The sequence below is a fragment of the Delphinapterus leucas genome, chromosome 8, assembly GCF_059928025.1.
Source record: "Delphinapterus leucas isolate spDelLeu-1000000601 "Yukka" chromosome 8, BTC_Dleu_Yukka2, whole genome shotgun sequence".
NCBI lineage: Eukaryota > Metazoa > Chordata > Mammalia > Artiodactyla > Monodontidae > Delphinapterus > Delphinapterus leucas.
The window spans coordinates 66,136,469-66,280,647 of record NC_143136.1 but is presented as its reverse complement, the minus strand read 5'-3'; the positions used below and the strand labels follow the sequence as shown (position 1 = coordinate 66,280,647).

General features: G+C 37.5%; 1 protein-coding gene across 2 annotated transcripts; it reads right to left on the bottom strand.

The window, feature by feature from the left end:
* Positions 1-51,541: 51,541 nt before the first annotated feature.
* TTC21B (tetratricopeptide repeat domain 21B) lies at positions 51,542-138,394 on the bottom strand. 2 transcript variants are annotated; one of them, XM_022569935.2, is made up of 29 exons: positions 138,250-138,394; positions 133,625-133,754; positions 133,426-133,536; positions 130,502-130,668; positions 128,017-128,139; positions 124,835-125,034; positions 120,981-121,065; positions 119,776-119,874; positions 118,153-118,345; positions 117,616-117,713; positions 117,107-117,307; positions 113,106-113,235; positions 109,185-109,342; positions 106,894-107,118; positions 105,057-105,295; positions 103,197-103,269; positions 101,912-102,022; positions 101,051-101,189; positions 95,059-95,165; positions 90,845-91,033; positions 86,231-86,341; positions 85,212-85,293; positions 68,521-68,671; positions 68,168-68,329; positions 65,890-66,085; positions 61,818-62,042; positions 57,776-57,896; positions 53,915-53,982; positions 51,542-52,660 (listed from the first exon to the last, which is right to left on the bottom strand). In XM_022569935.2, the coding sequence occupies exons 1-29, from the start codon at positions 138,268-138,270 to the stop codon at positions 52,583-52,585; spliced, it is 3,993 nt and encodes a 1,330-aa protein (XP_022425643.2). In that variant the 5' UTR covers positions 138,271-138,394; the 3' UTR covers positions 51,542-52,582. The 2 variants fall into 2 exon arrangements, with proteins under 2 accessions (XP_022425643.2, XP_022425645.2); XM_022569937.2 differs by having other exon boundaries at positions 124,877-125,034; positions 138,250-138,393.
* Positions 138,395-144,179: the final 5,785 nt, after the last annotated feature.

The following is a 144,179-nucleotide window of genomic DNA, read 5'->3' as shown; positions in this document are numbered from 1 at the left end:
ATCATTACTTCTGTCAGCAAAGAAGACGGGTGAATGGATATTTGGTAGGGAGTAAAAAGGGTCTGTCTAAATGCCCTAGGTCATTTGGAATAATGTAAAATTCTTAAAGACTGGGATTGTGTCTATTCTCTTCCTTCTGTATAGGACTTAGATCATAACAAAAATAGCTGAACCTAAATCCTGTATTAGATATAGATGTAGATATGATATATATACTATATTCTATATACTAAGGCAATATCTCCAAATCTCACCCAGTTGTACAAATAGGAGAGGTACTATACAAAACTAGAGGGTTATATATAGATGTGTAACTATAAACTCAGATCCAAGCTGAACTAAAATGTTATGTAATTTATATCAGCCTTTTACCTGGTGTCTATTATGTATTTGCAACATATGTATTACGTAACATATTTTATTTAATCTTCCCAACAACACTGCTAGGTGGTTATTGACCTCATTTTAAGGATTAGGAACTGAGAACATTGAGAGTTTAAGTAACTTGTTCAAAGTCCCCCATGTCATAAGCAATGGATCTGAAATTTGGAATAGATGTCTTTTTTCCCCAAAGCCATGCTTGCATATAGTACACACACCTCCACATGCTGCTTAATTCATTGAATGAATGAAAGCTTTCCTCATTTTATAATGTTGCTTTGTTTTACCCTTTTTCATTTCTACCTTTCTCACTGGGGACTTAGGTAAATAAATGATAGGTGGAAACAAGAGCAGATTATAGAGAGATGATAAAACAATGACAGGTCAGATTATTAAGAGAGACAATGTTAAGAGTGAGGGGAATCAAAGGGTAGAAGAAAAGCCAAGAGAAAAGCTTGGGATTATGAAGGGACCAAACAGGAAAGGGGAGAGGGAAGGGAGTTAATACCAACTGGTATTTCTCTGGGCTGCAGGCTGATGGAACGGCAGTATCCCACGCCATGTCCCTGTTTTCTCTGATCACTGGCCAAGCGTGTGGCTTGGCATTGTGCATTTAACAGTTAGCAGGGTTCTGGGAGAGGCCCATGTTAGTGACTGAATTACACTTTCCGGAGCTATTCTTGTGTTCTAAGCCTCCCCTGAAAGTCTTTTATGGTTAATTTCAAACCACATAAATAGTTAACTCTTCTTTTAGTTACATTCCAGAAGCCTGTTCTCAAACAAGCCCAAGTTGATACTCTAAATTTCAGTAACCACGAACTGATATTAATCTGCCCTAATGTCAATGTGTTCCTCCTCTTCAAGTGTATTTAAAACATGGCTATGCAAAAGGCCGTGCCCATTTCGTGGCTACTTTTACCTTACTATTCTTGTAGCACAGACTCTCAGATATGATAAGGAGCTTAAGGTCTTTACCACTCAGCCAATCCTTCAATCCACCTGTCCCTGCCTCCACCAACCCGCCCTTCTTTAAACATCCTTCAAAGTTGTCTTTAGCTATATTTGAATACTTCTAGTCCAGGAACCTCACCACTTTTCCAGGTAGTCCTTTCCATCTTTGGACGACTCTGACTTCTAGAGAGTGCTTTCTTATTTTGCCTGTCAGCATAAGTGAGGTATTCCACAGTAATAAAAGGCCCAAAAATGTCAGTGACTTTTTTTTTTTTTTAACAACAGAGGCTTACTTCTTGCTTACACTGTGTGCCTAACACAGGTCAGATGGCTCTACCCCTCATCAGTTTCCATCTGGGATCTGGGCTGATGGAGAAGCCCCTCTCTGGGACATTGCAGATCTCATGGCAGAGGAAAAGAGATAGTGGGGAATCCACGCTGGACCTTAAAGTTTTCACATTTTGTTAGCCAACACAAATCATATGGAATCCTCCCCCAGAGAGGGACAAGACGGGAAGAGAGACACCCCAGAGGAAAGCAGCAAATATTTTGAATAATAATGCACTCTACCACATAGACTGACTCAAAATCCTTTTCCTACTAACATCTAACCTATGGTCCTTGCCTATTGCCGTTCCCTCCTACCAGTTCTACAAATGTTAGAAAACTGCAGCCAGGGTTCCTTTGAGTTGTCTCCTTTCTAGTCTAATCAGCTCCAATTCCTTCATCAACCTACTCCCTGTATTTAGTGGCCTCCCCTAACATCATCTTCAGAGCCTATTCAACCATCTTATGTCCCTGGTGAGAAAATTACTGGTTTATGCTCCAAAGGAGAGCATCCCCTGACACACTGCCCTTTAGGATGATGGGTTCTGCCTAGTGCCGAGCGTTCTAGACGAAAAAGAAAAAAATTGTCTTAAACAATACCTTAACTAATGGCTCTCCAGTTTTTTCATCGGCTCAGACCCTTAAGCTTTTCACAAACTTCCAAGCCTTTTTGCTACTATACATCAGAAGGTGGAGATCTTTGTGTACTTCTAGAGAGCAGATGTCACACATTCCTGACTATATTTTAGTTAACTTAGCAATTTGAAGAAAGCTGCAAATGGGAGGAAAAAAATAGTTGCACTGGCAAAGTTGTCCAAACTTCCTATCATTGCATAGGACTGGTTCAAAATGTGGGCTGTGGAAACAATTGATCTTAGATCAAACCTGATGCCACTATATACTACCTATGTGACCTTGGGCAAGTTACTTAACCCTGAGCTTTTATTTCCTCATCTAAAGAGATAGAGATAATTATAGCTATCTTCTTCTTGTGGTTGTTGAGAGGACTTCATGACACAACAGCGGAGCTCAGTAAATATCTTCTCTTGTTACCACACTGTGGTCCCAGTGCTCAGACTTATCTCTGCTGTCACTCAAGGACCAGGTCCTCCAGCATCCCCTAAGCACACTACACATACCTTTCTCCTCTCCCCAAGATGTCCTCCTGGCCTCTGGCAACCTCTCATTCCCGAGTTGGCATTATCCAAGCTTAACCTGTATCTCTCAAAGTGTTGGCTAGGAATAAGCGGCACTGGAATCATCTGGAGGATCACTTGGCCCTACTTCAGATTTTACTGACAAAATTAGAATATGGAATTGGTGAGTCTACATTTTAACAAGCTCCAGGTAGTGCTATCAGATAAAATACAGAATTTTCAATTAACTTTGAAGTTCAGATAAACAATGAGTAAATTTTTTTAGTATAAGCATGTCCCATGCAATATTTTGGACATGTTTATAGCAAAATTATTCGTTATTTAACTGAAATTTAAAATTAATTGCATTGCAATTTTTTTTTTTTTTTTTTTTTGCAGTACGCAGGCCTCTCACTGTTGTGGCCTCTCCCATTGTGGAGCACAGGCTCCAGACGCACAGGCTCAGCGGCCATGGCTCACAGGCCCAGCCGTTCCGCGGCATGTGGGATCTTCCCAGACTGGGGCACGAACCCATGTCCCCTGCATCGGCAGGCGGACTCTCAACCACTGCGCCACCAGGGAAGCCCTGCATTGCAATTTTTAATTGCTGAATCTGGCAGACCTATCCCAGGGATTCTGATGTTTACTAAATTTGAGGACCACCAGTTTAAGAGATTTGGCAAAAATGTCAAATTCAACTTTGTAAAGTTCCCCCTTAAGGGAAAAAAAATAAGAAAAAAACAAGCCCACAGAAATAATCTAGGTATCTCACAGGTCCCCAAAACAAATATGCAGAAGAGCAAGGGTACAGTTTTTTCTTCTTCGGAATATGTTGCCTTCTGTTCCAGCAGCTACAATAAGCAAAAGTAGACAACCCAGCAGCCAGAGAAGACGCCACATCTTTATTTCTCTCATACTATTCTGTATGTAGCTTTGGGCTGGGCTTTAACTATCTCCTCTCTCTCTCTCTTTTGTTTTCTTTTTTGGTTGTTTTTTCAGGGTTTTTTTTTTTTTTTTTGGCTTTTTTTGCTCTAAGATCCCCGTACTCATCTTCCATTGGGCACTTCCTCTTTCACTCTCCCAGAAGGCATCTAGGGTGCACCTTCCTCTGTCTGCCCCAACTTCCCAAATATCAGAATACGTCACCACATAGCCAATTTTCTCCTAATATTTCAGTACAGTCTCTCTCAATTTCAGTCCTCTGATGAGAACTTCCTAACTCACAATCCATTCTCTTTTATGTGCAATATAGTAATGCATTGTGTTTGTATGGTTTGTATTTACAAAGTCCTTAAAGTAAACATTATCTTAGTTGATTTTCACAATAACCCCATAACCTAAGTAGATGAAGCACTCAGGCTCAGAAAGTTTAAGAAAAGCTAGGACAACAGTCTGGGGTTTTTAATTCCTAGAACAAGACCCTTTTCATTCATTGGTCATTTTAGGACAGTGATTAAAGCATAGCTGTGGGGCCTTGGACAAGTTTGTTTATTTTAACTTGTCTAAGCCTCCATTTCCTCATTTGTAAACCTAGGTTAACAATAGTACCTACATGGGGGAACTTGATTTAATGGGATGATCCAAGTCTTAGCACGGTGACTACATGTTGTCAACACTTAGGAAATATTAGCCATTATTAAAACTATACTTTGGGCTACTTCCTTTCCAGACCCAGCTCTTCTCAGTGTTGTGTTTAGTAAATAGAGACAGAAAATGGGAAATTTAGACTAAAATTGGCACAAAGAGAAGTATCAATAGCTGTACAAGGAGGTAATGATGATCTATGCCACTTTTTCTCTTAGCAAATACTTCCTCTTTCATACTAACCCCCTCCCTGAACTCCAACAATTTTATGTTTATGTACAGTTAAAAATATAGCCTTTAGAAACTAGACTTGACAATTCAGAGAATAACTGGTTGAAATATTAGGGTCTTTAGTCAAGAGCAGGAACTAGAGTGTAGTACCAAGAAGATTAATTTTAATTATTTGCATCTTGTCTAACTTTTGCATTTATACTAGCCTCGTTCACTTTTCTTTTGCTCCACAGTAATTACAGTATCCAGGGCCAGCTATTTGGAGACACAATATTGTTACTATGTTCATCTTTTTTTCCCATTAGGATCTTTTTATGTTAATAAGCAATGTGATATCTTGATATCCCCAATGGATGAAATAGAATGCCCCATACACGGGTGACCTCAAAGTAGTTTTTTGCATTGCCTCTATTAAAACTATTTTCTTCAGAAAATACTCAGGCAATGCTGCTGTGGGTAATGGGAAATAAATGGTGGGTTTTGTACAAGAATAATGCACATCAAACTATTGAACAAGGAAAAGAGCGGCTACCTAGACCAACAGGTCTCAAGTTAGGGTCACCGTACAAAGCAAAGCAGTTCTCTTTTCATGACTGGATGAGCACTTGTATTACTGTTGCCTTCATCTTTAGGGGCAGCACACAACTATCCCAAAGAAAAACAAACAACATGCTTGAGGCACAGCAGAGCAGACTCCTCCAAAAACTTTTTTGAAAGAATTTGATATCTGATCCTTTTTGGAAAGCCTAAAAGTGATCATCAGTGGGAAAAATTAGCATTTTATAAGATTTTGTTATGTTTATTTTTGGCTTATAGTTTTGTTTTGAACTATAGTTCTAGAAAGGTAGAGGATAGGTGGATATCATAATCTTTGTTTGTTTGTTTAGAAACTCTAAAGGTCTTAATCAAATTTAGATTAATGCTGCATAGAGATTACTTGCCTTTTGCCATTGAGATAGAGGTATCATGAGCCCCTTACTCCTCTATCTGGAGAATACTGATGTTTTTCTTCTAAGACATGGAATTTGTCAGCTTCATTGCTCCTTCATGTCTAACAGGTTTGATTATGCACAAGAATTCTACATGGGCTCTCCCATGAAAACCACCTTGGAAACCTCCAGTGACTCAAATGCTCTGTCTTTGAATGGTACCAGGAAGTAGAATATACCTGGGGCATATCCTTGACCTTTCTCTGCCTACTGGGGTTCTAACACCTTGGTGAGGCCCATTTTATTTGCTATCTTGTCGAACAGTCCAATTTCACAAATAGTGAGTAAGCAAGTACCATGTGCAAGGTATTCATTCAGCAAATATTTTCAGCCTCTACTAGGTATCGTGCATGTGAGATGTACTTACAAGAAAAAGAGGAGAAAGAGATAAAGAAGAAGAGGGAGGAGGAAGAGGAAGAAGAAGAAACCATTCCTTCTTTCAAGGAACTTCAAACCTTCCTGAGAAGAAGACATGTGACCATAACAGGAATGCAATTCATGTGTTGCCTCCATGTGCTGAGGGTGAGAGGGGGTAGATCCTTGAAGGAAGAACATGGTGCTACTAGAAAAAAGGAAATGGATGCTGGGCAGGCAAAAACTACTGCTGAAAGATACAATCTGAGACGTTACCCTAGGCAAAGGTAGGACTTTTATTCACATTGAGGCACAGGCAGTAGAAAATATATGGACTTGGGAATTAAACATAATTTTGATCTTGTTTTTGCCAGCAAGCTGTGTGACCTTGGACATGCTATTTTGCCTCTCTGAGCCTCATCTCCAAAACAGGAATTGTGATGCCTAGCTCTAAGTGTTAATGTAAACATCTGCTCAAGCCTCTAGTCAGTCTCAAATAATGACCCAGAGTGTTTGGTGCCAACACTTAGCAATGAACTTGGGCAAGATACTGAACCTGTCAGTGCCTCAGTTTCCACATCGGACAATGGGAATGCTAATACTAGCAAACCTACCTCCCATGGTTGCTGTGAGAATTAAATAAGTTAATTATGTAAAGTGCTTGAAAGAGTGCCTACACACGGTAAGCCCTGTGATCATTTGCTATTATTACCAAGTGTTTAATGATCCAATATGAGCCATTAAATTAGCATCCTGCCCAGATAGCAGACACCCAGTAAGCTTTTTTAAAATGAAATATAGAGCACCGTGCTAAACGTTGTGAGAGATATAAACTTGTATTTTTAGAGAAGACAAAGAAGGAAATGATAGCCTAGTTGTAATAATATTCATAAGTAACCATGACAAAAACAGCATGTGATAATATTGCAAGAAAGAACACATAGTTCAGAAATACAGGAGGTCAGGAAGAAAACAATACAAATGAAGGAATTCCCTGGCGGTCTTGTGGTTAAGACCTGGCGCTTTCACTGCCGTGGACCTGGGTTTGATCCCTGGTTGGGGAACTAAGATCCCACAAGGTGCGTGGTGTGGCCAAAAAAATTAAAATAAAAAAATATATATTTTTAAATTATATATATATATATATATATATATATACTTATATATGTGTGTGTATGTATTATATATATAAACTATGATGGAGATATTCCCTAGAAGCGTGGGAGTGTAGGGGAAGGAAAGGATGTATTTTCCTGGGTGGAAAGAAAAAATAATGATCTGTTGAGTCAGCAATGCAAGGATAAATATAGGCTATTGCTGGGTGGACTAATATAATTCAAAGGCATTGAAACTGGAGAGGGCTGTGTGCGTTACAGAGAAAAGCGAATCATTCTTGGAAGATGGGTCATTAGGTGTTAACTTGGGGCCATCACTTGACTGATGGAGATACAAAGATGAATAAGACGTGTAAGAAGTCTTTTAGGATGATGCAGGCTGGAGATTGTTTTTCATGTTCCTTCTTCCTTGCCTTCCTCCTATCCTTCCTCCATTCTTTCTTCCTTTGAAATAATACTTATTAATACCCGTAATATGCTAGAGAAATGTGTCTTCCCTTATATCACTGCTTACTTGACATAGCTTTGGCATGTGAGAAGTGACATGATAAAGATTTTTCCACGTTACAGTGAGCCCTCCTTCCCCCCAGATGAGTCGCTTTCACTAAATACCTTGCTTGTGCAGTTATCTTCTCTCACTCTCAGGTCCCTGGCCCTGGCCAGCAGGGACAGTATACAATTCTTTTTACAGTCCATTGGGCTTTATAAGGAGTAGGCAGGCAATAAATACTTGCAACATTGAATTAAATTGCTTTGAGACCTTAAATGCTCTAGAAGTTATCCTCTTCACAACTTGGTGGCAAATTCTTTCAGGAGCTGAAAGTTGGCTTTTTTTTTTAAGGAAGTGTAAGCTTGTAGAGATTCTTTCTCTCTGGTTTAGTAGCATCTACATGCTGATTTTTTGAGGGCATTGAACATTCAAAACTGAGTGTTTCATTGACCTTAAATCAACAACCATCACTGTTTCTATTTTATATAGTAAATTCCTTGGTTTTTCACATTTTCATTGTGAAATGATTCAAGTGAAAAGACAAAATTTTGTCAAATCTACTAAATAGGGAGAATTTAAAATGAGCTACAGACTTTGACCTAGCAACTCTACTTCTAGAACTTACCTATGCATACTTACACATACATGCAAAGACGTATACATCTGAAAGTTTATTGAAGCGTTGTCTGTAGGAAAAAAGAAAGAAGCAAGTAACAGCTTTCTGTCCTGCAACAGATAACTGATTAATAAATTATGGCATAGCCATATAATTAAATATTGTATTATATTTTGCAGTCATTAGAAAGAATAATGTAGAATTATGTAAGCTTATTTGGATGATCTCTAGGATATATGTTTAAATTTTTTTAAAAATATAAAAGAAATAAAGAAAGAAAAAATAAAACTAGGTAAAAGGAAGAAAATTCCCATTTGTGAGACATACAAATATCTCTGTGTATGTTTTATATATTAATTTATTACATGCACATGTTGTGTGTGCACAGAAAATTTCTAAAAAGATAAGCAAGAAAGTACAAATAGTGATTACTTCTGGATGGGAATCTGGACTACGCAGCAGGTATACTTCTCATTGCAAAGCCTTTGTATTCTGCATTTTTGCAATTCCAATGTATTTTTCATTAAAAACCAATTAATTGAAGAAAGAAAACTAATGGAAAGAGCCATTTTTGGTCAATTCTATGGCAGCTTGCTGGAGACTAAGTAACATACAATCTTGATATGAATGTCCATATTTATATACTAATATTTCCCAGCCCTGGTTTTATTACAAGGACATTTCCAAATAGCTCAAGTATATGTAGTATTATTTTAAAGATATCAAAATAAAAATAAATAGTACTTTACTTTTGTTTTAAAAGGAAACAAATTTTACTTTGGGAAAGAGGGAGGTATTGTTTTCCAAAAAAAAGCAGTGCCCTAAAGAACAATCCATTTGCCTTTCTGTGTATTGTCAAACTGAGTACAAACTAAGAAAAATTGTTCTTCCAGACCACACCGTAAAATTGCTTTAATTTTCCTATATTCGAAGGTCAAAAACACCAGAGAGCCTATTGCTCTTCACTTCAGCTCATTTGAGTACATTTCTCCTTGCTCTGGAACACAGTTAGCTCCTGGGGAAAGAGGCCAACTTTTCAGTTTCTGCTTTTCATGGTTTCTGTCCTCCCCTGGGCTTCAGCGCAGGTCACTCACACAGATAAGCATTATGCCCAGAATAAGACTGGCTTTGTTTATCTGGACTAATAAATGAATGGAACCAGTTATTTTCATTGGCTTGGTCTGGAAGGAAACCAAACTAATTTCCACAGACCTTAAATTGGACCTAAATCAAGCTCCTTGTCTTCATTAGTAATAAGAGCAATAGCGGTGAACTCCAGTATAAAAGTAAAAAAAAAAAAAAATCTACAAAGGTAATACATATTAACTACCAGGAAAGGATATTTGGCTAAAACTACGAACTGACACTGGGGGCTCTGAAAGTTCTGAGAAGATGTATTCATTTTCATTTTAATGGGTTTGAGGCTTGCAGGTCAACAGAACCTTTCTTTCTGTTCTAGAGGCTCCAGTTTCCTTGTGGTCAATTATCCTAATTAGGTTATTCTGCCTTATGCTGATGAGCAGAGAATATTTGTGTGGTATCCTCAGAACTTTTGTACAGACCTCTGTTTTACTCTGGAAACTCGTAAAACTCACAATTGCATTTCCAGGGTTCCTGACAAGTCGGTATGCTTTATTTCCCAATTCATTAATGGAGCAGTGAGATTCTGACTTCCATTATGCACATATAATAAATAATTTTATCAGTGACCTTCAGTTTATGAAAGCAGCTACCGCTTCTGTCCAAAAGGTATAGCTGTCCCCAGGCAAGATTCATGGCTGGCCTTTTAATTATACTCCCAACATTGCCCCTAAATATCTTCCCATTAAAATAGACAAAAGTGTTATCTTGTTCAAAGATAGCGACAATTTCTTAGTCCTGCTTCCAGGACTATTTTATGATTTGAAAGTTGTTTATCTATTTTCCTCAATAGTTAATTTGGATATATTAAGAATGGAATAAACTCTTACCAAAAGGATTTGTAAATAACAAACTTCTTTACAAAGAACTTTACAAATCATGATTTGTAAATCATGATTTCCCACAGTAGGTATTTTTAAATGAAAATGATTTATTCTTTCTGTGATTAAAAAGTAATACCTATTTGTTGTAAAACAAAACAGACAATTCATTAAAATGTAAAAAGAAGAAAGAAATATTCCTAAGCACCCAAAGAAAACCACTATGAACGTTTTCATGTACATTCATCCAGACATTTATATGGATAGACATTAGATACACACACACAGACACACACATTTTTTTTTTTTTTTTTTTTGCGGTACGTGGGCCTCTCACTGTCGTGGCCTCTCCCGTTGCGGAGCACAGGCTCCGGACGCGCAGGCTCAACGGCCATGGCTCACGGGCCCAGCCGCTCCGCGGCATGTGGGATCCTCCCGGACCGGGGCACGAACCCCTGTCCCCTGCATCGGCAGGCGGGCTCTCAACCACTGCGCCACCAGGGAAGCCCCAGACACACACATTTTTAAAGACAAAGATGAGGTCATACCATACTCTTTCGATTAACAATATACCTGAGCTATTTAAAATATATAAAGATAGATAATTAGATAGGTATATAGATAGATAGACCATCTCCACCTCACTATTTATAATTCTTCATAGCACTATTGTGCTTATTTCACCAATCCAGTATTAACGAATATTTAAGTAATTTCAGTTCAATTTTGAATACTGGAATATCCATGTATGTTTGTCTGATATCTCTTTAGATTTTATTCCAGAAGATTTTTGACTATGAAAATTTTAAATGTTTGAAATGTATTCTCAGCTTACCCTCCAAATATGTTAAAACCCATAGTGTGGCTTTAATATCCTTAAAGGGTAGTTTCTACTTCATAGGAAAGTTATCTGGAAAGAGCCTTTGGGTGACAGGTGGTGAGGAGGGAAACAGCACTAAGAGATTAAGACAATACTAGATATATTTCTTAAAGAAGAAAAATTGTCTGTGAGAAGATAGAAAAATGAATATAGTTTGGAGATTTTTTTTTTAAGTAATGAAAAAGGTATGTGTTACATGAAGTCAGGCACCAAATTCAAAGAAGTTGGTGAGAGAACGCTCTTATGTGCCAACAAGCTACTCAAAGGTGAGAAACCCAAATAGTTTAGCTTGAATGAGCTGGAATGTTACTGTTTTGCTCTGTGATTGGACAAGATAACGAGAGATCTTGCCTAAATCTATTTTCAAATATAACATTCCCAATTTTTCAGTGAGCCATAAAAACAAGCCCTCCTTTTCCGATTACACTTAAAAAATGCATTGTCTTCTTTTTCCCTCGCACATCTTCAGTTTGGACCAGATCTAATTAACAAATGTCCTCCAGGAGAAGATACATCTAGAAATAGAATTTCTTATTTTGAAAATTTTCCAAAGTGAATTAAGATACTTCTTACACTTCTACAAATATTTAAATCCAGATGTGTTTATTAAATGGATAAAACTACAGAGGTTACTAGTTTTGCAAAACAAGCTCTCAGCAAATCCATGAAAGAGAAAAATGTATCCTCCTGGATACAGTTTTTCAATCTTCCTACTCTTTTTCAGATGTCCAAACTCACTAAATGACACCACTTTGCCCCTGCAGACCTCTCCTCCCCCAGTCCAGCTTGGTCCCTTCAAGACAGGACGTTCAGGTGGGGATCATATTTACCTCAGTCTTTACACCTGCTGAACACTTTAGTTTTTGACTTTGTTTCCTCAGGGCACTCGTAAATGGTGCTCACTTATCTGATGAACCCCTTTCACAATTAACTGACTGATTATAGTTCAGCCCTGTTACTACCCCAGATAACAAGAGCAATTTAAAAGTGACCCTTCATGCCTGGATGGAAAGAAAATCTGTTACATAAAGGGAAGTCAGGCTTACTGCAACAAGATGTTTTCAAGTAAACATCAAAGTGTTGCCAAGTGAGACAACAGCTCCTGGTTTCTATTCACAATTATAGCCGCTGGTAGAGAGGTATGGGAAGATGCAAGAGTGTGCGCTCATTGAAATTATTCCTTAGATACGCATCTTAACTATCTAGGGCCAGTATCCTTTTTTTCTCAATGCTGAGCTCCCCTTCAGAGCGCAGGGGGTGACTGCAATGGCAGAAGGCTTGATAGTAGGCAACATTCTCTGTTTAGTGAAATGGCAGGTGACATTCTTTGTCCACAATAATATGTATCCCCCAATTTTTCAACTACTGTTCACAGTATTGACTTTTCAATTTGAAATACCATTACTGATTGATTTCCCTGCACTTAGAATGATGATCAAGGGGTCTGACTCATCTCTCCTACCACACACCACAAACACAGGTCCCTCTTTCCGTCTTCCCACTGTATTTATAGCACACTTTCAGGGAAAATCAGTGTTTACTATTTACATTGCTAATTGCACATATCACTAATAGCTGAACTACATCATGTTTTGCAACTTACATTTCTTTTCTTATATTAATTTTTGTTTTCCCTGGACTTTAACAGAGCCCTGCACTATTTTATTTCCCTAGTCTCCTATGAACCTATTATCCACACATCCTCAAATTTTCCGACACTGCTGTTAAACTCCTAGTAAAATCAGACCCATTGGGTGATCTATCAGTACTACTTTTTTCATGGAAATAGTCTTTCTGGCGCTGTCTGTCCTTCTGTGCTCCAGGCCTGCGGCACTGCTGCAGTTCTGGAAATTTCCTCTGTTCTTATCCGGAGCATTCCCATCCATTCTCATTTGCAGTCTACCCCTCAGAGTTCGGATTTCATGTCTTCCTCTTTTCTATGTACTCCCTCATTTTGAAGAAGCAAAGAGGTGTGTTGAGAATGGGTACTTGAGAGCTAAATGTGTCGAGGGGTTGCATGTCAGAAAATACCTTTATTGTGTCCTCAGGTCTGGTTGTGGTTTGGCATAGCATTCAAGGTTGGAAGTCATTTTCCCTCAAAATGTTGAAGGCAGTGCTCCAACTGGAACATGGCCCATGTTGCTGTTGAGAAGTTCAGTGGAATCTGATCCTCATTCTAAATCCTTGTCATGAGAGCTTATTTTTCTCTCTGGAAAACTATTAAGGTCTTTTCTTTATCTCTGGCTTTTTGATGGTGAGTCTTGATATAGATCTTTTTTCACTCATTGTGCTAGACCCTGGATAGGTCCCTTTAATCTGAAAATGTGTCCTTCAACTCCGAACATTTTTATTCTTTTACTTCTTTGATAATGTTGTCACCTGTGTTTTATCTCTTCTCTGTTTGTAGAACTCCTATTAATTGGCTATGCAGCCTCTCATTTTCTTGTCTCGTCTATCTTATTTTTCTGTCTCTTAGCTTTTTATTCGAGTTTCTGAAAGATTTCCTCAAAATTTGTGTTATAAGCCCTCTGTTTTTATTTGTACCATTACATTCTTTTTAATTTAAAAAAACTCTTAATGTTCCTTGTACATAGCATTCTTTTCTTGTTTCATAAGTGCAAAACCTACTTTTGTCTCTGAAGATGCTATGTATAGAGACTTTTCCTGCTGCTCCGTGAATGGTTTCTAGTATATGATGTAATGGTTATGAGCTTAGAGTCTGCAACTAATTCAAATGCCAGTACTGCCACTGACTATGTATGATCAGTGACCTTAGGCAAGTTACCTGACCCCTGTTTATCAGTTTTCTCAGTAAAAATAAAAGTAATAAGAGTACTCATTGCATAGAGCTTTGGGGAGGTACAAATGAGATTAATATGTACTAAGCACTTAGAATAGTACCTAGAAAACAGTAAGCCTATATACTATATTATTATATCCACTTCTGAGTCCCCCATCTTTTTTTTTTTTTTCTGTTTTGTTTTAGTCTTTATCTTTTGTGTTACACACTTTCCTCTAATACCTGGTGATCCTTGGCTGTGTGTTCCTATTTAAGAATGAGGAACTTAAAAGCTGATTGGAAACTCTTTGTGTGTGCCTTTGGGCCCCTGAATTGCCATGTTGGAAATCTGATTCCCTGAAGCTGTTGTGCTAGAGAGACCACGTAATGAGACAGAGAGATGCCCTAAGAGTGCCAACCGTCAGGATCACCACATGCAGCCACAAGAGACACCCCAAGTGACAAGCACCTTGCTGGGTCCAGTCAACCTCCAAAACGATGAGAAGTCATAAAAATAATAAATGATTGCTGTTGACTTATGCCACTAAGTTATGCAATAACCTATGCATAACTTAAGTTATGCAATCTAGAAATAATATATAGGAGAATAGGCTCCGGAATAAGTAAAGGCCCCACCTTGTATCAGATCCTGTGACTTGTAAATTTCAATTAGTTGTTCAGAAATAGCTTCCTAATCTCTATTCTTTGAAAGTCTAGTAGACAACATCCTTGTTTGACCTCTAGATGTTAAAACTGTTTATCTCTCTATTCAGTTCAAAATAGTCATAGAATCATGACTGGGGGGTACAAGAGGAGATGCACCTCTAAGGCATAGTAATTACTTGTTTTCTAAGTATTGAGATAATGCATAAATAACAAACCACCTACAGCAAACGGTATAATTTTTACCTAGATTAACAGCACGCTTTTTCTCTTTTCATCTCATCGGTTCTCTCACTCATCTAAATTCATTCTTGTGCCAGAAACAGGATTTCAGGAAAGAGATTTCTTTGCAAACTCAAAACAGTACTTACAATTAAGGGAAAGGAAAATGAAATGAGAATGCCAGAGAAATCCCCTCAGAAGGTAAAACAATCCTTTGAAAAGAGATGCCCACAAAAATAAGGCTTGACTATTAGATTCAGATAATTCAGCATTAAACGATGTGCAACATAATTGCTAAGAGTGTATTTGTTTAAACCGTGGTGCAACTATTACACTATGAAGAGGGATTTTGGACTTCGAACATCTTGACAAGAGACCTTGTGTCTAAAACATATTTCTTCCAAGTCAATAGACATTGTTTACATTTCACTGCTCATTTTATTCCCACACTGAGAATGAGATTAGGCTTCCCCTAAAGAAGCCATTGCTACAAGGATGAGTAAAAGCAGAGTAGTCAAGGAGATCTCACAGGGAAGGTAACCAAGTATCCAAATTGAAACGCTTAAATTTAAACAGCTGTAAACCATGAAATCAGCCATTCAGAATGTAACTGTCAAATTCAGCTACACTTATTGAAAATTTTACTCTGTGTTTATTTGAAATGTTTCAAAACTCTGAGTTTAAGATAAATATCATATTAGGGTAGCAGGGAAAATTTTATCTATTCTAATCTTATTCAATTACAGTGGATTATGGGGATCTACTGTAAGTTGCCCAGAAGATATTTACTGAAAACTACTGTCATCACCATTCACTGGATCAACCTTAACCCTCAGCAGTTAAGTACTGTGTGTAAGAACACGCAGAGGATGAACATCTATCCTTTAAGTGATTTATAGTCAAAGAAAAGATTTATACCTTTCAAAATCTTACACTGCCCCCAAAATAATTCAGCCACTGTTTTAATAGATCACCTTCTTGTGAAGTGGGCCTGGGCCATGGGTTGTGGTCTAGCCGTTGTAAACTATGGTTTCAAACTTGAACATGCATTAGAATTACCTGGATGGCTGGATGAGCCACAGATTTCTGAGCCTCATTTCCACAGCTTTCAATTCAGTGAGTCTGGAGCGGAGCTTGAGAATTTACATTTCAAACAAGTTCCCATGTGATGTTGACGCTGCCAGTCCAGGGACCGCACTTTGAGAACTACTGAAACAGAGCAATCAAAATCATCATCATTTAAATTTTGTGTTTGTGTGTTATCAAATACACACACAAAGAGCAAAACCTGCTATTTCAGGAGGAACCACTTACAATCTCTGATAGTTTACATGTGTTCCCGCAAAAAAATAAGATAAAGTAAAATAAAATGAAAGTGAATACAAGCTCAGTGGAGATAATAAAACCCAAAACAAGATTGGTGGCCTAGAAACATGCTATAATCACCTTCATAGCGAAGGCACCATTGTTAAGCACTTTACTTATGTTAGCTTCTTTAGACCTTATAGCACTATTCTGATGCATGTGTCTATCCTGCCCCACCAACCCCTACATATGAGGATACTGGTGCTTAAAGAGGCTAAGAGATAGGATAAACAACCATCCTGGTGTGCCTAGGACTGAGAAGTTTCCCGGGTTGGGACTTTCACTGCTAATACCAGGAGAATCCCCAACAAACTAGGATGATTGGCTGCCCTACACATCAGGTGAACTACAAGTAACTAAGTGGTTAGGAAAAGACATGGCTAGGCCTACCACACTGAAAATTTGAGAACACTCCATGGCAGCAAGCACTGCTTTGTTACTAGGGTAGTTTTTTGAGTTTCAACTTAGATTGCCACCGATCCTTAGACCAGACAGATCTCATTCCTTGTATGATCTGTGAAACCATCAAAATTTGAACATGCTTCTATTCCCCCGTGAGGTTTAAAGGGCAGAATTCACATTTATCTCATATAATACCTTAATTGTATTATAGAGGAAACAAACCTGGAGAGGGCAAATTGCTTGACCGAGGTGCCATTTAACTTGACTTCTATAAATTACCTTGGAAGTAAAAGGAATAGGAATAGATTGTTTATCCTCTAAATTAAATATTCTTAATACCTGGTCTAGGTTCAAAGGGTGAACTGTCAAGAATATAAGATCATAGGTCTCTTTAGAGAAGAAAGAGAGGATATTTCAAATCAGTGGTGCTGAATGAAGAAATACATAATCTATAATGTGTGCTTACTACCTTGTTTCAGAATACTTAATTAAGCTATAGAAGAAGAGAAGACAAATGGGATGGATAAAACTCAGAAGATGATTAAGCATAGATTAGGTAAATAGTAACCTGTGAGATATGTTAACTACAAATAGGGTAAGTAGAGCATGTGCATTGAATACAGATAGAAAGGAATGGAAGGACAAAGTGACATTAGCTATACATCATACACTAAATATATCTGAGTTGTATGAGGCACCAAATAGTCACATTACACAAAGTATATGATTTACCAGGGTAAGCGCTCAGAAGAGTAGCTCTTAAACCAGATGTGAAAAGGAGAGTTCCTATAAGGGCTGATACCTGAACTGAATTATAAAGGCTCAGAGGAGGTGCAGTGGAGAGGGGCATTCAGACAGAGACAATCAGTAGTTGGTTGAGTATATAGACCCAGTTTTAGTTGATTCTATGGAAATAATCAATGTCAAGAGGAAAGCACAGACTAGGCAAGTACCCAGGGTGGAACTCAAGGGGCTCCCAGACTGCTGAGGAAATAGATAAGACAGTATATAACCTTTGACTTGCTTATGTTGAAAAGAGCTCAAAGCATATATGAACGCCATCAGTAATACTAGATCCAGGTTGGGCCTTGGGAATATATGTAGATTTGAACTTATCAGAAGAAATTAAAGTTCAAAAATGTTATGAATATGTTATCATAGATGTCTTTACTGAAGGTTCTAAGGAGTTTTCTTTTAATACAAATAGAGTAACTGGAAAGGGCAAAATCTTGACTAGTGCTTCTCAAATAGCAAATACTATCACCATTGTTCTAGTTGTCATCATCACTATATTATTTAAATGAATCTGCATTGCACTAAATAATTAACATGTATTATATTACCTATTAGGAAACGCTGTAAGATAGGTATACTTAAATTCATCTTAACTGAAAATAAGGCTGAGAGAGTGAAATTTATACAGCTAACAAATGGCTAACCTGGTATAAGAGCCCTAGTGTTTCTGACTCCAAGACCTTACGGTGAAATACATTCTGGTAATGAATGTTTTAACAATTAGAGTTTAGTTCACATAAATCAATAAAAAATTCGACAACGTTTGATAGTTACAGATGTTATTGCAAGTGCTTTTCATTATTATATGACACTTTTACTTTCCTCACTAGCCACATGCAAGAGGTAAAAAATAATCTTAGTGCCAACCCTGCCCACAATGTTCAGTAGCCACAGGTTTTCTTTGATACTCCAAATTGCCTATTATAGACTTATCTACCACCAATATCACTGTGAAAATTTATTTAGAACCTTCATGGTCTTTGCATTCTTCTCTATCAATATAACTCTTTGTTAAAAACTTCTAACTTCTCGCTCTGTGTATCCATTCTTCTCCGTAGTGCTTTGATCATCTTTAAGATCACTGCTCTGAACTCTTTCTCGGGGAGGTTATGCCTCTCCACTTAGTTCTTCTTATGGGGTTTTATCTTGTTCCTTCATCTGGAACATATGCCTCTGCCACCTCATTTTGCCTAAGTTGCTGTTTGTATTTTTATGTACCAGGTAGGTTACATTTCCCAACTTTGGAGATGCGGCCTCCTGTAGGAGACATCCTACGCATCCCAGCAGTGCACTCCCCCTTGTCAGCTGAACTATATACTCATATAGCTTTCCCTTGTGAGAGCTCTCTTAGATTCTCTCTATGAAAGCTGTGTGGGTCCTTCTGTTGTGGAAGGCTGACTATGTGTGTGTGGGGGGTCTAGTAGGCTTGGTTGGCAAGCCCCCAGTCTGGTTGGTTGCCAAGCCCTGCCTTGTGCGGAGGCTTCCAGCTACTGGTTGGTGGGACTGCGTCGAGAGGCGGCTTGCTGCAGGACCCCAGTGGCTCCCTGGGGCTAGTGTTGACTCACTGGTGGGCAGACTCAGAGTCCATAAGGATCCAGGGTTGTTGCCCACTTACTGGTGGGTGAAGCCAAAGTCTGGTGTTAGTGCCAGACTAGTGGCAGGGAGAGCTGGGTCCTGGAGTCTGGTTGCAGAGTCCATGGATCCCAGAGCTGGTGTCAGATGGCTGGTTGGGGATGGGGAGGGGCAGCTCCTGACACAGTGGATCAGGGTCTGAAGTGTCCTGAAGCTCGTGTTGTCCTGCTAGTGGGCAGGGTCTGGCTTGTGGTTTTCTTGTATCTGGTGTCTGTCCTTTGGTGGGTGAGGCTGATCCAGTGGCTAGAACAGGCTTCTTGAGGACAGGGCTAGGGCCCAGGGGATTCTGTGGCTGGTGCCAGCCCACTGGTGAGTAGAGCTGGGTCCTGAGTGCTCTGGGGGCAGGGCCATGTCCAGAAATGGCTGTGGGTTCAGGAGGTCTTTAGGCAGCCTGTCTGCTGATGGGAGGAGCTGTATCCCTGCCCTGTTAATTGCTTGGCCTCATTTGGCCCAGCACTAGTGCCTACAGGCTGTTGGGTGGGGCCAGGTGTTAACACTAGAGGCAAGATTTCAGAATGGCGTCCACCAGCCCCAGCATCCACAGCTCCGGCGTCCACGCTAGGATGAGCTCCCGAGAATGGCTGCTGCCAGTGTCTACGTCCCCAGTGTGAGCCACAGCTGACCCCGCCTCTCCAGGAGACTCTCCAAGACCACCAAGCAGGTCTGGCCCAAGTTTCATGTCAAATTATTGCTTTTGCCCTGGGTCCAGAAGAATGTGGGATTTTGTGTGGGCCTTTTAAGAGTGAAATCTCGATTTCCCCCATTCCCGTGGGATTCCTGAAATTAAACCCCACTGGCCTTCAAAGTCAAATACTCTGGGGTTCATCTTCGCTGTGCAAGACCCTTGGGCTGGGGAGCCCAACGTGGGGCTCAGAACTCTCACTCTTTTGAGAGAGCCTCTGCAATATAGTTGTTCTCCAGTTTATGAATCACCCACCTAGGGGTATGGGGCTTGACTATATTGCCTGTCTGCCCCTCCTACCCATCTCGTTGTAGTTTCTTCTTTATGTCGTTAGTCGTAGAGGATCTCTTCTGGTAGGTTCCGGTCTTTTTCATCAATGGTTCTTCTGCAAATAGTTGTGATTTTGGTGTGCTCGTGAGAGGAAGTGAGCTCAGGGTTTCCCTACTCTGTTACCTTGGCGAATCTCAGGGCTGGTTTTTGGAGCCAGATCTTTCCACTATCAATATTAGAAGGTAAAGATGATGACGTCAAACCTGCAACTTCTTCTTCTTTTTTTTTTTTTTTTTTTTGCGGTACTCGGGCCTCTCCCTGTTGTGGCCTCTCCCGTTGCGGAGCACAGGCTCCGGACGCGCAGGCTCAGCGGCCACGGCTCACGGGCCCAGCTGCTCCGTGGCATGTGGGATATTCCCGGACCGGGGCACGAACCCGTGTCCCCTGCATTGGCAGGTGGACTCTCAATCGCTGCGCCACAAGGGAAGCCCCAAACCTGCACCTTCTCTCCAGAGTAATCTATGTATCATTAAGTGGTAACACATTATATCAAAGGAATATATGCTTCCAGTATTGGAATTTTAATCATTGACAAATATCCTTAGGAGAGCTTTTGTGTTTTTCTCCCTTTTAAAGCAGAGAAGGGAGATAGGGATAGGATGGCAGGTTGTTGAGGTAGAGAGTAGTTTGAAGGAAAGGAAATCAATCCTCTCTTGCCAAAGGCCTCCCACTTTATTTGTAGTTAATGACTCTACCTGTGGTTCAAGACTTCTGTGGAAAAATTGTTAATGAGTGTGGATTGTTGTAAGTGAGAAAATAGAAATTTACGAATCTTAACCTTTATCTATGTATCTACCTACACATATGTATGTGTGTGTTATAAATTTGCCACTAAAAATATCAAGCATCCATGGGGACAGTTATCTGTCTCACTAGGTAAGATATTACTATCTGTCAAGGCAAAGGGCCTGGAGTGCTGGGAAATGGAGTGGGGTGGCTTCATGGCATAGCAGGAGAACTCCCACGATTGATGAAGGGTCTTCAGCTGAGTCACTTCCCATAGCACAACCACATTCAGTTGAGTGGTTGAAGCCCTCGAGTATGCCACCTGAGATTCAGCCATTTCAAGGGCCAATTCCACTTAGAATGCCAAGAAAAATGCCTCTATATCTCGCTTACCTGCACAGAGCCCAAGGAGCTGCTCTAAATGAAAAGAAACATCTTCCTTTCCAACCTGAAAAGAGCTAGCTAAGAGTAGGCCAGTCATTCTCCCTACACTTGGTTTTCTCTCTTACTTCCTAATCAAAGGAAGTTGGAAAATCTAGGAGCACTAAAGACATTTTTTCTCCTAGTCTTGGGATAAAATGATCTGCTATGGAGGAATGGTAAAAGGAATGAAACCTATTAAGGGCTTTAGAATGAAACCAAATATGTGAAAACTTCTTAGCACCAGCTGGTTATTCTTTCTGGGATTGGCCTGAAATTCAATTAATCTTTGAAGACAGAACTTCATTTGGTCTCCAGGATGAGAAAAATCTGGGCTCATTCATTTCTTTATTCAACATAATTCATTAATTATTTCAACAAATATTTACCGATGAACTTGGAGGTAGCACAGCACTTCCATGTCCTTTTGTTGCATGTTAGCTCAGAAAGTGAGTGGGAGACTAACTCTGACAATCCAATGCCTGACACCAAGAAATTAGAAAATCGAAACAGAGATGGGATTTGGTTTTTGTTTCCTCCCAGTGTTTTGAGAAGTCCCTGTCCCTCCTCCCAGCTGAATTTCCTGATGAAGTTATAGAAGTTTCATTGTGCGACGACTAGGGAATTCCTGGGTCCTTAGACCTTTAGAAGAAATGATCAGGGCCATGGGTCACCGTGGTTCCCACATGCTTGTAGTAAAAAGCTTTGAGTGGGGAGGTTAGGGAACCATTTACTTCCTGAGCTTCAAGTTCCTCAGGTTTCAAATGGGCATCACAACAAAACAAAACCGACTTCATTTCACAAAGAGTTGTAGATACCTTCCACCAAGAACCTGTTTGTCACATGTGAGATAATACATCCAAAATCACTAGGTCAGAAACTTGAACCAAGTACTGTCTAGTTCAATTTATAAGGAATCAAAAGTGTCACATGATAGTGTCCAGCAAAATGCTTCACCAATTCACAGGGTGAGATGATTTGTTTCTCCCTGGAGCTCCCCACCACTCAGGGCCTATTGGAGGTGTTTTGAGAAATGATGTTACAACAGTAAAATCAGGTGGCTCAGCCTAGCCTTCTTCTTAGAGTCAAGCCCTAGAGATGCCCCTTAGTGTTTTTGCTGGTGAGAAAGAAAAACAAGTTCATGGAGAGTTAAAGCCTTACTCTCCTCTTTTGATAAAGACATTTGGCAAAAATCACCATACAGTTCCACAAGCACTAGTCATTGAGGGATCTAAATCACTGAAAAATGGGAAAACCTGTTGATACAAGTTTCCTGACTTGGACTGACCAGTCTGGCTCTTCCACCTACTCTGGCTGCTGGTTCTCAAAGATGTAAATTTTCAGGGGTGTGCTTAGGTCATGTTTAGCTTTAAGCATATTGAATAGCCCCACCGTTTTGACAAAATTGAGGAAATGATTTGTATGCGTTTGTCTATTGTATCTAATGGGAAGAGAGACAGCAAGCTCCATGATAGCAAGAACTGTGTTGTGCCTGGTGCATCACAGGTGCTCAGTAAGTGAATAAATAAGTAAATGCCAGCAAAAACCTGAGACAAGATTAATGTGATTATATTTGGGGAATTTTTTTAACACCTTTATTGGAGTATAATTGCTTTACAGTGTTGTGCTGGTTTCTGCTGTATATCAAAGTGAATCAGCTATATGTATACATATATCCCCATATCCCCTCCCTCTTGCGTCTCCCTCCCACACTCCCTATCCCACCCCTCTAGGTGGTCACAAAGCACCGAGCTGATCTCCCCATGCCATGCAGGTGCTTCCCACTAGCTAGCTATTTAACATTTGGTAGTGTGTATATGTCAGTGCTACTCTCTCACTTCGTCCGAGCTTACCCTTCCCCCTCCCTGTGTCCTCAAGTCCATTCTCTACGTCTTTATTCCTGTCCTGCCCCTAGGTTCATCAGAACCTTTTTTTTTAGATTCCATATATATGCATTAGCATATGGTATTTGTTTTACTCTTTCTGACTTACTTCACTCTGTATGACTGACTCTAAGTCCATCCACGTCACTACAAATAATTCAATTTCGTTTCTTTTTATGACTGAGTAATATTCCATTGTATATATGTGCCACATCTTTATCCATTCATCTGTCGATGGACACTTAGGTGCTTTCATGTACTGGCTATTGTAACTAGTGCTGCAGTGAACATTGTGGTACATGACTCTTTCTGAATTATGGCTTTCTCAGGGTATATGCCCAGTAGTGGGATTGCTGGGTCATATGGTAGCTCTACTTTTAGTCTTTTAAGGAACAGCCATACTGTTCTCCTGGACCGGGGCACGAACCCGTGTCCCCTGCATCGGCAGGCGGACTCTCAACCACTGCGCCACCCGGGAAGCCCCAATTTAACGTATCTCTTGAACATCTTTCCATGGCAATACATATCCATCTATCTCATTTTTAAACACCTTCTAGGAAGTCATTTAAACATTTTTACTAATTAATTATTGTAAAATTATTTGTAAAACAAAGGAGATTGTCCTTAAAATAATAGTAGAAGCAACTTCTTGGCATTGTGAGGATTCCATTAGATAATTCAGGAAAGTGCTTAGCAATAAGTCTGCTACACAGTGAGTGATCAATAAATATAAATATTAACTGTTAAGAATTGATAATAATATAATTAAAGTTGACCATTTTTTGGACCTCAGTCTCAATAAATTGCTATTGTCAGAAAAGTGGTTTTATATATATATGTTTTATATATATATATTACTCACTATATATAATATTACTATAAAATATTACTATGTATAATATTCTTCATCTTATACTTTCATTTTAAAGACCCCATCTGGGCTCCGTTGTATGGAGGAAGTGGGCGTCATGTTCTGGAAGGATTCTCAGACTCTCCAGGATCGGCCCAGCCGTGACTACCCAGTTCAGTGCCAAAACTGAACAAAAAACACAGTCCATCCATCTGCCAGCTGGTGAGGCAGCGAAGAAGGCATTTAGCTTCTAGGGCATTTGGGAACTTGAATGCTTGTAGGAAGGAGAGACGCCTGCTGGGTGGAGCTCACTGGGCCTTTGAGACCAGTGGGGATTTAAATAAGTCAAATTACTCCTGAATAGCTGCCAGGCAACCAGTGACACAGCCTGACCTGGGGAGATAAATCACAGGGGTATCTGGGCTTTCAAGAAGGGGATTGACTGCTGATGGAGGGCTCTGGGGCAGAGGAAGGGCTGTGACAGGAGCTATCAGTCAGAAGAGGAAAATGATAAATTTACCTTAATAGATGGTAGACTTCTCCTTGTAAATCTGATAATTTTGCCAGTACCCAAATGTTTTAAGTGTAATTACATCAGAGCCTGAAAAAAGACTAGGTAAGGGGAAAAAATGAAATAGAAATATCTGAAAATATACAAATGTATAATCCTACTTTCAAAAATGTTAGGTGCTCAGGTAAATTAAAATAAAATAAATCCAAGAGCACCTTACTTCCTATACTGGAGCGCTCAGGAATTTACATGGATCTGAGGTGGGTTGTGACAGCAAACAAATCACCGCCTCATCCTCTTCCACCACATTTCTGATATCTTGTGAAGCTGGAGCTTTGAATGGTCCTAACTGGATCAGAAATAACACCAGACTCAGTACCATCGTATACTTTTTCCTCTCTGTCCAAGGGCATCTGAGGCCCTGAATCCAACCCTCACTGCTCTTGAAAAGCACTTGTGCCTTGAAGAAAAGACACCTTTCTGTAAAGCATCCACCAGAAGGGGGAGCCTTTTAATAATTCACACAAAGATTTTGCTAGTGGAGGTCTTACCTGGATTGGCTGGCTGACCTGGGCTTGGATCTCAGCTAAAGTGTCCTCCAGCACCATCATTTCTGTTTATGTAATGTCATTCTCAATCATAGAATCATGGAATTTAGAAACAGTTAAACATCTTAGAAATGATAATCTCCAACTCATTTTATAAATGAGAGAAATGAGCCATAGAGAAGTAAAGAGTTCTAAGTTTAGATAGCTAATAGTAATTTTTATTCAACATTATAATCTTTTATGAGTTTGTTCATAAACTCATTTTTACTGATGCATTGCTAAAACTTAGGTACTTAATTTTTAAAAAATTTTATTGCAGTATAGTTGATTTACAATGTTGTGTTAGTTTCATGTGTACAGCAAAGTGATTCAGTTATATATATATATATTCATTCTTTTTCAGCTTCTTTGCTCATATAGGTTATCATGGAATATTAAGTAGATTTCCCTGTACTATACAGAAGGTCCTTGTTGGTTATCTATCTTATATATTGTAGTGTGTGTATGTTAATCCCAAGCTCCTGATTTATCCCTCCCCGCCCCACATTTCCTTTTTGGTAACCATGAGTTTGTTTTTAATATCTGTGAGTCTGTTTCTGTTTTGTAAATAAGTTCATTTGTATCATTTTTTTAAAAGTAGATTCCACATAGGAGTGATACCATATGATATTTGTCTTTCTCTTTCTGCCTTACTTAGTATGATAATCTCTAGGCCCATCCATGTTGCTGCAAATGATATTATTTTGTTCTTTTTTAGGGCTGAGTAATATTCCATTGTATACATGTACCACATCTTCCTTATCATTCCTCTGTTGAGGAATATTTAGGTTGCTTCCCTGTCTTGGCTATTGTAAATAGTGCTGCGATGAACATTGGGGTGCATGGATCTTTTCGAATTATGGTTTTCTCCTGATATATGCCCAGGAATGGGATTGCTGGATCATATGGTAGTTCTATTTTTAGTTTTTTCTTATGTACTTAATTGATTGAGGTTTAAGCTATAATTTCAAGCAGACGGGTGAAAATACAGGCAATCCTGCTTGCTGTTTAGGTCACAAAAAATGTTTGGTCCTTAGTATAGAGTTTTACATTCTGCTCTTTTACTACTATTCTAGGTTTTTAACTAAAATGTGGTCACTTCCTCTAAGAAGTTTTTCCTTTCCCCTCCAGAACAGTTTGGGTATTCCTCCTACATGCCTGCCCATCACCTTGGGCTTTCTGGCTGATAACATATGTGACACTATATTATAGTTGTCATTTATAATTTTGGTTCCCTGTAATCTGTAAGCTCTGTGAAGATGACTTATTGGGTATTTCTTTACACCATTGTATCCCCAGTATTTAAAATAGTGTTTGGAACTAGAAAGAGGGCTAAATAAACATCTGCAGAATGAAAGAGGAAAGGAAGCAGAAACAGACAGAGGAACTCACGTAGAAATTGGGATGAAAAAATGGAATTTATAAAAAGTATGTTTAGGAATATGAGTTAGAGGTAAAAATAAATGTAAAGAAAAACATAGTTTCCTAATTTGCTGGCTTGTTGAAATAAGCCAAGGGCAAGCCCATATGGCAAGGAGTTGCAGGTGGCCTCTAGGAATAGGGGTGGCTGCTAGGAGTTGAGGGCAACCCCCAGCCGACACTCAACAAGGAGCCAGGGCCCTCAGTCCTACAACTGCAAGGAAATGGATTCTGCCAACAACTTGAATGAACTTAGCAGTCCTTTCCTAGTTTAGCCTCCAGCTGAGAATTCAGCCCAGCTGACATCTTGCTTGCAGCCTTGTGAGACCCTAAGCAAAAGACCCAACTAAGCCATGCCCAGCCTCCAGACTCACAGAAGCTGTGAGATAATAAATGTGTGCTGTTTTATTAAGATATTAAGTTTATGATGATTCATGACACAGCAAGAAATAACTAATATAAGATGTTTGTTAGGTTATAAAGAAGCTATAAAAATAATTAATCCCCCACTGGGAGGGAGGGAGGAGGGAGGGAAGGAATATAGCCTTAGTTAAAGCTTCTGGATTTTATTTTTTGACTTAATTTGGTGATTTTAAAATCTGTGTAGAAGACATCCAAAGAAATTATCTTGTAAGATTTTTTTTAAATAGCAAACATCAAATATTTATCTGACCTGAGAGGGAATGTAAGAAATCTGACAACTCATTGCCACTAAGGTTTAAGGAAATTTATATGTGTGAATTCTATGAACACATAGGACTGGAAAAGAGCTTAAGAAGACAGGTGATCTAGTCAGAAAGAGAAAAACAAATACTGTATGCTAACACATATATATGGAATCTAAAAAAAAAAAATTGGTTCTGAAGAACCTAGGAACAGGAATAAAGATGCAGAAGTAGAAAATGGACTTGAGGACACAGGGAGGGGGAAGGGTAAACTTGGACAAAGTGAGAGAGTGGCATTGACATATATACACTACCAAATGTAAAATAGCTAGCTAGTGGGAAGCAGCCGCATAGCACAGGGAGATCAGCTCGGTGCTTTGTGACCACCTAGAGGGGTGGGATAGGGAGGGTGGGAGGGAGACGCAAGAGGGAGGGCATATGGGGATATATGTATACATATAGCTGATTCACTTGGTTATACAGCAGAAACTAACACAACATTGTAAAGCAATTTTACTCTAATAAAGATGTTTAAAAAAAGACAGGTGATCTATATTTATCTTCAGATAAGGCTTTTCCTAAACTCTCCCAATATACAATGATGATGACGATGACATGAATACTGTGTCAATAAAATTCTCAATAAATGAGAATTTATAATGAATATATATGAGAAATTTTCTCAATAAATAAAAACATGAATGAAATAAATAATATTCTCAATAATAAACTCAATAAGTGAGCTTCCATTTATTGAGTTCCTCATATATGTCAGACAGAATAGGAAGAAACTGACCTTATGGAGCACCTACAATAGTCCATGTACAGTACCACAAACTTTATATAAATAATTTTAAATTAAGAACAATAGGCCTTTCATAATAGGCCACAAGTGTTATTTCTCCTATTTTACACACACACACATGCACAGACACACACACACACCCATACACTTGCAACCAGAGACATACAGAGATAGAGTAACGTTCTCCAAGTCAGCTAGCAATTAAGTTGTGAAATTGTGATTGAGACCCATATTTAACAGTTTGCACTATCTGGAAATTCTCCCAAACAATCTGATTTCCAACTTTCATGCAATATTTTAAGCCCAAGGATATACAGGCAACTATCCCAATTCACTCCTATCATTTTGTATTAGAAAAAAACACTGAATATGCTATGGTGTAAAGCAAATTTAAATATTGGGAAAAGATGTGAAAAGGCAATTCACAGATGAGAACTCCAAATGGTTAATAAGTATGCAGTAGAATGGTCATCCTCACTAGTAATCAGAGAAGCACAAATCAGAATGAGATATCCCTTTATACTCATCAGATTTGTAAAAATTAGAACCTTCAAAAATACCAAGTGCTAGGTAGACGTGGGAAACTTTGTACAAGGTTAGTAATTGTTTAGAATTGATGAGATCAGTCTGCAATATTTGGAGAAATTTAGCCCTTGTATACCCAAGACCCAGCACTAGATTCTACTACATAGTCTGTAGGAGCTGGGAGGTAGGCGTCAATCTAGATCTATTGTTAGGGGAATGGGTAAGTAAAATGTGTTGGATGCATACTGTGGAATAATACGCAGTGATTAGAAGCAATGAATTGGTACGTATAGCACCATCTTAAAATACATAGCATTCAGTGAATAAATTGGCAGAGAATGAGGTCTGTTGTTACAGTACCACTTATGTAGATTAAAACATGCACACACATAACAAATTTATTTTTCAAAGATATTTACATATTTAATGATATACATCAAACTCATTAAAATGGCCATCTGTAGGGAGGGGAAAAATGGATGAGGGGGATAGGGGGTGGAATGAACTGAAAAAACACGTAAAGGAAAACAAGCAACGGGCCTCGACCAGACTGATGATTGTTCATTATGAACTAAAGGGTATGTTTAACTCATCTCTCAGCCCTTGAGGTCCCCCAAAAGATAACTAAAATTGCTGTGGAATGAAGGTCTATTATTATTGGCTAAAGACCTTATGCCGACCTGAGATACTAAATAAGGGTACCCAACTTTTTATTGGGAGAGGAGACACATCAGGATAATGCACTCTCAAAAGCTGAGGGGACTGGAGGGAAATTGTTTCTAAAAATAAAATGGGTAATTTCTTAGGTTTGTATTTAGAGAAGACACAATGACTAATGTTTTGGCAAGGTATTAGAACTTGTGCATTAGTCTTGTCTTAATGGAAGGGAATCTGTTTGACAAAAATTTTCCATTTGAGCAGAGCAATCTTGTGGTAGATCATTACTCTGTATAAACAGCCAAAAGAGCCCTTCAGCCTGGATTTTATGGTGCATCCCACTCATATTCTCCAACCAAAGGCTATGGGACTGCGTACTCAGGTCTGTGTGGATACCCAGCTCAACAAGGCAGGGCAAACCGATGGAATTGTTTTGTTTTGTTTTGTTTTATACTGGTCAGTCTGATTCCCCAAGGAATAAATTACTAGGAATTGTTGATATATTCCTTTCCAAACAATCATACACATTTGACATTATTTAGACATCAGGCTCAGAATATAATTTCAGTCTAGTGTTTCTAAAACACTAGACTGAAATTATAAATGAATTACGACATGAATTGGAAATGATAAATGAATGAACAAACAAATGAAAGCAAACCAAACAGAAAAAAATAGGATACGTGTCCTTGCCTTAAATATAATTATCACACTTGGCTACAATTTGAGGAAGTATGCCCCACAATAAATGTTATCATTTGGCTCAAAATATTTTTTGCCTATTTTGATAAATAGCAGATAGATGGAGGAAAAAGAAAAAATGAAGTGAATAAGAAATTACTTCATTTATCTGTTCCTTTAGGAAATGATGATAGCCCTAAACTTCTACGTGTTTATAAACCCAATGCGCCTTTTATTGGTATCTTCTCTCTCTGCCTTCTGTTACTTCTTTCTGCTATGATTTTTTTTTTTAAGCTGTTCCACCCTTCCTTGGCCATCCCCATGCCTGCTGCAGACACATCCTCTCCTATGGGAAAAAAATCCATGGGTTTCATGACAACCATGGAGAGAAATTATTTTCTCCTTACTTCCAGGTATGGGGGTGTGTCTGTGTGCGCATACCCACATACCCAAGGGAAACTCTAAAAGCTTAGTGGTATCCTTTCTGTTCAAAATTATTTAAATCAAACTGTCATGATTTTTATTAGGATTTTTCTATCTACTTTTATATATATATATATATATATATATCCTATTTGTAGTTCATAGTTCATTTTGTTCTACAAGGTGATCAACAAAAAGCACTGGATAGAATTTTAGTAGTACCTATTTTATTGTGCAGTTCCTGTATTTTACTAATGAGTTCAACGTAAATATTTTCTTTTCTCTCCTCTGCTACTGCCAAAATTTTCAGAGACTAACAAAATCTGAATTTTATTTGCTCCTAGTTACAACAACAGCCAAGTTTAGCATTGGAAATTACAAACATTACTTAATCTGAAGAGATAGCAGTAGAACTTCCCAAGCATTTTTCTCATTAGAATGCTACTCTCCAGATATAGAGTAAGTGTCATGAATGAGACTATGTCCACAGACTCAGCAGAATTGTATCAAAATTACAGTGACCGACTTTTCTTTGGAGGTCCTCTAAAGTGGTACTATTAGCATGGCTGAGAGTATCTCAAAATCAACCTGCAAACAGAAGCTTTTCATGTATCAAATACAGTGCCCTCTTCCCGGTAGATATTCTATAAATTGTAGAGCACGATATCCCTTCCCTTAATCTCTCCCCAAAAGCCTTAACTAGTAAACATTTTAATCTCATTTTTAAGAATGAAAGAAAAATAATAGTAATTACCATTTGGCCCCAGTTAGTCACTATGAAAGAAGATAGAACTGACTACCCAGGCTGGTCACAGAAGCTCAGTGGTGAAACCATTTCTGCATTGGTCTGAATGCCCCCAACTTAGTCTCCCTTAAGCATCAGACACCATCCCTCTTTGCAGAAGTGCAACTATTAGAGTTGAGGAAGGGTTGAGTGGTCTGGGCTCTGCACCACATCATGCACTGCCCGTTCAAATGACCATCTGAACAGCACGAGGACCACTGAATGCCTCTGCGAGTGGTTCTCACTGTGTAAGCACAGTCAGAGGGGAAACAGGAGAGTGACACAAAGTCTAAAAAACATAAACCGCAATATGCTGGGCTGCTACAGTCACTCTCTTCTAATCCAGTAATGTCCTAAACCAGTTTAATGGAAGGTCCTTTTTCAAGGGTTCACAGGTTATTTTTCCGAAAGGAATGAAAAACGCTGCAAGATTATCTTCCTACCTATTATAGGAATAGGTAGGAATTATAATTCCTACCTCCATTTATTTAATGTTACTAAATAATAATGTACAGTCAACTCTGATGTCATACTAAGACAATATTTTTGTGTAAATCTAACATATTCATTACACTCACAAGCCACAAATATTGTATCACAAATTTACGTGTAATACATAGTTCCCCCCCACCCCCAAAAGAACCCCATTCCTTTAAAAGTGACAAAGCATTTAGGCATATTTCTGAGCTACATTCAGATAAGATTACCAGCAAGTGACAGGTGATAATTTTCAAGGAAGAAAATTATCAAACATAATCGAATCAGCTTACTATTTGTGACAGAAATTAAGTAATCCATACTTGATGCATTTCGTAGTACCATAAAAGCTTTTCAATAATGGTACATGCGAAAATAAATGTATATCTAATTTTTTTCTTCTGGTATACATAGAAATTAGAAGGACTATAATGGTAATTAAAAATGTAATGTAACTTTAAAAACTTGATTTCAGAATGTCCAGTAGAAAGCCACTATTAAAGCATAATATGACAGTAATGAAAATATCTACAGTCCATTAAATTCAAAACATCATCCTTACATTTTCCACATTAAAGGTCAACAACTCATCTATGTTACCATAATTTATTTTGTAATTTATTTCAATTTAATACTTTCAAGATTAACTTGTCTAAAGCTTCCCTTTAATATTTTAGGTCTCAAACTTATTCCCAGGTTTCTGAAAATATTGATATTTTCTCCCCCTTGATGTATAGAAGGAGTTGTTTTAAAAAAAAAAATACATGTGAAATGTGAGTGGGCATTTAGTTATACACTATCTTAGTTTAAATTAGAAGGGTACGGGGGGAAAAATACAAAAAGATAACTGTCATGCAGACTCTTTAGTTCATGGTGTATTCTCTTTTTTCCTTTCTAATGAACAAGAGGAAAATAAATCTTTGGAATTCCAAGGATGATTCTGAGGTGTAACCTCCATCAGATCATCTAGATACACAACTGTCTGACAACATTATAATAAAGGCAGTAAATAATGTTGTTCCAAAGACCAGCTGAAAAGCTGGAGTTTTCGTCAGTGACAGTGACGGAAGCTCATGATTTGGACACTATAGTTGAAACCTCAAAGACTTATGCACTGAGCAACAGTGACGATACTGTATAATCAACTAGGAGTAGAGCAAAACACCACCACCAAAAAAAAAGTGCTTTCAGCTCATAAAAAAGTATTATCATGAGGAAAGAGAAGTGACTGCTGGATTTAAAAGGCAATCAGGGAGAATTTTTTAAACTAAATATAAAGAATCACCACCTTACCCCAGAAGATGTTAAAACCACAGAGAAAACTGTCTAAGGGAAATAAAATAAGCTCACACATGAAAAATCATTTACAGGATACATTTTAGGATGTACACTTTGCTAAATGATCCACAAAATTAGAAAAACGGATTTACTGTAGAGGTGCATTATCTGAAGAGGACACAGTGTCCAGAAATTCTGTTGCTGCTTTCATCACAATCAATGTGAGGTTTGCATTAGTAAGGATGCGAAGTTATTTAAAGAAGGAGAAGGCAAAAAAAAGCTACAGAACTAGTATCAAGTCAAGAAGCAAAAGGCAGTGTCAACAATGTTCATTTCCCAATGTGATGGGGAATTATTAAAATATAATAAAGTACCATTTTATCCTTCAGCTAATATATAAAAATTTAAAACCTCAGTATGCTTGAAAAAAGGCTTTTTCTACAAATGAGGTGCTTTCTCAATACCATTCAATAGCTGTTGTTGAAATTTGGCTCGTGAAAAAGCTGCAGTTATATTTTTCATATACCTCTATGCATGTAAGTTAATTATGCAATGTTTTGCCACTGTTTTGTTTCATGTGCACTTGTGTCAACAGTTTGTAACACTGGTTCTTTACTTTTATGCTTCAGTACACCTGATGTAAATATTATTTTCCCATCAGTGACAGTGACTCGTTAAGTAATCATGAAATCTTTTGTAGGAGACAATGTTAAGTGTTAGAACCTCTCTCCAGTGGGAAGTTTTTTTTTAAAAATTTTTATTTTATATTTCAGTATAGTTGATTAACAATGTTGTGTTAGTTTCAGCTATACAGCAAAGTGATTCAGTTATACATATACATATATTCATTCTTTTTCAGATTCTTTTCTCATATAGGTTATCACAGAATATTGAGTAGAGTTCCCTCTGCTATACAGTTGGTCCTTGTTGGTTACCTATCTTATATATGGTAGTGTGTGTATGTTAATCCCAAACACCTGATTTATCCCTCCCCACCACGTTTCCCATTTGGTAACCATAAGTTTGTTTTCAATATCTGTAGATCTGTTTCTGTTTTGTAAATAAGTTCATTTGTATCACTTTTTAAAATTAAATTCCACAGATGAATGATATTTGACTTTCTCTGTCTGACTTACTTCACTTAGTATGATAATTTCTAGGTCCATTCATGTTGCTGCAAATGGCATTGTTTTGTTCTTTTTAATGGCTGAGTAATATTCCATTGTATATTATATATGTACCACGTCTTCTTTATCCATTCTTCTGTTGACGGACATTTAGGTGCTTCCATGTCTTGGCTATTGTAAACAGCATTGCAATGAACATTGGGATGCATGTATCCTTGTGAACCATGGTTTTCTGTAGATATATGCCCAGGACTGGTATTGCTGGATCATATGGTAGCTCTATTTTTAGTTTTTTAAGGAACCTCCATACTGTTCTATAGTGGCTGTATCAAGTTACATTCCCACCAACAGTGCAAGAGGGTTCCCTTTTCTTCACACCCTCTCCAGCATTTACTGTTTGTAGACTTTTTGATGACAGCCATTCTGACTGGTGTGAGATGATATCTCATTGTAGTTTTGATTTGCATTTCTCCAATAATTAGCAATGTTGATCATCTTTTCATGTGCCTCTTGGCCATCTGTATGTCTTCTTTGGAGAAATGTCTATTTAGGTCTTCTGCCCGTTTTTTGACTGAGTTATTTGTTTTTCTGATATTGAGCTGCATGGGCTGTTTGTAGATTTTGGAGAATAACCCCTTGTCAGTAGCATCGTTTGCAAATATTTTCTCCCATTTTGTGGGCTGCCTTTTTGTTTTGTTTATGGTTTCCTTTGCTGTGCAAAAGCTTTTGAGTTTAATTAGGTCCCATTTGTTTATTTTTGTTTTTATTTCCATTACTCTAGGACATGGATCCAAAAAGATATTGCTGTGAATTATGTCAAAGAGTGTTCTGCCTATGTTTTCCTCTAAGAGTTTTACAGTGTCCAGTCTTACACTTAGATATTTAATCCATTTGAGTTTATTTTTGTATATGGTGTTAGAGAATGTTCTAATTTCATTCTTTTACAGATAGCTGTACAGTTTTTCCAGCACCATTTACTGAAGAGACTGTCTTTTCTCCACTGTATAGTCTTGTCTCCTTTGTCATAGATTAATTGACCATAGGGACATGGTTGTATTTCTGGACTTTCTATCCTGTTCCATTGTTCTATATCTCTGTTTTTGTGCCAGTACCATACTGTTTTGATGACTGTAGCTTTGTTGTATTGTCTGAAGTCAGGGAGTCTGATCCCTCCAGCTCCATTTTTCTTTCTGAAGATTGCTTTGGCTATTCGGGGTCTTTTGTGTGTCCATACAAATTTTTAAATATTTTGTTCTAGTTCTGTGAAAAATGTCATTGGTAATTCAATAGGGATTGCATTGAATCTGTAGATTGCCTTGGGTAGTATAGTCATTGTGACAATATTGATTATACCAATCCAAGAACATGGTATATCTTTCCATCTGTTTGGGTCATCTTCAATTTCTTTCATCAGCATCTTATAATTTTCAGAGTTAAAGAACTTTTGCCTCCTTAGGTAGGTTTATTCCTAGGTATTTTATTCTTTTTGATGTGATGGTAAACGGGATTGTTTCTTTAATTTCTTTTTCTGATCTTTCATTGTTAGTGTATAGAAATGCAAGAGATTTCTGCGCGTTAATTTTGTCTCCTGCAACTTTACCAACTTCATTGATGAGCTCTAGTAGTTTTCTGGTAGCATCTTAAGGATTTTCTATGTATACTATCATGTCATCTGCAAAGAGTAACGGGTTTACTTCTTCTTTTCCAATTTGGATTCCTTCTGTTTCTTTTTCTTCTCTAATTGCTGTGTCTAGGATTCCAAAACTATGTTGAATAAAAGTGGTGAGAGTGGACATCCTTGTCTTGTTCCTGATCTTAGAGGAAATGCTTTCAGCTTTTCACCATTCAGTATGATGTTAGCTGTAGGTTTGTCATATATGGCCTATATTATGTTGAGGTAGGTTCCCTCTATGCCCACTTTCTGGAGAGTTTTTTATCATAAATGGGTGTTGAATTTTGTCAAAAGCTTTTTCTGCATCTATTGAGATGATCATGTGGGTTTTATTCTTCAATTTTTTGTGCACCATGCTGATTGATTCACAGATATTGAAGAATCCTTGCATCCCTGGGATCAATCCCACTTGATTATGGTGTATGATCCTTTTAATGTATTGTTGGATATAGCTTTGCAGTGTTTTGTTGAGTATTTTTGCACTGATGTTCATCAGTGATACTGGTCTCTAATTTTCTTTTTTTGGTGGTATCTTTGTCTGGTTTTGGTGTCATGGTGATGGTGGCCTTTAGAATGAGTTTAGGAATGTTCCTTCTGCTGCAATTTTTGGGAATAGTTTCAGAAGGATAGGTGTTAAGTCTTCTCTAAATGTTTGATAGAATTTACCTGTGAAGCCATCTGGTCCTGGACTTTTGTTTGTTGGGAGTTTTAAAATCACAGTTTGTATTTCAATACTTGTGATTGGTCTGTTCATATTTTCTATTTCTTCCTATTTCAGTATTGGGAGATTGTATCTTTCTAAGAATTTGTTCATTTCTTCTAGGTTGTCCATTTTATTGGCATATAGTTGCTTGTAGTAGTTCCATATGATCTCTTTATTTCTGTGGTGTTTGTTGTAACTTCTCCTTTTTTATTTCTAATTTTGTTGATTTGAGCCCTCTCTTTTTTTTTCTTGATGAGTCTGGCTAAAGGTTTTTCAATTTTGTTTATCTTTTCAGAGAACCATCTTTTAGTTTCATTGATCTTTTGTATTGTTTTCTTCAACTCTATTTCATTTATTTCTGCTCTGACCTTTATGATTTCTTTCCTTCTACTAACTTTAGGTTTTGTTTGTTCTTCCTTCTCTAGTTGCTTTAGGTGTATGTTAGGTTGTTTATTTGAGCTTTTTCTTGTTTCCTGTGGTAAGAATATATTGCTATACACTTCCCTCTTAGAACTGCTTTTGCTATGTCCCATAGGTTTTGGATCATTGTGCATTAGTTTTCATTTGTCTCTAGGTATTTTTGACTTCCTCTTTGATTTCTTTAGTGATCCATTGGTTGTTTAGTAGCATATTGTTTAGCCTCCTTATATTTGTGTTTTTTACAGTTTTTTTCTTGTAGTTAATTTCTAACCTCATAGTGCTGTGGTTGGAAAAGATCCTTGATATGATTTCCATTTTCTTAAATTTACCGAGGCTCGCTTTGTGGCCTAGCATGTGATCAATCCTTGAGAATGTTCTATTTGCACTTGAGAAGAATGTGTATTCTGCTGCTTTTGGGTGGACTGCTCTATAAATATCAATTAAGTCCATCTGGTCTAATGTGTCATTTAAGGCCTGTGTTTCCTTATTGATTTTCTGCCTGGATGATCTGTCCATTGATGAAAGTGGGGTCTTAAAGCCCCCCACTATTATTGTGTTGCTGTCGATTTCTCCTTTTATGGCTGTTAGTTCATTGGGAAGTTGAGAAGGGATGGTGGAGTTTAACACATTCTTCAGGGGATTCTGACACAACCCCCAGGGGTTATAAACCCCTTCCCATTTTGAAAATCAGTAATCTTTGAACAAAAAAAAGAATTTATATTTTTACTTCATGCCAGGCTAACAAGCTTCTAGAACATGGTGCGTATAGGCTAGATTCACCAAGGGCATTTATGATCCCACATTTGGTAGGGCTTGCACTTTGACTGATACCTATATCTATATCATTGATATCTATATATTTTTTTCTTGTAGCAATGAAGTAGTTATGCCTATCCACCACTTGGTTGTGATCACTAGCATAAGGAGGCTGTCTGGGAATGAGGGTCTAGTCAGGCCATGGGATAGAAAAGTTTCACTTTAGCATATTTGCTCAGCAATTCTAACCAAAGCTAATAAACCATAAATCAAAGCCATATGTTGACAGTAGTATTAATGGCAGACTCAGGTCCAAGTAAATAATCTAGACCTTTCACTCACATGTTTGGCTGTCAGGAAGGTGGAAGGAAGAGGTCAGGCCAAGGTTTGGCTGTGACCACATTCACTAGCATCTGAAACAATTAGCTTTAGTAGCCACACAAGTGCTGCATGGCTATCTTTCTATCCCAATGAGGGAAAAACAAAGCAACCTCCTTATGGGTAGGCATCATCATCCTGCCAGTGGATGCTGTGGTAGGTCCCATCTCCCTATTCAGGATCAAGGTATTACTTTCCCCAGGGGCCAGTAGTGTTGGCTGCAGATGGCTTACAGCTTACAGCTAAGCCCCAGGAATGATCCTTGGCCTAAGATCGTCTCCCCTCCTGGAGGGAGGGGGAGGGACAGCCTGCACACAACACATGGCCAGTAGGAGAGTGAAGCAAGTGAGGAATAGGCCTCAGTGCTAGATTTAAGGGAGTATCAAAAAACTCAAATCAAGATAAATAATATTTTAATGCACTATTTTTAAAAATCAAAAATGCAAATAGTCCATAATGCTCAAAATATCACAATTTTAAATAAAAACAATATCAGTAATGACCGATTCATCCTTTTGCTTGAGGATCATTTGTGACCCTGCACAGCACTCTTACTTATACTGTCTTTACTCAATATGTTCAGTATTTTGTTCATTGTGGAATTTTGCATTAACTTAGATTTTTAAAAATAGTGCAATAAAATATCATTTGTCTTGGTTACAGAGTTTTTGGCACCCCTAAATTTTGTCCTTGAGGCAAGTGTCTGCCTCTCCTCACCCTTGTCCCAGCCATGGCAGGTGGTAACAATGCCTGGCTCGTTTGCCCTACAGGGAGACAATGCTGAAGGGTCATCCCAGCAACAGAGTTCCTGTGGGACCAGCTGGAGCCTGTCTTATGACTTCATCCCAGTCCAGTCCTGCTTCCCTCACTCCCTGACCAGTGTTACTCCCAAGAGCACTCATGTGGGCAAGTCTCTGTCTTGAGTCTGTTTCTCCTAAAACATCCCATAAAAGAGAGGTGACAATTGAAGCTCAGAGAGGCCAAGGGGCTTGCCCAAGTTCTCAGAGTTCCTAGGTGGCGGAGATGAAAACCCAGGTTAGTCTAACTGAAAGCCAGTGCTCCTCATTGTAAAACCCTATAGTCCAGGGCCAGGATTTGGGACTATAGTCAAGTAAGCCAAGGTCAAACCCAGACACCAACAATCCCCGTGCACTCCTCTGACTGAAATTCCTAAGCATGGACTAGAAATCAGTCTTTCTGATTTCCAGGAAGTAAAGCCTCCAATTATGTCAGACCATGTGGCTGACAGAGAAATCCAACCCCCACTCTGCCAAGATATCAATATCCTAATCCTCAGAACCTATGAATGTGTTAACTTACATGGCAGAAGGGACTTTGCGGACATGATCAAGTTAAGGACCTTGAGATGCAGAGATTATATTGCATTTCCAGGTGGACCCAATATAATCACGAGGGTCCTTATTAGGGAAAGAGGGAGACAGGAAAGTCAGAGGAGATGTGATGATGGAAGCAGAGGTCAGTCACGTGACCATGGGCCAAGGAATGCATACAGCCTCTAGAAGCTGGGAGCATCGAGGAACAAATTCTCCCCTAGAGCCTCCGGAAGAAGCACAGCTCTACTGCCACCTTGATTTTCTCCCCTTATATGAGACCCATTTTAGACTTCTGGAAGCCAGAAGTCTAAGAAAATAAATTTGTGTTGTTTCAAGCCACTCAGTTTGTGATGATTTGTTACTACAGCAATAGGAAACTAATACTCCTAAGGCAGGGCTTTTTCCCTGACATCATGGCATCACTCATATCACTCTGAGTTGTCATGGATCCCTAACAGAAATCAGACAGAGCCACCAGAGGAGTTTGACAATGTCTTCTCAGTTGCATTATATTTGTTAAATTAAAAAAAAAGTAACTTGGATGTGTGGAAGGATTGATGATCTGTTCTGACTCCAGATGGTCCTGTTCTGCTGATGACAGAAGTCCAGGTCAGGCAGCGCGCATCTATCTACATGAAAGAAGGAGGGAAATGATTGATGTAGGAAGGCCAGCATGACACAGGAACTCTTCAAAGCACACTTTTTACTTTTCTGACTCTTTAGTAATATCTTTTGAATTGTAGATATTCCATTCCTGTTACAATTTTAATTCAGAACCAACTGTTCTGTTCTTCTTTCCTAACTTCACTCAACGAGTTGGGATGTTAAGCTCCTCCTGCTACTTGAGCAAAAGTAGACATTTTTTTGTTGTTCACGTCATTGATTAGATTTGGGGTCTGATGTGCCATCAAGGTTTATTATTTTAAAAATCTGAATATTGAAGAGATTTTCTTTTTTAGATATATGAAAGAGGACAGAATACTTTGGCTAGAAGCCAGAACAAGAGAATTTGGGGCATCAAGAAAATATCTTGAACAGAAACAGAAAAAAGCACAGGGCTTCACTCCAGGCAAGGAAGAGGTTCTAGGATGGGGACAGACAAGAAGAAGAGAGAGGAAAACACCATGTATAAACGAGTAGGGGGGTGAGGGAGAAGGGGCAATGGGTGGTGGCTATAACTATGCAGATGGGACCTTGGGCAACCTTGCAATATTCTTGCCCAAGTGTGTGCTGGCAAGATATGGTCCTACTCATAGGAGCAGAGATATCACTGTCTCTGCTCACTGAGCAGATCAGCCTTAAGTTTTATCCAAAAGAGCATCCCCTGCTCCTGGGGCTCAGTTAGCTGTACTTGCCTTCTGCTTCTCCTGAAGATTTCACTCCATCAGCTAACATCTTGTTTGGGTCCTTCCTGAAAAAATGATTCCTATCCATTTCCTTAAATTTTGCTTGGTTTCTAACTTACCCTCACCTCACAATGCCCCAGGACACACGTAAGCTCAAGAAAAAGAAGGCAGGTAATGATGAAGTCTTTGGATTGTTCATGTTAGCAATGTGTCTGGGCTTTCCCTGTCTACCAGTGGCACGGCACATTTTGAGTTGGCTGCAGCTATATGTTTGTTTTGGATAAACTGTATGCAAGGGAGGTGATTTGGAGTTGGGGTTAAGAGCACAGGCTCTGGAGGCAGGCTGCCTTGGTCTTAACCCCAGTTCCATCCATTCCTACCTCTGTGGCCTTGGCTGAGTTACTTGCCCTCTCCTGACTCAGTTTCCTCAACTTCAAAATAGAGATCATAGCACCTACCTCACAGGGTTGTTTTGAGGATTAAAGTGGTTAATACATGTAAATCTCTTAGAATAGTATACAGTTAGTACTACCCAAGTTGGACATTCTTAAAAAAAAAAAAAAAAGAAACAGAAGGCAGGTAGGGGGAGAGAAGGGGGAGTCCTAGACACTTAATGGGATGGCATAACAAGGCATCCTACAGCACTTTATGGATCCAGCCTGATTTATTCCCCTCCCAGCATCTCCCTCTCTTTCAATGAGCTGGGATAATGGTTAATGGCTTCCTTTTACCTGATAATAATGTGTAAATTTAAGAGTCAACTTGCACAGAGGAAGGAATATAAAGGTCAAAAGTCTTGTTATATTATCAACATACTTTTTGAAATAGCTTACTAATCAATTTGGAGAAACACGGGTCTTTATGGAGCCTTTCTCCCTGATTTGGAAAAGTACTGGCCTAGGCAGTTACCAAGTTGTTGAGACTCTCGGCAATACAGACTCCACTAATCTCCTGGTTAAACTGAAGTAGTACAGCCCTTTACATGTCCGGGTTTGGGTTTTTTAGACATCTGGTAGAAAGAAAACAGGTGGAAGAATGATTTTGAACGAATAATTTACCACATTGAAAATTATTTTATTAATGAAATTTATTTTCTCCATTTTTTAACGGAAATTTGTGCTTTTTTTGTGTAGTTGGTCAGCTATGCTAGTGCCTGGGTACTTTAAAAAAAAAAAAATACTGGCTTAAGTACTTTGGAGGGAGAGGTGCAAAGGGATCAGATGACATGCTTGTAGAGGAGCCTGTGGGATTGTCTGCCCAGCAACTTTCTGATCCATAGAGGTAGATCTGAGCGACTTGTTTCACTGGGTGCCCACCCTCCTCCCCAGAGTGAGGTGGGGTCCGGGCTAAGGGACTGTATACTTGAGTCACTGCATATGGCTAAATTTGTAACACGAATGGGAGCAGTGAAATATCTGTGAGAGCTGAAGAACACATCTGCTCAGTGAGGGTTCAACGTCGGGCACAGAATCGGTCTTCAGTGAGTATTTGTTGAATGACCTGACTTAGTAAATGGGTGAACAGATGAATACAGAAATGCCCAAAGCAGCAGACATTCCAGTCCCTGGTTCCAGTTGCTTCCTGCCTCTTAGCTTCCGTGCAGACCTTAGTAAGCCTCCATGATCCTTGGGTTTTTACACATAACTCAGGCCATCTTATGTTGGTTTCTGTTACTTGCAAATTATAGTCACTATTAATAATGAGGAGCTTGGAATTGACTTTGAGATAAACATGAAAAAAAATCTATAGAACTTATTCTCTCTTTATATATATGAGTGTATATTTATGAGTGTGTATGCACGTCTGTGTAGTGTCATGTGTATGTATTATGCATATATACACATATATCCATATGAACTGGATAAATCAATGTCCCTGAGCTCCATTCTTTATGTCTAAAATAAAGGGGTTAGACTAAAGATCTGAATTAAGAGGTTATACTTTTAGGAATTATGTCAATGATTTGTTAGTAAATCACCAGAAGATATACCGTTGCCAGAAAAGAGAGTCCAAGATAGGCACTTTGGGAGTTCACATACTTTCCATGTTGTTTCATTGCTGAAAACAGTTTGGCAGATCTTTTGGAAGTGCATTCTCTGGTGGTTGCCTGTTATTTTAACTCTGCCCTTGGAAGGTGATCTCCAGTCTATGGTGACTAAGGGTGCTGGTAACACCAGTTTGGGTAAAATAGCAAAATTTAACTGTAAAGTAGCAGTGAGACTTTTCCCCGTGAATTGGCCCTGGAGGTAAACCATGAGGAGTGCTACGTCAGTATGGACAGAATATTGGTGGGAATGATGTACCAAATTGAAGTGTCCACAGGGTGAGTAACCAGCAGTTGGCATCCCCAAACTTGGCTGCCTTCTTTTTGATGGGACCTCAATATCCCTCACACGTAAAGCACAATGCTGGGTGTGGCCCAGGTGTTCAATAGTGACTGAACACTCACTGTGATTGATAAGCCAAGTTCATAACACCAGCTGTCATCAGTGTTTGAATCCTTATTAATGCCAACTGTTTTACATATTTTTTTACATGTATTTTCTTATTTCACACTGTCAACAATCCTCTTTTTATTCCCATTTTAAATGTTAGGAAATCGGGACTTAGAGAATGAAAGGAACTTTCCCCAAATCACACTGCTGATAAGTGGCAGAGAATGCTAAGCCAGCTTGTCTGACTCCAAAGCTCATTATGCTATACTGCCTCTCTCTTCTCAACCATATTTGGAGGCAACTGAGAATGGCACAAAGCATTTTGCCTTATACCTGATTTAACTATCAATTATAGACTCTTCACAGACCAATATGGATCTGAATCGTAATGTGCTCCTGAATAGCATTGGCTGCCTAGCAAATAAGTTCAGGGGGTCATAAACCGTTCAAAAATTGTACATCAGTGTTTTTACAATGTGGAAATACATGGATTTCTAGCTGTTATTTTTGCTGTGTATTTTCAGAATGTCTGAAAGGGCAGCTTATCTTCTATAGCACTCATCTCCACGTGGCTCAGCTGTTCACATGGACTTTACTAGCATGTGTCATTGTTCTCCCTTTTCCTATATGCCCTAAGGTAGGGCACTTCTGCCACCCACTGAAGTTCACTTCTAAAAAACTAATAGCTTTGGGGGAATAGCAGAGGGGTTATTTATTTTTTCAAGTTAGTGTGGAGAAAAGGGAATAGAGCAGATTCTTCCCAGATGCCTGATTTCTAGTCAGCATGCTGCTTGAGTCCCTGATTGAACACACTTCAGCCATCCTGTGCCTAAGGAGAAAAATACTCCTGCCTCACGTCGCTATGGTAACTGATGCTCAGCAGGCAGTTGCAGTTTCATTTAACATAACTGGCTTTTAGAACTTGAGGGGAAAGTATGCTTTCATGTAAGAAAAGGGATGACGAGAGATTTAATTAATGTGTTTCAGCTTAACGTAGGGATACAGGTCACTTCCACTGTTTGACCGTAGCGTGTATAGCTCCATTTTATATCTGTATCAGATCTAAGGCATCAAAAGGTGGACCATTTCTCTCATCATGTGTGAAGTGCACAAAGTGGGCAGAAACGGAGAGACAGGGGTTGTGCTGAAGCCTTTGCAAAAGGTTTTTCACTTTATAAAACCATCTCGGCTTGCGAGTGTATGGGAGAATTGCTTCCTCTTCTCGCATCCACAAAGGAGGCCTGAGTGATGGGTTGCTAGGCAACCTCACACTGAAGACTGGGGCACTTTGAAATTAACATAGCTGACCTCCCCATCATCTCTGCAGCTCTGCTATTCAAAAGCATTTTGTGAGGCCATAGGACTCAAGAAAATAGATATAAGATGTAAATACAAAAATAAAGAATAGGGGAAATAAATCTGAATTTTTCAACGACCAGGATTCACTCAATGAAAAAAGGCAGCAGTTTGAAAAAGCAGGTTGAGGGTAAAATGGTGTTAGTTGCTATAAACCAGAAACTAGTATTTTGAATAATCTAACAAGAAAATTTCCCTATGTTTTTAGAGACGTTTATAACTGCCATGTAAACTATCACAGCAAGGGGTCTGAAAATACCTAAGGGCAAACAAAAATAAATCCATTTATGATCATATATATCTGCTACATATTTTTTTTAAAATCTTAACTCTCAATCCTCAGCACATGATGTTTCGCTTAAGCTCCAGAGTTTCCTACTCTTTTTCTTGCTACTGCATCATTAATATGATACTGGTTGGTGTGGGAAGGGATGGTATTTATTTTGCAAGTAGATGAATATTTGGAAGGAAACTGCAAAGCTGGTCTATGGAGCAGACACACCCTCCTGTCATCAATAAATTATTTAGTTGGATTTTTAAAATATCTCATACCACTGGGAAAGGCTTATGGTAACATTTTAAAATATGCCGTTAAATTTGTAAACATCAAAATCAATCAAAATTGGTGGTACTGGGAAAAGTGGGAGACAAATCCTGAGCTCTTTTTGGTAGGTTTTTTTTTGTTGTGAGCATCTGGGTGAAGCAATTTTGAAACTATTTTAGATGGATTATAAGACTGAAGAAATGAACAAATATGATGAAGTTGTTGGGACTCAGGGTCTCATTGTGGAAGAAGGGACATGGGAACACAAGAAAGAACCCTATGGTGATAAACTGGATTTGGAGGAATTGGTGTAATTTTGTGATTTCTGAAACATGTTTCAGTATGTGTGTATTTACACCTGTGTATGCATGTATATGTGTGCACATATATATGTGTATATATGCATGTGAGTGCATATATACATGCATATGTTTTCTGTTTGCTGAAAGGGTTTAGAAACAATTCACCCTAGTGGCAGTGAGCACACTTTACACTAAGTTCTTGATCTCTAATACCATTGCCCCACTAAAGGGAACCAGGGCTCCTCAGAGAAATGGCTGATTCCAGGGCTGGGACAGGGTAATTAGAAGTTGAACCTGGGATATTTTGTTATGCTAGGAATGTAGGAACATGCTAAAAAAAAAAAAAAAAAAAAAGGAAAAGAGAGAAAGAAAAAGATAGGGGTAGTCACAAGGACACCAAAGGAGCCAACTTGAAGTGGTCCTGCTGGCCAAATCTGAAACCATTTGAGCACCAAAATAATTAAAGGCATTAATGAATTATGAACCAATGAAAAAAATAGGAATTCATGAACACATATGATATTAAATAATAAATATGTAAAAAAAGTAAAAAGAATAATAAGTAAGCAAAGGAGGGGCTCTTGTTTATAGTAAAATGCTAAGGGCTGACTGGTTGGAACATGTGGAGAAAGTGGTGACGTTAGAATATCATCATTTATAATCATCATGGTGAATATTAGATCAGGCAGGAATCAGGCTAATCTAGGGGAAATTTTTTTTTTTTTCTTGCGGTACACGGGCCTCTCACTGTTGTGGCCTCTCCTGTTGCTGAGCACAGGCTCTGGATGCTCAGGCTCAGCGGCCATGGCTCACGGGCCCAGCCGCTCCGTGGCATGTGGGATCTTCCCGGACCAGGGCACGAACCCGTGTCCCCTGCATCGGCAGGCGGACTCTCAACCACTGTGCCACCAGGGAAGCCCTAGGGGAAATTTCTGAAGGAGCAGAATATTTGTAAGATCTTAAAGTGTCTCCTCATAGATTGGTTATTAGTTGCAAGGGAAAAAATAACAATTATATGGTAGAAAAGTTTGACATGTGTAATCAAAATTAATGTCTCCAATGAGGGCAGGTGGACATTGTGTGTTTCCAGATGTGATACCATGAGGACACCACATCACTTATATAGTATTATGGCCAGAAACACTCAACTCAGATTGAATCTTAAGGAAATATCAGGCAAACCCAAAACAAAGGAACACTCAAATTAAAAAAAAAAAGGGGGGGGCAGAGGACTGTATTTTCAAAAATAGCTATTTTATAAAAGACAGAGGAAGGCTGTGGAAATGCTCTGGGTTAAACAAGACTAAAGACATGACAAGTAAACGCAATACCCAATCCTAGAATGGAACCCAACTGGAGGGAAAAGATGCTGTAGAGGATATTATTGGATCCGTTGGCGGTAAATAGTGGCAGATTAAAAGTTTTGTATCTATGTTAAATTAACTGATGGTCATAACTGTACTGTCATTAAACTGGAGAATATCCCTATTCTCATGAAATACACAATGAAGTACTTTGGAGTACAGAGGCATGTATGATGTATGCAACTTACTCTCAGAATGTTCAGAAAAAACATTTTACATATAGGTGTGTATATGTGTGTGTGTATAAATGTATATACAAAATTTGTGTATACAAAGAGAAGATGCAAATGAGGTAAAATACTAACAATATTTTAGTATGTATCTGGGTAAATGGCATGTGGGTGCTCTTTGTACTTTTCTTATTCACGAAACTTCTTTAAGTTTGAAATGATTTCTAAATGAAAAATCAACCAAAAATTTTGTGTGTGGAAAAAACCCAATTTTTATCGGAACTAAAGCAATGAATATTTACATTTTAAGAAATCTGTGGAAACAGCAGTAAGCTAACTCACACAAAAAAGATATTACACTTCATAAGAGACAGTAGAGTTACTTGTTCAGCACAGAGAACTGACATCAGGACCCAGACACATCTCATTGGTCACATTTCTTCCCCTGAAATCTGTGTGGTCTGTGCTCCATCATTTTAACTTTGCTCTTGGGTGTTCTCAGTATCCTGGACTTTCCCCAATCCCCGTGTCCCCCTCAAAGTATCCTCTGCAATTTGTGACAATGTGAAAAATTGGCTAGAAACTTGTCAAGAAAGTATATGTCAGGGAGTTTTCATTCATTGACTAGAGCAACTTCAAGTATTTAACTTAAATTGTTTGAAAAGAGCATTTTTGTAACTGCTTAGCATTTTAAGCACACTTTTTCCTCCAGTGTTCTTTAAGCTTAGGGTGTTTTCCAAAAAAAGTTTAATCTCTACCTGTGAAACAGGACCTGTTACTCATTAGAAGTGAGGATACTACTGAATACTTCACAGCCCTGTTCTTAGTGTTTCAAGTTTTTTTGTTTTGTTTTTTAAGGTTCTTACATCATTTACCCATTAAAAATAAAACTAGCCTGCCTCTGGCGGAAACTGAAATAGTAATTACTTTCTTAAAATACACTTGTTTTTTTAAAACAGAGTTTCTGTTACATTGCCAAAAGAATTTGTTTGAAGAAAGATAAAAATAACGTACACACTATTTGAAAACAGCCTCGTTTAAAGGTTGCCGTAGATTCTAAGGTTATACCACTAGAAGGAAGACATTTAGAACCTGCTCATTACTCAGCTTTCCTCATTTATGGGATCAAATTGTTTTATGGGCAGCGTGCCAGATTCATTTACGTGCACTGTAAGACAAATTGTAGAGTCAGGCATTTCTCTAGAAAACATCTGGTTCTTAAGAGTATTAAAAGGTGGGTAACACTTTTTTGCTCGTAACTATGATTTATGATGTTACAGTAACCCCCCTCTAATCTGGCAGGCAGACTTCCAGCAACCACAATCAGGAACCTGGAAGTAAGTGAAAATACTTCAGAGCTCAAGGAAAACAGAGGCCCCCAAATTCCATGCGTATGAAGGAGGGGTACTGCCTTTAGGTCAAAGTCCGCTTCATTATAAAACTGATGGAGCAAATTAGCATAAGGGCTCCTAAGCCCACCTTTATATATCTAACACCTCTTTCTACAGTTATTTTGTTCCTTTACTCCCTTTACAAAAATCACACATCCCTCTCAACTCTAATTCTTCTAAACCATCCCCTGGACCCCTTTTCCTCCTCAGGCTTCCCCCTTTTCTCTTTCTTATACCTTCAGTATCTACTGACTTTTCCCCATAAATATTCCAAGATGCTCAAGTAGCTCCTGTCTTGAAAAACAGAAAAAAACCCTTTCATAAACGTCTGTAGCCATCACTCTATTGCTCCCTTACCCTCAGCCCTATAGCCAAACATTTTTCTCTTCTGTCTCTAATTCCTCACCTTTCATTCAAACTTTGTTCCAATTAGTAAGGGATCCTCTTCCTCCAAGGGGGTGCAGTTGCATTTGTGAGACCCAGAGTGCTAGCTTCTGCTCCTCTGCTACCCGCTCGGGTGGGTCAGTCTGTCCAGGGCTCACATGGCACAACTACACGTTGTGGCCCTGTGTGATTTTGGGTATTTCCTAAGGCTTCTTATTAGTTACATTTGGTAGGATCATCATTAAAACTCGGTTACTAGTAACAGTGAACTCCTATTACTGTTGCTATTGCCACTCTCCTATTGCCATTTTCTGGCAGTCTTTTTCAATCTTCTACTTCCTGAATCTTTTTCTCTGACAATTGAAATAAACCAGATTACATTTTGTACAAACCATTAAAGTGTGGGTGTTAAGAGTTTTTCTATTCCTCTTTAAGAAAGCTATTCTTTTTTTTTAAAAAAAAAAGGGAAAAACCCTTATTTTTAGTGTGTGTTCCTTGCAGTTAACTGAAAAATGGCAAATTTTTCATCACTCAGCTATAACTACTGTTAAAAGTTGGGTTAGTTTCGTTTAGTTGTGTATCTTACATATACATCTATTTATATTCTTTTGCAAATTAATGTTATATGAAGTTATGTTTCTTGTATTTTCACTTACTTTGTGAGAATCTTAGCAGTTAAAAATCTTTAAAAATTCTTTAAAAAATAGTAAAAACAAAGAAAAAATCTTTGAAAACAGTTTTTGATGACTACATAGTACTCCATTATTGGGTAAACTAATATATTTGACCACTTCATTTATGCTGAATGTTTTGGCAATAACCAAAAAACCCAAGCTTTTTGCTTCTACAGTGTTTTAAACCAAAAAACTTTGAGGAAATTTCTGAATGTCCCCTATGATAAATTTCTCTAAGTGGGATTACTTGGTCAAAGAACAGAATCTTAAATCCATACTTCCAAATTCCCTTCCGAAAGGATGAATGTGGTGGTTTTCTTGCACTGTTGCCAATCTTTCATTAAAAACAAAAAGCAAAATAAAACATACAAGCATTTGCTACTTTATCAGCACTAGCACTGTTAATATGATTCTGTTATAAGGCTCTTCACTGACAGGAGAGTTCCTGTCAGTCTTAACTGGTCTTTTGGTTTCCATAGTGATTCTATTATCTATTCTAGTGCAAAGTTAACCTAGCTTCCTCAGCTGTCCATACATAAAACCCTTCCAGAATTGCTCTAGCTTCTTGACTAATGGGAAAGAGAGCTGTTTCCTTTTGGGACCCAGTTCACCATACTAGCTGGCCTAAGGTCAAAGGGCATTGAACTTAAAAATGCTTCCTTACTATGAGGGTGGTGGTATTCAAACCCCAAATGCACAGAAAATTCATTCATGTTGTGTCCCTCCCTCCCCGTCCTCCATGTGGGCCCCAAACTATCATTGAACATGCCATGGGCACTGATTCCTTCAAGCAGCAGTTCAGTTTGAGTTCCAGCTTTCCTGGATGTACAATCTTGGGCGTGTGCACAAGAAAAACATCAGAGATTAGTTAGTGCTAAATAGAGAGTTTAACAAGGGTGACAGGGTACAGACTGACGTGATGGCTACTTTAGAGTGTTGGCCTGGACATGGACAGGGCCTCTGAGAAGGTGATAATAAACTGGTACCTGAATGAAAGAAAGAATAAGCCTAGAGAGGGAAGCTTGGAGACAGTAAGTGGGGATTAGGAGGAGAATTCCAGCAGAGGAGAGGAGGTCAAAAGTCTGTTCGAGATGGATGAAGTGAGATTTATGCATGCAAAGCGTGCAACATAATTTCTGGTGGGGGAGGGGAGCAAGAGAGAGAGGGAAGGAGGGAGGGAGACAATGAATGAGAATCTTGACTCCTGTACGGCTGTGCTTCTAGGGGAACTGACTAGTCCTCTCCATCTCTGCTTTGCCTGCATTGTCTTTTTTTCTTCTGTGAAGGTTCTTCTCAACTGCAACTACTACTTGACCCTGTTCGGTTTATAATAAGTAAGTAGAGCTACTATTTATTAAGAGCCCAAGTGAGTTAGATTCATTAGGTTTTATGTACGTCCTTTCACTTAATTCTTACAACAACCCGAGGAAGGTTATTATCCTGATACATTACTTTATGGATAAGAAAAGCAAAATGAGGCTCAGAGAGCCTATGTAACTTGAGAAAGTAGTAAAGCCAGACTTTAAACCTAAGCCGGTCTGACTTCAGAGCCGTGTTCTTCACCGCTACACTACACTGCTCCTCCCTTACACTTCTCGGTGGCAGCTGCCACATGTGTAAGAACGTTCATTCCACTCAGTTCTTCTTGTTCCTCATTACCTAGCCACCTCTGTGACAGGACGCTCAGTTTCATCTGCTAGCCACATGCAGTTAAAAGAGTTTTTCTTATAGACAGTGTCTCTCTTAGTTATGGAAGGCATCTTAATATAGGAAAGGCTGGTGTGGAATCCAGGTTCTGAAAATTTTTCTCTGACCTTGGGCAAATCACTTAGTTGGAGCCTCATCTCATCATCTGAAAAAATACTATTTCTCTGGAGAGCTGACTGAGAAATAAAAGACCTAATTTAAAGAAAGTTTCTAGAATAGTATCTAACAAATGGCAGAATAAGTGGCTGTTTAAGAAACAAAAGCAGGGCTTCCCTGGTGGTGCAGTGGTTGAGAGTCCGCCTGTCGATGCAGGGGACACGGGTTCGTGCCCCGGTCCGGGAAGATCCCACATGCCACGGAGCGGCTGGGCCTGTGAGCCATGGCCGCTGAGCCTGCACGGAAAAAAGAAACAACAACAAACTCCTCATTTTACAGATAGGAAAACTGATTTGGAAATGTCTTGCTGGGAGAAGAGATGTTCTACTTTCTCTATCCAATTTCCATGATTCTAGCATTCCATGATGCAGGCTCACTGGAACTACTAAGGGTATTCTGTTATATCACGTCTTTAACAATGTCCATTCAGGCTGAAAGGTTATAGCTAAAGAGATAATCTGTCACAGAACTGTACAGAACTGTAAAACAGGGATAATAATGTCTATATTATAGGACCGGGGGATAAATGTAATAAGACATGTGAAAGCATTTTAACAGGCATGACATGTTTCATAAACGCTCTACTTATTAAACATTTTCATGGAATACCATACATAAAAGAATGACTAGAATTTTATAACATATAATTGGAATTAAAAGGACTTTGGAAAATTGGAGAAGTGATCAGAAACTAGAATGTAGCTCAAAAGAAATAAACATGAGGTACTTAAGGAAAAGCAAGAGACTTGGAAAAATACTGTTTATTGAAAATGCAATTAAAATTGAAGACTGTGTTTATTGTATTTTTAAAGGCAACTGAAAAAGGTATAGATAACATACTAAAAATGATGTTAAGAATTGAGTTTATGAAGATTAGGTTAAATTCAGTGTAAAGAGTGAGTGCTCTCCCAGGGTGGTGGCAGGGATTCTAGGGAGAGCGGGGTCTGCAGCTGCGTTCACACGGTGTGCTTTGGGAGTCCCTACTGACCAGAAATATTCTCCACCAGATGTTGCAGTGTCTAAAGTTACACCAAAAGACCTCGTCTTTGGGCTGAGGTTAAATATTGCTATAAAGGTTTACCTATTTAAACTAATTTCAGGTACTGGTTATTTCTTAAAAGGGATCACATAGGCATTGGGAGCAGGAAGAATCAGTTCAACAGAGAAGGGAAACACACACGCTCTTTATACTTTTCCACAAAGATTTTTCTAGGAAAGCCACATTTTCTGTAATACTACGCATTAACATGGGGAGCCTACCCTGATTTTGCAAAACTCACCATGTCTTTTGAGTTCCAAGAGGAATACAAATCATAAATTTATAAAATCTTTATTAAAAAATATATTTTCTTTTTCATAAATATTTACAGGGAAATTTACTCAAACCTTTGAAATAACAGAGACTATCACAAAAATGTTTAACAGAGAACAACAATTTTGTAAATGTATTTCCTGAAAGAAACAACTAATGTTCCTTAGAAAAAATATAGGATACTTAACTACCAAGATTTTAACAAAATATTTTTTATAGAAGTGGGTTATAATCTTTACCACAGAGTCACCAAATCTGCACCTAATCAAGAGAGTCAATTAAATAAACCAGCTCTCATTCACCTTCTCCATCAGAAGACATCCATTTAACATAGTGTTTCTCTTTATATACAATAGCAGCCTCTGCTGGAGAAAGAAAAGTATGCTTTCTATTACAAAGTATTAGCTTAAACCTATTTTGAACTGGAAGAACTCAGATTCTTTTCATTTCTTGCTTAAAAAAGCTAAAATAATTTTCAAGGTCTTAAAGATGTACGAGCCTTATCAAGTATATCTTTTCTGATTTTGGGGTAAGTTGGATGTGCTTCGAGAACCTGCAAAAACACACACACAAACAAAAAAACAAAATAAAACAAAAGCATAAGAACTTGTAATTCATTATCAAGAACTGCCGAGTCACAAAACTTATTAGAAACAGCATTACAGTTGAGATTTCATTATATTAATACTACAAATTTAACAACACTTTTTAAAGGTGATATCTGAGATGCGTGTGACATGATGACTCATTTCTATTAACAGCAATTAAATGAAAAAGGTAGAATATAATACTACATGTGGAAAATACAACAAATATAATTATTTCCTTAATAGATCAGTTACAGAAAACAATTATGTATCGATGATTTAAGATACTTTAAATAATTTAGCTATTTATGCATGATATTTAATAAACCCTTAGTTATTTTTACCCAGGAGCACACATCAGATTTACCTGGAATGATTTTGAAACATACAAATTTCCAGGTCTACTGAGTCTAGGAGTAGGGGAAATTCATTAAAACAAACAAACAAACAAAAAACCCTCCATAAATGATTCTAATGTATAACCTTACATTAATGTACAACCTTAACCTTAATGTGAAATGCTGCCTTACGCAGAGACTCAGTAATCAATAGCAATCGCTGGGGCCAAGTATTTACTATAACGATGCTCACACAGCTATCCGGGATAAGGCACATTACATAATTCTCTGCTAAGGAGCTTTTCTTGGAGCTCCCAACAATGTTTAGTAAAATGCCTTATATGGAATATCAATGTGACAATGTACATAAAGAAACTGCAAATTCTAAAACTGCAACTTAAATATTTGTCATTTTAACAAGGGATCATTTAGTCAGGAATCAATTCCAGAAGTGTAATTGAATGACTTCTAAATGACAAAAATACCTCTTCAATTTATAAATCTGAATCCTCTAATAACCAGAGACTTAGACACATACATAAGGACTTCTATTCAGAACAGTGATGTGGAGAATCTATAATAATCCTGAGATATCTTCTGACTTAAGGATTAAGTTTTATTTAACATGCTTCTCTAGCCTCTTTCTTTAAATTGACGTAAACATTTTATTATTTGAGCCCAATTAAAAACATATGTTTTTTCAATTTAAGTAAACTTTATTTTCTAAACTTTGAAAACTGGTAGTATCTCCCAGATATATGTGATGAGTCATTTAACCAAAATATGACATCTTCTATCTCTATTCATGTACATCTTGACATTAATTAAAAGTAGGAAATAGTGCATCTGAAAAATTTTAAGAAATCTGAATTTAAGTTTTACCTGGTGACATACGTCAATTGCATCCACAAATCTTTTTGCTTTTAAGTAATTAAATGCCAGTTTGTATCCTGTAAAGAGAAAAAAACCAACGATGATATAGTACTATTTATAGAGCATACTGTTAATATTACCTTTTTTGGCCTCCTCCTTTGTTTGCTTACTCTAATATTAGAGAACTCTTAGTGGAGGCTGGTGACTGTACTATGATAGAAATGATAAGATAATAGAAGGTGGAGTGACATAAAAGGAGAACAGGTAGGAAAGAAAATGGAGTTGTAACAAAGGACCACAGTTGGGTTAGAAGATGGCCGGCCATCCCACAAATGCGGTTTTGCAACTTACTAGAAAAGTCCCATTTGTTTCAGATTATGGTAAAAACTCATCATAGGGCAGTAAATGATAACACAGCTATTCATTTATACAGTACAGATTTACTTAACACGTCAGGCAAACTGGTTCCTTCAGTCACGAGGTTTACACTCCATTAGGAAAGAAAGTACCTTATTTAAGTAATTACGTAAGTACGTGAATAATTTCAAAACTGAGATAAATGCTGTGATATAAAGGTACAGGCCAAGAGCACTGTAATAAGAAACCTGGTTGGGGAGGGGGTGGGAGTCAGGCAAGGTCTGAAATCTGAAGGAAGAGGCATAAGGTAGACCAAGGGGGTGGGAAGCAAGAACACTGTTAGGCAAAAACTGCACACGGAAAGGCCAGTGGTAGAGGGAGACACAGCAACCAAATGGACCTGGAGTGCACGAGCGGAGCGCAGAGCAGGGGGGAGAGCGGCTCAGAAGACACTGGGTTAGTCGTTAGATAGCCACATCAGCGATGAGTAACAAGCACCACAGTTGCTGATAGTGAAATGTCACATTTCAAATACTGACAATTTAGAGGAAAGTTTTAAGACATTCTTAACTGACTGTTGTTCTGTAACAATGCCATAATAGTAAGCAAACTAAGGAAAAGGACAAAAAAAGTGGACTCAATAAATAAGATATAACACAATGTAAAATAATATGTAACTAATAAATTAAATATCTTGCTTTACCATTTAGAAATATGAAAAAGGGAAATCTGAATGTTGCTCTTAGGCCTTAATCAAAGTACCAAAGCAAGTTTTTAGAATTTCAGAACAATGTTTTAAAAGAATTGCTGGCTAATGCAATCATACGGTAGCAAAAAGGAAAAAGAATTATCTAAAATTCATTGCATTCGATACACACACACACACACGCACACACACAAATGAGAAATGTCCAAGATGAAAAAAATAAGTGTCAGAGAGGTAAACTTGGTATCATTGGAAAATAATTATAAAACAGATTAATAAATAGAGCTTATTAGAGACCTGGACTCAAGTCATAGGTTTCTTTCAGTCTTAGTGTCACCTCAGAAGAGTTATCTGAAAACAAGCCTTCTGTACTTCAAATTAGTTGATTTGAAATAGTTAAGAATTGCTAATGATGTGTTTGCAAACATGTGAAGTAAATTGAATTTAATGTTGAATACTTTCAAGCATTCACCTAATAAAGCCACTGTTAAGCATTGAAAAAAAAAAAGGAACATTTAAAAGGACATTTAAAAAGGAAAACAACATAAGATGTCATGCCAAACATGGAAACTAGAGCCAAAAAACCTAGACCTAACTTTTGGTTTCTGGCTTCCTGACTAGCTTTGAGACCTTAGACAAGTCACCTGAGCTGTCAATCTCAAGTTTCCTCATCCAAAAATGGAAGGATAACTCTGCTCTTAGTGTAAGTTTAAAGATCAAATGAAATACTTGCTGTGAAATGCTTTTAAAAATTTGAGTACCACGCAAATATTAGCATTTTTTTTCTGTGTAAACACTAAATTAGAAGCACAAAGTTTTCATATTGAAAGAAACCTGATAGAATCATTTCCTTCAAAAAACTTTAGAGAGGAAATGAAGAGCTAGAAATGGCAAAGAACACGTGTACCGCAGCTGCATGATACCTGTCAGGCTTCTAAGAATTCAACTCTTTGTAATCAGGAAAAAAAACGGGGAAGAGAGAGAGTGCACTCGTGAACACGAACAATGTGAACAGCCTAGTGACTGTCACGTAACCTGGGAATGACTGAAGGGAGAAACATGACTGTGTTCTCCTCTCAGTGGATCTCAGTTCCTGGTACCTTTCACAGTTACAGTACTCACGCCTGAATCCTATGAAAAGAACACAACCATGATTTGAAGGATTTCCTGACAAGTGAAAAAGTGAAATAAATGCATCATTAACTTGGCCAGGCAGGCTGGGGGTACTGGATGCAATGATAATCTTAAGGAAGAAACTGTGAGAATTAATTTAGAGCCTCAGAGAAATGCCAACTAAGGAGAAGTCAGAGGAACTGAAAAAATCACCTATAAAACACAAAGATAACACAGTGAAGGAACTACTGACTTGAAATCTCTTTATTTGCTGGTCTTCCAAGGAACAGAGTATTTAAATAACTGAGCTTCTAACTGTATTCCTTCTGGGGAAAAAAGCACCAAAATTAAATATATTTTAAGGATTTTAAGGAATGTTCATTTTACAAGCTGATTTTATTCTGTAAGACGCACAATACCTGAGAAGGAAGCGTTAGTTCCTGGGCTCTATACAAGTCTAGTAAAATAACAGACCTCAGAAAAATACAAGGTAGGGGAAGTCCTGAACTGACAGCAGTAAGTCTAAAGATGACCAATCTGACTGCATATTAAATCTGAGTCATCACTGTGCCACGGCTGCTAAAAAGACAGATGCCATCTTAGGTTGAACTATCAACTACTAAATGTCTAATTTAAAAACATAGCCTCATTATACATACAATTCGTTCTTAAATCATACTTAAGAACTTGTCTATTTCTGGCACAACAGGTCAAGAGGGACATGGACAAATAAAATTGCCTTTTCGAAACCCATTTGGCCATGGAACCTCATCTCCTCACGCTCAACTCTCTGTTTTTAAAGAAATAACTATTAATATCTCAGCCAGTATTCCAAAGCAAAGTTTGGGAAATACTATTTGAGAGTTTCCAGGAGACAGCAAGGAGGGTGAAAGACTTGAAAGCAAGAATGGACAAGCACCTGAGGATGGTTTGGAGAGAAACTGAGGAGAGACAATGACAGAGTTTGCAATTAGAGGGCCATTATGCATAAGGGCGGAAGGACTCTGTGGGTTGCTCCAGAGAGCAGACAGGGCAGTGTCAACGAAGCCTATTTCAGTGCAACACAAAGAAAGAGAGGCCTGGGGAGGAGCTCCCTCACACTGTGGGAGACAGGAGTCACTAAGTATATTCCAGATGCTGCCCATCTGTTACAGATACTGGAGACTAGCCTTCCTCAAACCAATGGGCTACCACTGGAACCAAATGACGTTTATAGATGCTCAAGAGAAAAAAAAAGCTCCGTAGTCAAATTACTGTGGGAAACATGTCCCCTCTGTGATATCCATCACAGTATATATTAGGGTTTAGAGGCTTTGAGAAGTTCTGCAGTAAAGAAACCAGGAGGACTTGATTTGATGCAATGTCTTCCCACTTCCTTCACAATGGAACACCTTCCCCCCACAGCATCACCATTCTGGAATTAGAGGGTGAAGGGAAAGAAAGGGCAGAATTAGATCGGATGTCCTTTAAGGCGACTGAGGTGGAGTTTGAATCTCAGGAAACTACACCTAATAACTTAGTAGCTAATAATCTATTATAAATATAAAATTTATTTTTCAGATGGTCCGACAAAGGATGTTGGCTCTTAATGTGTATTTTGTCCTTAAAGAGAAAAAACAAATGCATTTAAATGAAGATTTACATATAAAACCCACGTTTCCTGTGAAAACCTAGTGTCTAAATTTTAAACTCACCTACTGCTGGATTTGTCTGATTGCCATGTTTCCATGCCATCTCATAGTTTAAGGCAGCATCTGTATATGCTTGCTCTTTTTCCATAATATATCCCATATATTCATAAGCTTTGCAGCAAGACTGAAGAAAAATGCAAGATGTATCAACAGATTATACTTGATATCACTAAGATTTTATGGAGTGCTTATGACTATAGAGGTCAACCGTATCAACTCATTTAAATGGCACATAAAACAGTGGTTTTCAACCTTGGCTACGCAATCCAATCATCTATGGGACTTAAAAAAAGATTCTGATGCTGAGCCCCTATCTCAAACCTACAGAATCAGGATTTTTGGGTGAGAGGGAAGGAGATGTTTTATACATATACATGTACACTTTTTATTACAAATAATTCTAACACATATAGAAATTACAGTATGATGGACCCCCTGAACCCATGTCTTCAACAATGAACTCCTGACTGATACTGTTTCACTACTCCATACACTTGTCCTTCTGTATTATCAGATAAAAAACCCTCAGATACTACATCATTTCATCCATAAATACTTTAGTATGCCTTTTTAAAAATAAGGACTTTCTTTCAACATAACCACAAATTATCACACCTAAAATGTAACAACTCCTTGATATCACCAAATATCCAGTCACTATTCAAATTTCAAATAGTCTTAACATACTTTTTTGTTTGCATGTTAGGATGAGGATTCAAATAAGGGCCACACACTGTGACTGGTTGAAATGTCCCTAAACTTCCTTTTGATCTATAAGTCTCCTCTCTGTCTCTTTCCTTGCAATTAAATATAGAAGAAACAAGAATGTTCATCCTAGAGTTTCTCACAGCCCAGATTTAGGTGAGTGCATCCTTATAGTGGTTATATAATATATTCCTATGTCATTGATATTTCCTGGAAATTGTATTAGATCTAGAGGTTTGTATCTGATTTTGACTTAAGGGGAAAGAGGTGAAACTACTTACTTCATAGATCAGTGCTCAACCGAGCCACACTGCTCCTTATGAAAAAGCAAAAATGCACAATGCTGTATACATGTTTTTAGGTATTTTTTAATTGCTATTTTTTCCCAGAGTGTTAATTTTAAAAAATAGAAAAGTAGGTGTATTAAAATTCACTGCGTTATTTTAAGTTTGAATATTTTTTCTCTTTATCATAATTTTACTTTCCTTATTTTAATGCAAGAAGATACATCGCTAATATTTTCATGAAAACTATTAACCATTAAAAAATACAAACATGGATCAGGGCACACATTTTCCCTTTTTGCTTCAGGCTTCAATATAGCTCAGCACAGCACTGTAAGATCCTACCTGTTTTACCTTTTGATACTTTGTTAAAAAAATATTGCATTAAATGTCATTCATCCTGATCACTACATTGGACTGAGTGTTTATGTTCCCCCAAATTCATATGTTGAAATCCTAGCATCCAGTGTGATGGTATTAGGAGGTGAGGCTTTGGAGAGGTGAACAGGTCACTTGGGTGGAGCCCTCCTGAATGGGATTAGTGACCTTATAAAAGGGACCCCAGAGAGCCCCCTTGCCCTCTTTTTCTGCCATGTGAGGACACAGTGAGAACTCATTAGTCTGCAACCAGGAAGAGGGTTATCACTACAACCCAGCCATGCTGGCACCCTAATCTTAGACTTCCAGCCTCTAGAACTATGAGAAATATTGATAAATTTCTGGTGTTTATAAGCCACCCAGTCTATGGTACTTTGTTATAGCAGCATCAGTTAACTAAGATAATCACTGAGATTTAAAAAATATATATATATTTATTTATTTATTTGGCTGCGCCGGGTCTTAGTTGCAGCACGTGGGATCTTCGTTGCTGGTGCGGGATATTCGTTGTGGCATGTGGGATCTTTTTAGCTGTGGCATGCGGGATCCTGTTTTTTTTAGTTGCAGCATGTGAACTCTGAGTAGCAGCATGTGGGATCTAGTTCCCTGACCAGGGAGCACCAGGGAGTACTGGGAGCACCAGGGAGTACTGGGAGCACGGAGCCTTAGCCATTGGACCACCAGAGAAGTCCCGATAATTACTGAGATTTTAAGTGCTCCTTTAAATTTCGGACCTGGAGTGAGTGTTTCACCTGTGTCACCCCACTCTGACCCTCTCATAGATGGTGTGTTCTTCCATCACGTGACACATAATGTCTTGTGATGTTATACCCATTCATTAGTTCATCATGGTTGGAAAATAGTGACATTCTATCATTCTTTCTTCATTTATTAGCTGGAAAACATCTATATTGAGAAACACCTCCTTTTCCACTATTTTGTTTCCCAGCAGTATTGTTCATACAGAAAAGGCAGGATAGGTGCTTAATTCTTTCCCTTTATTTGCCAGCTTTAGAAATAAGTCAGTTTATTAGCATATTTCAGTGGTGACCAATTAGGGTTGTTTGTTTTTTGGATCTTTGTAAACTCATGGACTTAGACATATTTGGTGTGTTCCAACTCGATGCAGTTACTACTGATATCTAAAGTGTCTCAACTTTGGCTAGTGGGAGTGTCCTCAAGTTGGCTCTTGAGTCCCTGACATGACTCCAGTTATCACTGATAGCTTCCTTGCCATCTGGTATGACAAGATGGTCTAGTGTCATCTTGCACATTTCCCGCCCCAGATCTGGATGATCTCCATTTTTTAATTACATAATTCAAAGTTTCTAAGCTCTGGTTCCTGAATTTCATGCTTCCAATATTGTCATGCCTCGGCAGTAGGGCTGACGCCTCTAAAGCAACCGTCATGTTCAATCATGCAATGTATTGCTGTCTGCATTCTGGCAAATTGAAATTCTATCTGCACTGAAACCTTAATTCCCATGAAATCTTGTTTAATCCTAGATTAGGCATGTAAGGGTTAGTTATTTGGCAGTTTAGATTTTTCAGAGCCTATTAATAAGTATTCTGTTTTTTAAGGCCAATGTAACTTAAATTACATGTATAATTACATAAATTGATAAATGGCTTGATATTTTAGGTTTTTAAAGTCCCCAAGAAAATAACTTAATAGTATTAGACGATCATGACTCCTCTTTGAAAAACAAATGATCTATTTTGTAATCTAACTGGCTCAAAGGGAATAAAACATAGATTTGCTGTGATTAAGATTTTGAAGTAACTGATAAGACTCTATAAAGATAAATATCCTCAAGTTTCTAAGTTGAGCACAATTATTTCTCAATAAATAGTAACAAATTCTTAACTTAAAACATGTTATAAAAAGACATCCTTTTCTGGGCAATTAAATACCAAAATGCACTGTTAGTAAAGAGCCTTAAATTCTAAGGACTTGAAGATTTTCAGTTTTCTACCTAAGATACACACTTTTCTACCTAAGATACGGACTTTTCATTAAACAAATCAAATTAAATGCTTAAAACACTTTTCCCTACAAAATATATTACGCAGAGTGGATTCTAATAATGAGAAAACAACACGCAGCTGCAGTCAGTTCATCAGGAGTATTTAACAGGAGGGACAGACGTGTGCAATTAATGCTCTTCTGCAACTTTCATTAGCTCTGGGATGAGATGGATAATCACAGGCAAACGCTTGACATTCCAAAACACTTTCTGTAAGTAGGGCAAACCACAGCTGAAACTTGAAACTGCAATCTCTCTTTATTTTCAAAGGCAAATGGCTTCTTTTTTATTACTAATATTTATTTCCTGATTGTGGTAAAAACAAACATTTAATTCTCTAAAAACACACAGAAATCCCTAGAAATGGACCAACACTCTATAAAAACCTATATAGAGGGCTTCCCTGGTGGCACAGTGGTTGAGAGTCCGCCTGCCGATGCAGGGGACACGGGTTCGTGCCCCGGTCTGGGAAGATCCCACGTGCCAAGAGCGGCTGGGCCCGTGAGCCATGGCCGCTGAGCCTGCGCTCCGCAACGGGAGAGGCCACAACAGTGAGAGGCCCACGTACCGCGCAAAAAAAAAAAAAAAAGCCTATATAGAAAGCTTATACAACAAAGGCTACCAATTATTTTTCACTCCTCAGTCACCTACCCTATTATGACGCAGGCACCTTTTTAACAGCTCTTCTGCCATGTCGTACTTTGCTGATTGAATATAAATGTCAGCAAGCAGCAGCCAACTTCTCTCAAAGTCCTCAGCATCAACAGGATTCCAGTTCATTTTTGCAATCCTTTTCAGCTGGTTTCGGGCTCGTGGAGTTTGTTTCAAGATCATATAAGCTGTTGCCATTCCCAAAAGTGCTGGAATATGATCCTTCTATAAGGAAACAAGAGTTGAGACCCCAAGATACACAAACATAAATGTGCCATGTTTAAAAGAAAAACACATGGAAAGTAGCAAGTGCTACATAATATAAGGACCGGCCTGTGGATTCTATTGCTGGCTTCACTTAAATACTGCGATATGGTCATTATGTAACACATCCAGTAACCTCAGGCTACCAGGAGGAACCATCTGGTCCAGGTAGTTCAGTAAGAATGCAGGTGCGGTAAACAAGCAATTCCAGACAATTAGGAAAACTTCTTTAGTGAGACTGACTGGTTGTTTTGGTTTTGTACAGAAACAGAAAAAATAAAATTCTACCTCATTGTAGTCCTAATTGAACATTTATGTTTCAGATTCCGCATTCTGGCTCCTTAGTTCTTTCACCTATAAAACAGGACTTAACAGAATGGTTTACCTGCAAATGATATTCCTTATCTATACTGACTTCTATCGCTCTTTTCCTCCTCCCTTTTCATTTTATTCAAAAGCCTCTTTGCCCAATAAAGTTTGGTCAATGAAATGTTATAAATAAGGCATGCAATTAATTAATCATTTGGAAACTATATGAAATAAACTCATGCCTTAAAATATGCTTTTAGATTTGGAGTCTGCAGCTCCTTGATAGTAGCTACAAAAGATGATATTCTTTTAGACAGAGCTCAGAGTCAGAAAATGTCACTCTGCGAAACCAACAAGCTATTAAGAATTGGTATAAAATGGAGACCATTAGCGGTCTATCCAGAAAACTAACATACCTAAGCAGTTATGTGTATGAATCTGATAAAGATAAAGTGCTTCTCAAATTTCAGCAGAGGGATCGTGATGCGTTTATAAAGAGAAAGACTTCCATTTAAAATATAAATAAAAGATGAGAAACTGTGATGTAGAAATTATAATATCATGACTATAATAAAGGTGCACTGTAAGATAGCAAATTTCAGTAACTAATAACAAACAGAAGGAGAGCAGAGTGTTAAAAAGTTCGACGTCCAACACTGATCATGGTTGGAAGTCAGAAATAACCCTGGAATAGAGAAGGGCAATTCACTAGAGTCTGATGAACATGGTTTGTAGGAATATAAAACTTCCTTGGGTCTAATTTTATGTCTATCAATAAACTCCCAATATGTAATTTGTTCTCCTGATTAAGGAATGGCAGAAAGTTTGTTATTTGAACGCCAAATACAACCAATTTGGTAGTAGATTTTGAAGACGTGTGGGATATTATTAATTATTTAACAGTATCCCCCATCCCAGGAGGGCTAGGGAGGAAAGAAAATACAGACCTACTATGCATTTGTCAGCCAGATCCTAGGACAGCCCAAGAAGAGAAGGGTCCTGGAAAAATGTCCAGACCTATTCACATACTAAAAATATCCCACACTATACCTTTAAAAATAAACTCTCTGATTTAAAAATCACACACTTTGAGTTTGATTAGAATGAATCAGTTCCTCACAGCTTGAAATCACTCCTCAGTGAACTGAAGAGTGCTTTCTAAAAACTGCAGACTTGCATTCTAGCCCCTGCACTAGGCCCATGATGCCTTTTCTGGTGCAGACATCCTAAGATGTTCAGCCAGCTTTTCTCTGTCACTCTGAACTGCAACAACTTTACATCACAAAAGACAATACAGCTCTATTATAAACAGTGTACCTTTATGGTTCAAGGTGAGGGGAAGAAAGGAAGGGGAAACACTTTAGCTTGGGTTTAATGCTTCTTCCACTGGTTCCTCCCATGTCTTCCTGTCATTTTTCAATCAATGTGAAGGCCACATAGTGCTGTGAATCTACCCTATGCTTCGATGCCTCCCTGCCTTTGTTCACATTTTTCCCTTAACTTAGAATGCACTTCCTCCAACTCTGCCTGTGAAAACGCAATTTACCCTGGTTCTTCTTGAATCATACCTTCTTCCATGGAAGGGGTCTCTCAGCTCTCCTTATACTATCTCCTACAGCAGTGATCCCCCAACCTTTCTGGCACCAGGGACCAGTTTCGTGGAAGTCAATTTTTCCACGGGCGGGGGGCAGGCGGGGGGATGGTTCAGGAAGTAACGCGAGCCACGGGGAGCAGCAGATGAAGCTTCGCTCGCTTGCCCGCTGCTCCCCTCCTGCTGGCTGGTCCGGTTCCTAACAGGCCCGGGACGGTCCGCGGCCTGAGGGTTGGGAGCCCCTGTCCTACAGCACTGTTATTTGCAACTTTAGGACAGAATGTAACAGATTTTGCTTTGCATTACACTCAGTATCTGTGTCTCATCTTCCGTAGACTACGAGAAACTTGAAGAAAGGGTCTATGTGTGGTTTATCTTTGTGATTCCGACTATGCTCAGCACCCACTGGTTACTTAATGAATAGTCATTATATTTAATATATGCAGCCTACGAGTTAAAAGGGAAAAATGCAAGATAAAATTCACTTACTAAACTTCAATTCATACATCAGTCTTTGGACAGTATGGCCAGTAAACAGATTTGAGGACCGTATATTACTAATCACATATGTAAGAATGATAAGAAAAATAAGGTAGTCTCAGCAAAACAAAGAACTGGCACAGTCTCTCTAGGAAACAGCTGTGATGTCACTTACTGCTTTTAGTGTTCTCTCTCAAACCTCACAGTTTAAACTCTCCTTACATGACAGAATGTTACTTCCCAACATTAGGGAGCTATGACACCTTACTTGCAATGGTGCTTTACCATGTTTTACAGATGTTCTTAGACTTACAGGACAGCCCTATTTCTGGTTCTGTCAGCTGCTGTCATCCATCTGCTGCTGCAGTCAATTCAACTGAGCACTGCTTCAGTGTCAGCAGAGGGGCTCTGCTTGAGGATGGAACTGGGCCGCTGCTGCCTTGCTGTTTTGTCCCCAGCGCGGCTTACAATGGTGGTTAAGTGCCACCTTGGATACTTGCACCCCAACAACAACAGGAGTTGCAGGTTTTCCAAAGCCCTCCAGGGTCCTGGGAGGCAGGGGGGAGGGGTCACTGTAGGAGGTTTTGGTCATTTACTGCTGCTGCTGTGACCTCTGAACCACAAGAAAACACAGCAAAATTCTGTACATCCTGTGAGAGGCCCCACATGAGTCTCCCACGGCTTACAACGCCAGTGAGTAGAAGAACGTGAAATCCCAAGTGCATGCTTAGAACTAGCTACTACCAACTGTTGATGGGATGGGTACCTAGAATTCCTTCCTTAATAACAAGTAATTGGAGAAATACAGCACTGTGTGAGGGAAGGAGAAATAAAAGGCCCAGGGGGTGAGAAGGGCAGTGGATCTGAACGGGCTGAAAAGAGGAGAAAGCCTTTGATCTAATAGTAATAAAATAATTTATTATTATTTAATATTTATTCTTATTATCACAGGGGGTGATTTCAGTGTCACTAAAGAACAACATCATCATCTGCATGACTGAATTATAAGTTGTCACTACTGATCTCACTTAGCTCTAGAGCTGGAAAAATTTCAAGTTCACATAAGTGAAAAGGTGAGATATCAAGGCAGCCAGGTGTTTGTTTTCACTTAGTAAGTTAACCTAGGCTACACTTAACAACACAGGATAAAGCCATTCCCTTGAGAACTAATTTATGCCCTCTTGCAGAATTTCCCTTCTCTAGAACTCACTGTTCTGATAGAGATAAACATAACAACACGTCAACATGTAACAATGTCTCCTCTGAAAACAAAGGTACATGATGTAAAATCATACCAAACTATATTTCTAATTTTTAATAATAGTAAATAATGAAGTCAATCTTCAGAAAACAAATAACTAATTAAAGTACATATTTCAACACCACCAAGGAAAGCTAACATGAAGTTGAAAAAGAAAATCTACTAACCTCTGATGTTGCTATTTCAGTGAAGGTATTCAACGCCTGCTCGACATTAGATTTCTGTTTGGTAGCCATCAGGCAACAGTTTTCCATTATGCGAAGCTGCACGTGACCCTGAACAGTCTGAGGTTTTAGTTCCTTAAGGAGCTTTTCTGCTGTTCTCACTGCTAACTGCACAGACTCTTGCTTCTCAGTTGAATTACTGTATACAATACAGAATAAATCTATGTCTATCACTCACTAAGTAAAATTCATTGAGATTAGGGTACACTGGTTTCTACTTTTCTCACCAGTTTAAAAGTAGTCCTACTGAAGAATGTCACTCATTCTCTTCTAATACAAAGTAAAGCACAGTTACAGTTTTAAAAACAAAACTAACATAGCTTCAATAAAACACCATTAAACATTTATTCACTTTAGACTGAAAACAAAAATTGGATACCGTCCACCTGTGCTAAATGTGTTCATTTTAGCTAATATAAAACTAGAATTCAGGGTAAGTAGAATTATACAATTATCAAATAGCATACCTACTCAGAAAACGAAAGAAAGAAGGGAGACTATAAAATACTGTAAATCAACTATATACTTCAGTTAAAAAATAATTTAAAAAAAGGAGGGAGCAGAAAGTAACTAACTTTGTTAAAGCACTTCCTACGTGCCAAGCACTGTGTTATTTCATTCAGTGTATGTTGAATCCATTTTACATATGAGAAAACCAAGGCTCCAACAGATAAAGTAATTTGCCAAAGATCACATAGCTAATAGATTTGAATCTAAGTTTGCCAGACATATAAAGTATATTAATGTTCCTCACCCAGTTACCTATTAGGTTCTCAGAAAAGAAATTCTTTACTTGTCAAGAGGTTATAAATTTTAAGTGCAATAATTTGAATGTGTAATAGCAATTTTCTTATATACATAACCACACCCAGATATAATGTATAAATAAATCAATTAATGAAAGGAAATTAAATTCTTAAAGCCTAATCACTAAAGCTATTGATCTTCTTCTCAGGCTTTTACCTTCTCTAAAACATTTTACACTGTTGGTAATCTTCTTTCAAGCTCCCCTCCTTTTGTTTCTTCTGTAAGATTACAGTTTTCCTTCTCTTTCCACCAGTCATTGCCCTATCCTTACCTCCCTTCCTCCAATCTCCTTAAATGTCAGCACACCCCAAATTTAGTTCTCAGACTTCCGTCACTACATTCTACTCGAAAAGAGGCCATTCATGGGGTTCCAACTACCCACTCTGAGCACCTATCCCCCAAATCTGTATCTCAAGCTGTGACCTCCCTTCTGAGTTCTATATTCCAAATTTGGTGTTTTCAACCCATTGCTGAAGATTTCCATGGGGACAGCCTATAGTTGCAAAACAGAATGTTTCCTTAACCTTTCTAAAACAAACAAAAATTAAAAATGCCTCTCCCCCGCTCTAAATCTTTCAATGGTCTCTGTAATCCAAGCCTTCAGGACTGCCACTGAAACCTCTCAGCAGTCAGGTTTTCATTTCTCCCACTCCTCTATGCAGCTTCCCCTGACTGCTCTGCACTGTGTTTTCTATGAATTCCTGCAACACTTAATAACAATTTAACTCACTTCTGTTTTGTTGCAAGATTGAATGGCTTCAGACACTGTCTTGCCGACCAGGTAAATTGCATGCATGCTCCTGGGGGCAGAAATGACCTCTCCTACTCCCCTTACACCCTTATACACTCCCCACTCTGCCTTCCCTGACCCTGAGGAGAGGGCGAGCAACAAGTGCAGCCTGACAGAAGTATAACCACTTACCCGCAGTGCACCACAGTGGCCAACAGCTGGCGCTCTGAGGCCAGGGAGGACTCAGTCTAAATCTTGCCACCACCATTTTCTAACTCCATCACGTTAGGTTAACTTGGAGCTTTTTCACACATCGTTAAAGGGAATAAATAAGGCAATGCATATACAGTATACAGCCAAGATCTGGCAGAGAGCCATCTGTTAAGAAGTTACTATTATTATTATGCGGACAATTTTTGCCAAGGTAATCACGCACTACGATTCATTCTATTTTCCACAGAGCAATTAGGGGGGGAGTGTCTTCAATAGCATGTCTGTTCTGATTTAGAAAACCTTCTAAAAGTATGTCATGCTTGTTTCAGAGAACAGTTATTCCCAGCTACGATTTATTCGCTAAACTGCCATTAGTGCTATCCTGGAATTTAGTTCTCTTTTATAAGATATCCTTGATTATCCCCAACAAGTGTTTCTGGAAAAAAGAGTAACTTGTCAAATACTACTCACCCCAGGTCTCCATCCAGATTTTCAAATACTTCACCTCCAACAGTTTCATTATCTGGATTCAAACAGATTTCTATCATATTATAAAGGGCATTTTGGCCCCAGTCACTGTCTTTCCGAGCCTTATTAAAATGTCGAAGGGCATCATTTGGTTCTCCAGTATACCTTGTTAGATGTTTAAAAAAAATTACTTATTGCAATCACTAACTACAAACTTTAAGTCGTTTATAATTTGTTTTGTAAATAAAACTATTATATTTTAAAATACAGAATTTTTAAAATTCAAAGTGTATTCTACTTTAGTCACAATGAGGAAAATAACCTATTATGTAGAATTTATTTGCCAATAAATTTACCAAAGATATAATCCTTTACAGTACTGAAATCCTGGCTCCAGTCTTGCTCTGGAGTTACGTTTCTCAGCCATTAAGAAAAATCTTGGAACATCCTCAAGTTTTCCACATCTTCTTAGGAGATCAATTAAACGAGATAATGTCATATAATTATCTAGAAACAAAGAACATTTCAGTTATGGACATTTTATAGCTTTTGCTTTGATGGTTAAAATCCTACTTCATTAAAGTATACTTTGCTTCAAATGAAGTGCAATTTAAATATAAATTTAAATTTAGTGCCTTAGAGGTTGTAAGTCTCTAAAGAGACTGTACAGGCAATGGATGATTTATCAAATGATAAGGGATGGGTTGGTCTGGTCACAGTGAGAGAATGTTCAATATAGGCAAATCTATAAAAATGTACATTTGTTGTGTCTTACTTTTCAATTGTCATTCCTGGGACCAAAACGTAGAAACAGCCTCTGTATAATCTAAACTCTTTAATGTAAAATTCAGGAGGATCAATTTGACTGCACAGGAGAAGTCTACCTCTGAGACCTGCTTCCCTACTTACTGCAGCTAGGAAGCGGGCGAGAACAGTACACGTTGATGATAATGTTTAGGGTGGGCAATAATTTTACTCCAGACTTGCCTTAAGGTGTACATGTACCTAACACACTCGATACCAGCTTACCCTATTATAACCTTAACATACTAGTCCCAGTATTTTAATCCTATTTTATCTTCTAAGGAAAAAGAACTAGTTATTTAGTCCCAGGTATAATTTCCTGCCAGGTTTCTAGAATGGCTTCTTCTAATTCTATTCAGTTCTTTCTCATCACTAAGATACTAAATTTTGAGAATCATGTTAATACATTTTAAGATAGTGAAAATAATGTATGGACACTTTAGAAAATTTGGAAAAGTACAGAAAAGTATAAAGGAGAAAAAAAAATCACTCATATTCCCACCAATTAGAGATTACCATATTTTGGTACTTTTCCTGTCATATATTTATGAGTAAAAAATCAATCTAAATATTTAAATGTAAACAGTGAAATACGCTGCTTACATATATACAAGGCTGAAGTCACACTTGGGGTTCTGATTTTGATTCAACATTATATAGTAAAACATTTCCCAATTGTCATTAAATGGACTTCAAAAACACTTTAGTGACTGCACAATATTCTATTATATTGATGGCTCACATTTTATTTCTCTATAGTTGTGTTTTTTATGTATTAATATTTGGGCTCATAAGTTTCAATTAGCACAGGACTCGTAGGGAATTTATAAAAATCCTTATTTATATAAGCTATTCGATTCACTTTGATAGGGTGAATTCCTAGAATTAAAACACACAAACAAAAACTTTTAAAAGAAAGTTATCCTGATTCTATTTTCCAAGAAAAGAGAAGATACCATATAATCCAGCACTCCCGCTTCTGGGTATATACCCCCAAGAACTGAAAGCAGGCACCTAATCAAATATTTGTATACCAGTGTTCACAGCAGCATTATTCACAGTAGCCAAAGGTGGCAACAACCCAAATGTCCACCAATGGACGCATGGATAAACAAAACATGATATATACATAAATGGCATATTATTCAACTTGAAAAGGAAATTCTGACATGCTACAACACGGATAACCCTTGAAGACATTATATGAAGTGAAATAAGCCAGACAAAAGAGGACAATACTGTATGATTCCACTTGTATAAGGTATCTAGAGGAATCAAATTCATAGAGGCAGAAAGTAGCTGGTGGTTGCCAGGGCCTCCAGGGAATGGTGAGTTAGTGTACAGAATTTCAGTTTGGAATGATGAAAAAGTTCTTGAGATGGATCATGGTGATGGTTACACAAAAATGTGAATGTACTTAATGCCACTGAACAATACACTTAAGAATGGCTAACATGGCAAATTTTACATATGTTTTAGCAAAATATCATTAAAAAAGGAACCTCTGTAAACTTTGCATCTACTCTTTTACATGATGTCAAAATAATCCAGGTTGACATCATCATTTGCCTTTTAAAAAATTTTTGTTGATGTATATAGTTGATTTACAATGTTGTGTGAATTTCTGCTGTACAGAAAAGTGATTCAGTTACACGTATATATACTTTTTAAAATATTCTTTTCCATTGTGATTAATCACAGGATACTAAATATAGTTCTTTGTGCTATACAGTAGGACACTGCTGTTTATTCATTCCACATATAATAGCTTACCTCTGCTGACCCCAACCTCCCACTCCATCCCTCCTCCAGCCCCCTCCGCCATGGCAACCACAAATCTGTTCTCTACGTCCTTGAGTCTGTTTTGTAGATAGTTTCGTTTGAGTCATATTTTAGATTCCACATATAAGTGATGTCATATGGTATTTGTCTTTCTCTTTCTGACTTACTTCGCTTAGTATGATCATCTCTAGTTGCATCCCTGTTGCTGCAAATGGCATTATTTCATTTTTTTATGGCTGAGTAGTATTCCATTGTATATATGTACCATATCTTCTTTATCCATTCCTCTATCAATGGACATTTAAATTGTTTCCATGTTTTGGCTACTGTGAATAGTGCTGCTATGAACACAGGGGTGCATGTTTCTTTTTGGATTAGAGTTTTGTCTGGATATATGCCCAGGAGTGGGATTGCTGGATCATAAAACGTAATTCTATTTTTAATTTTCTCAGGAACCTCCATACTGTTTTCCGTAGTGTCTGTACCAACTTACATTCCCACCAAAAGTGCAGGAGGGTTCCCTTTTCTCCACATCCTCTTCAGCATTTGTTATTTATAGATTTCTTAATGATGGACATTCTGACCAGTGTGAGGTGGTACTTCATTGTAGTTTTGATTTGCATTTCTCTAATAATTAGCGATGTTGAACGTTTTTTCACGTGGCTATTGGCTATTTGTATTTATTCTTTGGAAAAATGTCTATTTAGGTCTTCTATCCATTTTTCAATTGGGTTGTATTTTTATTGTTGAGCTGTATGAGCGCTGTTTGTATATTTTGGAAATTAAGCCCTTGTTAGTTGTATCATTTGCAAATATTTTCCCCCTTTCTGTGGGCTGTCCTTTTATTTTGTTTATGGTTTCCTTTCCTGTGCAGAAGCTTTACCCTTTCAAAGAACCAGCTCTTGGTTTTACTGATATTTTCTATCTCTTTAATCTCTATCTTATTTCCTTTATGATCTTTATTATTTCCTTCCTTCTGCTGAGTTCAGGTTTTGTTTGTTCTTTTTCTAATTCTTTTAAGTGGTAGGTTCGGCTGTTTAAGATTCTTCTTGTCTTTTGAGGAAGGCCTATATTGCTATAACCTTCCCTCTAAGAAATGCTTTTGCCATACACCATAGATTTTGTATGGTTGTGTTTTCATTGTCATTTGTCTCCAGGTATTTTTAAATTTCCTCTTTGATTTCATTGTTTACCCATTGGTTTTTTAGCAGCATGTTGTTTAGTCTCCATGAAATCGTTTTTTTCTCATTTCTTTTTCTGTGATTTCTAGTTTTATGCCATTGTTGTCAGAAAAGGTGCTTGAGATAATTTCTATACTCTTAAATTTGTTGAGGCCTGTCTTGTGCCCTAATATGTGGTCAATCCTAGAGAATGTTCCATGTGCACTTGAGAAGAATGTGTATTGTTTTTTTGGATGTAATGTCCTGAACATATCAAGTAAGTCTGACTGTTTGACTATATCACTTAGGATCTGTTGCCTTAGTGATTTTCTGTCCAGAAGACCTGTCCATTGATGTGAGTGGGGTGTAAATGTCTCCTACTATTATTGTATTCTTGGTCAATTTCTCCCTTTAGTATGTTTTATGTATTTGGGTGCTCCTATATTAAGTACATATATGTTGATGAGTATAAAATCCTCTTCTTGTATTGTTCCTTTTATCATTATATAGTGTCCTTCTTTATCTATCTTTATGGTCTTTGTTCTAATGTCTATTTTGTCTGATATGAGCAATGAAACTCCTGATTTCTTTTTATTTCCATTTGCATGAAATATCTTTTTCCATCCATTCACTTTCAATCTATGTGTGTCCTTTGCCCTAAAGTGGGTCTCTTGTAGGCAGCATATTGTAGGCTCTTGTTTTCCTTATCCAATCTGCTACTGTGTATATCGATTGGAGCACTTGCTCCATTGACATTTAAAGTAGTTATTGATAGATACGTATTTATTGCATTTTAACCTTGTTTTCCCATTGATTTTATATTTCTGCTTGGTCCCTTTTTTTTGTTTTTCCTTTTGTGGTTTGATTATTTTCTTTTGTATTATACTTATGTTCTCTTCTTTTTGGTTTCTGTGAATCTAGTGCATGTTTTTGACTTGTGGTTACCTTGTTTTTCAAGTATGTTAACCCCATCCTATATCTACTTGCCTTAGACTGGTAGTCATATATGCTCAAACACATTCTAGGAAATGAAAAAAAAAATCCACTTTTTCTTACTCTCCTCACCCATCTTTTTACATCTTCATGTTGTTCCTTTTGCTGTTCATTGTGGTTATCATCACTTTCACAGAAATTTTCTGATTTTTTTTTTTTAAATCTGTGTACTGGCTTATTCAGGTGATTTGCTTTCCAGCTGTGATTTTCTCTTTCCTATATATTCTTACTTCTTTTCTATTTAGAGAAGACTTTTCAATATTTCCTTAAGGAAAGGTTTAGTATTGCTGTATTCTTTTAGTTTTTGCTTGTCTGAGAAATTTTTTTTTTACATATCAATAAAGCTGTTCTTATATATATATTTTTTAATTTTTATCTTATATTGGAGTACAGTCAAGTGTTCAGCAAAGTGATTCAGTTATACATACACATGTATCTTTTCCCATTTAGGTTATTAGAGAATACTGAGCAGAGTTCCCTGTGCTATACAGTAGGTCCTTATCTATTTTAAATATAGTAGTGTGTATGTATCAATCCCAAACTCCCAATTTATCCCTTCCCCCCAACCTTTCCCCTTTGGTAACCATAAGTTTGTTTTCTAAGTCTGTGAGTCTGTTTCTGCTTTGTAAATAAGTTCATTTGTATCATTTTTTTTTGGATTCCGCATACAGTGACATCATATTTGTCTGTTTGACTTACTTCACTTAGTATGATAATCTCCAGGTCCATCCATGTTGCTGCAAATGGCATTACTTTGTTCTTTTTATTGGCTGAGTAATATTCCATTGGATACATGTACTACATCTTCTTTATCCATTCATCTGTTGATGGATGTTTAGGTTGCTTCCATGTCTTGACTACTGTAAACAGTGCTGCAGTGAACGTTGGGAAGCATGTATCTTTCTGAATTATGGTTTTCTCTGGATATATGCCCAGGAGTGGGATTGCCGGATCATATATATGGTAGCTCTATTTTTAGTTTTTTAAGGAACCTCCATACTATTCTCCATAGTGACTGTATCAATTTACATTGCCACCAACAGTGCAGGAGGGTTCCCTTTCCTCCACACCTTCTCCAGCATTTATTGTTTACAGACTTTTTGATGATGGCCCTTCTGACTGGTGTAAGGTGATTCCTCATTGTAGTTTTGATTTGCATTTCTCTAATAATCAGTGGTGCTGAGCATCTTTTCACGTGCCTTGTGGCCATCTAAATGTCTTCTTTGGAGAAATGTCTATTTAGGTCTTCTGCCCAATTTTTTGATTGGGTTGTTTGTTTTTTTGCTGTTGAGCTGCATGAGGTGTTTGTAGATTTTGGAGATTAATCCCTTGTTAGTCACATCATTTGCAAATATTTTCTCTCATTCTGTGGGTTGTCTTTTTGTTTTGTTTATGGTTTCCTTTGCTGTGCAACAGCTTTTGAGTTTAATTAGGTCCCATTTACTTATTTTTATTTTCATTACTCTAAGGAGGTGGATGAAAAAGATATTGCTCATATTATGCTGAAGAGTGTTCTGCTTGTTTTCCTTGAAGAGTTTTATAGCATCAGGCCTTACATTTAGGTCTTTAATACATTTTAAGTTTATTTTTCAAAAGGGTATTACACGTACCAAAATGTTCACTGAAGCTCTATTTACAACAGCCAGGACAAGGAAGCAACCAAGTGTCCACCAACAGATGAATGGATAAAGAAGATGTGGCACATATATACAATGGAATATCACTCAGCCATAAAAAGAAACGAAATTGAGTTATTTGTAGTGAAGTGGATGGACCTAGAGTCTGTCATACAGAGTGAAGTAAGTCAGAAAGAGAAAAACAAATACCATATGCTAACACATATATATGGAATCTAACAACAACAACAACAAAAAAACGGTCATGAAGAACCTAGGGGCAAGATGGCAATAAAAACACAGACCTACTAGAGAATGCACTTGAGGATATGGGGAAGGGGAAGAGTACGCTGGGACAAAGTGAGAGACTGGCATGGACATATATACACTACCAAACGTGAAATAACTAGCTAGTGGGAAGCACCGGCATAGCACTGGGAGATCAGCTTGGTGCTTTGTAACGACCTAGAGGGGTGGGATAGGGAGGGTGGGAGGGAGGGAGACACAAGAGAGAAGAGATATGGGGACATATGCATATGTATAACTGATTCACTTTGTTATAAAGCAGACACTAACACACCACTGTAAAGCAATTATACTCCAGTAAAGATGTAAAAGAAAGGGCGTTAAAGAATGTTCTAAGTTCATTCTTTTACATGTAACTGTCCAGTTTTCCCAGCACAGTTTACTAAAGAGATGTCTTTTCACCATTGTACAGTCTTGCCTCTTTTGTCATAAGATTAATTGACCATAGGTGCATGGTTTTATTTCTGGTCTTTCTATCCTGATCCATTGATCTATATCTCTGTTTTTGTGCCAGTACCAAACTGTCTTGATGATTGTAGCTTTGTAGAATAGTCTGAGGTCAGGGAACATGATTCCGCCAGCTCCGTTTTTCTTTCTGAAGATTGCTTTGGCTATTTGGGGTCTTTTGTGTCTCCATACAAATTTAAAATGTTTTGTTCTGTGAAAAATGCCATTGGTAATCTGCTAGGGATTGCAGTGAATCTGTCGACTGCCTTGGGGAGTATAGTCATTGTGATAATATTGTGATCCTTCCAATCCAAGAATATGTTATATCTTTCCATCTGTTTGTGTCATCATTGATTTCTTTCATTGGTGTCTTATAGTTTTCAGAATTACAGGTGTTTTGTCTTCTTAGGTAGGTTTATTCCTGAGTATTTTATTATTTTTGATGTGATGGTAAATGGGATTGTTTCTTCAATTTCTCTTTCTGATCTTTCGTTTTTAGTGTATAGGAATGCAAGAGGTTTCTGTGTATTAATTTTGTATCCTGCAACTGAATTCATTGATGGATTCCAGTAGTTTTCTTGTGGTATCTTTAGAATTTTCTATGTAGAGTATCATGTCATCTGGAAACAGTGAGTTTTACTTCTTTTCCAATTTGCTTCTGATTGCCACAGCTAGGACTTCCAAAACTATGTTGAATAAAAGTGGCAAGAGAGGACATCCTTATCTTGTTCCTGATCTTAGAGGAAATGCTTCCAGTTTTTCACCGTTGAGTATGATGTTAGCTGTGGGTCTGTCATATATGGCCTTTATTATGCTGAGGTATGTTCCCTCTATTCCCACTTTCTGGAGAGTTTTTATCATAAATTGGTGTTGAATTTTGTCAAAAGCTTTTTCTACATTTACTGAGACGATGATATGGTTTTTACTCTTGTTTGCTGACATGGTGTATCACGCTGACTGATTTGCGGCCACTGAAAAATGCTTCCATCCCTGCGATAAATCCCACTTGATCACAGTGCATGATCCTTTTAATATATTCTTGGATTTGGTTTGCTAGTATTTTGTTAAGTATTTTTGCATCTGTGTTCATCACTAATACTGGCCTGCAGTTTTCTTTTTTTTCTAGTGTCTTTGTCTGGTTTTGGTATCAGGATGATGGCAGCCTCATAAAATGAGTTTGGGAGCATTCCTTCCTCTGCAGTATTTTGGAATACTTTCAGAAGGATAGGTGTTAAGTCTTCTCTAAATGTTTGATAGAATTCACCTGTGAAGCCATCTGGTCCTGCACTTTTGTTTGTTGTAAGTTTTTTGATCACAACTTCAATTTCAGTACTTGTGATTGGTCTATTCATATTTGCAATTTCTTCCTGATTCAGTATTGGGGGATTGTATCTTTCTAAGAGTTTATCATTTCTTCCAGGTTGTCCATTTTGTTGGCATATATAGTTGCTTGTAGTGTCTCTAATGATCCTTTGTATTTCTATGGTGTCCGTTGTAATTTCTCCTTTTTCATTTCTAATTTTATTGATTTGCATCCTCTCCCTTTTTTTCTTAATGAGTCTGGCTAAAGGTTTATCAATTTTGTTTATCTTTTCAGAGAACCATCTTTTCGTTTCATTGATCTTTTCTATTATTTTCTTCAACTCTATTTATTTCTGCTCTGATCTTTATGATTTCTTTCCTTCTACTAACTTTAGGTTTTGTTTGCTCTTCTTTCTCTAGTTGCTTTAGATGTAAGGTTAGGTTGTTTATTTGAGCTTTTTCTTGTTTCCTGAGGTAAGCTTGCATTGCTATAACTTCCCTCTCAGTACTGCTTTTTCTGTGTCCCATAGGTTTTGGATCATTGTGCTTTTGTCGACATTTGTCTCTAGGTATTTCTTGATTTCCTCTTTGATTTCTTCAGTGATCCACTGCTTCTTTAGTAGCATATTGTTTAAGCTCCATGTGTTTTTGTTTTTTACAGTTTTTTCTTGTAGTTGATTTCTAATCTCATAGCATTGTGGTTGAAAAGATGCTTGATACGATTTCCATTTTCTTAAATTAACCACGGCTTGCTTTGAGGCCCAGCATGTGATCAGTCCTGGAGAATGTTCCATGTGCACTTGAGAAGAATGTGTATTCTGCTGCTTTTGGATGTAATGCTCTATAAATATAAGTTCACCTGGTCTAATGTGTCATTTAAGGCCTGTGTTTCCTTGTTGATTTTTTTGTCTGGATGATCTGTCCACTGATGAAAGTTGGGTGTTAAAGTCCCCCACTATTACTGTGTTACTGTCGATTTCTCCTTTTATGGCTGTTACTATTTGCCTTATATATTGCAGTGCTTCTATGTTAGGTGCATATATATTTAAAATTGTTGCATCTTTTTCTTGGATTGATCCCTTGATCATTATGTAATGTCCTTCTCTGTCTCTTGTAACAGTCTTTATTTTAAAGTCTATTTTGTCTGATATGAGTATTGCTACTCCAGCTTTCTTTAAATTTCCATTTGCATGGAATACCTTCTTCCATCCCCTTTCAGTCTGTATGCGTCTCTAGACCTGAAGTGGGTCTCTTGTAGACAGCATATATATACAGGTCTTGTTTTTATACACATTCAGCCAGTCTATGTCTTTCATTTACATTTAAGGTAATCATCGATATATATGTCCTGTTACCATTTTGTTAACTGGTTTGGATTTGTTTTTGTAGGTCTTTTTTTCTTCCCTTCCTCTTTCGTTCTCTTCTCTTGTGATTTGATGACTAACTTTAGTGCTGTGTTTGGATTCCTTTTTCTTTTCTGTGTATCTATTGTAGATTTTCAGTATGTGGTTACCATGAAGTGTTTTTTTTTTTCTTTAAAGATTTTTTGATGTGGACCAATTTTAAAGTCTTTATTGAATTTTGTTACATTGCTTCTGTTTTATATTTTGATCTTTTGGCCCCAAGGCATCTGGGATCTCAGCTCCCTGACCAGGGATCAAACCTGCACCCCCTGCATTGGAAGGCGAAGTCTTAATCACTGTACCACCACAGGGAAGTCCCTATCATGAGGTTTTGATATAGCAGTCTATGTATAAATAAGATTGTTTTAAGTTGCTGGTCTTTTAATTTTAAATGCATTTTTCAGTATCCTGTATTTGCACTCTCGTCTTCTCATGATTGCTGGTTTTGATGTCATATTTATGCGTGGATGATTTTCTACCTCTGTGCTTCCTGTACTGGGTTATCTGTTTCCTTCTTTAGGTTTGGGAAGTTTTCTGCCATAATTTCTTCAAATGCATTTTCCATCCCCTATTCTCTTTCTTCCCCTCCTGGAATCCCTATTATGCATAAATTTGCATGGTTTATATTATCCCATAGGTCTCTTATATTGTTTTCATTTTTTTTCATTTGGCTTTCTGTCTTCTGTCCTGATTGGGTGATTTCCATTACTCTATCTTCCAGGTCACTTATTCATTCTTCTGCATTATTTCTTCTGCTATTCATTGCCTTTAGTTCAGTCTTTGTCTTGACAAATGAGTTTTCTAATTTTTCTTGGTTCCTCTTTATAGTTTCTAGTTCCTTTTTACAGTACTCTGCATTTCTTTCGACAGCCTTTCTTAATTCCTTCAGTATTTTCATTATCTCCTTTTTGAAACTGGTGTCTATTAGACTGAAGAGATCTGCTTCATTGTTTGTTCTTTCGGGGGAATTCTCTTGGTCTTTTAACTGGGAGTGGTTCCTCTGCTTCTTCATTTTATTTATATTATTTCTCTTATTCTGTGAGTTTAGGAGAAACAGTTGTCTGTTGTGGTCTTGGAGGGCTATTTATATGTGGGAGCATCCCTGTGTAGCTCGTGTGGGTTTAATATTTTTGGTGCAAGGGCTGTTTTTAGTATGGATGCCTGTCGCCGCTTTCCTCAGTATGTGCTGGTCATTATCCCCTTGAAGGGGGTGCACAGATGCAGCAGCTGGTGCCTGGCCTGTGGGGTTTTCAGCAGTGGTGGCAGCTCACGTGCATCCCTGGAGCACACAACGGGAGCAGAGGTGGCTCACGACTGCTCCTGGAGTCCAGCAGGGTGGAGTTGGTGGCTTGAGACCACTCCTCAAGTACAGGGGCGGTAGTGGCTCACAGTTGGTCCTGAAGCCTAGGGGACAGTGGTGGCTCACAATTGCTTTTGGAGCTCATGCAGGCTGTGTCTTGCCACCTGAGAGCTCACACAGGAAAAAAAGCTGTAATGGCGGGCCCCACCCCTCCCCTTGCACACCACCCACACAACGGCGCCTGGCCTCTAAGGCAGCCCAGGCTTCCTGTGCGTACACCCGCGGGTGCAGCTGCACCAGACTCCAGCCTCTTCAGGGAGTTTCCATGCAGCCCACCCCAGTCCTCTCCCCGGGTCTGATCTCTGAAGCCTGAGGTTCCACACCCAGCCCCCACCAGCACCAGCAGATGTGTGTTTCAGGCTGGGGAGTGCAGAGTGGTGGCACTGACCATCTGTGCAGGTCTCTCTCCATTCTAGCTGCTGCAAACCGGTTGCTGCATTCTCCTCTGAGGCTCAGAAGTGCCCCCTCTGTAACTGCTGATCTCCCCATCAGGGGACTCCCCTGGGTGCAGGAACCTTTCCTCTTTCATAGCTCCCTCCCAGGGGAGCAGGTCCCATCCCCAATTCCTTTCTCACTTTCTTTTTTTCTTCCTTTTTAATTTTGTCCTACCCAGTTATGTGGAGATTTTCCTGCCCTTTCAGAGGTCTGAGGTCTTCTGCTAGCATGCAGTAGATATTCAGTGAGAATCATTCCACATGTAGAGGTATTTTTGATGCATTCGTGGGAGGAGATGAGCTTCACATTCTACTACTCCACCATCTTGATCGCTCCCCCCCACCATTTGCCTTTCTTGACCCATAATCTTGGGTTTCAAAATGTTGTTCTGTCTGCCTTCTGGTATCACTAAAAAGAGGAGCGCGATCAGAGTATGGTTTCAGAAAGAGGATTCGAATATTGGTCTTTTATGCGAATTCCAGCACATTAGTCAAATTCTCTGAGTCTAGAATCACTTACTTTCTTAAAACAGGATTATAATATTGACCTTCAGAGTGCCATGGAAACCAAATAAAAGCATGAAAGAGCTTTAAAACTATAAACGTCAATAGTAATATCTATAATGCCAAATATTTTGTTAAGAACTAGGATGACTACCCTATAATGAAGCCACAGAATCTAGAAGCTAAATTGGATTAGACAGGAAGTAAAGGTTGAAATTTCTGGCCCCCAATTGTTTGTATGATTTTGCTAGTGTGTGTGATATATAATATTACTGATATTATCTAAAGTCAACCTTGGGAGGCCAGTTTCTTGAATAATTATCACCTTACAATATTACTGAAATGCATTCATTATTAGTTGAAGTTATAATTATCACTGATAGGTTAGATTACATTAACTTGTCTTTTGGTTAACCATGAAATCTGACAGAAGGCAAATTTCTGCACTTAAGAAATGTGTCGAAAGCTAAAATGTATTATATTCTGAAAAGTTAGTTCATGTTTATTAATGAACAGTGAGAAAACATCAAGAAAAACCATAATGTGATGTGATTAGGCATGAAGTGCTATGGAATTACAATGCACAGAATTCCTAACTTTGCCTGGGGGAGGCAGAAGAGGTTTCACAGAGGATCAGACTTTTGAGTCTTGTTAGGCAGACAAAGGCATTCCAAGGGCAGGTGGCATGTGCAAAGACAGGGCTGAGAAGAGCATGGAGAGTGCTAGATGCTGAAGTAGAGGAAGAGGGATAAGAAATATGGATGGAAGGGTAATCCTGGGGTGTATTATTATCAAAATAATGCTGTAGTTTAGACTTTACCCTGGAAAGTCATCCTAAATTTTAAGCAGAGGGCTAGTTTTCGATTTTTTAGAATTAATATGATAGTTCCTACAATGGCCTGGAACAGCAAGAGACTAGAGGCTGGAAGATCAGCTGGGAAACTGCACTAGTCCGGGTGAGAGGTAATAAAGTTCTTCATTAGAGTGGTAAGCTAGGAGAAGATGGACAGGATGTGATAGTTAGTTATTCAGCAGAGAGAACCGATAGGACTTGTTAACCAATTAGTGTGAGGGAAGGGGAGAACTCAGGATGATTTGGAGATTCTGAGAGAGAAAAGGTTTGTAATCTGTCAAGAGAGCAGTAATTAGATCTATATGGAGAATTTTCTACTAGCTAGGTTAAGTCAAATTAGATAGTAAATTTCTGAAGTAAGCTCAAACACAGCCTTGAAGTATAAGATGTGCTACTGAGGATGACCTATATAACACATGACAAAGTAAGTATAGATGCACAGATTTTAGAATAATTCTGAAAAAAATTGACTAGTGGATAAGTTTATAAAATCCTATTAGGAATAAAGCATAGAATGCAAGATTAAAAACAAAATATCACATAGACAATAAAAATGTACTTAAAACTTTGTATTTTTAAACAACTTGGTATTTCACAGTCATTCATTGAGCCATCCAACCAGTAAACAATTACTTTGCACCATCTATGTACCTGGAAATATACCTGATGCTGGTGGTTGTATGTTGTTTGGTATTTCTGGAGTACTAGGTCGTTCTACTGAATTTATAAATAAATAATTCACTTTATATTTGTTTTTAAGTAGACAGTCCAGAGCACCACTATTATGTATTTGGAAAAAGTGCTGGGGCCAAGTAACCTGGGTGATACAAAAGTCACGTGACAGATGAGGGGCTTCCTCAAATCTTACATGCAAGGGCACTGTTGACACCAATGGCTTAAACATATTCACAAGGAAAGAGGTCTGTTTTTTAAAGAAACCAGGTTGGATCACTGACTCAGAGGGTGCAAGGGCACTGTTGACACCAGTGGCTTAAACATATTCACAAGGAAAGAGGTCTGTTTTTTAAAGAAACTAGGTTGGATCACTGACTCAGAGGGAAATGCTGCAATACGGGAACAGCTTGAGATAGTCAGAATGAAAATATTACATGCATTACCTTAAACAGTAGTTCAGAGAAGGAAAAAAAAACAAAACAGAGTATAGAAACCAAGAGAGAAGCCATGGCAGGAAGACAACTTAGGCCTGAAGAAAGTATGAGTAAGGTTTGGGCAAATGAAGTGGGAGGATGGCCCATATTTTAGACTTGGAGTAAGCAGAAAAGGTAAGAAGTTAAAGGAATTAAGAGCAGTCTTTCAAATAACATCTGAATATGAGCTGGAGCAGACAGTGTGAGAAACGACATGACCTGAGGAAGTCCAAAGGTGGGAGACAATCTTAAAAGATGATAAAAATAATGAGAAATTAAAAGTGTTGACATCACCATAAGAACAAATTTTTTCCTTCTAATCTTTGCCCTAACTAGGAATTAGGAATGTTTTATTTGTAAGCAGAAGGGACTGTTCTATAAATTGAAACCTTCAGCGAGTAACAGCATTAGTAAGTGGAACAAGTCGAGTGTATCTGGTTCTCGCATTAGTAAGTGGAACAAGTCGAGTGTATCTGGTTCTCTGAGCTGCCCTCCTTGAGGCATGCCCACCTCTGTGTGCACGCTGCCCCACCCAGGCAGCTCTGACTGCCCATGGCATCATCCTGAGACAAGGCACAGGGGTTGGAAGAACTGAACGACCGCTCGAGGACTTCCTCTGAGATCACAAACTCTTCTCAGCCAGTACTTTGACACATAAGTAACATACATTCCCTTCCCTTCCCCCTTTCTCCCATCTCCCTTTTTTCCTTTTCTCCTCCCACTCTTCTATTCATCCAATATTTATACTCAGCCAGATACTGTTCTACGTCTTCATAGCAGTGAAGACCCAGTTCCCGGCCACTTGATGCTTATGATCTATTATTTACAATTTTTGTTTTGCTTTCTTTTACAAATGCAATATAAAACAAAGGACTGAGAACAGGATAAGAGGATGGAGGGCAATGAGCTGTTATTGACATAGGATGGCTGGGGAAGGGCACCCTCAGGAAGAGGCAGCATGAGAGCAAAGTTCTGAGTGGAATAAAGCAGGACATACTCCAGGAAGAGGGAACAGCAACTGGAGAGTCTCAAGGAACTAACCTGCCTGGGCTGTTGCTTACCTAATATCTACTATCCCTTCCTTTTTCACTATCAGAGTTCTGATTTTATTCTACGTGGCACTGTGTTCAGCTAGAAGATGACATTTCCCACTCTGTTTTGCAGCTACAGAGGTGCTTCTAGAAAGGGTTTTTTTTTTTTTTTTTTTATTTTTAAAGAAAGAAAAGATGACTCACTGAGGAGGTATGCCCTTTGGCCCACCTCCACCTTCCCCATCCAGGAACATCAATGCCTAGAGCTGCAGCGGTCATCTCGGACGTGATACTTAAAATGGAAGTTTGGCTAATGATGGTAGAAGAAAAAGACAGAAGGACTCAGACTTCCTGATGATACCGTGGAATCTCTGGGCCATTCCCAGCACAATCTACTTTTAAATTTCTTTAACATAAGAGAAAAATGAAAGCCATAATTATTTAGGCCACTAGAGTATGGGGGGAGGATAACCACTACTTTCAGCTGAAAGCATTTCTAAACTATTCGGAGGCAAGGCCTAGGAACAGAGGTGAGTTGTGAGAACACTGCAGTAATCTGTGTGAGAAATGACCAGGGTGGCAGCGGTAGAGGCGGTAAAAGTGATGGGATTCTAGACATATTTTGAAGGTAGAGCTAACAGGGATTTGCTGACAGACTGGACGTGGTATATGAGAAGAAAGATGAGACAAAGGTAACTAGAAGGTTTGGGACTGGAGTAAATGGATAAATGGTAATGCCATTTACTGAAATGAGAAAAAGAGAAGGAGTAGATCTGGAGGGAAGGAAAAGATCCAGTCTTGTGTTTTGGACGGGTTAAGCTGGACAGCCTCCTAGGCAGCTGAGTGGGAATGCAAATAGGCAGTGGTGTAGATGAGTCGGGACTGGACACTGGACGTAAAGCCGGGGGCCTGGATGAAGTCACCTAGAGCAGTGACGGTATTAAAGGGGAAAACGTTTGAGAAATGGTGTCTAGAACACTCTGACATTTAAAGGTCATAAAGAGAAGACAGATCTAACAAAGGAGGGTGAAACAGAGCGGTCAGCTGGGAAAACACCAGGTAAGCCCAGCATCCCGGAAGACAAGTCAAGGACATCCTTCATGAAGGAGGAGGTAAGCTGTGCTAAGTACATTGTCAGGCCCAGAAAGCAGAGAACTGAGAATCAGACCTGGGTCTGGCGGCACGGAGGGCACTGGCCACCCTGCAGAAGCAGCCTCCCTGGAGTGCAGGAGTGGAGGAGACAGTGAAGACAGAAATTCTTCAGAGGAAATTTGCTACAGTGGAAAGTGGAGCTGTAATTGGAAGGGGAGAGTAACTGGAGACTTGAGAGCTGGATTTTATTTACTAATGTCCTTAAAGTGGGCAGGTGTCACAGCATATTTATATGCTGACTGGCAAGAAGATGATGGTACAGGAGAGACAGAACAGCAGAAGTAAAGCCCTTCAGGAGGGGAGGGGAGGCAACCAGTGCCCACAGGGAGCAGCTGTTGCAGGTGGGGTGGCAGACCTGGGGAGCAGGCCGACCTGGGGACAGGAAGAGGGAGATGTTCTCTTCCAGGTGCTCACGTTTTCTCAATGAGGTAGGAGGCAAGGTTTCTAGCTGAGGACAAGAAGAGGGGAAAGGGGAAAGGGTGTCAGAGGTTTGTGGAGAGGAGAAAGTATAAAAGGGGGATGGAGTGAGTGAATTCATTAGACAAGTACAGTAGGATTGCCAGGCAGAATCTGAGGGCCCATCTGGGGTCTCTGGTCATGATTTAAAGTGAAACCAGTCACTTTAATGACCAGTCATTTTTCTTATAACCATTTCAGCTGCTCAAGGGCAGGTGTGGAATAAGCAGCATAACAGCCAAAAAGAAGAGAAAGGGAGTTGATTGCATTACAAGGTATAATCAGTGGATATTTACCTGGTTTTCGTTCTAAAAGCTGTTGTAAATGAAACACGGCTCGTTCGTAGTCCTGTTTTCTGAACATGAGATCTGCCATCATCTATAAAGGTAAACGTTGGTTCTAAAAATATTGCCATATATTTTACAAAGCATAGTATTCCTATCAAGATTGGTTGCTATGAAAACACATATGAGAAACATGAGGAGGGCAAAGTTTTATAAAACGGAGCCATTTAAAAGTCAAGTACACCTTAAGCAGATTAGCACTGAGATCAGTATAACAGAAGATAATCAAGGATGTGAAACATTTCTGTTTGCAAAAACTGTATTTTTAGCATAAAATATGTTTCAAGCAGTTATTCTAAAAACAGAAACTTGAAGGGAACTGCACACTCTCTGTGTCTCACTTGGCTAAAATAACGAGAAGATTTTAAAAGAAAACGCAGAACATTCTGAAACCTTAAGTATTTCAAAGGAATTTAAAATGAGCAGGTGCTTTAAAAGGGAGAGGTCTTATTTTTCTTTTCAGTTACACGGACTCATTTGTAAAATTATTAAATGAACCTCACAAACTGTCATCTATGTAGCTGTTTGAAAAGCTACCAAAAACCTCAACCCAGGTAAAAATGAGAAAGAAGAGCAAAACTCTATTTAATAAACACACACCTTAAAATGATAACATGAAGAATTTTTTCTGTAACTCAGAAAGTGCCACTGAAACTGGTAACAGTTAGTCTTTAGCAAATTAGAGCTTTACCACATGAACTCCTCCTGACCAAGCATAAAGAAAAATTAACTAGGCCCAAAAAGGGCAAGCAAAAACCTGACCTAAGTTCACCATTCTCATAAAATAAAGAGAGTCTTGGCGTTTATTGGTAAAATATACTAATAATGTTAAAAGTGTTATTTCTTCCAAAAGCCAACATGAGCCAGGCATCTCATCTACTATTACTTTTATCAGTTAAAATTTGAAACTGCCCCATGGAATCAATATAAAACACAACTGCCTTTACAGCAGTGAAGTCTCCTGGACTAACCATGGTGGCAGCTTCATTGTCCTGGTCGCTCTGGAGAAGCAGAGCGCAGTGCCGCAGGCAGGCGTCAGGGTCATCTTGTGCCAGGTATAATCGTGCCAGCTCCAGCATTATCTACAGAGAAGAAGGGCAAGATTAGTCAGAAAATGTTTGGAATAAAAAGTGAAACAAGAAAATGTGTAGGCACAGATGAAACTTTATTTGACCAAAAGTTATTGCAATAAAAAGGCCAAGCATGATAAGCAGGAAAACTATAGGTTTGCTCATCTCTAGTTTCTCTTATACTGGAAAAAGAAAAAAAAAAGGAAAAACAGGCTGTGCCTCACTTGAAAAGTACAGAGACACAAAGCATTGTGACAAGAACACTGGTCTTAAATTAGGAGCTACGATTCTAGTCCAAGCTTCTCCATGATGGGGCCCTTTACCTCTCTAAACCTGTTTCCTCATTTGTAAAATAAAACGCTTGAAGCAGATATGCTCCAGATGTACAACTATGATTCCAGTTACTTTAGTCACCACTGAACAAGGTACCTATTTGGTTATGACTTAATACATATTATCTTTGCCTTACATCTGAAAGAGTTGTATTATTTCAAAACGTCTAATCTTAAACTTTAAATTCTAGAACATGGTTGTCTCGTGTTCTACATCACTTATTTAAATATTTAGCCATTTACTAGCGTATTGTTTTAAAATGTTGATCATCTATCAAGATCTGAGAGTAATAACATTTTAGTTTATAAAACTGGCCATGACAACCAGTGGATCACTGAAGAAATCAAAGAGGAAATCAAAAATTACCTAGAGACAAATGACAATGAAAAGATCATCATGATCCAAAACATATGGGATGCAGAGAAAGCAGTTCTAAGAGAAGTTTACAGAAATACAATCCCACCTCAGGAAATAAGACAACTCTCAAATCAACAACCTAACCTTAACACCTAAAGCAACTAGAGAAAGAAAAACAAAGAAAACCCAAAGTTAGTAGATGGGAAGAAGTCATAAAGATCAGAGCAGAAATAAATGAAATAGAGACTAAAAAAAATAGAAAAGATCAATGAAACTAAAAGCTAGTTCTCTGAAAACATAAACAAAATTGATAAACCTATAGCCAGACTCTTCAAGAAAAAAAGGGAGAGGGCAAAAATCAATAAAATTAGAAATGAAAACGGAGAAGTTACAACGGACACCACAGAAATACAAAGGATAAGAGACACTACAAGCAACTATATGCCAACAAAATGGACAATCTGGAAGAAATGACAAATTCTTAGAAAGATACAATCTCCCCATACTGAATCAGGAAGAAATTGCAAATATGAACAGACCAATCACAAGTACTGAAATTGTGATAAAAAAACTTCCAACAAACAAAACTGCAACACTAGATGACTTCACAGGTAAATTCTACCAAACATTTAGAGAAGAGTTAATACCTATCCTTCTGAAAGTATTCCAAAATACTGCAGAGGAAGGAACACTCCCAAACTCATTTTATGAGGCCACCATCATCCTGATACCAAAACCAGACAGAGATACCAGAAGAAAAGAAAACTACAGGCCAATATTACTGATGAACACAGACGCAAAAACACTCAACAAAATACTGGCAAACCAAATCCAACAATACATTAAAAGGATCATACACCATGATCAAGTGGGATTTATCCCAGGGATGTAAGGATTCTTCAGTATCTGCAGATCAATCAGTGTGATATACCATATCAACAAACTGAATAAAAACCATATCATCATCTCAATAGATGCAGAAAAAGCTTTTGACAAAATTCAACACCGATTTATGATAAAAACTCTATAGAAAGTAGGAATAGAGGGAACATACCTCAACATAATATAGACCATATATGACAAACCTACAGCTAACATCATACTCAATGGTGAAAAGCTGAAAGCATTTCCTCTAAGATCAGGAACAAGACAAGGATGTCCCCTCTTGCCACTCTTACTCAACATAGTTTTGGAAGTCCTAGCCCTGGCAATCAGAGAAGAAAAAGAAATAAAAGGAATCCAAATTGGCAAAGAAGGAGTAAAACTGTCACTGTTTCCAGATGACATGATGATACTATACATAGAAAATCCTTAAGATGCTACCAGAAAACTACTAGAGCCCGTCAATGAAATCAGTAAAGTTGCAGGATACAAAATTTAATACACAGAAATCTCTTGCATTCCTACACACTAACAACGAAAGATCAGAAAGAGAAATTAAAGAAACAATCCCATTTACCATCAGATCAAAAAGAATAAAATACCTAGAAATAAACCTACCTAAGGAGGCAAAAGACCTGTAATTCTGAAAACTATAAGACACCAGTGAAAGAAATCAATGATGACACAAACAGATGGAAAGATATAACATGTTCTTGGATTGGAAGAATCAACACTGTCACAATGACTATACTTCCCAAGGCAATCGACAGATTTACTGCAATCCCTAGCAGATTACCAATGGCATTTTTCACAGAACTAGAACAAAAAATTTTAAATTTGTACAGAGACACAAAAGACCCCAAATAGCCAAAGCAATCTTCAGAAAGAAAAACGGAGCTGGTGGAATCAGGCTCCCTGACTTCAGACTATTCTATAAATCTACAGTCATCAAAAGAGTATGTTACTGGCCCAAAAACGGAAATATAGATCCATGGAACAGGATAGAATGCCCAGAAATAAACCCATGCCCCTATGGTCAATTAATCTACAACAAAGGAGTCAAGACTATGCAATGGAGAAAAGACAGTCTCTTCAATAAATTGTGCTGGGAAAACTGGACAGCTACATGTAAATGAATGAAATTACAACATTCTCTAACACCATACACAAAAATAAACTCAAAATGGATCAAAGACCTACATGTAAGTCCAGACACTATAAAACTCTTAGAGGAAAACATAGGCAGAACATTCTCTGACATAGATTGCAGCAATATCTTTTTGGATCCACCTCCTAGAGTAATGGAAAAAAAAAAAACCAAAAACAGATGGGACCGAATTAAACTTAAAAGTGTCTGCACAGCAAAGGAAACCATAAACAAAAAGACAACCCACAGAATGGGAGAAAATATTTGCAAACAATGCAAATGACAAGGGATTAACCTCCAAAATTTACAAACAGCTCATGCAGCTCAACGTTAAAAAAGCAAACAATCGAACCAAAAAATGGGCAAAAGATCTAGACATTTCTCCAAAGACATACAGACGGCCAAAAAAGCACGTGAGAAGATGCTCAACATCACACTAATCATTAGAGAAACGCAAATCAAAACCACAATGAGTTATCACCTCAAACTGGTCAGAATGGCCATCATCAAAAAGTCTACAAACAGAAACAGATGCTGGAAAGGGTGTGGAGAAAAGGGAACCCTCCTACACTGTTTGTGGGAATGTAAACTGGTAAAACCACTATGGAGAACAGTGTGGAGTTTCCTTAGAAAAAAACTAAAAATAGAACTATTGTATGATCCAGCAATCACATTCCTGGGTGTATATCCAGAGAAAACCATAATTCGAAATGATACATGCATCTCACTGTTCACTGCAGCACTATACAACAGCCAAGACATGGAAGCGACCTAAATGCCCATCGACAGAGGAATGGGTAAAGAAGATGTGGTCCATATACACAGTGGAGTACTACTCAGCTATTAAAATAATGAAATAACCCCATTTGCAGCAGCATGGATGGACCTAGAGATTATCATACTAAGTGAAGTAAGTCAGAGAAAAACAAATATCATATGATATCACTCACATGTGGACTCTAATTTTTTAAAAAATGAAACAAATGAACTTATTTACAAAACAGAAATAGACTCACAGATATTGAAAACAAACTTATGGTTACCAAAGGGGAAACGTGGTGGGGGAGGGATAAATCAGGAGTTTGGGATTAACATACACACACTACTATACACAAGACAGGTGACCAACAAGTACCAACCAGGACCTACGTAGCATAGCACAGGGAACTCTACTCAACATTCTGTGATAACCTATATGAGAAAAGAATCTGATAAAGAATGGATATATGTATATGTATAACTGAATCACTTTGCTGTATACCTGAAACTAATACAACATTGTAAATCAACTATACACTCCAATATAATTAAAATAAAATAAAATTTTCAAAAAAATTAAACTGGCCATGTGTATAAGTTTTCTACACTAATATTATCTTTACATTTATTCTCACGCTGTGCCATTTGAAGTTAAGAGATTCAATCTAGTTGCTTCTGTATATCCAGCACCAAACAGCAATGAAAATACAGTAGCTGTTTAGTAAACTGAATTGAATCCTCTAGATTCAGATATTTATTTGAATTTGAGAATTGTTTTAAAGTAATTATTAAAACACAGATGAATGTAAAAAGAGCTTACAGATTTACTTTATATCACTTCATAATAATTTTAGACTAACATTATTAAGGCATCATGTATTTTGAAGTATTTCTGAAACCAATATTAATATTTTAACTTGCATTTTTATTACATTGCTTTTCAAATCTTTATAAATAAGCTGTTAAGAAGTTTACATTTGGGGAAATTAGATGACATCTGGAATATAAGGTGCTTAAAATTTGATAAAAGTACTGACCTTATTATCTGTTTCACAATGAACAAGAGCCTCTCTATAAAATTTAATTGCTTTTTCATAGTCTCGCTGAGCAACAGAATGTTTTGCAATCTCTGCACAAATTTCAGCTGCTAAATGTTTCTGTGCAGGAACTGCATCTGGCTGTTCCATCTGAACACGTTTTAGTACCCGAGCTTGTAATTCTCGAGCCTAGAAAAATATAAGGATAAAAAGGAATTTTAAAAAGAAATTAAACAATTCTCAGTAAATCACATGTAGCATAATTTTACAGATTTATTTAAGCATTAATGGCCCTCAATCTAACAAAGCCTGATCCAAAGAAAATGTCTTAACTGAGGTTTTAAAAAGGTTACTTGTTTGCAAATAAGCCAGTATGCACTTATCTTTGCAACTAAAATGCTATAAAAGTACTGAATCTTCTCCCACTGTTATAAGAATATGCACAGGAAACTCACTAAGAGGAAATGCAACCATGAAACAAATATTTAGAAAAGATGTCTACATGTTGTAATTAAAAAAATGAAAACTGTAAATGTTTATTAAATTAATAAAATAGTATCTAAAAGTTATTGAATCAAATACTGGCATGTTTCAGGGAGTAAGTACATCCACATATTGTCAATGGCATATAAGTCAGTCCCGTCTCTCTGGGGAGCACCCTCGTAAAACATACTAACTCCCTAAAATTAACACACTATTGAACTTAGCTGTTTCATTCTTGGGAAGGTATTAAGGACATCACTTAGAAGGAAAAAAGGAAACATGTTATTTGTTATTAAAAAAATGGCCTGTTGTAAAAACAAAACAAAACAACAGCAACAACAAAACAAAAACAAATCTGGAAGCAACCCAAAAGTCTGATGATAAGGAAATGCCTAACCAATTGATGGTGTATATACCTGGTCCCACACTATGCACAGACACTCCTAAGGAGGTAGGGGCCTTCCTCAGACTAAGAATGTAGAGTGATTTGCTAAACTGGAGGAGTATCAGCCTTCCCACCCACAAGTCTGGTTTCTGAAACATCGAGACCTTCCTTTAACAAGTGACAACTCCTAGGCGTTAGGCCTTTACAATAAACTTTAACTTTGAGCTAATCATTCACTCATGCATTCATGCATTCATTTAATGAACAATAAATGCCCACCATCTGCCACACACAACAAGCCCTTCTGGGGACTCCTGTCAAAACGTTGGTTGACAACTGGTATTTGATGAAGATGGTCTAAAGCTGATTATTTTGGGGAACCACAGGTCATAATATTTTAGGGTATCATGATAAGCATTCTTTTGGAAATGAAAGAGAAAGGATTAAAAAATACTGTATATATAGCATGTGGTATAGGTTAACACTGTTTCATGAAATTTTAATTTTGGTTATATTAATGTGTGTTTATAAGTATAGAGGTATGTGCACGTTTGTGTATTTGATGTTTTATATTATGCATGTACCAGTGTGCACGGTTTTGCATATGTGCACACACACTCACAAAGAACTCTGAAACAACTGGTCTAAATAGGGGCAGTACCCTTTTATACCTGTTGTGCCAGCTTAATTATTAATTCTTCTTTCTTTCTCAAAAGTATTCTGGCTTGAATGATAAATTATATGGTTGCACTAGGTTAAAATACATGCACTTCTTTCTCTAGACAGTGTGAGTTTTATCTCTGCATCAACTAAATCTCTAAATGTCAAATAGGTGGACCTCATGAGCTTAACTTCCTAGAGAAAAACCTTTATAAGTTAGGCTTTGTGATACCTTGCAATTTTCTTATAAATAATTGGGGGGTTGGGAGGGGGTGGATCTTGAGCAAAAGTTTTTTTCATTTTTTATTAAAGATATCATAAAACAATGCTCAATTTCTCTAAGTATATCTAATAATCATTAAAAAACATTTTCACATAGAATAAAATTTTCTTGAAGAATTGATACCATTCCCTATACTTTTCCTTGCTTTTATCAGAAATAAATTTCATGGTCTTTTACAATAAGCATATTAACCCTGATCTGTCAACACCATTACTTTTCCCTCCCCCTTCCTTTATTATAATATTCTTCTAAATTCCATCAAACCCTTGGGTAGAAGAAAGTATATATATAAACATCTTATTTCAAAGAATTCTTAATTTTCCCTTTTTATTTCAATAGCCTTATTGTATCTTACCGAAGACCACATCAAAGCAAAATATGCCAATAAAATCAGAATATCACATTACTTTTTATATGATGAAGATGGAGCTATACTGGAAAAATCCATACAAATGAATGTTAAGTGAAGGAAGCAAACACAAGTATAATCTGTACATACTAACTAAAACTATATCAAGTTATAATGTCCTAAAATTGTTAGTGTTTTATGGCACATAGGTTTTTTATTTCTAGTTTAGATTTTATTTTCACAGAAAAGATAATGCCTATACTAAAGTGATTTTTCCTTTAACTGTTCCTGCAATTAAACAATTAAAATAATCTATGATTTCCTTTCAGCCATTCAACAAAAATTTCAAGCTCCTATCATGGTGAACATATGTGAAGATGGATCCCATGATTTTCACCTCTATTGTTCAATAAGAGGATGGGGATCAGTTAGGAGGAGTCTGGGCTAAAAGATAATAATAGATAAGGCTAAAAGATGACAGAGAGGGATGAAGAAATGTGGAGTTATTTCGGAAGTCCGAAACATATTTCATATTTCATGTTTAGCAACTATGCAAAAATATTATGATGCAACTCCCAAGTTCCATAATGTGGAGAATTAAGCTCAATAAATGGTTGCTGAATAAATGAATTTAAAATATCAAACACTTTGATTACACTATTTGAATTGTATTGTAATTCTATATTCAAATTCAAATTGTTTGTATTGTACCTCAAAAAGATTTACTTTTTCAGAGATCAGAATGCAAAGAATATTATAGCGGGAAAGAACGTTATAGCTCTTCAAATTTTATGAAAGGTGAAAAATCCCTGTGCTATAACATATAAACTTAAAATGAATTTGATTTTGGTTTGCTGGCATTGTCTAACCACAGTTTGTCTTTTAGTGTTATTCAGTGTGTCTGCTCATAGAACACAGAAGCTCATGCAACCAGTCACTGAGACTAATGCTATTCATAATGGAATGAAATATGCCAAATTCACTTCTAAAATGTTTTGAAAGTCTAAATTTAGGAAAATTACACTTTCCTTTTACCTAATGGTAGCTAACCTCAGGTTAAGTGCCATTCCTTTATCACATAATTCAGAAAACAGGGATAAAACATACCAACAATTAAGGGTAAGATATTACATTGTTGAAGATTACATATCTTAATGAAATCATAAGCTTACATGGGGGTCACAGAAATCTAACAGTGTGAGCTCCATTCATTCACAATTTGAACAAAAAAATATTATTGGACACTGCCTGAAACACACACACACATTTTGTGTGTTGAAATCTAGAGATATTGAATCTATTAATAAAAATCTTCTGTCAAAGAAACCTCAAGGTCTCAAAGGTGCTAATACTGAACTGTTCCAAACATTAAAGAAATAGCATGTCTTAGAGACCAACCTTTCTAATGAACATATATGCACAAACCTTGAACAAAATATTAGGAACTATCTTTAAATTCCAGCAATGTCTTTTGAAAAATCACAACAGTGACATTTATTTCAGTACTGTAAGGATGGTTTAACATTCAAAAATCAATCAATTTAATAAACAGGAAAAAAAATTGGAGAAAAGTCACATGACCATTTTGATAGATGCAGACAGTGTATTAGACAAAACTGTTGGCTAACTAGAAATTGAAAAATCATCAAAACACATCAGCCACTTAGGAATACATCTAAGGAAATGAGTACAAAACCTCTACATTGAAAACCACAGAACATTAAAGGAAATTAAAGAAGATATAAATAAGTGGAAGAAAAAAATGAGTTCAACTCCTGCCTATGACACTAGTCATGTGACTTCACACAAGTTATTAAACCGAGCTCCCTCAGCTATAAAACAGGATTAAAAATATCAACCTTCCCTAATTGTTATTAATAATTAGCAACAATACATTTAAACAGTACAATCCACTGGCATTCAATCATTATTTCTATTTGACTTATTTTCTATGACAGTTGGGCCAAAAGATTGTCTTCCTTTTACGTGTGGCGCATTTCCTTCTGAGACTATCACCCACCCTTAACCCCTTACAAACAAAGGCATTTGTTTACCTGTTGTAATGAAGCAACTGCATCACCAGGTCTGTCCACTTTACTATAAACTTTTGCTAGAAGAACTTGAGAACGTCCATCCTCTGTGAGAGCTGACAGTTCATTTACTATGAAAGAATAAAATATAATGGGAAAAAATAATAATTCATTTTAAATAAATCTTTACATTTTTCTATAAGTTTTTATACTTGACTTTGAAAAATAGTGAATAAAGTTTAAAAAGGTTCAGTAAATCAACTGAAGAATGGCCAAATTGGAAAAAAAAAAGATTTAGGATAAAAACTGGCTGGAAGAAAAGTTAAAGAACTGGAGGCTTTTCTTAGACATACAAGAGATAACAATACAACAACACAGAGAAGAGTTTCAATTTCCATTCTTTTTTTTTTTTTTAAGATTTAATTAATTAATTTGTTTGTTTATCTGTCTTTGTTGCTGTGCATGGGCTTTCTCTAGTTGTGGTGAGCAGGGGCTGCTCTTTGTTGCGGTGCATGGGTTCCTCATTGCAGTGGCTTCTCTTGTTGAGGAGCACGGGCTCTAGGCGTGTGGGCTCTAGAGTGCACAGGCCTCAGTAGTTGCGGCGTGTGGGGCTCAGTAGTTGCAGTGCATAGGCTCTAGGGTACATGGGCTCAGTAGTTGTGGCGCATGAGCTTAGTTGCTCCTCAGCATGTGGGATCTTCCCAGATCAGAGATCGAACCTGTGTACCCGGCACTGGCAGGTGGATTCTTAACCACTGCACCACTAGGAAAGTCCTCAATTTCCATTCTTAAGTGTATAAGCACCTCTGTTTATTGAAGTCATTTAAAAACAAGATGGGGTAGTTAGTACATGCAATTAAAAAGGTAACTGCTATTTATTTTTAAATAACAGAACTTAATAAAGTATACATATATACATACATATATACATAATAAACACTGACTTTGATGCCAACCTGTCTGGTTTCAAATCTAGGCTTTATCACTTTCTAGTTAACAAGGGCCTAGTCGAACAAGGTAGTTATCTATTCTGTGCCTCCCTTTCATCTGTAAAATAGGAGAAATAATAGTACCTATCTCATAAGATTACTGTAAAATTTAAAAAGTTAGTAAATTATTAAATAAGCTAATATATGCAAAGCAATTAAAGTCTTGTACATGTCAAGTGCTATTTAAGTATTTGGTATTATTATTTTGTAATCTAAGAGTAATAAAAGAACCCTAGATAATTAACAAAAAGATGTTTCTTCTACCATTTATCGACAGCATGGCCTGAGCCATATTCTGTTTGAATACATCATTATTTATTTAAAATCTCAACCTGAGAAGCAGGTTTTGTTATTGCTATTTTACAGGTAAGAAAAGCTCTAAGGTGGTACAAGGAACAAGGGAGCTGTGACAATGGTGAGAGCAGGCTGGAAGGAGAGGTCAGAGGAGCAACAGCATGCATGTGTGAAGGCCATGTAAGCCACTGTAAGACTTTGGTTAACTCAGAGAAATGGGAGACAAGGGGGAGCTTGAGCAGGTGTGATCAAACTTTGGTTGTTTAAAAGGTCCAATAGTGCTGCTGGGTTGGGAAAGGCTGTGTCCAGCTGTGGGGTTGAGGATTGGGTAACAGGGAGACCAGGTGTAGGCTACTGCTTTAATCCACCTAAGAGAAGATGTTGCTAGGACAGGGTGACAATAGTGGAAATAATGAGACACAGGAGAATTCTGAATGTATCTAGAAGGCAGAACCAAGAGGATTTCCTATGGGCAAGGGTGAAGGCAAGGATTTTGGTTCTTCAAAACTACAAAGAAGGCTGAAGTTATTGAGATAGAGAAGGCTGCACATAGAACAGATGGGGGAGGCAGATAAGGAATTCACTTTCAAACATGCTAAGTTTAAGATGTTTCTTAGAACCCTGGTGCTACTATATCAACTAGGTGAACCTGGATAACTCAAGAAAATTGAGTATTAGATGCTAATTTAAAAATGTAGATAATTTTATTTGTCTCAAAAACTAATGTGAGCATTAATAACATATAATGAAATGCACATGAAGGCATCTAAGTACACCATTGGATGTGCTCAGCAAATTATTAAATGAAAGTATTTATACTGCATAAATGTAATATACTTATGCCCATATAAGTAAAACATACTACTTGAATCTCTCCTCCTCTACAACCTTTTAAAAAATGCATATCCACATTTAGGCCATCTGTAGTGTTTCAAGCAAGGTCTGACAAGACTCATGCAAGTATTTTTATGGAATAAATAAATGCATTCAAATTAGAATTTAAGCATCAACTTCAAAGCTAAATTAAAAGACCATTTTAGACATATTAGAAAATTTAGAGTTGGCTTGCCTTATCTATGTATCCAAACATACTTTAAAATCACAGAAAACATGGTATTGGCAAAAATAAAAATGGGAGGGGAGAAGGAAGGAACTCAAAACAAAAATTCCCAGAATCAGAGTGAAATGTATAAAAAAGCTTATAATATGATAAAGGTGGCATTTCAGTAAATGACACTGAGATATAATTGGCTATCCCTTTGGGAAACTATATAGTAAAAATTGTATGTGAATTAAAGTTCTTCATTATAAAAATTAAAATTCTCCATTATACAAATTAAAATTACAAAAGCCCCAGAAAAATATAAGAAAACTTTTTTCAATGTTAGGATTAGGGAAGCTTTTTCTGAGCATGACAAGAAATTCAAAAGTCAAAAAGAGAAAAGACTGGTAGGTATTATATATGATAGTTAAATATTCTATTTGACCAATGAAATGATAAAGTAATTTGATAAAGAAAGGACAGCCTGGGAGAAAATATCTGTAACATGAATAATAGGTAAAAGATTAATGAATAATAGATAAAGGATTAAGACAAAGGATATGAATGAAATAGTGAAAATACGATCTATAGATATAATACTTAACCTTATCAATCATCAAAGAAATGTAAATTAGAAGTTTGTTTTCTCTATAATTAATACTACATAATGTTGGGACATTTTTACCTTTAAGAAAAAACAATGGAGCAAGATTCAATTCTAGGAAGAACATACTGCTATATAAACAAGGATTCTACCTCAGTAATGTTTTCTTCTATCTAAATGTCTATCAATAGGGGAGTCATCAAATAAATTATGATATTGACAAACAGTAAAATACGCTATGTTAAAAAATTTAAAAGTGCTATATCTGCCAAAATGAAGAGAGGCTATTAAATGAAAAATGCATACTGCAGACCTATAGGTATAATATGACTCCTTTTTGGTAGCAAAAAGTGTTATGTAATAGTGTGTGACAGATAGGGGCAGGGAGATTGATCAGGACGTGGTTTTCTCTGGAGAGTGGGAGAGCGACACAACTTTCATTCACTTCTATAATCCTCAAATTTTTCCAATGAACAAGCACTAGATTTTATTTAAAAAGTACAGATCTTTAAAAAGTAAATTTGTATGAACTTTTAAGAAGGCAATTCGATAGTATCCAATTAAAATTTAAGTACACATACCCTTTAACATAGCATCTTGCTCTTAAGAAATATAAGCAAGTGTATGCCAAAGAATGAGATACAAGGATATTCATTTTAACATGGTTTATAACATCAAAAGACTGGAAGACTAACTGGGGAAAAGTTAAATAGCTTACGGAGTTATAAAATATTGTGAGTCTATTAGATAGAATAATATGGATGTACTGACATCAAACTATATCTGCAACATATTGTATGTGAAAAAAATTGCTGAATAGGAAGAATGATGCATTTTGAAAAGAACAATATGCATATTACACTTAGATATTTACATAAATATATATAAAATATACACTAAAACACAAAAATGGTTACCTCTAGGGAGGTCTGAGAACAGGGCAAGTAGAATTCACAGGAGAAACTGGAGACTTGTACATTATACTCTTTAATAATGCTGAATTTTTTTTTAAAAAACAACTTTTAAAAAGGATTATAAAAATGTTTACTTGTTTAAACACCGGTTGTAGTTACAATTTATAGGAAACTTCCAACAAAGCTACAGTAATCAAAACACAATGGTACTGGCACAAAAAAAGAAATATAAATCAATGGAACAGGATAGAAAGCCCAGAAACAAACCCACGGACCTCTGGTCAATTAATCTATGACAAAGGAGGCAAGGATATACAATGGAGAAAAGACAGTTTCTTCAATAAGTGGTGCTGGGAAAACCAGACAGTTACATAAAAAAGAATGAAATTAGAACATTCTCTAACACCATACACAAAAACAAACTCAAAATGGACTGAAGACCTAAACCTAATACCGGATACTATAAAACTCTTAGAGGAAAACATAGGGAGAACACTCTATGACATAAATTGCAGCAACATCCATTGCTGGATTTTTTCAATCCACCTCCTAGAGTAATGAAAATAAAAACAAAAATAAACAAATGGGACCTAATTAAACTTCAAAGCTTTTGCACAGCAAAGGAAACCATAAACAAAATAAAAAGACAACCCACTTCAGAATGGGAGAAAATATTTGCAAATGAAGTGACTGAAAAGGGATTCATCACCAAAATATACAAACAGCTCATGAATCTCAATATCAAAAATATAAACAACCCAATCAAAAAATGGGCAGAAGATCTAAACAGACATTTCTCCAAAGAAGACATACAGATGGCAAAAAAAAAGCACACGAAAAGATGCTCAGCATCGCTAATAATCAGAGAAATGCAAATCAAAACTACAGTGAGGTATCACCTCACACTGGTCAGAATGGCCATCATTAAAAAATCTACAAACAATAAATGCTGGAGAGGGCATGGAGAAAAGGGAGCCCTCCTACATTGTTGGTGGTAATGTGAATTGGTACAGTCACTATGGAGAACAGTATGGAGGTCCCTTAAAAAACTAAAAATAGAGCTACCATATGATCCAGCAATCCCACTCCTGAGCATATATCCAGAGGAAACAGTAATTCAAAAAGATACATGGGGCTTCCCTGGTGGTGCAGTGGTTGAGAGTCTGCCTGCCAATGCAGGGGACACGGGTTCGTGCCCCAGTCCGGGAAGATCCCACATGCTGCGGAGCAGCTGGGCCCGTGAGCCATGGCCGCTGGGCCTGCGCGTCCGGAGCCTGTGCTCTGCAACGGGAGAGGCCACAGCAGTGAGAGGCCCGTGTACCACAAAAAAACAAAACAAAACAAAACAGAAACAAAACAAAAAAGATACATCTACCCCAATGTTCACTGCAGCACTATTTACAATAGCCAGAACATGGAAGCAGCCTAAGTGTTCATCGACAGAGGAGTGGATAAAGAAGATGTGGTATGTGTATACAATGGAATATTACTCAGCCATTAAAAAGAATGAAATAATGCCATTTGCAGCAACATGAATGGACCTAGAGATTATCATATGAAGTGAAGTAAATCAGAGACAGACAAATATCATGATATTACTTATATATGGAATCTAAAAAAATGATACAAATGAACTTATTTACAAAACAGAAACAGACTCACAGAGTTTGAAAACAAACATGGTTACGAAAGGGGAGAGGTGGGAGGGAGGGATAAATTAGGAGTTTGGGACCAACAAATACACACTACTACATATAAAATAGATAATCAACAAGGACCTATTGTACAGCACAGGGAACACCACTCAGTAATCTATAATAACCTATATGGGAAAAGAATGTATACATATATATATGTATAACTGAATCACTTTGCTGTACAGCTGAAACTAATATAACATTGTAAATCAACTATAACACAAAATAAAAATTAAATTAAAGAAAAAACTAAAGGGAACTTTCTTTATGTCACTTTGGAAAGTAGTTTTCTATAACACAAACTGTTTCACAAATCTGTTTTAAGATTTTTAAAATATCTTATTTTAGTAGAGTGACATTCTGACAAATGAAAGAACCAACCTCACATACACTAACAATACAAATACATACTAATATAAAAATAAAAGAATCAGATATATTAGGTATACTATTTCAAATAAGAAAGATTTTCATACCAGGTTCATGAGCTAGTGCATGTTGAAGAACTTTTTCTGCTTTGTCATACCATTTCAGTTTTAATAAGAGCTCAGCCAAGTCATAGAAAAGATAATTTTGTTGTCCATTTTTCAGAGCAGCTTCATAATAAGTGATTGCCTAAACAAAATCCATTTCAGTTAGGGGAAAAAAAGGCAATGAGAATGGCATTCAAGCATAGATCCTACACACATTATGACTTAAAGCAATTGGAAGTAACCTAAAAGCAGCTTATGCATGGACTTGCACGATTGATTAAGTGTGACGTTTTTCTTACAGAATCCAGTATTACACAAGACAACTAGCATTTCTTACAACAAGTAACTAAAGCAAAGTACTTTGTTAAAATTTTTTCTAGTTTTATTCCAAACGTTAGTGAATGCAAATACTTTGCTAGCTGTTGTATATATGTTCAACAGTTACCAGGAATAGGGCAAGAATATAACTAAAGGAAAATCTATTATCCTTACTACAAAACAAACAAAAAAACCCCTCAAAGCACATGGCTTACCAAAACTGGTTCAATGGAAAGGACATCTATTATGCTTTGTCATATGATAAAAGAGATGTAACAACAGTAAGTTTATCATAATTTATTTCATGGCAGAATTTTGCTGTAAGGTGAAACCTGAAGTAAACTTTAGGGTCCAAAAAGTCTTTGCAAAATGCAGCAGAGAAGAATCTGAGACACTGAGAAAGTCTTTAACACAAATTCCAGTTTGTAAAGACAAATTTGGAGTTTCCAACCATTAAGATACAAACAGTGCTTGCTGAAGATCTTTCACAGAGCAGGGTTTGCAGATTTGTTAAAACAGATACATTTCAAAATATAAAGTATCTACCTTTGAGTAGTTGTGAGTTTTGACAAGAGCTTTCCCAATTTTGCTTGCCAATGTTCCATCCTTTGGGTTCTGATTTAATGCTTGCTCATATGCTACTATGGCTTCTTCAGGCTAATGTTGGCAGATAAAAAATGAAGCAATAAAATAACAGCTTAGATGGCTCCCATTAAATGGCAACACTTCTATAATTAAGGTCTACATTTGGAATACTTACTAAGACTAATAAAGCACATACTAAGTCCAGAAACCTTAATAATTTCAGAGAGCTGATAATCACTAGCGCAGGTGTAACTCACTAGTATAATCCCACCCATGTTACTTAGGTCCATGTCCTCATAAATAGTCATATGAGAACTAAGAGACAGCTTCTTGACAGCTTTTCATCTGGCATCATTATAAAAGCCAGAACCAGAGGTCAGAGGATTGCTTCCCTTTGAAGAAAACACCACCTTAGCCAGTAGCTCTTTTCATCCTTTTGTTGAAAGGTGACTCACCTTACTTCTGGTATCATCTCTATTTCAAATGACAGTGCTGAATAACTGGATCTCAATTTGAAAAATAACTATAACTTTTTTTTATGCGGGCATCCCACTGTTGCAGTGCCTCCCGTTGTGGAGCACAGGCTCCAGACGCGCAGGCCCAGAGGCCATGGCTCACGGGCCCAGCCAGTCTGCAGCATGTGGGATCTTCCCGGACCAGGGCACGAATCCGTGCCCCTGGCATTGGCAGGCGGACTCTCAACCACTGCGCCACCAGGGAAGCCCTGAAAAATAACTATAACTTTTTAATTGTAATGGTTGTCTCCCTTTTTATTGTGATGACTGGATCTTTGACTATTAAGTAAACGTTATTAAAATGAGGGGAGGGGATTTGGATGAAGGTGGTTAAAAGGTACAAGCTTCCAGTTACAAGATAAGTATTAGGGATGTAATGTACAACATGAAAATTAACACTGCTGTACGTTATACGTGAAAGCTGTTGAAAGTAAATCCTGAGAGTTCTCATTACAAGGGAAAAATTTTTTTTTCTATTTCTTTAATTTTGAGCTATATAAGATGATGGATATTCACCGAACTTACTGTGATAATCACTGCATGATGTATTTAAGTTAAATCATTATGCTATACCTTAAACTTACACAGTGCTGCATGTCAACTGTATCTCAATAAAACTGGAAGAAAAAAACCCAAATTCCTTTCAGTAGAATGTTATACTAATCACAAAGAAGAATTTTTGGTTTTTGTTTTGTTTTTAAATCTAAGTTCAGTAGTATCAGAAACTTTACCTCTTGAATATTCATGTATGCATCACCAAGGAGAATAAAAGAACGAGGGCTAGGCATCCTTTCAGCAATTTCTCTGGAAATCAGACGAACTCTACTTAGTGTATTGAATATAAATTTCTTCTTCTAAACCAATTAAATAAAAGATAAGCTTATTTTTTCAATGAACTAATAGCCTTCAGAGTGCCTTCTTTATATCCAACGGGGTAATATTGTTTAAAAACCCCAGCCATACCCACACTCAGATTGTTTATGCTAAGTCAACAATTTTTTTCATTAAATTTTTCTATTTCCTGAAATGCAGGTAAAAGTATACAGACAGATAGTAAACACATAAGCTCTCATTATCCAGAAATACGTGATGTGGGAATGAAGTTGCAAAATATGACAAACACTTATCATCCTCCTGTGCACCCTGAGCTCTGATATTCATGGCGTAAGTCATATACAACGGGTTACCTTAAAAAATATAAAATATTCTATTTCAACATTTGCTTATTTTTTACCTGCAAAAGGTAAACTACTAAAGGTCAAAATACCAAGGTTGCTCAGATAACGTGACGCTAAGTCTTTAATGTACAATATCTCACTTAATTGGTCCAAAAACTCTGAGAAAAGAAAATTGTTACAATTATATAGATAATGCTGAGTTTACTATAGCTAATGTGTCAGATCTACTTCAAAAAAAAACCCTATGATTTTAGCTACTATACTACAGTGCATCCAAACACATCAACCCTATTTTATATATACATACATATACGCACTACCAAATGTAAAATAGCTAGTGGGAAGCAGCCACATAGCACAGGGAGATCACCTCGGTGCTTTGTGACCACCTAGAGGGGTGGGATAGGGAGTGTGGGAGGGAGATGCAAGAGGGAGGGGATATGGGGATATATGTATACGTATAGCTGATTCACTTTGTAATAAAGCAGAAACTAACACACCATTGTAAAGCAATTATACTCCAATAAAGATGTTAAAAAATAATAATAGAATAAAAGGTGTGAAGAGTGAAAAAAAAATTGTCATATCATTAGAGATGATAGTGCCGATATTTTAGAAACATCATAGAAAATATAATCGAGGAAACTCCAGTCCATCCATCTATACAGGGGGTGCTGCTCAGTTTCTTTGAATCACTCAGTACCTACAACGAATCTGAGCAGCTTTCTGGGCTTTGATATTTACAAAATATAGATGAACCAATATGACTTAATTCATCAACATTTTACTATTCTCAAGGATAAAACATTAATTTTCTCTCACATGGAGTGTGTGCTTGTATCTTTATCTTTTTGTTTGGGGAGAAGTGTAAGAGCAACCTGTGTGTGCATGTGTGCACCCATGTCTCGTGTGAGTGTGTGTGTGTGCATGTTTTGTGTATCCCAGTAACTCCCAAGGGCATCAGTGTATGACACTTTTTAAACCCCTGCCACTTCTGTAATCCATACCTTAGTGTGGTATATACTAAGCCATAATTTTCTTCTGCTATAACTATGATACTGAGTGTTAAATATGACTATATAGCCCCTGAATTGGTACATTACATAATGCTTTTAAGCTATTAGAATACATGTAATGGTAGCTCTTTCAAAGTCCAAAAATAACATCTGATGAGAGAGGAGAGCTAAGAAACTAAAGTAAGCCACAGGTTGAAATAAATCATAATTACCATGATTTACATTTCAGGGAGAGTAACTTGGTTACAGTTACTGTGTTTGGTGGTAGTAGAAGGAAGCAAGAACACATTAAGGAAGGGATCTATAAAGTATCTGAAAAGCAGTTAAAAGAAAGAAATCTGGGGATTAATTTTAGGAGATAAATGTCAAAATATAATGGGTTGAAAGAACCATTTACCTGTAACAAGTGATATATAACATCTTCTCTTTTCTGTGCTTCAGATATATATCTGCCATTTTTTCTTTGGTCTCTATGAAATAAGGCTGCTCAGATGTAACATTCCGAAGCATGCTTAAAGCCCGTTCCACATCTCCCTGGGCCAGAGCTAGGTCTGCATTAGCAATAGTGACACGCAATTCTTCAGATGTCCCGGAAAATTCATGGATGGCATCTTGTAAAACTTTGGCCGCCTCATGCTGTAAAGGTGCAATTAAAGTAACATTCAAAATTTCCACAAATTACACTACAAACTAAGGTTTTCTACTAATACAGAATGAACAATAAATGCTAGTACAGTTATGATATTTGTGAAATAATGATAGATTTTTTTGAAAAGTACAAAAATTTAAAACCAAACTCAGAGACCAAATTAAGATGACATTATAAATATTTGTTAGCTGAAAAGTGTTCTCATAACTAGGACAACAGCAGTTGCTACCTAAGACTTGTTGCTACTATAATTTAATTAAACATTTACTTTGCACCCAGCATTGTAAATATTAACCCATTTAATTCTCACAAAAATCCTCTAAGGTAGTTACTATAATTACCCCCCACTTTGTAGTAAGTAAAATGAGATTCAGACAGTTAAGTTAACAAATGATAGAACCAGCCTGACTCCAAAGCCTAAATTCTTAGCCATGTTCATTACTGCATCTTGGATGGGATCCAGTCCACAGTCACCCTCTGTACCCGATGGCTCTACATTCATTACCTAGCAGATTACGTTATTCCCTACACTAGGATGTCATTTTTGTTATACCCCAGGTGAATATATTTCCTAATTTCCAAATCTGTACCTCAATGAATCTAAAATGTCATTGATTTTAATTCATCTCAGCTTTAGAGATTTTAAAACATTCTGATTTAAGAAATGTTAAAATGTGAAAAAAACAGTGCATTTCAGAATCAACTATCTATAGTAGAATTGGTTCTTCTTATTAAGTGCATTTTACATTAATTTATTAGTGAACTGGAAATTCTTTGAGATTGGGCAAGTATCTGGACACAGTCTTCTTAATTTCCACTAAAATATGAAATAATGAAATAACTGATTAGCAACAGCTGCAACTTAAAAAACAAATATAAATGATGTTAAGTTCCTCATTTTCTACAAGGTTCTAATTCTTTTCTCAGAATTACATTTTTGTTTGCCTTCTTTCTACCTATCTATCCATCTACCTATCTATATTATTCTTTAAGTATTTGATTTTATGATCTATCTATCTGTATTTTTTCAAGTATTTGATTTTATGATTGTCCTGTTAGTTTAACAAAGCTGTATTATTTCAGTGGTTCTTTTATTTTCTCAGCTATTAGAATTTCAGATTGGTACTTTAATTTTATTCCAGTAGTACATCTGTGTGTGTGTGTGTGCGCTTCTGTGTATATGTGTGTGAGCCCTTTTAGGAATTCACAGAATTATAACTATATTATATTATTACATTTCATGATAGCCAAAGTAATCATACATATTATTATATACATAATACATACTACAGTACATCATATTACATTATATTATTACTCATATTACACATACAGTATATATCTAGTATTACATCTCATGGTAGCCAATGTAAGTACACTGATACATAAAGTCATCCCAGTACAAACTACGTCTAAATTCAGGGGCTATAGAAAGTAACATGATCTGGTGCTAAGTGATGAGAAATAAATTTTCTAAACTTTACCACTTGATCAAGCGAATAATTTTAGCTTTTTCATTTCCTATGACTCTATATACTTGAATAACAAAGTTCAGATGTGAGCCACTGAATTACACTTGACCTACCTGTTCTCCATTTAAGCGGTGAACCTCTACCAACTCAAGAAAGACTGATAAACGATGGCTTGCATCGACTTCAGTTTTTCTGTATTTTGACTTTGAGGAAGTTCCAGTTCTCCTCATTCCTGGTAAACTCATTGCTATATGCAGGGTTTTAATTGCTTCTGCTATTTCTCCCATTTTCTTTTGTGACTGAGCTTTTATCAAATGATATAAAGGATATTCTCTCACCTGAAAAAATAATATTCAGAAATACTTCCTTGGAGTGTTTACAACATCAATACATAGTTTACAATCCATCAAATGTTATAATAATAGGATCTTTGAAGACAGTCTACCCTGTGATTGTATGCATGAGGTCTATTTCTGTCCTCTTACTCATGTTCTGATCATTTATTATATTAAATCAGAATTCAGGTAACCTGACACTACCTAGTGTTCCGTTGGTTAACAAACAAGTTAAGTACTTCTACTATGAGAGGAAAGAAATTGCACACAAAGTTTATAAGGCTAGCAAATATATTCTAAGAAATTATTTTAGTTTTTAGGAAATGAATTCCTTTACCTCAGACTTCTCATACTGAGATAAAGTTATCAGATTTCTACACAGTTTCTTGTCTTTTCTTTATTTTCTAATTTTAAGATTAAAAATTTCAGGGCTTCCCTGGTGGCACGGTGGTTAAGAATCCACCTGTCAATGCAGGGGACACGAGTTTGAGCCCTGGTCCGGGAAGATCCCACATGCCGCAGAGCAACTAAGCCCGTGTGCCACAACTACTGAGCCTGCGCTCTAGAGCCTGCAAGCCACAACTACTGAAGGCCGTGTTCTGCAACAAGAGAAGCCACCGCACCGCAACAAAGAGTAGCCCCCTTGCTGCAACTAGAGAAAGCCCGCGTGCAGCAACAAAGACCCAATGCAGCCAAAAGTAAATAAATTAAATAAACAAATAAACAAACAAACAAATAATTTAAGATTAAAAATTTCAGGACACGTTAATCAAACATTGGTTTTACCCTTTGATACTACTCTGAAACACGTAGTAATGAATCTCCTGTCTTTATTTTGGGTATCAACAGCATATACAGGAAAAATAAAGAGAATGACAAAAGATGAGGAAGGAGTCAAAGGGAAGAAGATGGTCCAGAATGAGATGATGTGGCAGCCATCTAACCTCCAGGATGGCTACAGTCCTCCTAATGCTGGGTTCTGAGCCGTAGCTAGGCACCGTGTTTACCTGTGGGCCTTGTGTAAATAATCATGCTTACGCTCTTCTCTCAGAGATTCTGATTCACTGGCTAGGGCACTGGCACTGGGGTCACAATGCACCACCAGTCTTGAGAACTACCGTCCTAAGAAGCAAGCATTACCTTCTGCAAACCTTGCCTGGAACTTGAATTCTCCAGTGCACTAAAGTGTTCTCACATCGAAGGGCTCAAGACACTGCCAACCAAAGCAAAAGTATGAGGAGCTCCTCCTTGATTCCAGGTTGCTCAGGAAGCCCCTGAACCTAGGACTTTCCATAATGCTCAGGGATATGAGATGTCCACACAGAATACCTTGGATAGAAATCTAGTGTGTTTATATCCTCAAACCACATACCAACTTTCAAAATGACTAGCTGTTCTCTGATGATGTATCTAAAAAGTTATTAAACACCAAGGTCCAAGAAACAGGCAATAAAATAAAATCCTTATACATAAAAATATTTGGCACAATGCTCTACAGTGTACAATTATCTCTACATATTCATATTGCATTTAATGTTCACTGTAATTGTAGGGTATTATTATATAAGTGTTCTAGAAAAGAAAACTGAGGTTCAGAGAGAGACAGGTGAAAAGACCAGACACTATCTCCAGGTCTTTTGTTGCCAAGTCCATATAGTTGTTTAACTACACCACAGGTGCCTCCATTTTTTTCTCCTACTGCTAATGAGTTCAAAATATTTTCCATTATCGGCTTCCCTGGTGGCGTAGTGGTTGAGAGTCCGCCTGCCGATGCAGGGGACACGGGTTCGTGCCCCGGTCTGGGAGGATCCCACATGCCGCGGAGCAGCTGGGCCCGTGAGCCATGGCCGCTGAGCCTGCGCGTCCGGAGCCTGTGCTCCGCAAGGGGAGCGGCCACAACAGTGAGAGGCCCACGTACCGCAAAAAAAAAAAAAAAAAAAAATTCCATTAATAATGCATTTATTAGCAAAATATTACAGGCTAAGAAACAAAATAGTTGAATATGTAAACATTTGCTAAAGGTTCAAGGAGGGCGATATGCCTTATCCACTTGAGTCTGGAACACTTACCTTAAAATTATAGCTCAGACAAAGTTCAAGAGACTGAGAACACAATTTGATTTTTTCCTGAGACAAATAAACCTGAGCCATCAGGAGATGAGCATCTGCATAGGAAGGACTGTGTTCTAGGCAATGCTGCAGATTATTATAAGCTGCTTCAATATCACCTAATGAGGAAACAAAGCACTATTATAATACAAAATGATCAAGAGGAAACCTGAGAGAACAGGGAGAAAAGTATTTAGTCTAGGGATAGTTCTGGTGTTTGAACTTAAAAGTTCTCTGTTCGTAAGGCCTTAGCTCAACCTCTACCTGCACTAGTCAGTTTCTTTTTAATATGCATGAAAGAATATATCTAAAGCCAGGCCATCCCTTGGTCATAAGGAGCAAATAAGGAAAAGTATGTGAAAAAATCTGAAGCCCTTTAAATGTACCTGTATTCTCCTTGTCAAAAAAATTTTTTTAATTTACAATTTCATTAAAATAAGTTATGTAAGACATAGAAATTTAAGCAGAATGTTATAGTGCCACATCTAGGCTAGAAATTTTACTACTGTACAAAAAATAACCAAAAAAGGCATAAGGATATATTCCAGGGGGTTAGAAATGTGAGTTACAGATTTAAAATGCCTTTAAATACTAACTGAAATATCAGATGTTTTGGAACCACAGGTATTGTACATCTGGAAGACTTTTTCTTTTATTGTAGTTGGTTTGCAATACTGTGTTAGTTTCAGGTATACAGCATAATGATTCAGCATTTTTGCAGATTATATTCCATTATAGGTTAGTAAGTACATCTGGGAATCTTAAAATAGAAGGATATGATCAAGATGAAAGTGAACAGAATACTGGAATCTACCTTGGGCTGACAGATAAGGTAGAAGAGGCTCTTCAGAGAAACAACAGCACAGACTCTAGGTGCTAGAAGTTTCGTGATGTCACCCACACTGATTTGCATTTAGCCGTCTCATAAACTGGCCTTAAGTAGGTGTAGCTAGGCCAGCTCCCCATGTAACTCTGCTAAGGTATCCGTTCAATTACTCTCTGTAACCTTACCTAACACCTTAACAGACAAAGTAAGGCTAACAGTCAGGCCTTCAGTTCCCAAACGCTCAACTTTCTTCTAACAGAAATCCATTTAAACAGAAAACGCTTTCTTAGAGACAGAGGATTAATGAACAATAATTTAGCTGGGGTAGCACAATAACTTATTAAATACAGTGTCTAAATTTGTCGGTTAACCATCAAGCATAATAAACATTAGATTCTTTTTCACTGTGATACAATCCAACACTCAGAACTGTGCAGACAAAAAAAGAAGGGAAGATTAAGCATAATAAATTTGCATGCAAATTACCACCCCCATATTCTTTTAGGAAGGAGGAGGATTAAGGAGATAATTTGAAAAAAGAGGTTATTACTAAGTGGAGAGAGTACATAGAAAAGAATTAGGGTTTGCAAATAAGAGACTGGAAAAAACAATGAGGACTGTATGAATAACTGAAATCATAATCTTTTTTGTTTCTTCTAAAGATAAGGAGGAAGAATATGTCCGGTTAGCTTCAAGAGGCCACTAAGTATTTCAAAATGGAGAAACGGGTCATCACTGTTGGGAAAAAACAGGCCATAAAAACAAAGATCACATCAATATCACATTCTTATCTCTAAGAGCGGCCCAATTTCTCTTGAGAGAAAAATGGAAGAAATTTCTGTCCCGCAGTTCTGCCTTTGTCAGGTCCTATGTAATAAAGAATTTGGCTGGCCTTTATCCCAGGGAGACAGGGAGACAGTTCCCAGGAGACAGTCTCTAAATCTTGGAATTTCCCAAGCAATAGGAGAATCTTTGTTATTCATGGTGGGCCCTGAGAGCTTATGCTAATGATGTGACTCAGGATGGTTGGCTGGCCATGCCAGAAAGACCAACCCTGTGAATAGAAGGGTAGGGCTTTGAGCCACCTATAATCAGCCTAACCTAAGGAGAGGGGAGCTGGAGACTGACTTCAATCACATGGCCAAAGATTCAGTCCGTCTATGTAATAAAACCCTAATAAAACTCTGGATACCGAACCTTGGGTGAGTTCTCTTGGTTCCTAATGTTCCACAGGTGTCGTCATACATTGATGTGTCGGAAAGTTGATGTGTCCTGACTCCACAGGGAGAGGACAATGGAAGCTTCACATCTGGGACCCTCCCAGACCTCACCCTCAGCACCTCTTCCTTTTGCTGGTTTGGATGACTTTCAAATTTCAGTTTGCTATCACAACACTCTAATCCTAGATATAGTGCTTTTCTGAGTTCTGTGAGTCTTTCTAGAGAATTATCGAACCTGAAGGGAATCATAAGAACACTTAAATTAGTAGCAAGCTAGTCAGAAGTGCAGGAGGCCCTGGGAACCCTGATCTTGTGGCTGCTATCTAAAATGAGGGCAGTATGATGGAGAATTGTGCCCTTAACCTGTGAAGTTTAGCCCAACTCCAGGTAGTTGGTGCCGGAAGTCACTGCAGTTGGCAATTTAGCAAGAATACTGCTATTCAGACCGTGCCACCACTGTTTCACATTATTTCAGGCTGCTCTTTTTAAAAATGGGGTTAATATACAAGAGTTTCCTTCCTAAGACTTTGGCAATTAACTATTACTATATTGAAACTGATTTGTATCAAAATTCAAAATAAATAATGAGTGTTTACAAATTAATCACAGAACTCAAAGTCCCAGTTTGATCACCTAGTAGGTGATACCAGTTCTAACTGGGAAGAAAGTAGAAATATGATGTGGCTCAAAAGAACTCAATCAGAGAAGGTAATAGAGAGTCACTTCTTACAACTAGAGTATTTTAGAAGTGAAACAAGCTTTTGTGATCATTTGGTTCTCTTTTTAAAACAGTTAAAGGGACTTCCCTTGTGGCACAGTGGTTAAGAATCTGCCTGCCAATGCAGGGGTCACGGGTTCGAGTCCTGGTGCGGGAAGATCCCACATGCCCTGGAGCAACCAACCCCGTGCGCCATAACTACTGAAGCCCGCGGGCCTAGAGCCCATGCTCCACAACAAGAGAAGCCACCACAATGAGAAGCCCGCACACCACAACGAAGAGTAGGCCCCGCTCGCTCCAACTAGAGAAAACCCGCGCACAGCAGCAAAGACCCAATGCAGCCAAAAATAAATAAATAAATAAATTTATTTTTAAAAAACCCCCAAAACAGTTAAAACAAATCCAAAAAATTAGTAAGGTCAAACTCTTAACTCGTTCCATTATGTACAAGAAGTAACTGTTAACGATAACGAACACCTTGAAGTTGGTTTCTGTCCTATAGGACTTTACAAACTTAACTTACTTTGCATAGCATTCAGCCAGCAAAGATACATACATAAGTACCATATGATGGTCTATTTTTATATGTATTGTCATACATATGTTTGTGTCCTAAAAATCTAAGGTTATAACTGAGGATATTTTTTTAAAGCTATGTATAACCAATCACAGAAACTAAATAGAAATTAATCAATGAATTTCTTAAAGGCCTGAAACCTGGTGAACATCACATTTGGTCATGCCAATGAGTCAACCATTATAATCTGTTCAAAGGAGAGATTAAAGACTATAAATTATACTGCCAGGACCTAGTACCACCTGATGGACATTTTTTAAGTGGTAGAACTGTATTTTCCCAGAAATTCACTTAAACCACAGAAGTTTATAGTAATTTTTTAAAGAATAAATAGTAAAGAAAGTTATGCAGTTTTATTTTGGATAAAAATTACTTATCTGTGCACACGTAAAAGGTACATTTTATGTGACTATTCTATGAAGGCTATCCTATGTGACTATTTTATGTGACTATTCATATGAGGAGTTCTTAGTTTGTTTATACTAGTTCTTATCAACATCAGAATATAAAGGTTATTTTAAGATTCTAATGTATATCTTACCTGACAAATATTTCACTTTTGCTATTAGGAAGACAGCTTGCAGAAGACCGGGAACAGTTCTTACTATAGTCTCCAGGATTGAGGTACAACGTCTGAGAAGTGGAGAAAGAGGTTGTCCAGGACTTGCAGGCTAAACAAATCAGCAGATCATTTTTTAGAGGTTTATAATAGTATTTAGCTAAAAATAAACATATTAATTGTAATGTGAAGAGCAAAAATCACATATTTTTCTAAAATTTGTCTTATTCTATTTATTGCCCAATATTTGTACTATGACTGGACTAACACTAATTTATCTCCCTGGGATCTATGAACAGACTATATAAATGATGGCTTTTGCTCAGCGAAACAACTGTGAAATTATTATACAGTTACTAATTTGATAACATATGAAATGAGCGTATCTGTTTAAAAACTCTGTCGAGAAAACCTATCTGTTCAGAGGAATGATAACGAGAGGTAGTTTCTTGCTGGAATTGAGAGTCAAGGCAATGTGAGTTCTAACTCTAAACCTGCCTTGTGATTTACTCAGTTGAGTAACTTGCACCACCCCCTAAAATACTGTAAGGTCAGTTTTTAGAGAATTCAGATTTCACCATTCTAGTAAAAATCTGAAGCTTGAACACTCACGTATACTACACCAAATGTCTCATACCTTCATATTCCCCACTTTTCCGCCTGGCATGTTGTAGGCCCTCAAATTTTTTTTCTCTTTTTATTAATAGTGAATACGATAACTAAAGCAGTACTACTTTTTATTCTTTTAATGGCTGCCTATTCAACCCACCTTTATCCAGTGGTTATTCACTCACAATTTAGAAATGTGATATTAGAGTTTAAATATCAAATGTTCATTCTCCCTGCTTTGCCTTACTAATGCTCCTTTCTTTATCTGAAGGATGATCCTCCCATCCCCCCAATCTTACACTCCACATACACAGATTCTTAACTGGAGCACCACCTCTTACTGACAGTCACTCCTACGAAGAGCCATTGTTACTAACAAGAAAGTGTGGTATCTTCTCACTATGTTGAGGCATCAAAAAAATGTGCGCTCAAAAGGATTTTCAGAGTATAAAACTATTGATGCCTAGAATACTTCAACTTCTTGAAATTTCTATAGTGCTTATAATCTATATAATAATTCAGCATTCTTTGTCTTATACAGTTCTATAGTAGTTTCATATTTTGTTTTGCCTCTCTTATAGGGCTAAGTATCTTTACGTGTCTCAAAGATCAGACTTTTTTTTTTTGGCATTTGATCCATTTTATTTATTTATTTATTTTTAAACATCTTTATTGGAGTATAATTGCTTTACAATGTTGTGTTAGTTTCTGCGTTATAACAAAGTGAATCAGTTATACACCTCTTCCCTCTTGCGTCTCCCTCCCACCCTCACTATCCCACCCCTCTAGGTGGTCACAAAGCTCGGAGCTGACCTCCCTGTGCTATGCGGCTGCTTCCCACTAGCTACCTATTTTACGTTTGGTAGTGTATATATGTCAATGTCACTCTCTCACTTTGTCACAGCTTACCCTTTGCCCTCCCCATATCCTCAAGTCCATTCTCTAGTAGGTCTGTGTCTTTATTCCCATCTTACCCCAGGTTCTTCATGACCTTTTTTTTTTTCTTAGATTCCATATATATGTGTTAGCATATGGTATTTGTTTTTCTCTTTCTGACTTACTTCACTCTGTATGACAGACTCACACAGTAATGGGTACAGAGTATATTCTTAAAACATTTATTTCTTCAGTGTAACTGAAAATAATGAAAGCATAGGTAAAAGGGTGAAGTTCTGATAATGTTCTCTGCCAACTGCTAAGAATTACTCATTGTTTTTTACTGTAATTTCACAGTGAATCATAGAAAAAAACCAGGACTTATATAGACAATCTCTAAGATAATATGTTTGATTTTAGAAAGTATATATATAAAAGGGCCAAAGTAGAAATGGAGCTGGAGAGACAGGTCTGCCTTCCTGATATTTCCCCAGGAAAACAGCATTTTAAATGCTAATTAGATTCTTATCATGCTGATGAAGGTTATATTATGGAAAAATAGGATGTCTGTGGACTAGGGACCCAACTACCATTTAACACGTTATTTTTTGCTCCTTGTACAGTTTACTCTCGGCAGAGCTGCCAGAAGACTCCTTTTAAAATGCTGAACTGGATCATGCTGGAAGCCTTCTGGTGGCTCCCCGCTGTACTCAGAACTGAAGCCAGAGAAGTTACCACACTGGTCTCTGCGCTGAGACCTCACAGTGACTACTCCCCAACTCCTCACACTGTCCTGGGCACACTCATCTCTGTGTCCCTTTGGGCCACCTGCACAACAGCTCCCTTTGCCTGAAACACTCTATACCATATTCCCACAACCTTCAAGTTTTTGTTCAAATTTTCCCATCTTAATGAGGCCTACCCAGACCACCTTATCTAAAATTACTACCCCCTCTGCCCTGTTCTGTTATTTTCTTCTGTGATATTCTAACACGCTACATGATTGACTTAATTATATTACGTCTCCTCCTGCTAGTACTCATGTTTCAAGAAGGCAAGGGTTGTAGTTTGTTTTTACAAACTATTTCCCCAGCTCTGAGCAACACACTTGTGCAGGCATTTGTTGAATGAAATCTAAATACTGCATGAGTACTGAAAAATGTTTTCCAACTCCTTAGCAACTGAAAACAGATATGACTGAGACTGAGATCAATCCCAGGTGTGATTCCAGATGGATTAGTTGAAAAAAAACAGGTCATCAAAGTCTGGAAAAGGACATGATGGTCAATGAAAGGCAGCATGAGTTCCCTAAGGGAAGGTCATGAACAGTTACTGAAGTTCATTTACAGTTACTGAAGCTGTAAATCAGAGAGAATGCTTTTAGGAATGAAATATTTGCTAGTGCCCGTCACGATATCCCTGTGTTGAGTTGTGAGTTGAGTATAATAAAGTCAAGTCATCTGCTTACTGTCTGTAGTGAGAGTGTTGACTAACGGATCCACATTAACTGGGAATGAACTCCCTGGCAATACAAAAGAGGGCTCCATTCTTTGTTCTACTCAGAGCTAGACAGGCAGATGACAATCAGGATCCAAAAGGACAAGGTAATCTGGAATTATGGGATAAATCTGGAGAGAGAAAATTTCACAGGGATAAATGTAGAGTCCTACACTTGGGTCCAAAGTTATAGTGAATAACCAATCTAAGGACTTCAGTTAACAGTTAATTCAATAGGGGTCGATAATGTAATGTGATTCACAAAAAGGAAGCTAGATGGACATCCAGAATTAGGGAGCAAAGAATCTCTTCTAAGTCTTGCAGTCCAAATCCATATTTGGAAGAGTGAGCTTAATGAGGCACTGATCAAATGAAAAACATCCTCAGGCTTACAACCAGCGTGCTCAAACTATGTCATGAATAAAGAAATGGCTGGAAACCTGGAATTGTTTAGAGGAACATGAAAACTAATTTCCAAAATCTGAAGGTGTGTTTTATGAATGAGGAATGGTCCTTGCCTAGACTAAGTAGCTGGACTTGCTCCATGTCACTCCAGAACAGAAGAAGGACCGATAAATGGGTGAATTTTGTAATATAAAGCGAAGTCTGAGTTAACATAGGAAATACAGTCTAATAATCACAGTTATACAATACGAACTGCATCTCTGAGTGCATCCAGAGATGGGATGGGCACTTAATGAGGATGTTGTAGAGTAGATTAGAATACCAGGTGGGTGTCTGAATTAAATGACTTCTAATACTTTGTTTAAATTTAAGATTTTATGAATTACAAATGAATGTTTGTAAACCAACACATTTATTAGCTGATAGTAGTCATTACTGTAAATAGTTTCATTAAAAATTATTTCACCTAATATAGATACAAATACTTCCATTTTAAGATGCCGATTATAGTCTAACATGTAGAACATAATTTATTAGCATCTTTTATAAAACACCATGTAAATGCATCCTTGAAAATAAGTCCCAGAATTACTTACCTGCAGTGGACAGAAATTCAGATATTCTGTAATAATTTCTAGCAAGAAATCAGGATTTAACTTCTCAAAATACTGTATTCCAAGAGGTAAATCTTCTAAGTGTGAAAAATGAGTGTCTAGGACATCATTTAACAAATTAATAACTTCTTCTTGTCGTTTATTTTTCTTCATAGCAAGAACTGCATGTAAATAGGTTAATTCCTGGAAAATAGGTAGTTTTCATAAATTACTCCATGCAGTTATAAAGCCATTTATTTCTACTTAGATTTCAAAAGAATATGAAGTGCTGTTTATGTACAGTATTTGTTCAAACTTAAATTATTAGCTTGGACGGATTTTTAGAATCTTAAGTCTAATTATGCACAGAGGTAAATTAATAAATGTAATTACATATTAAAATTAGTGTACAATAGTCTTCTAAAACCATTACTAAATATTAAGACATTAAAAATTTCATATTTTATAAATAGTAGCTAGGATCTACCATCTGATAAAATAAAATACTATACCGCCGATTTTCCAATAGACTGCTGAATTTCGCTAAGGAATTCTAACTGCTGATCTGCTTCTTGTAGTTGCCCTTCTATTAATTGACATTGGATAAATCCTAAAAAAATAAAATAAAATAAACAAAAATGGTAAAAATCCACATCATTTCACGCACGTACACTTCAAGCTAACGCAAACAAAATTAAACAAGATTTTTTTTGCCATAATACATCTAAGTTTTAGATTTAAAAACAAAGACAGAAGAAGAAAGAGTGAAAGAAAAGAAAATGGGTAGCTTTGTACCCACAGAAAATCAGTTACTACAGTATTCATAATTTATGTGAATTATCTCATAAAAATCTATTCTCTTAAGATAGTATTTAAGAAGTAAAAATTTTATTCTTAAAGGTACATGTTTTTTTTTCTGTTGTAGACAGTGGTGAACAGTTTAATTTTAGAAAACCATAAAATATGTCTTTTCTTCTTTAATGGCCGGTATGAAAAGCAATCATTACTTGCATCTGTATGAGGATCACTCAAAGATATGGTTGTCATACCAATTAGTGCAGAGACACTGGTTTCATCTAGTGTCATGGCAGTCTTATACCACTTCAATGCCTCTTTAACTTTCCCCTGTAAAATCATTTGGTATCCAAGTTCTGTAGCAAATTCTGATTGCTGAGGAGTTAAACTAAAAGCTCTCTCTAGTAATGTTTGGGTTTTTTGAAGAATCAGTTGACTACGTCCACACTAAAAAGAAAAAAAAAATTTAAGTTAGATTAAAACACTTCTACTCGGAAGAATTCATTTTTTCTAAATGTACATATAAATAATTTTTATTTCACAGATTCAGAATGTAGGAAGAATATAAAATAATTTCATAAAGAAAAATAAAACTACTCCATTTACTATCTAGACAGTGCAGCAAGAGTTCATATCCTATCAGAATTTAAACAACCTTATGAGTAATGCTTTTAAAAAACAGCTATCTTGAAAAGTTTACTGCTTCTAATGATGCTGCACAAGCAAAATATTCAGAGCTCTTTTTTCAAACTGTCTCATGATTGTCCTGTAATCAGAAAAGAAAATCATTACTTTAAGGTTTTATATATATTTATGTGTGTGTGTATATATATATATATATATATATACGTGTGTGTATATCTAGAGTAATATAGAGAAACATATATATTTTATTGAATATATATATTTTTATTGAATCAAAAGCTAGGACAAGGATCTGCTTTACCCCTAAAGACAAGTATACCACCAGTGAGAACCATGCCTTAGAATCTTCTTGAAAAAAAGCCTTCAAAAATATTTCAAGAAATGGCAATGCTGTCAGAATAAATATACACTTTTTGAACATAACAAGTTTGAAGAGTTGTTACTTACTAAATTGTTTGATTTGTTGTAAAGTAATAAAAACCATGTGTCTGGCAGTAGGTAAATAAAAAAGGTAAATACCCCCCCTTAACTCAAACTTCCATAATAGTGGGGCGGCGGGGCAGGGACAGTTCCTCTAAATTTCACATGATCTGACAATCTTTGTTTTTAAATAAGAGAATTCAGTTTATTCATGTCATTTAACAATTAATATCCTTGATTATTTTCTTTCAACTTTATTTTAATAATTATTTTACTTACTCTGTGTCTCCTTTCCTTATTTAGATTTTTCTAGTTTAGTTAACTTTTCAATCCTCTCATTTCTTGTACTGATTTTAAAATTCTGCTGTATTTTTCTTTTCCATTCCCAATTACCTTTTTACTGGGTGCTTGTAATAAAATCATTTCTTTATTATTATAAAAAAATAAGATAGCAACCACTTCCCCCACCCAAACAGCCTATTACCCACTTCACAACGTTCAAAAAATAGTTTTTAAAACATAAAACAAAGAACAATCCTAGTCGTAAATCCTACGCTCTGATTCCCATTTCCTTTGTCTGGAAGGCACTTCCCTATCCTTAAAGGATTCACGGGTACCACTTCCTCCATGATACCTCCATGATGGCTTGATCTCTGGAAACTGTATCTCCTCTGAACTACCTTAAGAATGTATCACATATTTATAGACACATCACATTTTCACTCTAGGTCATGTGCTTTTTGGTGCCTCAACATTTGTGACTAATTTTATATTTCCAGCTACAAATAACAGAGCTCTGCTGGCACTCTTACAGTTCTGCTGAAGGCTATTGTGATATTATAAAAAAGTTGAGCATTCTGTGGTTCCATGGCATCTAGTGCATTTCCTAAGTTTTCCAGCTTGGTGGCAGCCTAAAACAAAAAGTATTCAGTATTATTTAAAAATAAACTAAGAATAAAAGAACATAATACATGACATGTACACTAATAAATATTATTATTAATATTTAAAAAGATCTTTGCTTTTACAAAGTCCCCTTCTTCCAATGAAATCTTATATGTTGTAAGAGGATAAAAGGCCCTTTTCTAAAAAGTTGAATAATTATAAATAAATAACTGCATTTTAAAATGTGTTTCCTTAATAATTGTTATTGAATGGAAACCTTTGGGTTTCCTAAGGGTGGGTAAAGATACCCATAATATTCAATTAACTATACATGCCAAGCTCCCTCTCCAATAATTAATTCATAACACATGAGATATGAATGATAACATATTTACAAACATTACTATAATATGAAATCAGTCCTTGGATTACCTATATAGCCTGGTTTATATTTAAAATATTTTCTAGAACAGAAAAATCAGATACTTGACATAAATAATTTCAACGCCTGGAAAATTTACTGAAGAGTTGCTCCTCTAAGATTCTTCTAGTATTTACTGAAGTATTTACTAGGTACTATCATATTATCCAATTTAACCAGACTAAATACCAGTCTAAATCTATCACTTGTTATAATACTATTTACTTCAGACTGGATTTTGGCATTCCATAATCTACTGTACAGTCAATGTGTCCACTAGCAGAGAAAACATGTGCCTTATAAGGTCCAATGGGATTTCATCCTAAGCCCATTTAACTTATGCAAACTCAATAAAATTGTAAAAGTACTATGAATTATATTTTGTGTACGTTCTCTTCCATACCCAGCATCACTTGTTACATTAATCATATATATTACTGCACATGAGTTTTACATAGAAACAGCACGTGCTGTAGTTAATAATTTTAAAAGTTTTCATAGGTAATTTTAACTATATGATATTTTTGCTTTACTAGGTGATTTAACAAACCCACCTCTTTGTTAAGGTATATTTCTAGGAATCAACTAAAAACTACCATGTCATACATTCTAAAACAGCACTTCAAGGCTCTTTTGTATGTGCATGTGTGTGTGTAACTAAATACATATTTAGTATAGGAAACATAAATATAATAGTACAATACAACTTACCTTCTCTATATCCCCCTCCCTACACAAATAGTAAAGGGCCATCATTCTTAGTGCTTCCACATTTTGATTATCTTGCAGCATTAACCTGCAAAAAAAATTTCAGTTAATGTTATGTATTTTTATTTGATGCCTTGAAAACTTGGTTTGCTTATTATTCCACTGTTTAAATAAGTAATTTTAATTAGTAAAGTGGCATCTCCTTTATGAAAATTATCAATCTCATTATTTAAACCCCAAAGAATCTCTGGATCTTAATTTTGATATGTTTACAAAAGATATGAATACATTCTACCATACTCAACAGTATATTAAAAGAATAATTCACCCTGACCACACAGATTTATTACAAGAATTCCAGGAATGTAAAGATGGGCTGAATATCAAAAACTCTATTAATGGAATTCACAACATTACAATAGATCCAATGTGGTAAAAATAAATTAGAAAATGTTATTAAAAAATCCTTTTAATAATAGGAACAAAATTTAGTAAGAAATATGCAAAAGCTACAGAAATTCCTATAAAACTTTATCAAGGGTATTCAGAAACGGAACTGAATAAATGGGGTAACACACTAGGTTTCTTATCATGCACGGTGTGCTATGTTGAATTATTAGCTCCAGCTTTTTCACTCTCCCTGATTACATGCTTTCTGCCATGTAACTGAGCAGTTCCCCCTACAAATGCTGGCTTGTGCCTCACTGCCCCTAACTATAAACGTGGACATTTTTCTTGGCCAATGGGATGCGGACAGGAATGGCGGTGTGCCACGCCTGTTTCAGAGGCATCGCATATTTCTGCTTGTCCTCTGCAACTCTGCTATCACCATAAGAAGGGCTTCCTCTAGGTAGCTGGTGTTCTTTGGCTGGAGCCCAGTGAAGAACACCCTTCGAGTGGACCAGAGTCCAAACTGCAATGAGGTGCCACGCCCTCCCAGCTGGATCTGAAACTTGAAGCAGAGTCCCAGACACACATCTGGACCGGGTCAGTAACCCTAGATGACCCACACCAAAGTACAAATTAGGGCACAGTATCACATGCCCTGAGATGTGTGGTTGTTTCCTGTAGATCAATAGCTGCTTAATGATAATACTCATTTGGGGTTAAAAAAATTCTCCCCAAATAATCTACAGACTTAATGCAGTTCAACCCAGTATCTTATAGTTTTTTGTTATTTTTAAACAAGTTATTCTGATAGTCAACTGCAAAAGGGCCAAAAAAGCTATCAAAAAAGAAACATGATGGAGAACTTCCCCTAAAAGATGTAAAAATCCATTAATAAGAAAGAACAGATCCCATTAAAAAGAAAAAAAGAACCAGTCAATATACAGAAAAAAAAATAGCTTTTAGCATAAAAAAGATGCTCAATGGCAACATGATCAAGGAAATGAAAATAAAAATAAGTTACCATTCTTATTCTACCAGATTGTTTAAAAAACAAATAAAAAACCCCACATTGACAATAGCCAGAATTGGTAAGGATGGGGGGTGGGCATGCAGTAGACTACTAATGAGAATCTTAGTATAATTTCTTACAAGAACAATTTGGCAGCGTTTATCAAAATGTCAAATGTGTATACCTGAGGCAGAGGCTGCAATCTCTCCTCAAGTCCACCCTCCCCTTATTTGCTTGGGCTCAGGGCTAGCCAGCACTTCCCAGCCATCTCTGCAGGTAGCCATGGCCAATGTGAGAGGAAGCAGTTTATGGCATTTCTGGGCCTGGGCTTTTGAGAAAAGTGGAATGACTCCTCTACACTCTTTCCCCTCTTACCAGCTGGACACCGATGTCATGAGGTTTTAGGAAATGGCAGAGTTGCAAGATGGAGAGCTTGGGTCCCTTGAAGACAGTGTGGAAGAAGGCTGCCTGATCAAATCTTACACCCACTCAAAACAGTTACATGTGACCAAAAAACAAGCTCACTGTGTTAAAACATATGTTTGGATCTACTTTTTATAGGAGCTTAGCTTACCCTAAAAAAATATAATTCCCTTTAAATTAGTAATCCCTCATTTGGGAAACCATCCTTCAGAAATACTCCTATATGTGTATAAAGGGGTGTGTGTGTGTGTGTGTGTGCGTGTGTGTGTGTGTGTGTGTGTGTGTTCACTGCAAATATTTAGAACAGCAAAAAATTAGAAACATGCCTACCAATGGAGAAAGATAAAATAAACTATATTTATGTTCACTTTAGAGATGCTATTCATTGTTAATAAACATAAAAGGGTATCCATGAAATACTAAGTTAAAGAAAAATCAAGTTTAAAAGCTATATAACAAGTCTATTTTTCATTTTTTAAATGCCCCCCAAGATATATGCATATATTTATACATTATGTGGATACCTCCCACTCCCATCCCCCCCCACACAGTGCCTAGAGAGGAAATCTGGAAAAATATAAACATCAGAAATTTACTTATACCCAAATTGTGGTCTCCAAATACCATTTCTCAGTAAAAGGAATTAGATTGCCCTGGACCATGGCTGATACCTGAACAGGGCAGTAAATACACAAAATAACCCTGGTATATCTTGTCATACCAAATAGTAAGGAAACTATCAAAGACTACTAGGGTCATGTCAAAAAAGACTCAAGAACTAACTTGAAGAAGCTACTAATGGCCAAAGATAACTCAATCTGAGCAATTATAATAACCAAAATGGTTAGAAACACTCAAGTTTAATCCATGTCATATAAACAAACAAACCCAAACCACTATCAATCACCAATGGAGAATGCTAGGGATGCTAGGGGCCTTTTTTGTTTGTTTCTGAAACCTGGAAATAAGGGAAGAGACTCAAGCATTTATCCAACTTTTCTTACATGAACTATAACACTAGATAACCAATCAGCAGGCTGGAAGTTTTTCTTTATAGGAGGATTCTAGCTAAGAAATGCAGAAAGAATGACATAACCATACTGTAATCCTAAACCAAGTACCCAGGTATTGAGCTCGAATTGCTGCTAATACCACAAAAAAGAGAGACAAGCCTAGATTATGTCTCTTTGATGGAAGAACACATCAGCACTTATGAATTAACTGCCAAACAAAGAAACAGTGAATGTGAATCTAACCAAGTCTCTAGATCCATCACCAATTTATTAGAAATACTGAGAATACGCAATAAGCTACACAGTTATGGCATACAATCAATACAATTCATATCATTCAAAACCTGTAGGATAAAAATACTGGTTTCTTTAACTTATTTATTAGCAAGAACAAAAAGAGGAGGGGGTTGTTGGGGAGGAAGAGGAACAAAGCAGGAAGGGAAGAAGGGAGACAGGGAACCCTCCAATGCCTTCACACTTAAGAAAACCCAAAATCTTTACCGTGACCAACAAGACCCTGTGCTCTGACGTCACCGCCTAGTCATCTTGCTCCTTCCCATCCTTAACCATATGACACGTACTCTTGCCTCAAGGTCTCTGCACTTGCATTTGCTTCTTACTGCAGTTTTCCCTGGGATGTCTGCAAGCTGGCTCCCTCTGTCAAATGCCATCTTCTTACAGGCCTTCCCTGACAACCCATAAAATTGAAGCCCCTCCCCTCGGTCCCTAGTTCACTTTCCGGCTTTATTTTTTCTCCATGGCACTTATAACTTTTTAACATACTACATAATTTCTTACTTGTTCTGCTTATTATATAAGCTTCATGAGGTCAGGGATATTTGTCTTTCTGCATATAAGAGTCTTTTAGAATAGCTACCCAGATATTTACGTAAATCTATAAATTCAGCCTTTAAAAACAATGCAACGTTAAGGTTTTCCTCAATTCTATATTGTTTGAAAAATTCAAATTAAAAAAACCTTATCAGAAAAAAATACACATAGATTTTTTTTCTCAAAATTACCACCAGATCCAAAGATACTTGTGACATCTTTTTCTACTTAACCTCTGTGCTGTCTCAACCGTCTGGTCCCAATCCTGCAAGGCTAGTTGTAGTTTCATTTTCTTTACAAAAGCAGGAAGGAAACTTGGAAAGTTCATGATTATCTGGTTCACAGTCTCCAGAGCACCTGAATAATTCTGGCGCATCTCAAGGCACTGTGCCTAATGGGAGAAAAAAGAAAAAAGTGACATCAAAACTGTGATCATATATACTAAGGTTCTCACAGCAGTTACCCTGGAAGAGGTAGAATTCTAGTATTTAACATTTTTTATATTTTTATTTTCTGACCTTTCTGTAAGAAATAGTTTTCACTTTTATAATCAGAAAAACAAAATAAGTTTTAATCAAACAAAATTTTAAAACATCACAGAATAAAAATATTTTATAAGTGACTGTTTTAAAATCCACTTTTGGGGCTTCCCTGGTGGCGCAGTGGTTGGGAGTCCGCCTGCCGATGCAGGGGACGCGGGTTCATGCCGCGGTCGGGGGGATCCCACGTGCCGCGGAGCGGCTGGGCCCGTGGACCGTGGCCGCTTGGCCTGCGCTCCGTGGCGGGAGAGGCCGCAGCAGTGAGGGGCCAGCGTGCCGCAAAAAAAAGAAAAAAAAAAAAATCCACTTTTAAATAACTGAGAAATATAACTACAGGATGAAAATTCTGAAATATTTTTAGAAACATCATAAGGAATGCTTCTATTTATAACAGAAAAATTACCTTTTAGAATAAAATATTTCCAGGATATTTGCAAGTAGCATTTAAAACTAATAGATAGTGTATCTTTTTTTTTTTTTGATATTGTATCTTTTTTAAAAAATTACTTTCAGGCTAAAGAAGATTTTAGAGAATCAGCAAAATAAAGTACAAAACTACCTCAATATTTTCACTCCTATGAATTATCTTAAGGACATAAATGGATAAGACCAAAAAGAAGCATATTTATGGCAGAACTATTTATAATAGAAAAAATTAAAATAACCGGAAATGGCCACCTAGGATTAAATGATAGCATATTTACTTAATAAAATTTTAGGTGGCCATTAAAACTCATTATGTTAATTTGTAGATCGATATTTACTGACACGAAGAGATGTCATTTACAATATAATAGTTTAGCTGGTTATCTCCAATGGTGATATTTATTTTTAATTCAGATATTACTGTATTCTAAAATTTTTCTACAATGTACATGTACTACTTTCATAGTCAGAAAATATAAATCTATAAATATAGTAAGTGCTTTAAGAACAGATGATGAGGCATATTTATCATACGTCAGATTTTTAAAAATGTGTTTCTGAATATCCTTTAGGAATAAATTTAGTCCTAGAATATCTCAGTTCAAAATGAACATCCAGCCTCAACAGATGTACAGTAAAACTGCAATATATTCCCGAAACCAGTTTGAGATTATGTTCCCATATAATTAAAGGAAAGTACGAGAACCATCCAAAGATGCCACTATGTCAAAATAAATTATTATTTAAATTTCTCAACAGTGGACAATAATAGCAAAAAAGATTAATGCAGATAATTTTTAAAAATATATATGCCTTTGCAATCTGCCTAAATAGCTAGTAACATAAAATAACAAAATCATGCAAATAGACATCTAATACTTCCTTAGACCATCACCTCCCATATAAATGCAACATACTATATTAAATGAAACTAAATTTGCTATATAATTGGTTCATATCATTCCTAGTTGGAATTCAACTAATGCAAGCCTCTTGCTGAATGAACTGAAAAATAAATACATAATTGGAATGGGTTATATCAGAAAAAGAATTTAAACCAGTCTAAAGTATTAGAGGAAAAAGGTAAATCCTTCCTAAGCTGCTTATATTGACACGTGAAATAGCCCTACCTTAGATTACCTACTAGCTTTTCTTTAAGGAACAGAGGGGAGCAGAAACGATCAAGAAAAACTTCTTTAAAAATTTGCTAAATTCCCATAACCTCTAGCAGTGCCATTAGGCAAAACCTGAGTCCAAGCAGCACGAATACTAGTTGTACTGGTGGCAAACATCTGAACAAGCTCACTAGCCAGGGAAATTGACAAGAGCAATATAGGGACATTGGCAATAGCCAAGACACCAATAATCCTCTCTTTCTTTTTTATCCCCCCATACCAGATTACTGCTAATTTAATAGACTGTTTTCCTAATATAAATTTAATTCTTTTTGCTGAAATAAAAAATGATCTTTTTTTAATTTAAGGCATTCAGATGGCATCCATGGAATTGAAGAAAAAGTCCAAATTAAACATTTCTACTCACCAATGATTTCTAATGACACTGCCACTTGGTCATCCCTCTCAATCTAAGTTAGATCATGTTATTTCTCTTTTCATTGGCTGCTCATCTATCTGGTTCAAAGCAAAAGCCAAGGGCTTTACAGAATCAGCCAGTCTCTCCTCATTCCCCCCCCCATGCCCACCTGCCCTGACACTCACCTTCTCTCCCTCTAGCCTTCACTTTTCTCCCCTTCACTCATTCTGCTTTAGTCTCCAGGCCTCCTAGCAATGCATTCAACATGCTTAACGTATATAAACTCTCTACTCCCCTATTTGTAATGCATGCTCTCCCCAGGTGCCCACAGGGCTTTAACCCTCACCTCCTACATGTCTTTGCTCAAATGTCACTTTCTCTGACCATTTAAAACTGCAAGTTCATACCCCAGTTGTACTTCTTCTTTCCTTGCTTTATTTTTCCATTGTACTTACCACCTTCTAATATACCATACAATTCACTTACTTTTATTGTCTGTCTCCACCAGTAGAACATAAGCTCCATAAAAGCAAGAGGTTTTATTTTGCTTAGGGTATCCCTAGTATGTAGAGGGATGCCTCACACAAATTAGATACATCATAGATGTTTGGTGAGTAAATAATATAGGAACCACCACAACTGCCAACAGCAACAACAAAAACAATTAAAACTGATCCAGGATTCAGGAATTTGGCAGGGAGTACTTTTCTCTAGCTTACGTTCATCGTCCCATACAAACGCAAGTCCCTCCTGCAGTTGAGAGTTGATAAAAGTAACATAAAACCTATCTTTTTGAGCTACTTGGTTTTGTTGGGTTTCATATATATTACAAATAAATTTTAAAACATCATTTTATTAATCTGACACCAACTCACCTTACCCAGCAGAGCAAAAATATCATTTCCATCTTGTAATCCCTCTTCAAAATACCTTAGTGCTTTTTTAGTGTAAGGTTCTTTTCCTCTTGTAATATCAAGCCATGCTCTCAAAACCTGTCCCTGTAAAATGAATAATTCTAAATTTTCATTTTTTTGGAAATGAAATAAATGTTGATGAAGAAGTTAAACTAAGCATCATTCTTATTTGTAATTAGTAACAAAAATCAGTCTATCAAATAATGTTATGAAAAATAAGACTGCAATAAAATCACTTTTAAACCCTTGCTAGCCTACAGTCTTGGAACTATTATGAAGTTCAGCCTTTAAGATTACTACTGTGGTTAATATTAAGAAGCTTGTAAAATATTCCCTTAGTACTAAATAACCAATATTCCTACATGGGGCTTTGCTAATAAATTACTAATAACTACTAAACATGTAATTCAATACATAAATAAGAATTTGTTACCTCTTTTTGGGGAAATAGACCAAATGAACTAAGATGGGAAAAAAGAAGTGCTTTGCTTCACATTTATTAAAAATTAAGATAATTTGGCAACTATCTCAATCTCTTTGACTAGTCCAGTGAGCTTCAAATGAAAGGATAAAATGGCCTCAGAAATTAAAAAATGAAGAAACCATGAATGTTTACCTTCAGAAATGTTAGTGAGCCAACGGACTGTAAGGTTTATAGGATTAGAAAGAAGATGAATACATGTTGATTATTTTTCTTTTTAATGCCAAATAAAAAATTATGAAATCTGCTCGTCTGTCAAAAAATTTCTAGGTTAATTAACAAACCTTATAAATCTTTAACTAAGATCATATTTACTTCCCTATATTTCACCTGAAAGGACAGGTAAGAATACCTAAACAGGGCTTCCCTGGTGGCGCAGTGGTTGGGAGTCCGCCTGCCGATGCGGGGGATGTGGGTTCGTGCCCAGGTCCGGGAAGATCCCACATGCCACGGAGCGGCTGGGCCCGTGAGCCATGGCCGCTGAGCCTGCGCGTCCAGAGCCTGTGCTCCACAACGGCAGAGGCCACAACAGTGAGAGGCCCGCGTACCGCAAAAAAAAAAAAAAAAAAAAAAAAAAAACCTAAACAATGTTATTTCTACTCATTAGATCACTGTACTTTCTTGAATCATTTCAACTGTGTGGATGATTCCCAACCTTTATTTCTAGTCCAATACCTTTTCTAATTTTTTCTCTTCTTTTTCTAGAAGCTCATCTACTGTCTCCATCTCACTGTTCTGTCAGAGCCTGAAATATAGAATGTCTAAAACCAAACACATCACCTCCCTCCAAGATTACCTTCTCATCCCAAAGTATTTTCTAGTCACATTAACTGGTCTCTGAATTGTCCAGGCTTAAAACCTCAGAGACATCCTTGATATCTGACACCTCAATATCTTTCCCCCCAATATTTATAATAAGTTGAAAAGTCCTGCGGGTATTTGATAATTCTCAAATTCTTACCTGAATTTGATACACTGAATAGTATTTTAGTGTAGGCCCTTAAAGCCTTCTGCCAGAAAGTACTATCTTTGGGGGCCTACATTCTGGTTTCTTCCCAGGTCAGTTCATCCTATAAACCTTTGCTAAATTCACCTTCTGAATTTGCACTTTAATAACATCACTGACATGATTAAAACTCTTCAATGACCCTCAGTGCATATTAAATTAGATACAAGTATTTGTACCTAGCCATCAAGATCCTTCAATTTGTCCCAACCCACTTTTCCAACCTTTTCTTCCACCCTCTTCTTCTCTGTACCCTGTATTCCCATCAGGTGTGAGGTTCTCACTGTACGCAGACCTACATGTCTCCTTGTTCTTCTCCTTTCTATCTATCATCTCCCACCTTGGGAGTACCTACTTCCCTTTTCCATAATCTTTGCCTGTGGAAACTATCCATCTTTCAGGTTTTAGCTCAAATGCTACTTCCTTCAAGAAATTCTTCTTCATTCGCCTAACAGTTATCGATGTGATCTCTCCTTGAGTACATAAAATAGTGCCTAGCACGAAGTAAATGATCAATAAATGTTAACTATTATTTTCCTGCACATTTTAATCACACTTCTCTCATTCCATTTGTCCATTTTCTCACAATGTTAATTGGGTGTGTGCTCTGTAACACTGCTAGATGATCCATTCATGAAAGTAAAGTTTATGTATTTTTTATCTTTCTATTATTAACAGTGCAAATAATGGTGCCTTGTACCTAGAGCAGTTCAATAAGGAGAGTGGGAGGGAAGGAAGGAAAAAGAAAAGGAGGGAAGGGAGGGAAGGAACCAGGGACAGCTCTTGTCAAGAGTTAATAAATAACATTAAAAAAACAAGCTTAGAGAACCAATTTTATAAAATATTAAAATAAGGCTGTTATTTATAAAATGAGAATAGAGTGGGCAATAACAAAGCTTTTATATAAATAACATAAGCTTCCGTTAATGTTAGTATTTCAAAATAAGAAAACCAGCTACCTCTTTACTACCATTTGACATTTTGATCATTCGGTCAACGTATTCTCTCGCCTTATCGTGACGACCAATGTGCCACAAAAATAAGCCTGCATGGTACAAAGCTTTTGGTCCAGCTCCTTTACGCTGCTCCTTCACTCTGGCATCTGATTCCTGAATAGCTTCTCTATCTGGGAGAAGGAAAAAAAGACATTAAGTGAAAGTTAAATTCTAGATTTAGAGTTTATAATAGGTCAGATAACTAACAGCAGAGAATATAGTTCTTCTCTCTACAGCAGCGCTAATAAAAATAAAATGCAAGCCACATGTGTAATTTAAAATTTCCTAGTAGCCACATCAAAGAAGTAGAAACAAGTAAAATTCACTTTAATAATATATTTTATTTAACCCAATATATCCAAATTATCATTTCAACACATAATTGATTTGAAAATTATTAAGAAGATACTTTTCTTTTTTTTCGTCTTACTAAATCTTTAAAATCTGGTGTGCACTTTACACAAAGCACATCTCAATTAAGATGTGAAATTTTCTTCAGCAAATCTTTATAGTGAGATTTCATAAAATTTATTTTGGAAAAAGCAGAATCATATACTTGTTCTAAACATAATTTTTCCAACTGAATCAAGCATCAGTTTTAAATTTTAAAGTAAATTAATTAGAATTAAAATTTAAAACTCATGTCCTCAAACGAGACACATTTCATGTGCTCTACAGCCACCTGTGGCTAATGACCACTGTGACCACACTACAGTTCTATAGTTCATGTCATTCTCAAGACATAAAGGCTATATATGCAAATATTTTTTTAAATACTAAGATGAAAAAGTTGGCAATGATTCTAAAATGAGACAATTATTAGGGGCAAATTCAGAACTAGGAGTCAAATTACCCTACTTCCTAATCCAATTCTAAAATATATAACCAAGCCAGGCTGCTGTCACGGGTTAATGAAAGGTAGTATAATTACTACTTATATAGTTAATACTGACTGCTTGACTGCTCCCTTAAAAAGATGGTCTACGCCTAGAACTCTAATCACTTCTATTTAACCTGTTATGTAAATGCTTGGGACACAACTGTCAGTTAGATCCAAATCCCAGGTCGAATCAAAATGTGGATCAGCTAGCCAACAGAAAGAAGAAATGTCAAAGTTGAGGACTGAGATTCTAACAGACTACCTTTCTGGTAATGGCTACCAAGGAAAGGTACGTGACTCCTCCTTTTAACTCTAAGGATACAAATTTAAATTTAAATGTGGAATTACCAAGGTACAACTTTACGAGTTTAGGAAACAAAATTGTACTCTGGAGGGCTAGAGATTGCTTGGCAAGGGACCCCTTCTGCCCTGCCTACAGCACACCCACTGCAACACCTTCAGAAGTTCTCACTAAATAGGCATGATACAGAAACAGAACTTATGAGGCAGGAGCAGGCATTGTACCTTCCTGCCCAGTCAAGTCCCTAGTGGGGCATCAGCTAGCTGTGATAGTCTACATAAAACTAGTTCTTTCCAGATATCAGCTCAAGTTCTTAATGCATCACAGCCCTTTAATAAACAGGGCTTACATTAGCATTCAGGAAGAATGTACGAGAACAATGTAGGCTCTTCCTAGGCGAGACAGACAGACATCTGGGTCTCTCCTGAACTCAAGCGCACTCAGCATTATTATGGAGGAAAGTGGAGTGACTACTCAGGTGTCTCTAAACAATCCCGGAAATCACATTCTCTAACAGAACCAGTACTCTTGGGAGTAACCAATTAAATAAAAACTTGATTCTAGGAAGCAAACAGTTTGTTAATTTCTCTCTCTCTCTCTTTTTTTTTTTTTTTAAAGGCTTACTGACTACAGCTCTCCTACACCAATTCTCTGCTCCAGCTACACACACCCCTGCTGGAACATAAAGGAAGGGGATCCAGAGATGAACCTAATCCTGAACCATTTCCACATATTTGCCCATCGAGTTCTCCTGTCTGAGAAGATCAAGTCCCCATTTCCACAGTCTTCCCAGCCTACTCCTATGGATAAACAGTACATGCCATTTCCCCGCACTTTCTTAAAAGTTTTAGAAAGCATTTAGTCGTAGATTTGTTTATGAACTAAACATATTAGTGTTTTAAATAACTTTTTATTTATTTGTACAAGTATATGTGGGTGAAGGATGTAAGTGATACTTTGCTTAAAAAAAACTGTTTTTAATATTTAAAAAAATTTATGACATTTGGTAATTGTTTAATTATTTGAAACAAGATCTATTTTTACAATGCTATTAGCTGTTACTGGATATATATGGATGAATACAATACAATTTCTTTTTTATTACCTATAATTCCAATACTGTTCTGCCTCAGCCATTAAGATATGCTATGTATTAAGACAGTTCACACAATTTTAACTGCTGGTTTATGTATAAAGTTCCTTCTTTAATTTAATCATATTTCCCAACCTACTACTGGATAAAAATTTACTGAATGGCTTCCAAAGAGCTAGCCCCCCTGGGGGATGTAAAGGCTTTTAAGAACCTCAAGATATAGTAGAAGAGAGAAACTGCATGTAGCTATATATGCACAAAACAAGTGGTAAAGTTGGTTGCTACAGAGTAATTTATGTATATGCCTGTTTTGAGCTGTCCTTTCTTGGTTTAACCATTGCTAATATTTATTCACCTTTACATTAATTCAAACAATCCCTACATACTAATGAAACTTCTGCCATAGGATATAAGGAATATGAAAGCAACAGAAGACCCATTTTTCTCATGCTTGATAAACTTAGTCTTGTCAGGAAGATAAAACAACTATGACAAATAGTATCTACAGGTAATACATAATACAGTATGATTAGACTGAATGTTAAGGTGATTGAGAAAAATCAAAATGAATTGAGTAGAAAAAACTGTCTAAGCATTGTACTTAAATACTGTACCTGGATTGGGACTCATTTTATGAGTGTATATTAATGCAATTAGAGAACAAAGTGATACATCTTGTTTATTTTTAATAGCCTCAAATTCTCGAAGAGCTTCTTGAGTTTTACCTGAAAATCAAAATTACAAAGTGAAAATTGTTCTTTGTGCAAAACAAGAATTTAAAACTTATGGAAATGTTTAATAATTAGCACATACCTTCCATTAATGTACCATAGGCATAATAAAACCTGAAGACGGGATCACTGCCATACCTCTTAGTTCCCTCACTGGCAGCAAGTAACACATGATGGAAATATCTCTCTTGACAATAGTAATTAATCAAAGTCTAAGAGGAAATAAAGACTAAATGTTAAAAGAGATTCTGATGTTCTGAAATACTCTAAGCAGATATTAACCTAAGATCTTGAATAATCTAAAACTTCGATAACGTATTTTTTTCTTCCAACTTCCTTAAATACTGTTAAAGGCTAGCACTTAAGGAATGTAGAACACAGTGAACACAAAATTACTGAAATAACTCAATGTTTTCTAATAATTTCAATCTTTTTTTTCCTAAACTATTTCTTAACAATACTGAAGTCAGGGTATTTTCACCTCTTTCCTTTCCCCACATTTTCTTAAGGTTTTAGAAAATGGGAAAGCAGACAAAAAGCAGGAATTAAAAAAAAAAAAGACAAGAGGCTTCCACGCCAGACCAGATTTCTTTTAAAAACAAAAACCCTTCTATTTTGTTTTTATAGCATCACAAAGTAATGACCAATTAAACTCAGCAATTGATTGTCAAAGGTTATCTTGTTTTCTGAGTTCCACAACAAATAACTGTCAGTAAAACAAAGGATCTATTTTTTAATGGAAATCACTATCACTAGGCTTTTTTCAAAATTATATTATTTATACATGAAGCAGAAAACTAGTATCAGGAGATACAAAGTTCTGATTAATTGGATCTACGCTTTTCACCATTTTTCTCAGGATCACGTCTAAGGCTTAGTTGCTAACCTAATCAAAGAGGGAAGCCATATTCACCATCACCGTGATATACCTGATTCACTCCCACAAACCAATTCGGGCCATCCCATACCTCCCTAGTCTGACTCTTCAGCTGGTTCAGCAGGAGCAAGAAATATCGATGAAGCACTGATTGACAGGATTAAAATGAGTGTCTGAGCAGCTTTTTTTTTTTTTTTTTTTACAGTCCATTGTTTCTGGAGGGCTACAGTCCATGTGCTTCTCTAGAACAGTCTGGCAAACATCCTCCAACTTTTACTCTGCTTCCCTCCTGTGGTTACTGTTCTCCAGTCCCTTCTCAGCCACTGTTTCTTCAAAGTGTGATCTGGACACCAATTCCAAGACCCCCGCAGCACACCTCAGGAAAGTGCAGTTTTCCTCCAGAGCCCTTTCCCTAAGGTTGCAAATGACTTCTTAATTTGCCACAACTAAGGACACTTTTAATATGATCTTACTTGACTTCTGTCCAGCGTTTAGTATCACTAAGCACCTATAACTCTCCTAAAAGGCAGTGGCATGGTATCATAAAAAGGACATGGATTTTAAGACCTGTTTTCAAATTTCCTGTCCATCTTATAGCCGCTCAGTTTTGCTCTTTTGTAAAATGCTGGTAGTCATTTGTAGGTCATTGTAAGGATTGAGATATCATACTGTAAAACTCCTATTTCAAAAAAAAAAAAAGTTCCTCCAAACCCCAAATGTTGATGATATAAAAAAAAAACAAAACACGTGTCCAGCCAAGACTTCTCATCGCAGCTCCAGATTCCTATTTCAATTTCCCCAAAACTCAAGCCAGACATCGCGTCAGGAATCCTCTCTTCCTGTTTGCACAGTCCCCATAAGTCTAACCAGTCAGTAGGTTCTTCTGTTGTTCTAGTCTGCTTCCCACTCCCTGCACCTATTTCCACTGCCTTGGTTCAGGTTAGGTTGTTGAATCCAACAAACATTTACTGACTGCTACGAGTGCCAAGCACTGGGCTAGGTACAGTGAACATGAAGATGAATAAGATATGATTCCTGTCCCAGAAAAGCTTAAAATTTTCAACTGAGACTAGAATCTAAAGACTATTTGAACCCACGCACCTAGGGTCAATTAATCTTCCACAAAGGAGGTAAGAATATACAATAGAGAAAAGACAGTCTCTTCAGCAAGTGATGCTGGGAAAGCTGGACAGCCGCATGTAAATCAATGAAGTTAGAACACATCCTCACACCATACACAAAAATAAACTCTAAATGGCTTAAAGACTTAAATAGTAAGACATGACACCCTAAAACTCCTAGAAGAGAGCATAAGGCAAAACATTCTCTGACAGAAATCATACCAATGTTTTATTATGTCAGTTTCCCAAGGTAATAGAATTAAAAGCAAAAATAAACAAATGGGACCTAATCAAACTTAAAAGCTTATGTACAGCAAAGGAAACCACAAACAAAATGAAAAAAACCTATGGAGTGAGAGAAAATATTTGCAAATGATGTAACTGACAAGGGCTTAATTTTCAAAATATACAAACAGCTCAAACAACTCAGGAAAAGAAAAAAAAGCCCAACAACCCAATCAAAAAATGGGCAGAAGATCTAAATAGACACTTCTCGAAAGTAGACATACAGATGGCCAAAGTGCACATGAAAAGATGCTCAACATCGTTAATTATTAGAGAAATGCAAATCAAAACTACAATGAGGTATCACCTCACACCGGTCAGAATGGCCATCGTTAAAAAATCTACAAATAACAAATGCTGGAGAGGGTGTGGAGAAAAGGGAACCCTCCTACACCGTCGGTGGGAATAAAATTGGTGCAGCCATTATGGAAAACCATATGGAGGTTCCTCAAAAAACTAAAAATAGAGTTGCCATATGATCCCGCAATCCCACTCCTGGGCATATATCTGGAGAAAATTAAAAAAGATACATGCATCCCAATGTTCACAGCAGCACTATTTACAATAGCCAAGACATGTAAACAACCTAAATGTCTATTGACAGATGAATGGATAAAGAAGATGTGGTGTGTGTGTACACACACACACACACACACACACACAATGGAATACTATTCGGCCATAAAAATGAATGAAATAATGCCATCTGCATCAACACGGATGCAACTAGAAATTATCATACTAAGTGAAGAAAGAAATACCGTAGGATATCACGTATACGTGGAATCTAAAGTATGACACAAATGAACTTATCTATGACACAAAAACAGACTAAGACACAGAGAAGAGACTGATGGTTGCCAAGGGGGAGGGGGGGTGGGGTAGGGAGGGATTGGGAATTTGGGGTTAACAGATGCAAACTATTATAGAGATAATGGATAAACAACAAGTTCCTACTGTATAGCACAGGGAGCTATATTCAAATAATTCAAATTTCAGTGTCCGTAAGTAAAGTTTTATTGGAACAAAGCCATGCTTAAGTATTGTCTATAGCTGCTTTCATGATACGATGGCAGATTCGATGCCACAGAGACCCTATGGCCCATAAAGCTTGAATATGTACCACCTGGCCCTTTAAAGTTTGCTGTTCTACTTAAGACTTCTGTTCTAGAACGTTAAGTAGAACAGGGATTATTGGATAACAATGTTAGAAGAAAGCTAGGGTCAAGAAGGGCCTCCTATTGAGTTGATCCTCTAAGAGATGAGGAGTTAAATCACAGTTTTTAGCATGAAAGCGTTTTTATTAAAAAGTTCATTTGGGTGGCAGTACAAAGGATAAATTTAAGGGGATGAAAATACTTAAGGGGATGAGGGAAGGCTTCACAGGAAGATCACGTAAAACTTCAGGCAAAAAAGCAAAAGACACTCCAGCACCCCCATCACTGCCAAACTGTCCTCCAACCACTCATCACCGGCTAACATGGTACGCATTGCATTTACCTGTTTACCGACTGACTCCCCCTCCTCAAATGTAGAAAGGTTTGGGAGGGTTTTTCTTAGCTTTATTAAACTGCAGGGCTTATTATCTTCACGCTTAGAATAGTGCCAGACACATGGGAGGCACTCAGTAAACATTTGTTGAATTAATTTAATTAAGGTTTTCACCAACATTAGATTATAAATTCACAGTCCCTGTGAAGGCGGGGACTGTTCCGTTCTGTTCATCACTATCTCCAGCTCCAGTGGACAAACAGTGAGCCCTCCATCAATATGTGTTGAACAAGGGAATCAGTGAACAAATGAATGGAGAAGATAATCATCCTAAAAAGTAACTTCTTCTACTTTCAAGTCTCATGTCTTTGTTTTCATATCATTTCTTACGTGGACCATCATTAAATATTTGCTGAACGTATGCATCAGTGATAAACAGAGAAGACCATCACCCTAAAATACTCCTCCATTTTCAAGCCTATGTCTTTAACTGATTTCATATCATCTTTCCGTGCTCCTTTTACCGTCTCACGGGGGCAGCTGGCACCAGTTTGCTGTAAGTCCTTAAAAATTGAACCCGGGAGACGCACTAGGTGTCCTATGTTGACCAAACCTTCCGAGCAAACAGAGTACAAAAGTAAAAGTAAACACGACCAACAGGGTGAGAAAAGCACACTAACAGCAATTCGGAAAGCAGCGCGCGGGGAAGGCTGCCCAGACCTCAAGATTCCAAAGCAGGGCCCGCGCAGGGAGAGCAGGTGATGTAGGTTACAGGCCCGCACCCCAGGCGGGGGCACCTAGCCAGCGGGGGCGGCAGGCACCGCAGGGTAACAACGGCCTAGCCACGTCGGCCCGCGAGCTCCCCACGCCCCCCGGCCCCTTGCAACCCCGGCACCCCCCACGGCAACACACGGCCAGCTCCTGCCCGCTCACCTTCAGCCCCTGCGAGTCCATGGCTTCCGAGGCCGAGCCGCGTGCCTCCTGGGCGCGCGCCTGCCGAACCCCAGCAGAAGAGCCAAGGGTCTCAGGGTCTCGCAGCCCAGGCCCAAACCAGCTTGGGCCGCGGCGGGAGGGGCGGGACGGGGCGGGGCCGCGCCGCCATTGGCTGCCGGCGGAGGGGGCGGGCCCTCGCGGCAGGGATTGCGGGGGTCGAGGCACGGGCAGGGACCCCGAGGGAGGGCGGCGGGTGGGGAAGGGGGAGCGACCAACCGGATGCTGGGTGAGGCGGAGGTCAAACAGCGAAAAGACCCTAGGGGCACCGTGGGTGGGCGGGCCTGAGGATTAGGAATTAAAGAATGAAGGAAATGGGGGAGGACGTAGGAAAAAGGGCAAGTTTGTTTCCCATCTCCGGCTACAAAGCAAGACACCATTTTCTACACGTTTGTGTAGAGGCGGGTTCCCGCAATGCGGCTATTTAGAAGCCCTGACCAGCTCAGAGAAAAGCCTTGAACTTTAACATGTAGTGGTTGCATTATGGCCACAAGGTGGAGCAGAAAAATCACAAGTTCTTAACAGAAAGTGATGAGCTTCTTGCGCCCATCTTTGCAGGCAGTGCTGCAATCCCGTGTGTTTTGTTAGAAAGCACGTTAGTCTTTTTTTTCTTTTTACCAGCCCTGATAATGGGAGGAACCAATGAAGTAAACCTATTTTTTCAGTTAAAAAAAATAATAACACTGCTGATTTTAAACTGAGAATAAAATTAATCCCTACGCAAACGTTTATGTTTGCACCGATCAGGCAACTGTCAGTTGCTCGTAGATTTCTTCAGTTATTTAGTGAATTGAATTGAAATAGAATGAACAAAGAGATTTCCTATTTCTGCTTAAAGATATTTTTAAAATAAGATTTGAGGTTTAAGTAATCTTTGTGGAATCTTTTACATGGATCCCAAATTTCAATCCTAGTTCTAAGTATCTTACTTTAGTTGATGTGATTCATAGTTGCCTTAATCAGATTTTAAGTTTGTTAAGCAGTCAACGAACATTAACCTTTTTTCCATGCCAGTAGGTTAGGTAATGACAATCTTGAGGGAAAGGGTGAGTATGACTACAGACTTCAGTGCTAGGCAATATTTCTCACTGGTTTCCCTTAAAAGTGCATTCTACCCAGAGAGGCACATATTATTTTCATGAGATTGCTTTTGTTTGTTTCCATCATTCATAGTCAAGCTAAATATTTGTGATAATGGACAGCTGGTAATACGTGTTGGTCTGATTTTCAAAGCCTGTGGATTAATCTGCACTTGGTATGCAGCAGCGAATATCAGAAACTAAGATGCTCATCTGAGTATATAATCTTAACCTGTATACTTGGGGTTTCAAGTGAAGAGTTCATCCAGAAGAAAATTTCTGAGGATCATAGTTCAAGGAAGAGATGATCAAGCTACCTTTCTGAGATCTTTAAAGTCTAAACTTCGGCTGTCAGACTACTGGAAGGCTGTACACTTGGGCCTTATTAATTTAGCCCTTTATAAAATTTCCTTCGTTGAATTTTGTTCTAAGGTTAAAGTATTTAGCACAAAACACCATGCCTGGCACTCCATGAGTGTTTGTTGGATTAAAACTACTTTGGGAATTTGCTTTGACGCTCCTGGTAAACTTGTTCCCTGCATAAAGCCTCACGTGAGTAGTTTCTTTTGGATCTGAGGCCAGGAAAAACTCTGTCTTCCCTGAAAAACTGAGGTGTTCTTTGGCTCAAGCATTTCTACTGGCTCACTTTTACCTACTAACGTTTCAGTCTGCCATCTAAGACCTTTCATCATCTTTGAAGCCTTATCTCCTACTTCTCCATTCATAGAGCCTTTATTCCAGGCAAATGGGACAACCATTCCTTCTTCTGAGTGCCTTCCCTTACATTGCTCTGAGCTCTTTCTCCATCTGAAAAAAGAAACCTACTCTTTTTTTCAGAGTTCATCTCAAATCTCATTGTGTATGAAGCCTTTAGGGATGGCCATAACCGATTGGATGTGTGAGATTGCCTGGTGCAGTAGCAATATGGTCTCTCAGACGTGAGATGGAACTCCCGGCATGCTATTATCTTTGTGACTCGGGCAAGTAATTTCCTGAGCTTAATTTTCCATATTTACTAAAGAAATTAAACACCTAACCACATACGAAAAGTTCCTGACACATAACAGACATAACCATTAATTTCCATGAAACACATAGTGCTCTGTAAGACTTAACACACCTTTACATTTTTTGCATTATAGCTATGGTGTATTTTTTGTTTGTTTAATCTTTTCTACTAAATGAGGAGTACCTTAAAGCCACCCAATATAGTGAGGTGGGTAACAGCTTGGTCCCTGGAGCTAGGCCATCTGCAATCAAATCCTGATACCACCATTCCCAAGTTGTTTACTTAGAAAAACTACTTAACATCTCTGTGCTTCAGCTGTAAAGTGGGACTAATACCTCAGAAAGCTGTTAAGAAGATTAAATGAGTCTCTGTGTTCATTTAATGAACACAGCAGTGTTAGATATATGGTAGGCGTTTAATAACTTTAACCTATAATTATTTGTACTCCCAACTACTCTGAACACAGGGCACAGTATTGATTCCATCAGCATTTAGTAAATCTTATAGGGCTGTTGAAGCCCTTCAATTGTGCCTCTGTTTAGCTTTCTTCCCCCCAATTCTTACACCGATTCACTTGTATATATATTATTTTATCATTTATTCGAGAAGTTAAAGGAAACCCTTAAGAAAAATAGGTGGTTCTGGTGAACACAAAGGTAAAAGTAAGTACACAGAAAATAAAACAGAGACAAATCTATGACCTCATTAAATTTGAGAGCTGGGAAGAACTTTAGAAACGATTGTCCAATCTCTTTATTTTACAAATGAAGCTCAAAGATATGAAATAATCTACCCAAGTTCTCACAGTTTTCTACTCCCAATCTAGCCTTCAAAGCAGTTATGAATAATAAAGAGATGAGGTGTTTGTCTTTTCTTCTTAAGGCTATTTTACTATAAAGTTGAAGCAGTAAATGAGAGTAAATATGTATGAAATCCAAATAAATTGGCACAGAGTTTAGTCTCACAGGTGATACCATGGAAAAGTTAGAAGTTAACTGAAGTCAAAATTGCTGAATCTAAGTTAAGTCTCTATCCCTTAATAACTTGGCAACTTTGGGCAAAGTTGTTAACTTTTCTCTTCTTTAGTTTATACATTTACAGTGGGCAGTTGGGACTAGGATTGTAATATTTGTTTTGTTAGTGTATAGACTAAATGAGATTATGTGAAAATATTTCAAAAATTGAAAACCACCTCGTAAAAGTTCATACCACAGTTATAGGAAAGCTTCTTACCTAAATGAGCTGACTATGGGGCAAGACATCTTACCTCCCTGACATTATCATCCAGCCTTCCGTATGCTATCTAGTGCTCTTTTCTTCTCCAAATAGCACAGCACAAACGTACCATTCTTTTGAATTGTGCATGAAGCATGGTGTCTGCTGATGCAAAAAATAAGATGGTTGTCATAACTCATCCCTTTAAAATTCTCCAATTTTATTCATTTAAGTAAATTAGGGAGACGATGATAATGGTCAGTCACTTACCTTTCACGTTGTTTTTTTGCTAAATGATACTGTGGAGAAAGTTGAGGAAGTGATCAGGGTTCTAACCATGTGTTACTTAATCATTCATTTAGTCACCAAACGTTTAGTGAGTGCTGATGGCAGAGAATAAAATTCTTGTCTTCTCCTCCCAGAATTTAAAGTCTAGTAAAAGGAGACAGACATTGAAGAGATATTCACAAAAGGAAATGAATAAATGACAAGTAGTGACAGCTTTAATAGCTGTTTTAGTAAGTGCAATAAACAGACTAAACTGTGTGGCCTTTGCCCAGTTGTAAGGAGTAATATATCAATAATGAAGTGAAACTCACATTAACTTGTTGCAGTCCAGGGAATCCTTCCACTCAATTCCTACAATTAACGTCTTTTAGACCCCTGAATGATACTTTGTTTTTCTTTAAAAATACCTGAGCAGCTCAGGTATCTGATGGCTAAGAACTTCTGATAACAGGAAATTTGCTTTTTGCTTACCTGAACTAGCAGATGTAACAAATGTTTCTACTTAAACACCATGACAGAGACTTACCAGGAGTTATTTTTTTCTTGATGTTCTTGACTATATCTTGACATTTCATCTATGCAAAAGTAGGAGACAGAAAACACAGAAAAATAGATTTCAAAAAGAGTCTGGTATTTTGAAATAGAAACAATGAATTATTTAAATGTTTACAACTGTGATATACTGAATAGCTTGTCAAGATGCCATCTGTCTTTCCTTCTACTCCTTTAAAGAACCTTTTTCTGGTCGATAGAGTAAGAACAAAGAATAGTGATCACTCCCCCTCTACCTGGTGTGACATTGAGGTAGACAGTATATTGCTTTAGATTTTACTCACTTAGGTCCAAGCTCACATCTGAAAAATCTTCCCTGACATCAAATTCACACTGCACATCTTCCTAGACACTGTTATTTCTGGATGTGAGATAACCAGAGCTCTGTTCTAATTTTTATCTTAAGGTTGAGAATCAGGCCTTAGCTTTCTAGGTGTCTGATTCTGGAAACTTGGTTTATGGCAGTGCTTCCAAGCAGTCACAACGTTCCTTGGAGTCAATACACGCTAATGTCAAGTGCTCAGTCTGTAAAAGGAAAGGAACCAACAGCGACTTCGCGCCTGCCCGGCAGGTCGGTTGCGCTGGATGTTATGCTCTATAGCAGGATCTTCTTTGGGTACCTCAAATGCAATTCTTCTCACTCATCTTCCTTTCTCTCCTTTTTCCCTTCGTCTCTCCCCTCCCTGCATCCGTTTTAGCATCTGTGTGTTAACAGCCGCTGTGTAGATGCCTCTACTCCACCAGGTTGCCTCTTCCTAGCTTCTGGTTCCGACTTGCTTGCCCTAAATACCTCTCACTCCGCCAGCCTCACTTCTTTTTTTTTGCGGTACGCGGGCCTCTCACTGCTGTGGCCTCTTCCGTTGCGGAGCACAGACTCCGGACGCGCAGGCTCAGTGGCCATGGCTCACGGGCCCAGCCGCTCCGCGGCATGTGGGATCTTCCCGGGCCGGGCCACGAACCCGTGTCCCCTGCATCGGCAGGTGGACTCTCAACCACTGCGCCACCAGGGAAGCTCAGCCTGACTTCTTTATCTGTAACAAATTAGGCCAGAAGCTCACCAGAGCACCATCCCACACTGACTCACTGACGGCCCCTCCACCCCGAAGGCACCGCCTCCGTCTAGCTTGGGAAGAGAAGCCTCCCATTCGGAGGAGAGCCTGGAGCTTCTGCTTCGGCTGAGATTTTCTTGTTGTTCTCACGTCAAAGTACCCAGGTTTTCTCCGTCTTCACATCCATCTCCTGATTTCTCAGGCACTGGGCCCTCCTCATCAGTCCTACCACTTGTCTGAATCGGCTGAATTAAAAACAGCTGGAGCTCATCCCTCAAGATCCCTGCGCATAATCCATTTGTAACTGGGCTTTACAAATGGGCTTTTACGGCAGGATATTTTTTTCCATAAATTTTTATTTTGAGAATTTTCAGACATGCAGCAAATTTGAACAGCGCAACGAACACCCCTCTACTCACCACCAGAGAACTTTCTTGAGATGCTGTATCGTATTGCTCTCCATATTTTCCATTGGCCAGATTCATGAGGATGGCTAGGCCATTAGTATTGTTGCCGCAGGGTGGAAGCAAAAGCCTTTAGAAAGGTGGCGCTAGCCACATGAGGCTGTTTACATTACGGTTAATTAAAATAAAAAATTAGATACATCAGTTGCACTAGCCACATTTCCAATGCTCAGGAGCCACCGTGGCTAGTGGTTCCTGGATTGGACAGGACAGATGA

Excerpts from the sequence above, each read along its gene's own strand:
- TTC21B (XM_022569935.2), bottom strand. The coding sequence starts at position 138,270 with ATGGACTCGCAGGGGCTGAAG. Across the intron at positions 118,346-119,775 it reads CAATAGCCTTCAGCAGAACT|TGTGGACGTAGTCAACTGAT; the intron begins GTAAGAGTGCCA and ends TTTTCTTTTTAG. Across the intron at positions 68,330-68,520 it reads TGTAAAGGATTATATCTTTG|GTATACTGGAGAACCAAATG; the intron begins GTAAATTTATTG and ends ACATCTAACAAG.